The following is a 131,354-nucleotide window of genomic DNA, read 5'->3' on the forward strand; positions in this document are numbered from 1 at the left end:
TGTCTGCTTCAAGCCATAGAGTGCTTTGTTCAATTTGTACACTCTATCTTCTTTTCCCTTCTTCGGATATCTAGGTGGTTGATCGATATAGATCTCTTCTTCCAAAAAACCATTCAGAAATGTTGATTTCACGTCCAGTTGGTAAATCTTCCATCCATGCTAGGCTGATAGTGAAATTAGTAATCTGATGGTTTTAAGCCTGGAAATCGGGGCAAATATTTCTCCATAATCAATCCCTTCTTTCTACTTGTAGCCCTTGGTGACAAGTCTTGCTTTGTATCTTTGAACTTCTCCTTGAGCGTTCTTCTTACTCTTGTAGACCCATTTCACACCAATAGTTTTGCGGCCCTTCGGGAGATTTTTCAGCTCCCAATTCTTGTTCTTCTCGATGGATTGAATCTCCTCATCCATCGTTTTTCTCCATTTATCTTTTTCGTTAGCCTCCTCAAAGCTAACTAGGTCGCTGATCAACAATATAGTGTAACATACTCTTCTATTGGTTCTATAGTTTCATACAGATCGGTTAGATTATGAGCTCCTCTAGGCCTCATATCTAAGATTTCACACTCAATTGGTGATGGAGATTCATTCCTCGGTGGTGAACCATGTGGAGGTGTCTGTATCTCGAGAACTTGTAACTCGATAGTCACTTCTCTTGTCTGTGTGGGTTTTTCTCCTTCAAACGTCAATTTCGCATCTTTGGAGGATTCAGCCTGGTCCCACTTCTAGGATTCATTTTCTTCAAAAATAACATCCCGGCTATGAATGACTTTCTTGTTTATGGGATTGTAGAGTCGATATCCCATGGTGTTGTCGCCCTATCAAACAAGGACATATTTTTCTCCTTTATCTTCCAACTTTGTCATTCTTGCCTCTGGGATCTTGGCGTAGGCTATGGAGCCAAATACTCTAAGATGACTCACAATGGGCTTGTGAGTACTCCAGGCTTCGTTTGGTGTCTTTGTATCAAGACTCTTCGTAGGACACAGGTTGAGCAGATAGACTGCACATGACACTGATTCTGCCCAAAAACTCTTGGGCACATTCTTATCACTTAACATGCTCCTAGCTATGTTAAGGATTGTGCGGTTCTTCCTTTCAACTACACCGTTCAACTAGGGAGTGTAGGTCAGTGTGAACTATTTTTAAATCCCTTGTTGCCTAAGGAATTCCAGGAAAGCGTCGTCCTTGTACTCTCCTCCTTGGTGTGATTGGAGTGACTTGATGTGATAGCCACTCTATTTCTCCACAAAAGCTTTGAACTCTTTGAACTTGTTGAACACCTCTGACTTCCTTTTCAGGAAGTAGACCCAAGTCTTCCTATTGTAATCTTCGATGAAGGTGATGAAGTATCGGTTCTATCCATTTGAAAACAGCCTCAATAGACCACACACATCTGTGTGTACTAGCTTGAGCAGAATGGTAGATCTCCAGTCGGCTTGCTTTCCAAAGCTATTTCTGTGTTGCTTGCTCAGAACACAACTTTCACATATTACATTTGGGTGGTGGATGTTGGGTAAGCCTTTCACCATCTTCTTACTCCCTAATTGTTTCAAACTTTCAAAGTTAAGATCTCTATACCTGAGATGCCATAGCCAATCTTTGATGATAGCGCTCAAACACCTTGGTGTATCATGTTGAATGGCGAGCGGAAACATTTGATTCTTTTCCATTTGTACTCGAGTAACAAGCTTACCTCGAGCGTTTTTTATCACCATCTACGTATCTTGAAGGCTAATTCAGTAGCCTTTCTCCACAAGCTGTCCAAGACTAAGTATATTAGTCTTCATGGTTGTTACATAGTACACGTTGGAGATAAAAACATGATCTCCATCCTTCCTCCTAATTAGGAAATTTTCCTTTCCTCGAACTGGGACTTTAGAGAGATCACCAAATGATATCTCTCGCTGAACTTTCTCATCAAGTTCATTAAACAGATTCTTTCTTCCAATCATGTGGTTGTTGGCTCCAGAGTCAAGGTACCAAACATTTTGGTCCTGGTGGGTTGAATTGTGCGTCATCAGCATCAACGATTCTCCTTTGGCTTTCTCCTTTTCTGTAAAGTTAGCATTTTCATTTACTTCGTGATTTTGGGGATTACCTATGTACTTATTACTATAGTGTCCGTACTTGTGGCAGTTGTAGCACTGAACGTTTCCCTTGTCTATGTTCAGACGGTTATTGTATCCCCCTCTTCTTCCTTGTCCTCTGCCTCGTGGGACATAGTTGTGTTGATTGCATCCTTCTCTAATGGGACCTCTTCCGCCTTTGCCACCTTCTATGGAGTCAAAATTTCCATAATTTTTTCCACATGATCCTTGGCCTCATCCTCTTCCTTACTGTGACATCCCCCCTTTGTCGTATCTATTTGTAGTGAGGGACAGCTTTGTTTGGAGGGCTTGCTCCATCATCACTCCTTCTATTGACTTTTTGCTTATGGGCTTGGTGTGATCCCATAAAGTTCTTCTACGGACATTGTAACGCCCCAACCTGGGTCTGCCAATGAGCACTGCGTCTCTCCTCCTCCACCTGGACCAGAGGGGGCGTTATAGACATGGTTTCCAAATATTTTGTTTCTTCCATGATCACAACTATATAATCATATTTCGAATCCAGAGATCGCAAAATTTTTTTCACAAATTCTCTCGTCGTTGAGAGTCTCTCCATTTCTTTTCAATTGATTTGATACTACCATAACTCATGTATAGTAATCAGCAATAGATTCAGTAGATTTCATTCTTAAGGATTCGAAATCACCTCGCAATGTTTGAAGACAAATCTTCTTTACTTTGTCTGCACCTTTTTGTGTTCGATGGAGAAAGTCTCAAACTTCTTTGGATTTGTTGGCAAAGGCGATGATTTCAAATGTGGTCTCATCAAGGCCTTGGTAGATTATGGACTTCGCCTTGCAATCCTTATTTCGATCGGCTCGCAAGGTCGTTCTTTGAGCATCTGACATAGCTGCTTCAACTTCTTTTGATGGGCTTTCTCTGTACCCATCTTCAACGATGTCCATGACATCCTGAGCACCTAGAAGGGCTCTCATTTGAATATACCAGTTGTCATAATTCTCCCGGGTCAACTTTGGAATGACCGTTTGGGTAGCACTGTTCGCCATTGAATTTAATATATATAAAAAAGAGTGATAGAGACTCATTTTGGAAAATCTGATGCGAACAATGTGTTCAGAAGGATGAAAAACCTTAGGAACCGGTTTTGGGTTACAAAGAACCGGTTTAAAAATTACTAAATCGGCAAAAACAATTTTGAACCAATTTAAAAAAAATAAATGGTTTGACTTAACGGCCAAAAGACGATGTCAGATAATACCGTTAGGACATGTGGCAGATTCTGTGCGTGCCGCGTGTCGGCGACTAGACATAGGTTGGTAGCCGGGTCGGGTCATGCTTGCGAGGCTGGAGCCGGGTTTCTGGGCCGAGTTGTAGATCAGGTTACAGGTCAGATCTCACCAACTTGGCAAAGAAAACATGTGCAAGGGGTGTGTAATGCGTGACTTCTCCGGTTAGCACTCTCGCCGGGGCGTGCAGCGCGTTTGGATGATGTTGTGTCGTCTGTCGGCGTGTGGGAGCACGTGCGGGGGCTTCCGGAGTCCATTTGAAGCACGGTTTTCACCGTTGGAATCGTCTCGACGCGAATTTCACAATGGTATGTTCAATTTTGGATTTTGAGCAACTTCAAATATGGGAAAAAAATCCAAATTTCCCTCTGTTCGCCTCTATTTGGAGAATTTCAGTGAACCTGGATGCTCTGATACCACTGATGGGTGGAGGGGACTCACTCAATCACTGCTTGAGATTGAAACTCAATGAGTATTGCACTCAATTGTAGAACAATTAATTTCAATCTGAAAAAGCAATACAGAGGAATGCAAAACAAAATCTCTCACTGATTATTCACCCTCACTTCACCACTCTACATTACACACACACACACACATCTATTTATAGCAAATTCTAAATCAAAATAATCAACAATGGTGGGCTGGTTGGTGAGGTTAGTGGCCGCCGATCTCCAATGTCAACAGAAGCAGCTGGTTGGTGCGGCTGCCGACGAGTCAAGTTTAATTTTCAACACTTAGTTCAAGAAACAAACTAATCTAACTCATTTACAAATCAATACACAATTTCAATATATAATTAATAGGAAATAATTAATGGAATCCTTTACAAAGAACATAACGAAAATGTTGGTAACAGTGACTCCATATATGCTCCTCATTATTTCATTCAACATGTAAGCAAAATATATATATATATATATATATATATATATATATATATATATATATATATACATTCCAATATGAAATATTACAGTAGTTATTCCTTACTTTTATTAAGAATTCGTAACAAAAAATCTCATTATTATCAATTTGTTTTATAATATCAATAACTTTTTTATACAATTAATTATAAAAACCTATTATAATTATATAATCCTAATAACATACATTCCTTCAAACCTCATTATAACCCAAAAGCCACAGAACAAAAAAAAAAAAAAAAAGGAAAAACGTGAATGAAATGAAACCTAACCTTGGGAGTTTTCGGATGCAGCCTTCAACCAAAAAATTCAAACCACACTATACTAATTTATAAAGGTAAAATAACAAATCTTCAAACATTTGGTTAATCTCGAATCAGAACTCAATGAGACTAATTTTGTTTTACGGTAAGAAAAAAATACGTACCCCATTTTTCCCTTTTTATAGCTTTCTTCGTCTGGCCGTTCAAACGGTCACCTGCTTAATCCACTCCCGAATGGTCACCTGCTCAAGTCTACTGTACGGTCACCTTCGCTCGTACACCTCCTGCTGCTGTCGTCCTCCTCTCTACTCTCTACTCTCTCTGCAAATGACCCTTTCTGCTCTCTGTTCACGAGTGAAATGAAGGGAAAAAGACCAAATCAAGAAAATCTCATAGGATGGTTCTGCGAGATTTGTCACGCGTCACACGCTGTTCTATTGGTCCTACAAGATTTGTTGTCACGCGTTAGCACGATTGTCCGTCTCTCTATAAATCTCGCAGTTTGATTCTACGAAATTACGTAAGCATTAAATTGAAAAAAAAAAAATTTCAAACAGAATATTATTTTATATTTTATTATAAAATAATAATGAAAGGGGGCAAAAAACTCTCACCTCCCATCCCCATCGCTTACCGCCGCCGTCATATCGCCGTGCCCCCTGGTCCTACGTCATCCGCAAGCACCACGTGGTTGGGGGCTGCGCTGGATCATGGATGGATAAGAGAATTCAAGTTTAGCGTGCGTCTTGACTGACTTCCGCACCCCCAGTCACCCCAAAGACCAAGCCCACTGCCCGTCCGCCCGCCTCACTGTCTTCACTTTCTTCATTACTGTCTACTGTCACTTCATTCATTTCTTCCCTCAAAAGAAAAAGTTACCGTGGCTTTAGTAGTGATAGGCAATTTTCACTTTTAATTTAATTTTTTAAAATTCTTTTTTGAAAAAGAACAATTAATTTTTCAATTGTACAATATTTTTATGAAAAGCTTAAAAATTAATTAAAGCATTTTGATAGCATTTGCCTGTAGAAATAATTTTATTTTTTATTTCTAATATTTCCAATAATTACAAACTTATCATCTGGTTTTCTTGTTTTTTAGATTTATATAAAATAAAAGTTGAAAAATATTTTTTTTATTTTCTAATTTTTTTTTATTTCTGACTTTTAGGACATGAAATTTGTTTTTTAGGTTTGGATTTGTATAGATTTTTTAAAAAATATATAATATAAATTGTATTACATTTCTTTTGAATCTAATCATATTCAAATCCAATTCTCAAAATTCATGCTCCCAAAATGCAATGGCGTCTTTTCAATTTTCTTAAGTGAATTGAAACATATATGCTTGAATAGAATTTTGATCGCTGGCAAAATAAATGTTAGTTGATTAAATGTCATTTGGTTCAACTTAAAATAATCCAAGGTTGATTTGATAGCATTCAAGAGACAAGGGGAACTAGTACCGCTTACATAATCGCACTCTCAAACCTAAATCCGATTACACAATCCATGACTATCAATATATTCCTTAAACCTAGGTTTAATTTAGAAACAAATCAATCCATAGTAGTTAAGTGATCTAACTACACTTAAAAAATGATAATAGATTGACGGTGACTCCATGAACATATATTTACTCCATGGACCACAACTAGCTAGGAAGCTCATGAAGAAGACCCCTTTTAGCTCAAACAAGACTTGTACAACCACGCCTAGCTAGTTTTTAGTAAACTTAATTTTGAGAAAGTCATTTTTAACATCGCCTTACCAGCAGCCTAATATGAAGTGCTTGCCAATTGCCACATAGATTAAGGATTAAGGTCTGTTTGGATTAAGGATTTTGTTTGAGAAAATGAAAGGAAATGAAAATAAGGAAAAACTTATTTTTTCTTGTATTTTTCTTCTATATAAAATACTATCAAAAATAAAAATTTGTTTTGTTATAACTAAAAATTAAGAAAAACTGAATAGCAATGATGTGTAAATCAATTTTAGTTTATAGATTTGGTATATTTTTTATTTTCTTTCTCATTTTCTTTAATAACCAAATATGAAATTATGGATTCATTGATATTTTCCTTTCCTTTCCTTTTCTTTCCCTTTTCTAATATTTTCTGAGTTCCAAACGGAGCCTTAATACATTTGTTTGATTTCAAGTGTGATGATTTTCAATATAGAAAAAGAAAATACTTCTTGAAGTAGAGAACACTCTTATATATTAAGGGTCTTGACTCCTTACTATGCATTAATGATAAATTACATCAAAGATTTACATGTTAGCTAATGTAAAATAATTTCACATTAGTATCTTGTTATTGTATGACAAACAGTTAAGTATATAAAGTGCTACTATAATATGCTTAAGTATATAGGGGAGGAGTCGAAGCCTTTACTAATAGCACATTTAGTATGTAGAAATGGAACGTTGTGCAAGAAAAATGAAATCGAATTTTTCACTTGAGTTCATCATCCTCTTTGTTTAAATTTTCATTGCATTTCTTTCCTATCCCATTCTATTCTACAAATTAAACATATGTAAGTGCATACAAATAAAGAAATGCAAGTAAATATGAGTTAGATGGTACAATCTATTATTGGACTGTCCTTATCACTTCTAAGGACTCAAAACTTTTAAGTTGAGTGAGTGCTTCTTCAATATAGCATGGAAGCCTTCCTCACTCAACAGTCTAGTATTCAACTTGTTAACTGATTCCTTTTTTTTTTAATTAAATTATAGCGAAAAATATATGACGAATTAACATAATCTTTGTTCATGATAGATCCTAGGTGAGTAAATGTAAAAAGATTTTTTTCCCTAAAGGGAGAGCATCATTAAGCCTAAACTGAAAGAAATAAGATATGAATAAAAGATTGTGGCCTCAATGCCAAACCAGCACTTGTATTGGTTTATTTATACAGCGCAAGTTGTTACAATGATACATTTGAGATTTGAAATGCAAACAATAAATATTGAGTACAAGATATATAGAAGAAAAATTAAATTTAAATCAGGTTGTTGGAACTGATATGTTTGTTGCAAATGTTGAAGACATTAAAGAGAAATTTGTTGTGTCGAGATTTGAGGAAGTGGACTGATTTTGTTGCTTAACATCCCCCTACAAGCTGGAAGGGGGTAGACACACTTGTAGCTTGTGTCGAAGCTCACAAAATCGACTTTTGCTTAATCCTTTTGTAAAAACATCAGCAATCTGGTCTTTGGAACAAATAAATTGGAGTGTATTCGAAGCTCACAAAATCAAATTTTGCTTAATCCTTTTGTAAAAACATTAGCAATCTGGTCTTTGGAACAAATAAATTGGAGTGTAATATCTTTATTAAGAACTTTCTTACGGATAAAATGGTAGTCCACTTCAATATGCTTGGTTCTAGCATGAAAGTTGAGTTTCTAGAAGTAACTCACAGGATAGTAGCTCGGCTTGGAAGTCTTCAAAACAGAGAGCTTTGTCTCATGTGGCAAGAGACAGAGAAGTGACGAAGGGGTGATATGAATGATTCAAACCATTAACAATGTAAGTGAGGGGAATGGTGCAGTCCCAAGAGGTGGGGTGAATTGGACTTTTAAAACTTTTTAAATATAATTTAAACTATTCACCCAACTATATCTTAATCAATGTAAGATACATGTATGTAAAAGAATCACAGCAATTAAGAAATAAACATACACTTGCAGGAATTAAAGTGCGGTAATGTAAAATGAGAGAGAGAGAGAGAGAGAGAGAGAGAGAGAGAGAGAGAGAGCGAGAGAGAGAGAGAGTAACACCAATATTTAACAAGGTTCGGCTATACCCGCCTATGTCCTCGCCTTGGGCAAACCCCTCAAGGATTCTACTAACTCATCTCACTTAACCGGGTGGAGAAGAAATCGTTTACATATCTCCTTACAGGGTGGAGTCCCCCTAGCTCCCTTAACTAGGTATAGCCAAACCATTACACACCTTACATGATGGTGCCCTCCTAGCTCCCTTAACCGGTCGGAGCCAAACCGTTACACACCTTACAGGATGGTGCCCTCCTCTTCAGGTGATACCCCACACCTGGAACACGGTTCACTACCCGAACCCCAGGGATACAAAGATATGAAAATAATTTTTCATACAATATGAATGCTTCTCACAAGCTAATTTGTACACTTTAAAAACTATATGCACTCTTCAAATGATTTGTAAAATGAAGCCCTTTAGAGTTAAGGTTTTTCCTCTCAAAGAATATTTCAAATAAAAATAGAGAGTTTGGAAAATGTTTTTCCTTATGATTGACCTTTTGTGAGACCAAAATATAAGAGGCTTTTCAAGGAAAGATATATGACTGAATATGTTGCTCAAGCACTCTTGATTTACTCAAAGATTTTCTCCACAAACAATATTCAATGATGAAGTGTATAGGAGAGTTTGATCTTTGAAATTATCACAAAATACAATAAAAACTTTCAAGCTAAATATATGAACTTGAATATAAGTTCAATCCTTTTTCAAGAACCCTTAAAAAAATTTCTCCAAGAAGGTATTTTCAAAAAGAAAGTTGGAGAAGTAATAATATGCTCTTTGAAATCTTAAGAACAAGAGGCTTATCAAGCAAGACATATAACTTGAATAAATTCTCAAAACCTACTTGTATAACCCCAAGATTTTCCCAAAAAGATTTTTCAAATGAAATAATGAGGGAAAATGATTTTGATCTTTGAAATGAAGTAGAGAATATGAGAAAAAATCAAATAATTAACAATATAACTTTCAATGTGTTTTTCTAACATTTCAAAAGAGGTTTGGCCAAGTATTTATAGGCTTTTTCAAGAATATGGCTGGTATCTGACCGTTGGGCAATAAAATAATTATAATTTGAATTTTATAACCATTTGGTGCTCAAATTGGCTCAACCCGAGTGGTCCGGTCGACTAACTCTGAGGTCCGGTCAACCGACCAAAGGATGATTTCCTTTTTCGCGAGCTTCAGTCTGCCGAGCTCAAGATCCGATCTGCCGAATGAATAGTGCCGATCGATTGGCCAATTATGCCTTCAGAAGGCCGGTCGACTGGGCACTTATAAAGTTGCCTATTTGTTCAGTCCAATTGATTGGGACAACATGGCTTAAACTTGGCCAATCTACCGGGCAAGTTCAAATTTACCATTCGGCCATTATGCCCTCATCGGTCGACTGACCCAAACATAACTGTGGGAGGCCATTCTACTAGCCTTATATGAAAAGCTCATTTTTGCCTTAAGAAACACTTCGGTCGACTAGGCCTTACAGGCCGGTCGGCTGGCCTTAACAAAAATGAGTGTTTAGCGAAGTCTTTAATTTCAAAAGCATGTTAAACATTTTGTGAATACAATGATTAGAAGAAGCATTAATATAATTTGCCTTCAAAAAACTAAGTGGGTGGGGGAGAAAGCTAGAGAAATCGATAAATTAGGATTTAAACTTTAGTACACTAGAAAAGAAAAACATAAGAATGGAGTAGGCATTATTATAGACAAAAACTTAAAAGATAGCATTTTGGATGTAACTAGAGTAAGGGATAGAATTATAAAAATCAAGATAGTATTAAGACAAGAGATAATAAATATCATTAGTGCTTATGCTCCTCATGTTAGCATAGCAGAAAATCTTTAGAGACAATTTTGGGAAGATATGGATAGTATTATACAATACCATTCACGTTGGAAGAGATAATAAAAGTTATGAAAAGATACATAGAGGATATGGATATGGAGACAAAAATGAATCTGGGGAGATGATCTTAGACTTTGTTATGCCATAGGATTTTAGTATACTGAATACTTGCTTTAAGAAGAGAGAAGAACACTTAATAACCTTTAAAAGTGGACAAAATAGAAGTCAAATAGATTTTTTTTAACTAGGAGGGTAGATCGTTTATCATGCAAGGATTATAAAGTTATTTCAGGTGAAAGTCTAACCACATAACATAGAGTCTTAGTGTTAGATATATATATATATTAAAAATGGAAGAAAAAGGATAAAATAAACCAGTGTAGGAGAACTAGATGGTGAAACCTAAAAAGAGAAAATATAATAAAATTTAAAGATAAAATAATCAAAGATGGGGATTGGACCTTAGAGGATGGGATTGATACAAATACTCTTTGGAATAGATTAGCTAGCTCTATTAAAAAGATAGCAAAAGAGATTTCAAGTGAATCAAGGGGAAGATTCTCGAATAGCAAAGAGAGTTGGTGGTGGGATAAAGATGTACAAAAAATGTGACAACCCGAATAATAATGAGATTTAAATAATAAAAAGGAAGGGAAGTGGAAATCGGAAACATAAAAATCAAAAAGGGACCATTAGGGATTCATCAAAAAATACAGGGGATTCGTCGACGAGGGCTTAAGAGAATTCGTCGACGAAGAAATATCGAGAGGATTTGAGCTAACTGAATTTTGTCGACGAAGGCTTAAGAAAATTCGTCAACAAAGAAATACCAGGAGGGGTTTTGAGTCGACTAAATTTTGTCGACGACAACTGAATTTTGTTGACGAAATTAATGAAGGATTTGTCGACGAATGACGTGGCTCGTCGACGAAATCCCCTGTTCTATAAATATGAAAAATCCAGATTTTTACTTCTAAACTAAGCCAACTCACTCCTCTCTCTCTCCTCTTCGGCTCTCTCCCTTTCTATCCTCGATTTCGAGTCAGATTTACGCCGGATCGACAATCCAAAGTCACCACAACGCTCCTAAGGAAGTTCTCTCCAAATCTGCTGGAGCGGATCGTTGGTGAAAGCAAGTTGAAAATCATCCCTAAGTTGAGGTAAGACTTTTCAAGTCAAATTAGACTTTATGGTAGTTATAGGAAATGATGTACACATGAAAATACTGATGTTTAATACTGGGAGTTTTGAATTTCAGGGTATTGATCAGGAAATCATACGGGGGTTAGCCTAGGATATTTTGGGGGCTTTCTCAGTAGTCAGGTAAGGGAATAAACTAAAGCAGTTATTTTCTATACAATTTATTATTAATTATGAGTAAGTTTATTTTCAGAAAAGAAAATGTTATATTATATCTGTTTATTACGAATGAAATGTACGATTGAGAAAATACTGTTATGATGATTAAAATGTATATGTATGTATGAGATGTCTGAAAACCACGATTTTAGAATATGAAGTATGACTTTTAACAGCACATGTGTGGCATGAATATTATTTTACGTGAAATGTATTATGATATGAAAAATTTTACAAGCAAAGCATGTTTTCAAGTATTATGAAAAGATGAGTTATGTTGTGATGATTTTGACGAATATATGATAAATGATTTATTTTTAGAATGTATGTACCTAAAACAATTCCAGCGCGAGGCCATGTATTTATGTTATTGGCACGAGGCCGTATTTATGAAAACAAATGGCACGATGCCGCTATTATATCATTTACTATATGTTATCAGAACTCGAATGTTAGTTTAGTTCAGTTCAGGAGCACGGTACCGTAGCTTATAGATAAGATGTTTATGATCAGATTAGTGCTAACCACCCCACGAGGGGGTGGGAGATGGATAGTTGATGTGGCTTTTAGTAGAGTGTGGACGTCCACCTGACAGTCCAGACTAGGGTATGGCGGGCCCATCATACTTACAGACATATTTGACTCGGCAGTGGTCGGCCAGCCATTGTCGGGTCCCGCCTTCGGGCTGCACAACCCGTCATGGGGGGTAATACATGACACCAGCTAGCTATTCATCCTGGGTATATTTTCAGTACTACAGTTATAACAGATGTTTTATGTACGATACGAGTTATTAGCAAATATGAAATGTATGATTATTTAGTATGACATGATGAATGATTTCAGATATATGAAATGTACTGTATATGTATAATTACACTAAATATTCATGTTGTCAGACAGCTATATTTAGTTTATTTTCCCTTACTGAGAAGTGTCTCACCCCCGAACATTAAATGATTTTCAGGAAATCCAAAGGGATCGGCGGGTCAAGGCCGCCATTGAGTGGGTTTAGTTTCCCTACTAGAAGGGTAAGCATTGAACTAGGATCAGGAGATTTTTTTTTGTATGATCCTAGTGTTATTTTGACTTTTTGAAAGAATGTAAATAAATATAGTATTTTGGGAATGTAGATAACTCTGGTATTATGCTTTATGGATGGATGTTTAAGATTTTATTTTCATTGCTGCTTAGGTGTCCGCTGTGATTGACAAGTGTCCCCGTTACCCACGGGTTCGGGTCGATTTTTCCCATTTATTATGTTATATCTCTTATTAAGAAATTAAGGTCGCTACAAAAAATCATAAAGACAAAAAAAATTTGATATAAAATGTGGCAAAAATGTAGAAACAGTGATAACTTTGAAAATTATAAGGAGGCAAGAAAAGATGCAAAAATGGCCGTTAGTGAAGCTAAATATAGATCATTTAATAGTTTGTATGATAGATTAGATACAAAAGAAGGGGAAAGAGATATTTAAACTTGCTAAAGCTAGAGAAAGGAAGAGCAAGGACTTAGAAATGTAAAATGTATAAAAAGTGAGGATGATATTGTCTTGGTTAAGGATGAAGATATTAAAGAAAGATGACGAAGTTACTTTAGTAAGTTGTTTAACGAAAACTAAATAAAAGGATTAAACTTAGAATTGTCAAATAAGGAAAAGACTAAAAAATATAAGATTTATTTATAAAATTAGAGTTAACAAAGTTAAGTTTGCACTAAAAAAGATGAAAAATGGGAAAGTTATGGGACCAAATAACATCTCAATTGAAGTTCGGAAATGCTTGGGTGATAATGGAATTATATGGTTAACTAATTTATTTTATACAATTTCAAAAACTAAGAAAATGCCAAATGAATAGAGGAAAAGTACTTTAATACCTATATACAAAAATAAAGGAGATATTCAAAATTGTAATAACTATCGTGGAATTTAACTTATGAGTCATACGATGAAACTATGGGAAAGGGTAATTGAACAAAGATTAAGGTTAGAAATGAAGATCTCAGAAAATCAATTTGGTTTTATGCCTAGAATATCTACCATAGAAGCTACTTATCTTTTAAGAAGATTGATGAAAAAGTTTAGGGAAAAGAAAAGGGACTTGCATATGATATTTATTGACCTTAAGAAAGCATATGATAGGATACCTAGGGAAGTTCTATAGTGGGTTTTAGAAAGAAAAAAAAGGTATATGTTGTAGGTATACAGATGTCATTAAGGATATGTACGATGGAGTAATGACCAATGTAAGGACTATAGATGGAGAAACTAGAGAATTTCCAATTACCATAGGTGTACATCAAGGATCTACTTTTAGTCCTCATCTTTTTGCTTTAGTGATGGACCAATTAACTAAGAGTATTCAAAAGGAGATTCCATGGTGTATGTTGTTTACAGATGATATTGTATTAATTGACGAAACTAGGGATGAAGTAGAGGTTGAGTTAGAATTATGGAGAGAAGCTTTGGAATCTGGAGGCTTTAGGATAAGTAGAAATAAAACAAAATATATGAAATGTAATTTTAGTAATGATAGGAGGAATATTGGAGACAAAGTTAAACTTGATGATGAAGAAATAAATAGCACTTATAGATTTCGATACCTTGGATCTATTATGCAAGCTGAAGGAGAAATTGAAGATGATGTTAGCATAGAGTTAAAGCAGGTTGGGTAAAATGGATAAGTGCTTCAAGTGTGCTTTGTGATCGTAGAATACCCTTAAAATTGAAAGGGAGGTTTTATAGGACAGCTATAAGACCAGCTATGTCATATGGATCGGAATGTTGGGCGATGAAGAAACATAATATCCAAAAAGTAAAAGTTGCTGAGATGAGAATGCTTAGATGGATGAGTGGTATAACATTGAAAGATAAATTAAGAAATGAACATATTCGTGGTAAGTTAGGTGTAGCTCCTATATAGATAAGATAAGGGGGGGACGACTCAGAATGTATGGACACTTGCAACGTAGGTCTTATAGTGCACATGTGAGGAAGAGTGACTTAGTTACCGTTGGGGGGGGGGCAGTAGAAAGGGTAGGGGTAGACCTAAAATAACTTGGGAGGAGATAGCGAGTAAGGATTTAATATCCTTGAATCTGTCAAAAGAAATGGTCAATGATTGCATAAATTGGCAGAAAAGGATTCATATAGCCGACCCCACTTAATGGGACTAAGGCTTGGTTTTGTTGCTGTTGTTGTTGTTGTTGTTGTTTAAGTATAAAAAGTTTTCCTTTAATTTGGGGTTCCTAAGGTCAATCTATGGTCTTAGTAGAGCTTCAATTTAAATCAATTTGCATGCATGCACAAATAGTCCCTAATTACTATTACAACTTAAAAATAATCAAAAGTCTTCCAACTTTTGCTCTCCTGATGTCCATGGAATACACCAAAAAGATGTGATCGTGTACGTGCTACATGGCTTCCATTTTGCATCTGTCACTTGTGTTATCATAAAGATAAACATGTACACACAATTAGCACACTAGTGAGATATTGTGCTTTGTCATAATCAAAAATGGATTGGACTCAAAAAGCCAACAATCTCCCCCTTTTTTATGATGACAAACATAAGAGTAAAATGAGATCTGCCTAAAAAGGCTCCCCTTGACAATATGCATAATTTCAAAATAATAGTCAATATAAACCAAGAATATTCAAGATGAAGACTTTAGAATATTTTACAAGTTAAGAATTTAAGTACAGTTTGGTTCATTGTGCATTTTGTATTGAAGCTATTAATCATTTTTAAATAACAAAAGGCAGAAGGAATATAAACCAAGATATAAAATAAGTTTTGCTCCAAACCCTTCTCCCCCTTTTGTCATTAGAAAAAAGACTAAAAAAAAAATTCTTCTTAGATAAGAAGATCATTTTAAAAACAATTAGAGCCCTTAAATTTTTTACTTCCATGACAAAAATGATTTTAAGTTGCACATGTCATGAATTAAAAATCTCCCCTTAGAATATTTTCATTGATTGCAAGGGAATGATGCCAAAGCTTGTTGAAAAAAAAAAAATTAAAAGGAATTCAAGCAAGCTATGTTTTTCTAGTGAACATTTAAGCATATTTCAATTCATACTTTAACCAGAAAAAGCAACCATATAGATCCCCAAAAAAAATTTAGAATTTGATGTAAGATCATATGGCAACTAGGATTACTATGGGCAATAGAGAATGGATAATTTAAATAAACATGCCATGGTAATTTTCTAAACTAAGCTGAAGTGTGGGTGAGCATGAAAATATAACGTTTAATTTTAGATTGATTTGGAAAATGAGCTTAGTTAAAAAATGTTTTACTGGATAAGAATTATGAATTTTTATCAATCAGTAAAATTATTTTCATGGAACACATATGCATCAGAGAATTTATAGTCAAGTCCTACAAGGTGTTTATATGCTCCAAGAACAATCCATATCAATAGTTATGCAATAAAAGGAGGATATGATCTTCAAGGTGCTCAAAGCAACCTTAGAACTCAAAAACAAAAATAATGATATGCATGTAAGTCCAAAGGGTTTAAGTTTTCCAAAATCATAGAAGTTGTATAATTTAGATTATTTTAAAAAAAAAATATTGGCAGCATGTTGCCTGTAAATAGGGTATCTCCCATAAAGACATACTCCAAAACCTGGTTGTTTTCAAGCAGTTCACAATAATCTGCATCATGCATATGCCATTCAGATCAAGAATTTTAAATAATCCAACCAATAATGAATTCTATAGAACACACAAGCTTCAAATAACAAGTATTAAATCATACAATGTGTTCATGCATCCCACAAACAATCCATATCAAAATATAGTTCTATGGAAAATAGGATATGATGTTCATGGTGCACAAGGAAACCTTAGGACTCAAAAACAAAAACAATAACCATATAATGCAAATAAGTCCATGATCAAAGGAATTTCACAATGCATATGCAAAATTAAATTTAAGGATGAAGTTCAAAATTCATTTGTAGTTCACTCATCCTTTCAAAAATATTTTAACATGTAGCATATCATAATCATTTTAGCATATGGTTTATGGATTTTAATCATGAGTGGGAATTTTAACAATATTTTAGCAGTATGTCATCTATAAATAGAATATTTTCCCATACCTGCAGATCACCAAAAAAAAAAAAAAAAAATCATGCACCAGATAGCCTAATAGATTCTATAGCATGCAGTTCACAAGATTATGCATCATGCATATGTCATTCAGATAAAGCATGCAACAACCTAAAAGTGTTTACCAACATGCAATTCACAATACTGCATCAGCCATACAGTTGGCGTTCTAGATTAAACAGCATGCAACAACCTAAAATAGATACCATCATGCAATATACAAGATATTCAGTATTTATCCAAGCATGCAATCCTATAGCTCAAAAGGAAACCATCCATCAAATATAAACAAAAATGGATAGTGGCTGTGTGCAATGCAATACCGTCAATAAAAAAGTGTAAGATGTATATGATTATAGACCCAATAGTAAAAAAAAAATGTTCATCAACTGAGAATTTTTAGAGTCCTACTCCCCCTCAAATCTAGCTCCTATGCCTCTCCATCATGAGGTCCTTCACTAGATGCCTCATCATCGCCGATGTCCATATGATCCTTTCCATCATCATCATTGCTTTTCAGTTCATCAAGTCGTTCATTAATTTCAGTGAAGTTTGCCTGTATGAGTTCTTCCAGATTTTTATAATTGTTATGAACGTCAATGAGCTAATTATTTGTAGAAACTGCATACTCTCTGAAATCCTTATGAATGGATGTATATCGGGCATCATAGGTAGCTGCAATTTCCCTGAGCTCACCTTGCATAGAAGTGAGGTGAGCATCTGCAAACTCTAAGGATCTAGATGTGGACTCCTTGAACTCACTAAAGAAAGTGGAGAGTTGCACAATAGCAGTCTTAAACTCGGCGTTAGTAGGCTGTGGAGGCTGCGAGGGCTGATCCTGTGGAGCTCCTAGCTAGACTCCTGCTCATTTAGGGGCTTAAGGTAACCGCATATTCCCTACCAGCTCATAGCCCATCTGCTTTACAGTGGTTGCAGATAGCATATCTGTGTGCTTCCTCCTCAGAAGCGATGAATATCCCAACTTGGTGACCCCTAATCTCAAGAAGACCCTATTAAGTATGCCCCCGTAGGGCATAATTATTCTATTCCCTATGGTCTTAATGAACATCCATTTTATGATTAAATTGGCCAGGTCCACCTTCCTCCTAGTGAAGAGACACCACATAATAAAGCAGGCCAGGAATGATACATAAACCCTAGACCCACTTTTTGGTAGGATATTATATGAAAACAGGTGGTGTACTGTTTTGGCCTCTAGAGTGAAGGATCTATACTCAAGGGTATGGTTATGGTTTACAACTAGATTACCATGATCAAGTTCACAAGAGCCTCTACAGTGAACTTCGGTTCGTTAGTCCAGGTCATCCCAGGGTCAGGACATTCAAATTCAGCTCTTTTAATTTCAAAGGTTTCTACAAGGAGCTAGGTGTCAAATCTAAAGGGCTCCTCTAGGACTCTCAAATAAAATCCCTAGTCATCTCGTCCTAAGTTCAAGTAGAAGAGCATGAAAAGGGTGGGGTACACACCCTTAGCATGGTCGACAATGAATGGGTACCACCCCTTTTTGACCTTATATATCATATCCCGTTTTGAATATGACAAATACTCTGGTATTTAATGGTTTATGAGTTTGTGTGTAGGATCAATTGGAAGTTTCATATGGTGCATGCACACGAAATTGAAAGAAACTGAAGATCCAAAGTGTTTATTTTGTAATTTATATTTCATATTATTCAGGGTCTGTAATATTAATTATGGTCTGTAATAATTAATGCATTGCATGCATGATAGGATAGATAAGATCAAAAGGCCATAGATTGACAATAGGTCTCAAATCATTACATGAAGACGCCCACTATAACTTAGCCTTAACAAGTATGTTATTAGGGATGTCTTTAAAAGGGTGTTAGAAACTGAATTGCACAAAGTTGGTGTGTTCGGTCGACTGAACCCCAACACACAAAGCACTTTCGTCGACCGAACCTCTCCAGGGTCAAAAGGATGACCAGTTTGTTGACCAGTTCTAAAATGAACTGCATCGCCCTAGTCGACCGAACTCCTAGTTGTAAAATGGCTTGGTCGACCGAACGTTCAACTTCAATCAACCGAACTTAGTCGGTCTACCAAATCTTGGATGTTCTAAAATCACCTCAAGTCTAGTCGACCACCACTGCAATTCAAAAACACCCTGGCCACAAACTAAGCAACTTGGTTGACCGAACCTCAAAAGTGGTCGACGGAACCTCAAAAGTGATCAACCAACCCTCTCAGGTTGTCCAATTTTTACCGAGGTTAAACTGGGTTATTTTTTAATTAAACTCACTTAATCTTTTTCCAAAATACCCAGCGTGTCCCCAACAACTATAATTCTTCCCAACTCTATAAATACCTCCTCATTTGCAAAATTAAGGGCTAATTAAGGTTTTGAGATTAGCCAAATTTCTCTAAAAATAATTTTGGCCAAAATCATTCATACTCCCCTATTTCTTCAAATATATTTCCAAAATCCACTTCCTATATTCATCTAGCCATTTATTTTGAGTGATATTGGTTTGTCATACTCATCCTACAAGCTCAAACTCTCCCTCACTTGTATTTGGTTATGCTTTGATTTTTAGAGAGTTGCTTAAGGTTTTTCCCATAATATTTCATTCATAAATATTTGATTGTGAAAAACTCTTACTTGGCTTAAGATCTTGCATCCTCATTGCAAAATTCATAAGCTTGTTTTGTGCTTTGACAAAAATATTTTTTTGCAAGCTTAACCCTGTTATGTGCTTTACATTTGAAAATCATTATTGTGATATTTGCTTAAGGGTTATAGAGACCTTTTGATTATATACATTACAAGCACATTATCTTGAAATCAAAAGTCTTACTCTCACATACACACATTGACATATATATTGTTGAGTCAACACATTGACTAACAAAATCTGATCACTTGAGCTTAATATTTTATCATATGTGAGTGCATAAATTGATTGAGCATAGTGGTACATATCTGCTTAGTGTAAGAAGCATATTTTTTTGTACACAAATTTAATTATCTATTGTATCCCAAGCGTGGGCCTGAAGAGGGAGACTTGCCCTATGAAAAGTCCTGAATTGGCTTTGACCCAATTAGGAAAGTTAGGTGCACCATCCTATTAAAGTGTTGTATTAGGTGTCACTCCACCTATTAACTGAGCCTTAGTGGAATCCTCTTACTTGTGAGCTTGAGGCGGGGACATAGGCAGTATTGGCTGAACCTCGATAACATTTCTAGTGCGTACTTTGAATTTATGCATTTTACATTTCAGCACTTGAATGTTTGTGTATTATTATTGTGAATGATTAGATTTATGATTATATAGAAAGACCCTTGGATTGTGTAATACTTTTTGTGGAATTTGGACCAAACCTAGAAGAAATTTTTAAATACCCAATTCACCCCCCTCTTGGGAATACACCAATTCCAACAATTGGTATCAGAGTCTTGTGATATTGAATTAAACGTTTTTGCTAAAGATCAGGATGGCTCTCATTGGTGTATCCCCATTCGGAGAGGGATGATCACCTTCTAGTCCTTCATTGTTTTGTGGTGTTAACTACACCCATTGAAAAATTAGAATGAGTTTTTTTATAAAATCTATGGAGTGGAGGGTCTGGCAGGTGATTGATAAAGGAATTTGTTTACCAGTAGAAAATGATAATAGTTTGATGCATGCAAATTCACATGCCATGGACTTACTGTATTGTTCATTAGATTATGATATTTTGCTTGAATTTGTGGCATGTAAGAGTGCACAGGAGATCTGGGTTGAGCTCGAAAAAAAGTATGGAGTGGCCCAAGAAAAAGAGATTGCCACTCCAAATGCTCCAAGCGAAAATGATCAGGTAGTGGCCAATCATGATCCGATTGCATCAGTGAACGATGAGGTATATTATTTTGGCTCTACCTTTTTTACTATTTCATGCAATATATCATGTGATGCATGTTGTGTTTGTGTGCAAAAGTATGTGATACATTCTATGCTGAATCATCTGTTGAATGCAATAATATCTCTGTTGTTAATGCATGTGATGATTCTTGTAAAAAAATATTCTGGTGATGAATCATCTGCTGAATATTGTGATATACTGGCTGATGTTGATGCATGCACTGATTCTTGTAACATTCCTGGTTTTAGATATTGTGATGAACCGTGCTCTAAATTGATAGATAAGAGTATGTCTTTGAATGAAAAACTAGAGAGAACTTTATCGAAATACATAAGCTTCTAGTTAGGATGGATAAAATGAAAGCAATATTGAAGAATGAGAATAAGAAAGTAGCAAAGAAATTAAGTGGATTAATAGAATATCAAGCTGCTCTAGAGAAGAAGAAAATTAATAAAATCATAAGGATCATCTGCATAGAAGAACAAATAAAATATGATAAGTCCTTAGGAGTCAAAAAAAATAAATTATTCAAAGGGGGTCTATCATTAAAATCCCACCATCATAAAAACTCCAATGCCTCTTCTGAACAAAATAGAACAAATAAGCAAAAACCTTCGTATGCACAAAAAGCTTGTTTAGGACACATCAGTTTTGCTTGTTTATGTAGGAGTGCCAGAGGTTTAGATAAGGAAATGATGTGGGTGATTATGGTGGCTAATTCCACAGGACGAGGGAGGAAAAGCTCAATTTGAATCTGAATAATCACTCTTCCTGGGATCACAGAATAAGCCATAGTGGGGTAGTGATGACCGATGGCTTAGGAAGTGGTTAAGTATAGAAATCCTACAAATAGATCCAACCTTAATTGAAAAGTCATGTGTTATTCCCTTAAAGCCAGAATTAGGTCAAAATCAGGTGAAAATTGAAGTGTTGACTGAGTTTGGTTGACCATCCTTAAATGACTTGAAACATTCGGTCGACCGTATGGTTGACTTTGACCCTTCGGTCGACGAACCATTTTTGAGCTAAAAAACTTCAGTCAATTGAACACCCTACGGTCTACCTCTTAGTCAACTAAACTTAAAATTAAATGCTCTTCGGTCGATCAACCATTTTAGAACAAAATCCTCTCGGTTGACCAATGCTCGAAAACTAAAATGTCACATCGAGTTTCAATTGACCACCCTTAGCTCCGGTTGACCAAACATACACGGATTATGAAGAATTTGAAGCGTCAATCAACCAAAGTTGCCCCTGGTTGACCAAATCTCATGGGCCTATATATATTAGCTGCATGAAAAAGCTCATTTTCACCTCAAAATTGAGAGCTTTTCCTCTATATCCTCAACCCTTCTCTTAGATATTTACTCCATCAACAAAAAAAAATCCTTCCACCATCCTCCATGGCTAGGCCAGATGAATGTGTTAATCCTAAGGAGGTAACCTAGGCTTAAGATAGCTGGTTTCTTTTGGAGCAGGCTAGGATCAGATACATGAGGGAGTTCCGCCCCAAAGAGGTCATACTAGGTAAGGTCATTGATCTTCCGTTTATGGAATATCATTTCAGCAATATTATGGATATGTTTATATTTCAGGGGTCAGAGTCACTCATGACATATCAGCCCAGTGGGCATTATCCCATTTTTTGTTAGATTATTTTATGCCAATTTAGGAAATGATGAGGACGGATATTATTCCCGGGTTTTCGAGACCGTCATCAGATTTGATGTTAAGTATTTGTCTGATGTTCTTGACATTGAGCGGGGAGACTTTGAGTGCCCTGATTCAGTGACCTCTTGGATAAATGAACAAGAGTTTTCTATTGGGACTTTTGCAAATTTAGTTATGACTGACCCACTTGCAAACCCCAGTCACCCTCCAAACTATAGGTCCTTCACCTTAGAGGCCAAGGTAGTCCACTGTCTGATTACAAACAATATTCTGCCTAAGGGAGGATCTTGGGTGCATGTTTCCTTTCTAAATTGCTTTATCATGTGGTGTCTATTCGTTAGAAAGAAACTTGACCTGCCCAGTTTGATGATAAGATGGATGATGGACAAGACTATTGGGCGTAGGATCATCATGCCCTATGGGGGATCTCAAATAGGCCATTCCTCAAGATGGAAGTAACCTGATCGAACCTTGCCATGCTAAGGAAAAGGAGAAGCGCAAACATGTTCTCATTAGTTACATTGAGGTTGATGGGGTATGAGTTGGTTGGCAACATGTGGTTGCCCACGGGTGCAAGGAGAGCGGCAGATCAGGAGGATCAGAGGTCCCAAAGGAGATGCCACCACAACCTGCTCAACCACAAATGCTGACTTGATGGCATCCATCACAAGATTTGCTAATTCCTTTGGTCAGTTTAGAGATTTTCAATCTCAGATTACTCAGTCCATATAGGCAGATATCAGGGGTGATAATAGTCTAAAAATTCATTATTTTCATACACTTCATAAGACTTTATTACACTTCCATTATATTAATACTCATACTTTTGGTCAAATTAGAAAGTCATGTCACAACTTTAATTTGTATCAACTTTAATTGTAAAAATAAGACTATGCATATATGTTTAGGTTTTCTTGAGTATTATTCATAAAGTATTGTATTTATGTAGTGTATTTGTTGTGTGCAAGTGTATGCAAGTGGAAAAAAACGTGTGAAAGAAAAGTCAACAATTTCAGCTTGCTTACCTATTAAGCAGCAGTCAATATTTTGAACATATTTGAAGTTGTAGATCTACAAATGAGCTGATATTTTATATATAGAAGTAAAAGACATATATCTACAACTTTTATGTTTTTAATAAATTTAAATTCGGTGTGCATGTAATCAATATGGGTGAAGACAAGTCAACAATGCTGGCTGCACACAGCTTGTTATTTTGTTAACTCAGTTATTTGTTTTCCAGTTAGTTTATAGTAATTAGTTGATTTGTAAGTCATGTGTGTGTATATATATATATATATATATATATATATATATATATATATATATATATACATGGTCTATTGATGTACAAATTGAGATACAAGAAATAATACAAAGAATTTCTTTTTATTTAATAAGATGTAAGAGACATGCATGTTTACTTGGATATTCTGGAATGCATAGGTCACCAAATCCAAACGGATTATTGAACTCAGTTTTGAAGCTATCGAACTCTCCCATCCTCGTATGGAGCACCTGCGAGTGGGTTATGGCTGGCCAAACAATCGAGGGGGAGGAGGTGGCAAAGGGTGATGCAGTACGTTAGCAACGCGACCTCTCTAGCTATTAGGGAGCAGAGGTAGGAAATTGATGGAATAGAGTTGTTGCGAAGCTGCAAAAGTAAAGTTGTTGCGAAACGGAATTATTATTATTGCGAAGCTACGAAGTATAACTAATTTAATTATTTTGTGGCCAAAAGTATCTTTATTTTTTAAAAGCAATAGTAAACACCCCTAAAGAAATAATTTTTATAACTTATATAGAAATATAAACTGCAAAAATTATTGTGTAGACAAAAATATTCTTATTGTTTGAAAGTCAAACCAAGTATTCATAAAATAAAGTAATTAATTGAACCAAAATTTAAGAAAAAATATTTAATTTTTTTAGCTCCCTTAGGCAGCTTGTTATATCTGGAGCTTGTTAATAACTGGAATGAAGATGAAATTTGATATCAGAATGCCCAAGACATGGGGTTACAACTTTCATGTTTTGATCAGCTCCCAATTCCATGTGTAAAGGGGTAAAAATGGAGCAATATAGTGGAAGCTGATAAAATTCCAGCTTGTGTTCACACTTGCATAAGGTGCTTGTGATGCCTATAAAAGGAAATCTTGAGAGAGCTCTAGGGACACGAAATTTTGACCATTCTTCTCCTAAAATTTTTGTAGAACTTCTCTCTCAAGTTTGTGAGATGAATTGTAAGTTGGACTAGAGTTCTTAACATGGCTAAAGATAAACCTCTTTGTGTAGTATTTCTACTTCTCTACTTTGATTCAAATTGGAGTTTAATAATTGTAATATTTTTTATTATGTATGAAGCTCTTTATCATTTTCAGTTTCAATTAAACCAAATATTATGGTTTTCAAGTTCGTATAAATTCAGTCATGCTTTCTTTATGCGATTTCTGTTTAATCATAGTTTTATTTTATAGGTTGATCTTTTACTACAATATTGATGATGGGGATGATGTATAGACACTGAGAGAGCTCCCTGCAGAAACTGAGATTATTATTGTTGTTATTATTATCTGGTCTGTATCTATAAACAGCTTACATTGTTCTTGCTTTTCTTTCACTGACTACACTACACTCGCACCCACTATCCATTTTGTTTTCTGCTGATAGTTGGATCATTGGCAGTTATTTACATTTATTGATAGTTATTGCCTGAGGGGGAGCATTAGTTCGTCATGACTGTTGCATTAAAATGCCCCCATGATCATGTTATTATTATTATCATTATTATTATTTTTATTTTTATTATTATTATTATTATATATGTTGCCTTTTTTAGTCTAATCTCTGTTTTGATACTAACAAACACACATGTTACTTATGTGTGTAATCTAATGACCGAACAGGTTATAATTCAACACACACATAAGGGGAAGTGGAATACAGGAGGAACTTCAAGTTTATCATCATTCTGGCGTATTTCGTGAAGTCAAAGAGCAAATGAGAAGAAGAAGACATGTTTTGTGTTGTAATTGCATTAAATTTTAATTTGGCCTGTAATAATGCATTTATATTGCATGATATGAATGTAAGCTCAGACATAATTGTAGAAAGACCTTAGGGCTGACTTCGGTTGATTGACGCCAGGTTTTTTAGGGTAAATTAAAATGCCTAGACCTTAGATTGACCCTAGGTCCCTGCACATAATTTTGCTAAAAATCAAAACAAATCTTAAGTGTAAAAGGGCTTTAGGCGACCGAACTGTGAGCGTTGAAAATGCCTCGGTTGACCAAATGGTTGACTGGTCAACAAATTTGACTCAGGTCGGGCAACCGAACCAAATTGAATAGAACGTCCCCGGGCGACTAAACCTTTATGAGGTCACTTTTCACCTTCCCTGGTCACCCAAACTTCATGTTCAAATCCACCTTGGGCAACTAAACATGTAAGTTCAGTAAACCAAACTTTAGACCAGGCGACCGAACCACAGTCTTTTGAAATCATCTTTGGTTCAGCTACCGGAATATATTTTCAGGCACCCAAACCTCAAAAACTCGCTTTTTCTCTTGTGTCTATTCAGGCGAAAGAACTTCAGGTCAGGCGCCCGAAACTCTCGGGTTGCTCATTTTTAACTATGGTAATTAAGGTTAAAACTTAATTAAACTTTTCTAAAATTTTCCAATAAGTCCCTAACAGTTATAATTTTTAGAAAAACTATAAATACCACTTCATTTATCAAAATTAGTAACTTTGATTAGCTCATTTTCTCTCTAATTTTTATCTTAATCAAAGTTCCCCCAAAACATGTTTTTATTGCAAAATCTTTTATGGGGTAAATTTTATACTCTTCTAACACTCTTTGTTACCTTTTGAAAATTATTTGAAAGAGTGTATTCATTTTAATTGGGCTTTATTTTATCAAAATGCATTTGCTCTCACCTAAACTCATATTTTTAGAAAATCATTTTGAGGGTAAATCTTTGAATTTCTCCCATTTATTTGATTGATAAATACTTTTGGAGAAAATGTTTTATAGAATTTAAATCTTTATGTGCTTATCATATACATATTGTTCATAGATTCAAAATATTATTTTGAGTAAAACACCTTTACTCCCTAAGCATATTTCATATCACTGGAGTGTGTATATTTGAGCTTTATTATGTACATTTCTGCTTGTATTTTTTAGAAGCATTTTCATGTACAAAAATGGTTTTAATGTACTGGTTGAGTTCAGCCCGTTAATTGAACTGGAGAGTCTCAACCCCGCAAATGAAATTGGTTCGATTCAGCCCAGAAATTGAACTGTGGAGTCTCAGCCTCATAAGTGAGACTAGTTCAGTTCAACCTAGTAATTGAGTTGGGATTTTCCTCACCCCGTAAGGAGAGGATGTAAACGGCTTCTGCTCCGCCCGTTTAAGTGAGTAGGTATAGTGTAATCCTTGGGGGGTATGCCCAAGGCAGGGACGTAGGATGGTTTGGCCAAACCTTGATAACAAATATTTTGTGTCGCTCTCTCCCTATCTCATTTAAATTACTGCACTTTAAATTCAGTATGTGTATGCCTATTTATTTACTATTATATTTAGTTGCATGCACACATTTACTTTGAATGAGATACGCATGAATGCATAAACCAAATAGCTTAATCTTTTTACATACATGCGTTAAATATTGAATGAGATATGATATGTGATGAATTGACGAAACATTTAAATTAGCCAAAAAAATTTTTAAATCTCCAATTTACCCCCTCCCCCCCCCCCCCCCCCTCCTTGGGATCACACCAAAGCCAACAATATGTACATTCTTTGATGGATGGCATATTCATAAGGATTGTTGACTACTACCTTATGGCATGCTTAGTTTAGAATGCCTTCAGTATAGCGAATGTAGTGGATGTGAACTGCATGCTGGTAGATGATCATAGGTTCTCGCATGCTATAATTGAGTTATAAAATGCTTGTTTGAACCTTTTAGGTGCATTTTTTTTATGGGAAAATATCCAATTTACAGACGGTATGCTACCAAAATTTTAAAAAAGAAATTTTCCCAAAACAAAAACAAGTACACTAATGATTATGATAAAATACAAGTTACAATTTTTTAAAAGGATGAGTGAAAATGAAAATTAAACTCCATCCTGGTGTAATCATCGGATATCTAGAGGAGCTAAGATAATTGATTATACTAGGCATGTTTAATGAATTTTATATTTAACTAGTGTAAGCAAATCACCCATCTAAACTATCATTCACATTGGAAGGGGAAGCATCTAAATGAAAATTCCTATCATGTTATACTCACCTAGAAGCATACGGCTCTGAGAAGTTTAAATCCATCTTTGCTTTATTCTTTGTGAGATTGTTTGTGTGGTGCAATGCATGGCTATCATATTTTTTACATGTTGATAGTTATATTTATGTATTCCGTTTTGATCATACTAGATTGTTTGAGTTCCTAGTTGTGGATAACTTGTAAATTTGAACTCAATTAGGCCATCTCTATACAGATATTTTTGGGAAATGCTCTAATTTCGAACGGCATGCTGTCGAATTTTCTAGAAATCTTCTCATTCATATCTTGTATTTAAATGATTCATACTCAATGTCTTGCCTATATATCTTAAATTTATAGTGGCCCTTTTTTCTGTTGCCAAAAGCGGGAGAAGTTAGGCAAAATTAGGTACCTTAGGAAAATGTGTTTGAACTTTTCAAATTTTTACATTTCTTGTATGCATAGTTTTATAGAAATCCTTTCTTGGTTGTACCCACTTTTGCATAAGGTATTTGTCATCATCAAAAAGGGGGAGATTGTTGACCTTATAGGTTATATCATATTTTGATTATGACAAATACTCTGGTATTTAACGGTTGATGAGTTTGTGTGCAGGATCAATTGGAAGTTTCATATGGTGCACGCACACGGACTTGAAAGAAACTAAAGACCCAAAGTGTTTATTTTGTAATTTATATTTCATATTATTCAGGGTCTGTAATATTAATTATGGTATGTAACAATTAATGCATTGCATGCATGATATGACAAATAAGCTCAAAAGACCATAGACTAACTATAGGTCCCAAATCAATACATGAAGAAGCCCCCTATAACTTAGCATTAACAAGTGTGTGATTAGGGGTGTCTTTAAAAGGGTGTTAGAAACTGAATTGCACAAATTTGGTGTGTTTGGTCGATCGAACCCCAACACACAGAGCACTTTGTTCGACTGAACCTCTCCAGGGTCAAAAAGTTGACCAGTTGGTCGACCATTTCTAAAATGAACTGCAATGCCCTGGTCGACTGAACTGGCATGTAGGAAATCCTAACACTCTGGTCAACCGAACTCCCAATTGTAAAATGGCCCGGTCAACTGAACGTTCAACTTTGGTCAACCGTACTTAGTCCGGTCGATCGAACCTCAGAAGTTCTGAAATCACCTCAAATTTGGTCGACCATCATTGCAGTTCAAAAACACCCTGGTCAATTGAACTAAGCAACCTGGTCAACCGAACCTCAAAAGAGGTCGACCGACCCTCTCAGGTTGTCCAATTCTTATCGAGATTAAACTGGATTATTTTTAATTCAAATCACTTAATCTTTTTCCAAAATACCCAGCGTGTCCCCAAAGACTATAATTCTTCTTAAAGCTATAAATACCTCCACATTTGCAAAATCAAGAGCGGATTAGGGTTTTGAGATTAGCCAAATTTCTTTGAAAATAATTTTGGCCAAAATCATTCATACTCCCATATTTCTTCAAATATACTGCCAAAATCCACTTCCTATATTCATCTAGCCATTTATTTTGAGTGAGATTGGTTTGTCATACCCATCCTTCAAGCTCAAACTCTCCCTCACTTATATTTGGTTGTGCTTTGATTTTTGGAGAGTAGCTTAAAGTTTTTCCCATAATATTTCATTCATAAATATTTGATTGGGAAAAACTCTTACTTGGCTTAAGATCTTGCATCCTCATTGCAAGATTCATAAGCTTGTTTTGTGTTTTGACAAACATATTTTTTAGCAAGCTTAACCCTGTTATCTATTGTGCTTTACATTTGAAAATCATTATTGTGATATTTGCTTAAGGGTTATAGAGACCTTTTGATTATGCACATTACAAGCACATTATCTTGAAATCAAAAGTCTTACTCTCACATACACACATTGACATACATATTGTTGAGAGTCAACACATCAACTAACAAAATCTCACTTGAGCTTAATATCCTATCATATGTGAGTGCATAAATTGATTGAGCATAGTGGTACATATCTGTTTAGTGTAAGAAGCATACTTCTTTTGTACACAAATTTAATTATCTGTTGTATCTTAGGCGTGGACCTGAAGAGGGAGACTTGCCCTGTGAAAAATCCCGGATTGACTTTGACCTGGTTAGGAAAGTTAGGTACACCATCCTGTTAAGGTGTTGTCTTAGGTGCTGCTCCACCCGTTAACTGAGCCTTAGTGGAATCATCTTTCTTGTGAGCTTGAGGCAGGGACGTAGGCAGTATTGGGCGAACCCTAATAACATTTCTAGTGCTTGCTTTGAATTTATGTATTATACATTTCAGTACTTGAATGTTTGTGTATTATTATTGTGAATGATTGGGTTTATTATTATATAGAAAGACCCTAGGATTGTGTAATACTGTTTGTGTAATTTGGAACAAACCTAGGAGAAATTTTTAAATACCCAATTCATCCCCCTCTTGGAAATGCACCAATTCCAACACCCCTGATATCTAAACATCTCTAAAACATTCCTAAAATGTTGTTGCTTGAAAGATATGTCTAAAACCTTACCCAAAATTGCCTCTTTGGGACAAAAATCCCTCTCGTATTTGACTTTCTCATTTGAGGAAATGAACCAGTTTTCCATGGCATTGCCAGCTTCTTGGACAACTTTGCATTTTTCCAACCTCGACTTTGTGGATTGAAGGTATGGTAATGGGATTTTAGCTAGGAGGGAATGAGATTTAGAGTGAGAGCACAAAATTTTTGGGAAGAGAGGATTTTGCTCTCAAAATGGCCATAAAAATGAAACAACCGAGCGCAGGAAATTATATGTAGCCCGGAGGTTCGATTAACTGGGGACGATCTCAGTCGACTGATGTGCATTAAATGAGGCCACTTTTGTCTCTAGTTGGTCGACTGGGGAAAGGGTCTGGTCGACAGGTGCTGAAGGACTTTTTAAGTTCCAAGGCTCGGTCGGCTGGGGAAATAGACTAGTCAACTGACCTTCTTAACTTCTTTAGAAAACAAGTGCCCAGTCGAATGGAGCTCAAATAGAAGGCCCCAATTTGGGTCTAGTCAACTGTGGGAACCAAAGTCGTCTGGTTGACTGGGCAGTTGATTGGAGCATGTTCGATCGACTAGGCGTGTAAGACCGATCGACTGGGGCTTGCCAATTTTGTCATTTTACCCATTTTTCAACCTTTTCCTCATTTAATTTATTTAGCCACGGTATTTTAATTTTCAATAAGAATCATTTGGCTTTTAAACTTTAATCACTATTGACCAGATCAATAAGCATCCCTCCAATGAATTCATTTATCTTCAAAGTATGTGAAGGGTTCATTTTAGGTTCATAAACCTATGGTCTAAGGTGGGAATGATGGTGTTTGTTTTTAGCACCCAAATTTTTCTAAGTCTTAGCGGGTTAGAACCCAACGTTTCTCTAACTCTCCAGACTTGTTTAGGTTTCACACCTTTTCTTTTAAATGGGCAATCAAACTTTATGTGCCCCTTCTTTTTGCATAAAAAGTAGGTGGTGTGAGTATATGAACCTAAGGAGGAATTAGCATGGAATTTTGATGCTTTAACAAAGTATCTCATGTATAGGTTCTTTCTCTTCCTATTTTTTATTCTATTATAGCCTATACCCTCCTTATCTAAGGTCATCTTTTGAGAACCTATGAGCTTATCAAAATTTTCATTGCCCCTAGTAAATGTGTGGATGATCTTAGCTTGGTCCTCTAGTTTCCTTTCTAAGCCTATAATTTATAATTCTTTTAGGCCCTTGTAAACAGCTTGTAATTTTACAAATTCTTTGGTCATATTGTTTTCTTTACACTCAAGTTTAGAAAATTGAAGATCCTTTCCATTTTCAATGGAATCTGGGATCTTAATATTTCAGCTCTTTTTCCAACATTACATTCTTGTTATCTAATCTCATGATTTTCAATTCCTTTTCTTTTACAACAAGAATTTTTTATTCTAATTCTTTCAATGATGCCTCATTCTTGTTTTTCAAATCAGTATATCGTTTGTTTATTTTAACAAGAGACTTATGATTTCTAATATATTCTATTTGTAATTCCTAATAAGTAGGCATGCTTTCACTAATAAAACTACACTTGATTCATCATCAAAATTATCATAGGATATAGCATATGAATCATTACATGAATCAGCAACAGATATAGAAGGAGAGGAATGCACATCTTCATCGATCAAAGCAATTAAGCAAGTGATTTCGTCTTTCGTCAATGTTTGAGCTCGATGCATCCGGAGTAGTGGACTCCTTTTCTTCTGTCTCTCCATATTTCTTTTCAAATTCCTCCCAAATAGCCTTAGCATTTTCACAAGTCATAATCTCTTTAAGAGTGTTAGCATCTAAGGCACAGTAAAGCATATTCATGGCACTAGAATTAATTTGCAATAAATTATACTCATGCCCATTCATTTCACTTTCTATCTTGGGAAACTCTACATTTTGAACAATTTTCATTGGGATATTGTTTCCTTGATTAATAACTTTCCAAGCCCTCCAATAAATGGTTTGAATAAAAATGGTCATTTTTTGTTTCCAAACATTGTAATTTTTACCACAAAACAATGGAGGCCTTGAACAAGATCCACCCTCGTTAAACAAAAATACACCATCATGAGACATTGCAATCTTTATGCAAATGTGGTTAAGTTTATTGCAACCAAACTCTGATACCAATTGAGGGGAATGGTGTAGTCCCAAAAGGGGGGGTGAATTAGACTTTTAAAATTTTTGTGTATAATTTAAACCATTCACCTAACTATATCTTAATCAATGTAAGATGTGTATATGTAAAACAATCACAACAATTAACAAATAAACATACACTTGCAGGAATTAAAGTGGGGTAATATAAATGAGATATGAGTGAGTGAGTGAGTGAGTGAGAGAGAGAGAGAGAGAGAGAGAGAGAGAAAGAGAGAGAGACTGATATTTAACGAGGTTCAGCTATACCTGCCTATGTCCTCGCCTTAGGCAAACCCCCCAAGGATTCTACTAACCCTGCTCACTTAACCGGGTAGAGCAAAAACTGTTTACAGATCTCCTTATAGGGTGGAATCCCCCTAACTCCCTTAATCGGGCAGAGCCAAACCGTTACACACCTTATAGGATGGTGCCCTCCTAGCTCCCTTAACTGGGTGGAACCAAACCATTACACACCTTACAGGATGATGCCCTCCTCTTCAGGTGATACCCCACACCTGTAACACTATTCACTACTCGAAACGTAAGAATACAAAGATATGAAAATAATTATTTTTTGTAAAATATGAATGCTTCTCACAAGCTAATTTGTACACTTTAAAAACTATATGCACTCTTCAAATGATTTGTAAAATGAAGCCCTTTAGAGTTAAGGTTTTTCCTCTCAAAGAATATTTCAAATAAAAACTGAGAGTTTGGAAAATGTTTTTCCTTATAATTGACCTTTTGTGAGACCAAAATACAAAAGGCTTTTCAAGCAAAGACATATGACTGAATATATTAATGCTCAAGCACTCTTGATTTACTCAAAAATTTTCTCCACAAACAATATTCAATAATGAAGTGTATAGGAGAGTTTGATCTCTGAGATTATCACAAAATACAATAAAGGCTTTCAAGCTAAATATAAGAACTTGAATATAAGCTCAAAAATAAAGTTGGAGAAGTAATAATATGCTCTTTGAAATCTCAAGAACAAGAGGATTATCAAGCAAGATATATAACTTGAATAAATACTCAAAGCCTACTTGTATGACCCCAAGATTTTCCCAAAAATATTTTTCAAATGAAAGAATGAAGAAAAATGATTTTGATCTTTGAAATGAAGTAGAAAATATGAGAAAGAATCAAAGAATTAACAATATAACTTTCAATGTGCTTTTCTAACATTTCAAAAGAGGTTTTGCCAAGTATTTATAGGCTTTTTCAGAATATGGTCATTATCTAACCATTGGGCAATAAAATAATTATATAATTTGAATTTTCTAACTATTTGGAGCTCAAATTGGCTCAATCCAAGAGGTTCGGTCGACCAACCAAAGGGCGATTTTGTTTTTTGGGAGTTTCGGTCTGCCAAACTCAAGATCCAGTCAGCTAGATGAACAGTGCCAGTCGACTAGGCCAATTATGCCTTCAAGACGCCGGTCAACTAGGTACTTATAAAGTTACTCATTTGTTCAGTCCGATTGACTACGACAGCAGAGCTTAAACTTGGTCGGTCTGCCGGGCAAGTTCAGATTTACCATTTGGCCCTTATGCCCTCGTTGGTCAACTGGCCCAAACATAACTATGGGAGGCCAGTCGACTAGCCTTATATGAAAAGCTCATTTTTGCCTTAAGAAACACTCCAGTCGACTAGGCCTTACAGGCAAGTCGGCTGGACTTAACAAAAATGAGGATTTAGCCAAGTCTTTGATTTCAAAAGCATGTTAAACCTTTTGTGAAAATGTTTAACTTTAAGTATAAAAGGTTTTCCTTTAATTTGAGATTCTTAAGGTCAATCTATGGTCTTAATAGTGTTTCAATTTAAATCAATTTGCATGCATGCACAAATAGATCCTAATTACTATTACAATTCAAAAATAATCAAAAGTCTTCCAGTTTTTTCTCTCCTGATGTCCATGGAATACGCCAAGAAGATGTGATCATGTACGTGTTACATTGCTTCCATTTTGCATTTGTCACTTGTGCTATCACAGAGATAAACATGTACACACACTTAGCACACTAATAAGATACTATGCTTTGTCATAATCAAAACGGGATTAAACTCAAAAAGCCAACAATAAGCAATTAAATCATCGTCATCAATGGGCTTACCAACAGCTCCTAATTGTGCTACTAGTTTCTTTTCCGAATAAAGGTAAGCGGCACACTTCATGGAACCTCGATTCAAAGTTTGGAGGAGCCACTTCAAGTGGTTGATGTGAGATCGAGATGGAGAAGCAAATTTGTTGCCCAAGGCAAGCCAAGCAGGTCGCGCCAAATTGATACCATACACAAATGGTGCCACTTTATCAGAAATAGTAGCATTAACTTAGCCCAAAACGAATTGATCCGTTCGATTTCATAGGATATACTCAAGATTGAGAGTAGTTGTTGGTTTCTCTTGATCATCAATGAGAAACTGAGAGGGACATACCATTCATGAAGCCCATTAGATCAAGGCTCTTGAGAACCGAAACAATTTGAGACAACTACATGAGATAGTTGGTCTCATCCAACTTAGCCGAAACAAGTTGGCTAAAATTGGGGGCAACAAAATTGACAGGTGATGAGGCAGCCATTAGACAAGGTTGAAAAGTTGAAGATCAGTGTAGAAGTGCATGGGCAAATATTCTCTGATACCATGAAAGAAATAAGATATGAATAAAAGGTTCTGACCTCAATGTCAAACCAATATGTGTATTGGTGAGAAATCTACTATGTCAAGATTTGAGGAGGTGGACTGATTCTATTGCTTAACATAAACTACATACACAAAAAACTTAAAATAGTTTATCTCTCATCTCAAATCCCTTTCCAAAGTATTTAATTATAAAAACATGTTGAAACCTCCGCAATATATGTCTCATAATCTAATTATTATGTGATTTCCTTTGAAACAAAAAATAAGAATTGAACCACTCACTAACATATACAGTAAGCTTTTCCCTAAACTAATATATAAGTATATATACACAAACACACATATATACAAGAGAGAGGGAGTGATAGCTTGAGGGGAGAGAAAAGCAGAGAGGATTGATAAACAAGTAAAGTTATTCACTTTGTTTCCGAAGTGCCCATAATTAATAACAAAGCAAGAAATTTAGCAGCCAATTATGAATATTTGTTTGCACCCTCAAACACGTTGGACCCATGACGGTCCATGCATGTCCCACTGATCTATCTATATATTGACAAAATGAATTATGGAGTTTAAGGAAGGAATAATAATCGTCGGGACAGTGACGCATGCCGAGAATAATCTAACGCCCGCTCCATCTTCTTTCCTCATGATTCAAAGCTTAATCGTCATCCCTATTCTCTTTTTCTAACGCATGCATTTGATGATGTGAACGTACACAAGACTTCAGTACTCACTGCATCAAGACTCACTCCCCACGCCCCCCTACCCTACTGCCTACTGACTATGAGAGAGAGAGAGAGAGCAGCCATGCATGCACCCACCCACCAACTCTGATCGAGTCTTCTTAGTTAATTTGAAGTCAATTTTCATGAAAGAGAAGCTAGCTATTTAGATAGCGTGAGCAAAACGGCCTCTGCAGAATAACTGCGGAGAATATATAAAGAATTAATTAAGCAGTACTTTTCTTGTGCGTGTATAAATAAGGGCTTCCCCCTCTTAGCTTTAAATTTTTTCTTTCCTTTTAAAAACACGCTCTTCAGCTTATACATGTTCCTGTTTCTTCACCCTCAAGTCATGGAGGGTTACGCTCACAAAGAAAGGGTAAACTCACACTATATATATATATTTATATAACGTATTCCTTCTCATCATTTCTTTCCCGCCTTATCATGAATCTCTTCTGGGTAAAGAAAATTAACCATTATTTTCTTGCCAACCAAATTAATAAAGACAGAATGAATTACACGTACGTGTTGCATTTTTACTGTTTAATTTTCTTGTTCAGGTGGAAGCTCTGCAGGCGGAGTTGGAACGCGTGAGGAAGGAGAATGAGAAACTTAGGTCCATGCTTCAAGTTATGGGCTCCAAATTCGAGGTCCTTCGAGCCCTTCTCCGGGATAGAGCAAGAGAAGAACGAGACGGCAGCGTACACGACTCCAACAAGAGGGCGAGGAGTGGTGAAACAGAGGTTTTGGTGGCCAAGACGTCCCAAGTTTTTGCAAGAACTGAGCCCTGGGACAAGACCCTTGTAACTCAACTCATCTCTCTCAATCTTTTTATTTTAACACACACACACACGCACACACATATAATAATTTTTAATTGGCTAATTGGTGATTTAATGGAAAAAACAATTTTTAATAGACAGTGAAGGATGGATTTCAATGGAGGAAATATGGGCAGAAGGTCACTAAAGATAATCCGTCGCCTAGGGCTTATTTCAGGTGTTCCATGGCTCCCCAGTGCCCCGTCAAAAAGAAGGTACACTTACAGGCATAGAATTCTGCCAGCGGAATGTAGTAAAAGATCAAAAAGCCTTCTGATGAAGAAACTATTTATCTGTATTTCGCCAATTTCAGTTTTCAGAATTTCACAACTAGCTAGAGAGCCAAGACTGTGTTTGGAATCGAGCACGAATTTGAAATTTTAGATTTCTATTTGTGTAATGAATTTCGATAAAATTTATTATAATTTTGTAAATCATTTTGTCAATTTACAAATAAATGCAAATCCAAGACTTGAATTTGAGTGGATAAGGGCGCATGCCTCCATTCATGGAAACTACATGTATAAAAAAGTCATACGTTAATGAAAATCCATTCACAGTCTAATTAGTAAATCACTGGATCAATTATATATATAGGTTCAGAGATGCGTGGAGGATGAGACCATTCTTGTTGCAACCTACGAAGGAGAGCACACTCATGGACTTCCTAGTCCAGTTCAAGGTTCAACTACTTCTCCGGATAAGCATAAGGCTATTCGAAGCTTGGACACAAACCTTCCATCTCCAATCACAAGCACCAAGAACCCATTTCAGCCAAGCGTCACTCTTGATCTCTCTCTTTCTGGTGCCAATCAGGACATTAGAAGACCACATCAAAGCTCAGCTGAAGACTGCAAACGCAATATCAAATGCAACCAAGATATTGAAGAATATGTTGGATCATTAACTAAAGATCCTAATTTCATGGGGGCTTTGGCTTCGGCGGTCGCACGTTCGATCCGATCTCCCTAAATGTACCAAGATGTGAGTTTAAATGTTGTTAATATTGTGTTTGAGTTCCAATCAAGGGTTATTTGGAAATCATCAAGTCTCATGGGGATTAATCTTCGTAGTTTAACCTTTCGAAATCATTTTGATAATGGAATGCTCAAACTGCCGTTCAAATTTTTGATGCATGCTGATATTAATTGAAGCATGCACATAGGAATTCCCAAACCTCATTTTCCTTTTACTTCTCCATAACTTTGCAGATAATTTTTTCTTCTTGCAAAGGAAAAAAAAAAGAAATCTATAAATATTTAAGATTATATTTGGTTCATGAGTAAGTGTTTTTTATATTCTAAAATCAGGTGGGAATGCAATAATTAACGATTTAATTAGCAAAATTAATCTACTCATGTAAAGGGCTATTTTATTTTTCCATCCCACTTGGAATGCGATTGTGAATGATAAAATTTGAGAATAGTCATTTATTATATATTTCTTGTTATGGATTTATAAATAAAAATTAAAAAAATTAAAATGTTACCTTATCATTCGTTTTATTATAATATAACACATGTGTTAATCGTCCCTCTCGGGAGTATATAGAGTCGGAGGGGGGTGAATAGATTCTTTTAGCGGAATACTTATTTTTTTACAAAATAAAAATTCTTGGTAAGATATAAGAAATTATATCACAATAAAAATATAAATCATGCACAAGATATAAAATAAAGAGTGTAAGGGAGAGAAAGGACAACACCGATATTTTTACGTGGTTCGGCACCAAGCCTACGTCCACACCTTAGCATCAAACCAAGGATTCCACAATCCACCTTCATCGATAGAGCAAGCCTTACAACTCGGGTACCAAACCCTACATTCGGGAACAAATCCCTACCGCACTCACCAAGAGCCTTCGGTTCGCCAAGAAACTTCACCAAGCAGTTCACAAAGATCGAACCTTTACAACCAAGAAGATGATTTACAAAGAGATGCTCCTTTAATTTGAGCTAATAACAACTACAAACCAAACCTCACACAACTCTCTCAAGGATTGAATCAAACAAGATAAATGAGCAAAAGAGAACTTGAGCACTTGTGAATGAATGAACAAGGATGCAAAGTGCCTAGGTTTTGTATTCAAAGATATTTTTCACTATAAGCTTGTAATTATAATCAAAATCATGCTAAACAAGTTTATGAACTTATATTTATAGCCAAAATACCAAGCAAGCCGTTATTGGCCCGTTGGGAGTGAATCCCAACAAAAACTAGTCGTTATTGCGTTGTTCACGAGATTGCTGGTCAACCAATCACCCCACTGATCGACCAATCCCCTGTACTAGTCGACTAGTCACTGGCAGAAAGATATATATGTTTTGGCTACTGGCTATCACTAGTTGACTAGTCCCCTGCTCTGGTCAACTAGTCCCCTGATTCAAAAAAAGTTATCAACATAAAAGTTGTGAGATTTTTTCTTAACTTTCCATAGACACCAAGATTGTGCTTTTTGGACTCTTCTAGCAAAAGGTATGCCCAAAATAATAAAAGGTATTCAAGACTCAAGGTTGCACTACGTCAGTAGACGATTGCTCTGTTTTTCCTTATCAAAAAGCCTTTTAATTACTCAAAACATTCTTGGATAAAAGTATATGAAATATATTAAGTCTAATAAAGATTAAAACTTATCCAAGTGAGTTTTCCCATAAATATAAAATATCTTGTTCTATGAAAACATATTTGAAAGTTCGTTTCGATATCTTATATGCTTAATATGTCCTTTATAAAAATATACTTGACTTTCTTGAGTGCTTAGGACATAAAGGTCGTTTTTAACACAACCGGGACTAAGTATAAATATGTTCTTAAAATTAGAATGTTAAAAACTTGTCCCTTTGAAAATATATTTTGAGTTTAGGATTCTTTTGACAAACTCTTAAGTTTAATTTTGAAAATCATAAAAGTTGAGTTTGTGATTTTAGTGCAATCCTATAAGCTCATGTGTCCCAATATGCATATGCATTGCTCAACTCTTACTCAGAAATCATGCATGAAAAAAAACCGCAAGAGTTACAACATGTTCCTACCTCTCACAACCCAAATTACATATAATACAACATAAAGCCTCCTTCGGTTGTGCTTAAGTCCTTTCCGAGTGAGTGTCTATTTGATCTTTCCTTCTCGACGTCAACTTGATCCGATCTTTGCCTTTGATCTAGTACTTCATATACGTGTACCTATACAAACATGATCTACAAAGATGGAAGAACGCTAGGAACAACATATAGGTTAATATCATCAAAACATATTAACCATGATAGTGTAGCCACCAAGGCTAACATTCTCCCCCTTTTCGATGATGTCTAACCTATTAAGAGACTACTTAATCTTTGCATTTATATTTATAATTACCATAACTTAACATGCAAAAATAAGCTTACCTAGAACCACTAATGGGTTGTTATCATCAAAATATACAATTAAGCCCACGTAGCCACCAAGGCTAACAACATGTTTTTGGTAAGCTATCAAATTCCTATAAAATGATCATTATATTCCTAAGAATATATAGATATTTCACGAATCAAACGTAACTTTAAACTTCTGAATAAAAATCTAATTTTTTTAATTTTAAATTTTGATTTTTTTTATTTTTAAAATGTGTTTATGAGAATTAAAAATTCATGAAAAAAAAAAGAATTAAAAATCCATAGATGATGCTTGGGTATGTGTTAGATAACTCAATATGTTCCCTTATTGCAATTGTACTATTTTGATGAATCCAAAGAACGAAAGAAAATTGAAAATTGAAAATAATGTACAAGAACTACCAAACATAGGATGAATTAAAGGTATCGCAATGTCCCGAAAAAGGATCTAGAATGACGAGAAATAATGATATTAAAAGTTCAATGGAATCGTCATTGACATGTTATTTACTTAGGTGCGGGTAGTTCACATAATTACTTCTCGTCTCTTGACTAACCCTAGGCCAAGGAATCAGTAGTCTCAATCTAATTTTATCAAAGTTGGGATCGGGAGTTTAATATGTGAGGAGAAGTTACTAACACCCCCTACACACCCATTTTATGAACGGTACCTAATTAATCATGAATTATCCCTAAATTGAATCTATTGGTTTTTAATTAACTCCTTTAAAATAAACAAATAAATAAAATTTAAAGGAAAAATGAAAAATAAAGTGCAAATTAGGAATGTCTGATAAGACTTCTAAAGAAGGGAATCTTATTAGATAAACCCCTCTCATAACTAATATAGGTGAGGTCTCAAATACCTCATTACCCTTTATTAATTATTGGAATGCACACACACAAAACTAAAATATATATAGATAATAAATTCATCAAATTTGATCAAGAAGAGTCTTTAAAACATTCTCAGATTTTTCCCAAATTTTGAAGATTTTTTTTGAAATTTTTCCAATATTTTTCTAAAATTTTCTAGGATTTTTAAAGACTTTTCTTTCTTTTTTTTTTTTTGTATCCAAGTCAAAATAACTCAAATATTTTATTTATTTATTTCTAATTTTTAAAATATTTTTTTGCTTTTCCTTGATTTTTTGTACTATTTTTAAAAAAAAAATAAAATCAATTTAAATTTTTTTAAAAAAAAAATTAAACCGAACCAACATTTCAAAAATCAAACCAGTTCAACTAGTCTGAACCGAGTTTAACTCGATTGGGGTGGGTCACGTGTCTACCAGCTATGGAGACACGTGGCTCTATTTTATTTTTATTTTTTTGTGTTTATTGTAGCAAGGTGACATCAGCATGACATCACCTGTTACGTAGTGATTTTTTTTTTTTATTTTTTTTCTTTTTTTTGAATTTTTTGCAGTAAGGTGATGTCAACATGACATCACCTTCTATGTGGTGATTGACGTCACCCGCTCTGTATCGATTTCTAGTTGGTTGTGGAAGTTTGACATGGATTGCTGAAGTGGCAGCAATCCGAGTGTCTGGAGAAAACACAGACTGGACAACCAGGATTGCGCCACATCACCTTCCGAAGACGTGGTCCTGGTTGGGTTAGCTAGTTTGGATTTGGCTATGGTTTAATTGGGCAAGGAGCATGGGTTGATGGGCTTGCATTTAAAATTGGAATGCAAGATAATTGGGCATTGGGCTTGGATTTAGTTAAATGGGTTGCGGGACAATTGGGCTAGGCTTGGATTTGGGTTAAAGGTTAATGGTCGATGGACCCAAGTCCAATTTGGACATAGGTCTTGGGTCTCCGAATCAATTGATTGGGTCAAATATTGGGTAGTTAACTCATGTTCGAGTATGCATGTTCAAATCTAAATATGGGTATTCAAGTCTGGGTGTTCGGATCCAAATCTTGATTCCAAATTTACATTAAAACTACAAGATTTTGAATTTTAAAATTTTTACAATTAAAACATAATTAAACAAAAATTAAAAAGAAACAAACTTTTGTCTTCAAACTCCTCCAATCTTTATGCTTGACACCAATCCTTCACGACTTCTCTAATTCTAGCCCTCTGCCTATTAATCATCAAGCCTCAAGTTCTACAACTTCTCTGATTCTGAATTCTAACCTCATAGCCTTTATCCGAATTCTTTTGAATTCTACCCTTTCTTAATCTTTACAAATTCTCTTCCAGACTCAAAACTCTCTCAAACTCTCAATTTTTTGTCTCCCACTCTCGATTGCATCTATCAATCTATGTGTGTCCTTTTTACCCTTGGGACACCTCTAATTATAAGCTTGAGAGATCAATTTGGATTCAATTTGATTGATCAATCAATTTTTACTTCACCAATCAAACTTAAAACAAATTGACAAATTGGTTAATCAAAGCTCAATCATATTTAACATGTCAATTATTTTTTATTTCTTATTTATGTTACTCTTTGTGCATGGGTGCAGGTGCCGACATGAAAGATTGAAGAATCTGAACTTCTTTTTCTATATTTTTTTTCTTTCTATTTTTTAAATTTTTAATGTAAAGAAAATTCAATTTCCCTATATTTTTTTCCTTTTCTTGTATTTTCTCATGAAATAAATAAAAAATATTATTCGATTTTATTATATAAGCCCCTACACAAAAATGGGGTGTCTACAAAAGGTCAATTAAGAAGATGTGACTTCATGCCTCCACGGCATGATGCAGTGGAAAGGCATCAGCAAGTAAGAAGGAGCATCGGGAGTTCAATTCCAGGTATAAACACTCACAGAACCAGCTGTATGTGTGGATGGTGAGAGTTTACTCTATAAGCCAGCGGGAACCGTGGATAGTGAGAGTTCGCTTTGTGAGCCAACGAGGACCGTGAATGGTAATGGAGATGTGTCCCGAGAGTCGGGTTGGCTGAGAGTCCAACTGATGCACAGAAATCATGTCTACATCCGAACTTTACCCTGATCAGCGAGACCTAAGGGCGGAGGACACTGATCGGTAGGTTTGGTACCTCACCAAGGGGTCGGAAAGGCTCGTTGGTGGTTGGAGTTCCTATGTAAATCAAAAAAAAGATGTGACTACATATTTTAATACATCCACAAATAGCTTTTCAACCAAATTTCTTAATAACTAAAAAATTTTAAAAACTAAAACAAAAACATAAAGTAATCACACTCATGAGAGTTGAGACACAAAATATTTGCAAGATAATGTGGCACTAATGAAATTAAAAATATCTACAAAGTCAAAGAGGCACTAATAAGAAGTAATTGAAGGCATTGAAGAAGAGTTAATAGAAGGCTCGTAACTCAAGAGTGAAGAGGGAATATAGATACATAATTCTCTTAACTCCTCCATTAAAGCTACTAGATATTAAATACAAGGATGATTTTTACCACTATAAAAGGAAACTTTAGGGAGGACGTAAAACATCTATGAATCAGATACTTCTTATAATGTTGTCATTCTTCCTTTACTCTTTCCATTTTTGACTTAAACATTAGAGAAATCTCTCAAAATACATCTCAAGTCCCCCAAATCCTTTAATATTTTTCAAAAACTGAGATCTTGATCAAGTTCAACAAATTTTATAGCAACACAAATAGAAATGAAATATACATTCATTTTATTTCAACAACACATATGGTTAAATTGTCTAAGGGACCTTCATTAAGTTCCCACAAACCAACATCTTCCAATCATCCATCAAGAAAAATTCTTTCCATTTGATATCTTTTAGAAGCAACTTGTCATCCACCATCGCTTTAAAGACACTTTGAGACTATTTTCCTCTTCCTCCCGTATAATTTTTGCACTTTAACTTGCACGCTTTTACATAGGGCTGATCACAAAACTTTGAAAGTCATGTATTAAAACAAATATTTTAACAATTATAATATACCATAATTAGTAGCCATTTTCCTAATTATTTGGTGAAAATAATTTTATGCCGTCGAATATTTCTATTTTAAGCCTTAATATTGTAAATATCTTAATGTGCACACTATACATGTTCTCCAATTTGAGAAGATGAGATTTTTACTGAAATTAGTCGAGTCTTAACAATTAAATAGAAAGTTTTGCTTACCAAACAGACAAATTTGCCAAGTGATTTAGCACCTGCATTAAAAGAAAAATGAATATTTAATTTTCAATGTTAACCCTTTTGGAGCATTAAAGAAAGTTCCATAAAAAAAATAAATAAATAAAAATGACTGTCACGCATCCCCAGTCAATAATATAATAAATGGGTGCACATGGGTGCCTAGCTGTCCATGGAATTTTCAAGATGCGACTTTATGAGTATTCAACACAAGTCCATTTCTGGGTAAGCAAGGAAAAATAAAAGAGGAGGAGAAGAAAAAAAGAAAGAGACGAATCCATCAACTTTGTGTATTCTGGTTAGGGACAGTAGAGAAGTGAATGAAGAAGAGCAGAGTGAGATGAGGAAAGCAAAGCTTTCACGAGTAGATATGCGCAATGCCGTAGTAGAAAGGACAAAGTTTGAAGAAAATATCTATCGCAATATCCCATAAAAAAGTCCAAAATGACGAGGGATAATAGATATTGAAATTTCAATAGAATCGCCACTAACTTATTATTTACCTTGGTGTGGTTAGAACATCTATTTACTACTCATTGATTGGTCTATAAACTATTCTTAAGTTAAGGAACTAGTAGTCTCAGTCTACTTTACCAAAATCGGGATCGAGAGTTCGGTTATGCGAGAAAAAGATACTAGCACCCCTTATACACCCGTTCTATGAACGGCACCTAATTAATTATGAAGTATTCCTAAATTGAATTTGATAGTCTTTAATTAACTCTTTTAAAATAAACTAATAAAAAACTAAACAAATAATAAATTAATTAATTAATTAATTAATTAATTAAAAGGAAAATAAAAATCAAAGTGCGATTTAAGAATATCTAATAAGATCTCCAAATGAGTGGATCTTGTTAGATAAACCTCCCTTAGAGTTGATACAGGTAATGTCTGAAATACGTTGTTACCCTTTTTGAAATCATCGGGACGCATCCAAACCAAAAATAAGTAAAATCATCAAAAAAAAAAATCACCTTTAAAAACATTCACATATTTTTCAAAATCCTTGTAAAAATTTTCAAAATTTTTCCAAATTTTTTTGTTATTTGTAAATATTTTTATTTATTTTTGGTATTTTATTTTCTATTTTTTAAAAATTTTGAGTCAAACTAACTCAATATTTTTCTAAACTTCCCCCTTTCTTCCCTGATTTTTTTTGTGATTTTTCTACTATTTTTCTCCAATATTTAAAATTAAGAACAAATTAAAATGTTAAATAGAATAATAAATAAAATAAAATAAATATAAATAAAAAATAAAATGAAAAAAAAACAAAAACAAAAACAAAAAAACACAAACACTCTCTCTCTTCCCTTTCACTTTTCTTGTCACGCCCCGAACCTATCAAGTGGGGCTCGGGATGTGATGTGATCCAATCACTTGTGTCTAATACCATAAGCTCAATCATACAGTGGAAAAATAAATAAACATCCTTAATAATATACCAAAGTTCTATATAAACATTCCAAAATTTTCCCAACATCCAATATTCATATATATTCATCTCAAAAAACTAAAAAAAAAAATCTATAAACCAAAAATAATACAACCAAAATTTGTACCCTCTCACAAAAATGCTATACCAACAAACCCAACGTCGAGCTCGCTAATCTCAATCACGCGGAGGTCTTGAAAAAGATGAAATTCATATCGGGTGAAACACATCTCAATAAATCAGAATAGATTAACACCAGCGTGTGGCTATCATGAGGTTTGTGTACAAATGTACAATCATCATTTACAAAATTATCACAGTTGTGAAACTATTCTCTGTCCCTACTCACACACATGCAAATTATTTTACCAATGAGAGTTCCCAAAAAATTGGGATAATTATCCACTCATACAAGTAGCATTCCTATGCTCTGATACCTTATGCAACCTATAACTACAATTAAAGCATATCAGGGCACTTACCATACTCAGTAAACCCTTAGGTGGATAGTTTATCTTGTACACACACACATTCACACAAAAGTTTATAGGCGGAAGTTCTCGAGAATAGGGAAGATTACCCGCTCATACAAGTAGCTTCCCTCTGCTCTAATATGTTATGCAGCCCAATATGACTATATCAGATACTAATCAAGGCACTCGCCTTTCTCAGCAAGCCCTCGAGCAGAGAGTATAATTTACCCCAAATACATATAATACTACAATATATATTACATATTTACTTTACTCTGTATCTGTTATCTTTATAATACTCATTTTTCATGTTCTCAGTATTTCACATCACATAGTTCACTTTCACATTTCACATTACTCTAATTTTGTGATACTCTGATTTTACACTTCCACATTATTGGGTTTTTGAGTCTGATCCCAAGTTTTGATAATGACAAACCGCAAGTTTCTTATGTGTGTGTTTTAGTGCATAAACAGGTATTATTCAGGTCACACATAAGATCAAGAGAACATAGAAGTCAAGGCAGGTGTTAAAGTACAAATCTGGCGTATTCCATGGAGTTAAAGAGCAAAGAAGATAAAGAAGACATTTTTTTTTACTTGTATATACATTTATTTTTATATTTGGTCTGTAATAATGCATGCATCTACATGATATGTCTTGTATGCTCAAATAGGCCTTAGATTGACCATAGGGCACCCTTCAATCGACCGACGCCGAATTTTTGGGGTTATCTCTCAAAAGCCTTAGACTGACCTTAAGACCCATAGTTATGCATGAAAAAGTCCCCTATTGGCTTAGACTTAAGTATCATGTTGTTAGGGACAATTTCATTAAAGGAATAGGACTGAAATGCATAGTGTTGGCATGTTCGATCGACCGAACTCCAATACACAGAGCTCTTCAGTCGACCGAGCCTTCCCAGGGTCAACTCTTTGACCCTTCAGTCGACCGACCTTAAAATGTATACCAACGCCCTAGTCGACAGAACGAACACGTGGAAAGTCTCAACACCCTGGTCGACCGAACCTCCAGGTAGGACTTGGTCGACCGAAGTATATGAAGTTCGGTCAACAGAACTTAGTCTAGTCAACCAAACCTCGAAGGGTTTAGAATCGCCTTCGGACGGTCGACCGAACCTGCAGTTCAAATGCAACGACCCAAAAAATTTTAACTATTTAAAATAATAAGAAAGATAATAAAAGGAAAAATGGAAAATAAAAGAAAGGGGGAAAGAAAGTTTAAAGGATAATAAGTAGGCGCTTGTCGACGAGCTGGATTTTCTTGACAACAAGCAACCTTCTGAGCCTCGTCACCGAATATGCTTGTCTCGTCGACGAGGGTTTACCAAGAGAGGTTCTTACATTTTTGAATTTCATCGACGAGCTCCCGGTCTCGTCCACGTGTGGTGTTCTTAGGCTCGTCGATGAGTCCAGATGTCTCGTCGACGAGGTCACATGGCAAGTTGCTTATAAATAGGGAAAAATCATATTTCAGCAGAGGAATTTTATTTTTCTTCAGTTTATCTCTCTACCTACTGCTCCTCTACCTTCTCTCTTTGATTCCAAGTTGACTTTAGTTCAGTTCAATGATCAAAAACTACCAAGAGACTCTTGGGAAGATTCTTTGCAATATAAGTAGAGCGGATTTTTTATTTGAGAAGTTTGGGAAACATCCCAAAACCAGGGTAAGTGAGATAATTTAAGGTTTTATTTTTATTTTGAAGTATTTGGAGCATATGAAGTATTATATGGGTATTTTTTTTTAGATTTGAGGAATTTGGAATTTTTGGAATATAGGGTTTCATTTTGTTCGGTTTAGGAAAGAATCCCAAGGAGCAAGTAAGGGGAAATATTTTATAACAGCATTTTTATTAATTTTAAACCGACTAATTTTGGATATAATTTCTACATATATACAGGTATAATTTTCTAAACCATGCTAGTATTGAAAATACTATTATTAAATATATAATATATAGGGAAAATCGTGTGGTTTGAAACAATCTTTGTTAATTTAATGGTTGCAAGTACTGTGGAATAACAATTTATGGTGATTGTGAATATTGTTTTGGCTGCTATTTCTGCTTGTTTGAATATACTGGTTGGTTGCGGATATTGATGTTGTGTATACTGTGGTAAAGATGTGAATGTGTTGAGTGATTGGTTTTGCTTTTGATTTTTGTTGTGGTTCATGTAAATTGCGATATAACGTTGACAGTGGTATGAGAAGGTCGTTATATCATACCTGGTATATTTGTCATATAACGTTGGCAATGGTATGAGGAGGTCGTTATATGAGCATTATATTGTGAGGTAAACGTTGGTAGTGGTATGAGGAGGTTGTTTACCTATTTACCATGAACAGGGTGTTTGCTTTGTAACCTGTGTGGTTTGATTAGTCCTGTGTGAACCAGTCCTGTGTGGACATGTATGTTGTTTTTATGTCAGTCATGTGTGGACATGTATGTTGTTTGTATGTTAGTCTTGTGTGGACATGTATGTTGTATGTATAACAGTCTTGTGTGGACGTTGTATTCTATGTGTTTATAGACCCTGTGTGGGTATGATTGAAGATTGTGTGAATTATCCCGTGTGGATTGATTGTGGTATGCTTATACATATGAAACTCTGTGGGGAATGATTGGCATTGGTTGTGAGTAACTTTAATTAAGTATTTATGGTAAAGTAGATTACTCCACCCGAGGGCTTACTGAGGAAAACAAGTACTTTGGTAATTATTTGTGGATACCAGAGTATAGGGAAGCCACTTGTATGGGTAGGTAACCTTCCCTATTCTCGGAAACTTTACCTAGATACTTAACCCGAGGGCTTACTGAGAAAGGTGAGTGCCCTGGTGTTAGCACTAGAGCAGAGGGAATCTACTTATATGGGCCGATAGACTTCCCTATTCTTGGGAATTATCAGTAAATATAATTATGTATGTGGTTATGTGATTGGATGACAGAGAAATTTACCATGGTGTGATTATGAACGCGTTACCTTGGTTGCTATCGAATTATGAATGTGTTTGTATGGTTATTTTAATTATATATTAAACACTTCAGTCACACACTGTTGTAAATTATTTCTTCCTTACTAAGAGGTGTCTCACCCCATCGATGATTTAATCTTTTTAGGTTATCCAGGTAATCGAACTTAGATAGCTCCAAGGCAGGATAGTTTTGTGAGTTGAATATAACAAAACGGATATGTATTTAGTTTTATGTTTAATATATTTTATTCAGGTTTTGTAATATGGAGAATGTGGTTGTATTTATGAATTTGTTGATGTGAATATAGAACTTTGGTATATTTCATTTGAGGATATTTAATTATTTCTACTACGTGAATGGTATCAGAGACACATGTTGGTCTCATAACACTCCGGGCCCCACGTGGTGGGCTTGGGGAGTTACATCAAAAATCCCCTAGTCGACCGAACTTAGTGAGATGGTCGACCGAACCTTAAAAATGGTCGACTGATGCTAAAACGTCATTAAAATTTAATTAATCTTTTTCAAAATACCGAGTATGTCCCCAACGGTCATATTTTCTTGAAAATCTATAAATACCCCCTCCATAACTCAGATTAATAACTTTGATTAACTCCAAATTTTCTCTAAACCTTTGTTAATCAAAGTTCTCCCAAAACCAACTTTCATTGTTTAAATCATTTTTTGGGACAAAATCTTTTATACAAATCTCTTCAACTCTCTTTTATGCATTTATTTCAAAATCATTTTTGAGGAGAGCATTTTATTTAGGACATTTTATTGCACATACTCTCACTAAACACTTAATCTTTGAAAAATATTTTTGAGAGTATTTCTTAGGTTTTCTCCTGGATTAATTCTTTGATAAATATTTTTGGGAGAAAATTATTTATTGCACAAATATTTTCTTGAACTTAAACTCCAGATTCTCCAATTACTTTTATTTACAAAAATCTTTGTTAAAGAATAAAATAATCATTTTTATATCCACATATTTTATTTGTGCAAATTATTTAGATAACCACTCTTACTCTATTGTGCATATATTTCATATCATATTAGAGTGTTTGTATTGAGTTTTAATGGTGTACACCCATACTTGTATTTAGAAGCTTTTTCATATGTACAAAAATATTTTTCATGTATCGGTTGAGTTCAGCCCCGAATTGAATTGGGAAGCCTCAACCCCGTAAATGAAACCGGTTCGATTTAGCCCGAAAATTGAACTGAGGAGTCTCAGCCATGTAAGTGAGACTAGTTCGGTTCAGCCTAGAAATTGAATTGAGGCTTTCCTAACCCCATAAGGAGATGATGTAAAAGACTTCTACTTTGCCCGTTTAAGTGAGCAAGGTAAGTGTAATCCTTAGGGGGTATGCCCAAAGTGGGGACGTAAGCTGGTTTGGTCGAACCTCGATAACAAATATCGTGTGTCGCTCTCTCTCTCTCTCTCTCTCTCTCTCTCTCATTTAATTACTACACTTTAATTTCTATATGTGTATGTTGTCTTGTTCACTGCTATAATTATTCCCATGCACACATTTAATTTAAATGAGATATGTTGCACACGTATATGTCTACGCTGATAGCTCAATCATTTTACATGCTCGTTTGCATTATAAATGGGATATGAACTGTGGTGAATCGGTGTAAATATTTAAATTAGTCAAAATATTTTAAAACCCAATTCACCCCCCCCCCTCTCGGGATCACACCAAAGTCAACACACATTTCATATCATCCACATTTCACATTCATGATACCCTGTATTAACATCTACATTCACATGTTCTGTTCTCATATTATTCACTAGTTATATTAAAAAATTATGCATTTAGAACTCACTACCAGATCGATAATCACTGTCGTGCTCCCCCCCCCCTAATAACAGATTGTGCGGCTTGAAGACTGGACTTGACCCTGGTCGGCCCACCAGAGCTAAATCAGAAAACAACCTCTTCAGTCTATAAGTCAGATTGGCTTTCCCACACCAGTCTAGACTCCAGGGGGAATCTCTACCCTACACAGCTTAATCAACCATCTCGTCTCCACACTCTCTCTAAGACGTGTGGGTGCACTAATCTCTGCCAAAAATCATACACAACAGTACTATGTCTCACTATGGTCCACCGAAGTTCTCAAATCATACATTGCAATTTAACATTCACATCCAGCTCTGATTAACAATACACATGCAATATAATCCCAATACATTTCAGTATTTCCAATATGTCATACATACATATATATATATATATCACATCTCCACTCAGTATTTTCATTTCACTCATGTCACACATTTCAAATAATATGCATAATTATATTTCATTAAAATAGTAAGTCAACCCATATTCATCATTCGTATTACTAAAGATACACATCAAATTATCCCCACAATTTCCAGAAAACTCATTACTTTAATCATTCCATTTTCATAAATAATAACTATAGCCTAAGCTCAAAAAGCACAGCTCAAATGGTTGGCTTTTCTTCTAAAACTCACATGTTAATCATATATATTTATAAACACATAAAATTTCCATTTTAACCGGTGAATTCACAAAACTACTGGCTTAATCTATTCCCTTTACCTAATTTCTTGAACTATACTTGGAGGGATCTCGAAATTATACCCGTGGTGCTCACCCGAACCTCAAATTCATAAATCCTAATTTATCAATTCCACCCCAAATAAAATGCTATTTTAATATTTCCTAAACTCATAGACTTCAAATAAATAATTAATTACCAAAAATCACAAATTTTCTCAATTTCCTAAATTTTACTCTAACCTTGGATTGGTGTCTGGAAAACCCAATTCAAAAATCCGCTCCGCTAGACTTGTAGAGAAACGCTCTTAGAATCACGTGGTGATTTCAGATCGTCAGTTAGGCTGAATATTTGAGAGAAATTGATGAGAGAGTGTGGGTTTATCTTACCCCAGGAGTGGTGCCTACGACGCTCTTATGAAAAATTTACTCCAGTAGGAATGTAAGTGGCAGAGAATAGAACCCAGCGGTATTTTCCGTTTTTCGATCAGTTGAGTGTTTGTTAAGAATTAAGGAGAGAGAGAGAGAGGCAAACGGAGGAGAGACGTGAGGCGTGAGAGAGTACTAAAGATATGAGAGCACGTAGAATGAAATCCAAATTGAAATTGGATATCTCTTAGCTTCCTGAAGAAGCTTTACATATATATATATATATATATATATGTATTATATTAATATATTATATTATATTATATAATTTAATTAATAATTATTATTTAAATAATTATTTTATTTATTTATTTATTTATTTTTTTTACACTTCCATGAATATTATTTTCTGAGGCGTTACATTTCTTTTTTCTCTCTCTCTTTCTCTTCCCCCCCCCCCCCCCTTCCTTCTCCTCTCTTTCCTTTCCCCCTTCTTTCCTTTTCCTTCTCCTTTCTCTCTCTCTCCACTCACTGCGCATTCTCTCTCCCTCTTTCCTTCTCCCTTCTTTCCCTTCCCCCTTCTTTCCTATTCCTTCTCCTTTCTCTCTCTCTCTCCACTCACCACACACACTCTCTCTCTCTCCCTTTCCTACACACAGCTTCTTCTTCTTCTTCTTCTTCTTCCTCCTCCTCCTCCTCCTCCTCCTCCTCACGGCCTGCGCACTCTCTCTCTTCAATTATTTTTTTTATTTTTCTCATCTTCCTCTCCGATCCCTTTCTTGTTCCCAAATTTCTCATATCTTTTCACAATTTTTTTCTTTCGATGTTTCTCTCCAATTTTTCTCCCTCTGCCTGTCAATTGTAGGGATCTTTTTTCCCCTCACCTATTATTCTTCTCATTTATTTCCCTTTTTTTTATTTGCACTTTTCTTTTCACTTTCTTATTTCTTCTTGATTTTTCTCAAATTCTCATTATGCTATTATTTTCTTCATTTTTGTAGGTCAAAACTGCAGGGAAGACACAAAAATGGAAACATTCGAACCCAAAATTCACAGATAAGTCAATCAACTTATTTTTTTTCACTTTTCTTGACTTTTCCTTCAATTTCTCACGAAACAAACAGGTTTGATTTTGAGTTAAAACATAACCTAGGTTATATTCCATTTGAGTTCAGACCTTGGTCAACTTTCTGAATTGACCCCTTTTCAGCATATTTCAAATATCAAATTAAATACTGGAAACAAGATTTAAAAATTAACACATACATGTGGTTTCAACTTCTCCATTCTCTAAGTCCTTTTTGGTTGCAATTTCAAAACACAAATTCTTATTTTCTAAAGCCTCGGAATCCAACAATTTTCCCAATCAGCTTCCTCAATTTTGATGCCCCTTAGATTGTATGATGCTTTGGTGCCTTGTGAATTGCTTGCTCTATGAAATGGTTTTTGTCTATGAATGCCTTTAACTATCTTAGTGTAAACTCAATTGCACAACTTACAGCATGAGGACCTTCACTATCTGAACACTTTGCAAATTTATCACTATAACTCACACTGAATTTTTCACACACCTCTACAATATGAATGTTTTGTGTCTCTCACTATATCCATCTTTTGTGTCCCTATTGATTGTCTGAGGCTCCTATTTATAGGACTCGAGGACTAATCTAATTAACTAATCAAATTCAAATCAACAAATCAAAATTAAATCTAATTTGCTAACTTAAATTTGATTAATCAAATTTAAATTTATTCAATCAAAATTAAGTAGCTAAATCAATTTTAAATTATGATTTTTCTAATTTGAATTTGAATTGTGTGTGTATACAGGTTCAAACATGAAAAACTTCAACTTTCCTTTTTTATTGTATTTTCTTGTATTTTTGTTATATTTTTATTTTTTATTTTATGTATTAGTATTATTTTTTTTGTATTTTTTCCTATATAAAATAATTTTTTCTTTATTTTTGTAATATAAGGCCTCCGAACAAATTGGGGTGTCTACAATATCAATTTGAAATAATATGAGTCAGTCATAAGGATGAGAGTTTTTATCTAGAGATTGAGTCATTCTTTACTAATTGTTTGATCAAAAATCAAGCAACTTTTAAAGGATGATGTGATTTAGATGGGTAGATAGTGGATTAGTTGTAAATGAACTTGTTATATTAACTCTCATCAAAAGTACAAGGATAACGATAGAATTGCAAAAATTATAAAGATTGTAGAAAGAGAAAAAAAAAGTTGTGAAAAGATTTAGACTAGGAAAGGTGAGAAAAGCCAGAGAAAGAAGAGACTAAGGGAAGAAGAAAGTGAAATAAAAAGAGATAGATAAGAGGGATAAAAGGCACTAGAGCTTGTTTAGTATTAGAGTATCGCATGATGTTTGCTGAGTTGAGTTCGAATCCCTTACAATAACCATTACATGTATTTATACCCTTTTGGAGTCAAACCTACGTTTATTCTATGGTTACAAACATAGTTTTAAAATAATAAATCCTAGTAATAAAGGTAGTTTATAAAACATTTAAAACCTACTCATTAATTGGGACCATTTCATAACATTAAATGTCCAAATTATTATAATTAAAATGTTTACCCAATGCTTATCTATCTTATCGGTTAATGATGGTTGAGCTTTGCCTAATGAGTTAGGCAATACGCTTTCTCTAACTCAATAAATACCATATCATACGCTTTCTCTAAGTCAATAAATATTATATACAAGTCTCTCTTCTTTTTCCTAAACTTTTCTATTAATCTTTATAAAATAAATATATAGCTTATTTAGTAGATCTCTCATGCATAAAAACTAAATTAATTTTTTGAAACTTACTTTCTAACCTTAATTTTTTTTCAATTACATTTTCTTATAGTTTCATTATATGACTCATAAGTTTAATTCCATGGTAATTATTGCAATTTTAAATATGTTCTTTTATTTTTGTATATAGGTATTTAAATATTTTTCCTTCATTCGTTTAACATTTTCTTATTTTTTATAATTGTGTTAAATAAATTAGTTAACCATATAATTTTGTTATCACTTAGCCATTTCCAAATTTCAATTAGAATATTATCTAGTCCAATAGTTTTTCTATTTTTTATCTTTTTTTAGTGCAAAATTAACTTCGTTAACTCTAATCAATTTTTTATTTTTATCCTTTTCCTCATCTGTCATTTCTAAGTTTAAGACTTCTACTTGATTTTCATTAAATAGCTTAATGAAGTAATTTTGTCATCTTTCTTATATGTTATCTTCCTTAACCAAGACATTATCATTCTCATTTTTTATATATTTTACATTACCTAAGTCCATACTCTTTCTTTCTCTAACTCTAGTGACTTTAAATATGCCTTTTTCCCCCTTCTTTTGTATCTAATCTAGCATACAAATTATTAAATGACCTAATTTTAGCTTCACTAATAGCCTTTTTTACTTCTTTGCTTGCACCTTTATACTTTTCAATGTTTTCTATATTTCTATATTTTTGTCATGTCTTATACTAAATTCTTTGTCTACAACGTTTTACATATCTTGATTCCACCGTCAACTTTCTTTATACTGAGAATCTTCCTCTTGATTCACATAAAAAAAAAAATTTGCTATCTTTTTAATAAAACTAGTTATCTTACTCCAAAGAGTGTTTATGCTTGCACTATTCTCTATAGTCCAATTATATCCTTGATCATTTTGTCTTTAATTTTTGTTATATTTTCTCCTTTAAGGTTCCCCCACCTAGTTCTCTTGCACTAATATATTTTATCCTTTCTCTTTCATATCTTAATATATACATTTAACACTAAAACTCTATGTTGTATAGTTAAACTTTCACCTGGGATAGTTTTGCAATCCTTATACAATAAACAATCTACCCTCGTAGTTAGGAAACAATCTATTTGACTTTTATTTTGTCCACTTTTGAAGGATATTAAGTGTTCTCTCTTCTTAAAACGAGTATTTATTATAATAAAATGATATAACATGATGAAATCTAATATCATCTCTTTAGATTCATTTTTGTCTCCATATCTATATCCTCCATATATTATCTCATAACTTTTATTATCTCTTCCAACATGTTCATTCAAAAATGCTGCTATGAATATATTTTTAGTCCATGATATCCCTCGTATAATACTGTCTATATCTTTCCAAAATTGTCTCTTAAGGTTTTCTACTAAGCCTACTTGAGAAGCATAAGTACTAATGACATTTATTATCTCTTGGCCTTAAGACCAACTCAATTTTTACAATTTTGTCCCTTTTGATATCCGCAAATGCCATCTTTTAAATTTTTGCCTACAATAATTTCTATCTCATTCATATGTTTGCACCAAAGTTTGAATCCAAATTTTTCAATTTTTCTATCTCCCTCACCCACTTAGTTTCTTTAGGACAAATTAGATTAATTTTTCTTCTAATCATTGTGTCCATAACTTTCATGCTTTATGCATAAGTATCTTAATATTTTAAATTAATAATCTCTTGAACTAACATCTTTATCCACCCACATCTAAAATGATGCGAGAACCCTCATATATTTAATATTATACCACAACGTGTCGCTTCAAGACGACGACCTAATTTATCCTCACTCACTTTTCACTACACACTAGTGATATAAATGCAACGCATTGCTCATATAGAATGTCCCAACAAATTATCTATAAGAATTTATATTATATGATCCAACAAGTTTTGCGCTAACTGTCAGCTGCCTAATGCCACCCTCCTCTACTCAAGCTTGAAATTGACTATATAAAAAGATTAAGACATCGAGTGCATCAAAGGTGTTGTGTATATATATATATATATACAACTTCTATGAATTTTTAAGTAGTTTACTAAAGTCATACATTAGCCGGTGGAATACCCTTACATGCAAGATATTACTCCTTTTTTCTTAATTTTTCCAACCCCATCAACAGTGATTCCACAACAACATACCTAAAATTATAGCACTTTTATATATTCATCCAAACCCAAGGTTCTTTGGTCAAATCCTTGAACAATACTCTTTTACGTTTCTCAAAATCATGTTGGAGTGCTCACTGGAGAACCAAAAGGGAGGAGAAAAGGCCCCCCAAGTCCCAACAAAGGCCAATAAAGAGACCAAAAGGCCAAGCAAGTATTGTACACTAGAAGTACATATGGCTGCTGCCTATGACAGCAGAAAGATTGCTCTTACCTATTGCATGAGAAAAAAAATATAGTGAGGTTTTTACATACCTGTGATTGGAAAATATACAGAGGAAATAATATAACAAATACACAAAAATCATTCCAATCTAATGTAAAACAAAAGCAAGACTATAAAAGAAATTTTTACAACAAAAATCCGGCCGATGTTATCTGGCATGTTGTGCATCGAATAGTCTTCCCTCCAACTCTGCTCCAGAAACGATAAACCACATTAAAGACTATCACATGCAGAACTATGAAAACTCAATCAGAACTATCTTACCTTAAATTGAATATTCTGCTTGCAGCATTCCGATGATCCCTGATTCATTATTGCACTCAGGTTTAATGTGATACTCCCCATCAGTGACAAAATCCTTGGAAGATATTTTGACCAAGTATATCCGCTCTAATGGGTTAAATACATACATATGTATTTGAAAACTGCACAAATTGCTTACTGAGTGGGTTGTTAAAACAGTTCAGTCATTTAACATTGCCACTCCTAAGGGGAGTCCGTATCGAGTGCTCAGACTGCTTTGTGGGAGTGCTTATCTTTAGCTTTTCATTTTCTGCTTCCTTTTGTGCTTTCTTCTTTTCAAACTCAAGTTGCCTGCAATTTTCTTCATGGGCTCTCACGAACATTCTAACAAAGTTGAGGAGGGTAGAAACAACTGCAAAGCATAGCACTATAAAAGTTAAATAGAAAATAAAAGTACTCAAAATATTTTTTACATATAAAGACACTGCAAGTACTCCTCTTAGTAAACCAGAAGTGAGATTTAAGTAAACTCCTCCATGTAGGAGACCAGGTTTTAAACCCCAGACCCACAAGTTCAGAAGGGAGCTTATCAAACGAAAGAGCATACTCTTACCACATTTTATAGGTTTTTAGCTCATATTTTATGGATTTGATCAAACCTAACCTTGTGTTTTGGAGTGGCAAAATACTAATTCAAGCACAAGTAACCCAGACTTCATTGGACTTGTAAAAATTAAGTGCTTACTCAGTGGAGGAACTCAACTAGATGAAAAATATGAATGATTTAGCTTCTTTATCTTTATCAGCAATACTTGAGCAAGACCCAGTCCAAGCTCTGCTCTTGCAGGCCCCCAATTTATCTTATTCTACAATCCCCAACCAAATGCTTCTTATTCTGAGAACATCTTGAAAAAATATATATATATATATCAAGAAAGGGTCGAAAAAGGCACCCGTCTTTCCAGTATATATACTGTTTCTCTGTAGTTACCCCCTTCATGACCATTCTTATCTTTGTGACCAATGGGTGTTAGAATAATGAGGAAGAAAAATTCTCTGTTCCACTACCACTACCCTCTTCTGAAATCTAGAAAACAATAACTAAAACTATAGATTGAAACAAAAAATAAATAAAAATCAGCAATTACTTCATTCACGCCAGGCTCCAATAACATCTTAGAGAGTAACTAACCCCCCAGAGAGGGGGGGGGTGAATGTTATCTCAAAATGGAAGAGGTAGAAATACCTTGCTCAAATGGGCAGCGTGCAGGGTCTTCTCCAAAATAAAGAGCCAGTGCATCAGCATTTCTACCCTGAAAATATTCAAACTCAGCAAATTATATGCCTATCAATATCTCATCTGGCAATCACATTATACGCATGTTTGAACGCAACTACTTGGAGCAAAAGTTGAAACATACCACCCCAGAATAAAGTGAAGCTAAAGACCTCACTCCAGCTTCAGCAAACCCAAGAAACGTCTTTAAAGTCTGAATTCTCAAAAAATTGAAGAAGTAACAATTAGAATCGGAACATGTAAATACAGAGGGAAAGAAACCAATAAACTAAGCAGCATAGCATCAATCCTTTTATTTTTCCATAAAGTTATTCAACAGTATCAGTTGGAAAATTCAAGGGTCCATATAAAGCCATCATTTCTTTTAAGAGTGATGTTGGATCAAGCAGAATCAGACTGTCAAAGGATGAAAATTACAGCATTTTCGCAAATTTTTTATGGCAGCTTCAGTGTGAATGAAGTTTTCCTTCATAAATGGATCATTCAGATGGTTTATGGAGGTTCTAGTGCCCAAAAGTATAGAGACCATGTTAAATTTTCTTGAGATAGGCTACTGAGACTTTTGGCCACTAATTTCACATGTTGAGGAGTCACGATAGAACTTTTGATTATTTGCTTCAGAAAGAATACAGACTTATGGCCATTAATTGCACATGTTTAGGCATGACTCGAAAATCTTTGATCATGTCAATCACCCACAGTTCTTTCTTGTAGACCCATTAGATTCATTACCCAGTGAATTGAACTCAAGTTTAGTAGCACAGAAATTTATTTTGGCATCGAAAAAGGGTTCAGTGATGTCTCAAAATTCAACTGTGAGATAGGGATAACAATTTTTTATGTTCTTTCACCCCAGCACTTTATGTGCGACCTCGACATAGTCTACTTCCACTTCTTTATGTTTACCAGCCCATTTGCAATTCCCACATTTTATTTATTTATTTTTGTTAAATGAGCCTCTCCACAACTCGCACATATAATTTGCCACAAACCTGGTCAGTTGAGCATTGGGCCTGTTCACTTAAGAAGCACTGCAACCTATCAGGGAACTTAGTCTGCAGTTCCTTTACTACTCATGAGCTGCTCTACCTCCAAAACTAGTGTCAAACTATCTATGTCCACTCCAACACCATCATCACTCTGAGCCCAACCTCCAGCGAAAACCTAGCGGCCTCTGTCGTAAGTGCTGCAGTCCCCATCAAAGGTGGATCCGCCAGTGCTTTAGGAACAGGCTGCTCCACCTGCATAGCACCCCCACATCATGCACAAACCTTATTCTTATCATAGCTCCAACTGGCTCCACGGTTGAGCATTTGCACTGTAACCCTCCACCATCAACACCATTACCAGAAAAAATCATCCTAACTAACGAATGAAATTATAAAGCCTCACCCCATTTCCTTTAGACCCACCAGTTACAAATGCCAAAAACTGTTTTCCATTCTAGCCCAACCCTAACTCCAAGAACTTCCCCATCTTCATTCCTCATCTGATGGTAGAGCCCGACCCCCCATCACTTCGAACGAATCACCATCCAGTAAATCACCCACTCAAAACTGTCATTTCAAAATCGCTTCCCGACCAACCCAAAAACTGACAACAATTCATCAGATAACCACTTTGCTGCCACTGAGCCCACCCAACAGTAACAAATAAGATTATGCTAAAGTACAATAAATAAATAAATAATTCACCTTCCCCCACTTTATCCAGTCTTATATTGAAGGTTTTCCCTTCAATTTGAGCTGATCGCCTTTCTTCTCCTGTCATGGCACGCAACAGCCATGGCAACAATGTTCGCATAGTAAGACAGCTATGTGAAAGAGAGAGAGAACCAAAAAAAAAAAAATGAAAGTAATGCACAATTTTAAAATTCTATTCTTCATTTTCTTGCCACTTACCATCTCAATATCTCCAAATTTCTCAGTTGTCATATTTATCATAAACTAAAATAGAAGACTGTCGTGCAATTTAGACAAGGAATTTAGGGAATCTCTTCTAAAAATTCCACCATATATAAATTTAATTTTAATAAAGTGCAAAAAAAATTCATTCACTTCTATGAATAATCAGCTCATGTAATACCTTGCAAAAACTTTCAGACACAGGACCATCATTCTCAGAAGCAGTCAACTCCTGTACAACTTTCTCCAGCCCTTTGCTAATGGCTTGCATTTCCTCTGCCAAATATTTCAATTGTATCTGCATCATAATCAACTATACAATTCAATAAATGCAATATGCATTTTGACATAAAGGAAATTTATTGTTTCCGCACAAATATTTTAACAAACAAACAAATAAATACCTTTGTTGAAGCTTCCAAACTCACAAGGTCTTTTGAAAAATCTAGAAGCTCCGGCAGCTTTTCAGCAATCACCTACAGCTTATTAAGTAGAAGATGGTTAAAAAAAAAATTTAAGAGATATTTAGAAGTCTCAAATTTCTACAATGTAAAAGTATACAGTAGAACATATTAAAACTAAACCTACCTGGATAAAGTTCTCAATATGCATAGAATAAAAAAGATAAGTAGAGTTACACTTATCTAAGTTACATGCATTTGCATATTTGTAAGGTTATTTTGTACGTTCAATTAGCCAATATAAAGAGGCTTCAAAATTATATTCAACAATGCAAGTTGATTGATTTGGGGTTTAGGGGGCCCATGTTCACTCGGTCAAGTATGAGATCAGATCGTGCTTTAACTCAAGAGAGGATTGATAAGACTTTTGCAAAATCTGATGGAAGAGCCAAGTTCCCAGAAACCTCTCTCTTGCACTAGATCAGACTAACTATACTTTCCTCATTGATTTGGTTGCTTGCCCTCTCCCTACTCCATCCTTGAAGCCCTTTAGTGATGCTGCTTGGTTTTTCCCATGAAGAGATCAAGGACTTCTATCTTGGATGAATGGGCTAAACAGAAGGATGATCTTCCTATAAAAGCTTCATTCGCTCAATTCGGAACATTTGATTAGGAAGCATCATATTTTTGGAAATATCTTTCATATGCTTGCTGGAATTGGATGTATACAGTGGATACCCAACAACTAGTTGAATCCTCATCTGGTTAACCCAGAACGGTATCTGATTGCTCAGTATAATGCAACCCTCCAGCAAGAGGAAGTGTAGCAGTTCCAAAATTGAGAGCTATGTGGATTGGTCATGCAAGTCGCAATACAAAGTATCTTGGATCACTTTTTGCCTGAAAAACTCATGTTGCTGCGTGTTTGTACTTTGTAGGTGACAACTTGGTCTCTTGGAAGAGTGAAAAGCAATTCACAGTAATGCAGTCAAGAGCAGAATCTGAATATAGAGTCATGGCTCTACTACCTAAGAATGGGTTTGGTTAAAGAATATGTTAGAAGAACTAGGGAATATTCACAGTACATGAAGTCTGCGTGCTAAATATCTTTCCTAAGCTTACCAGAATTGGACGCATAGAGTATACCCATCTACCAGTTGAATCCTCATCTGGTAAACCCCGAACGGTATCTGATTGCTCAGTACAATGCAACCCTCCAGCAAGAGGAAATGTTGTTCCAAAATTGAGAGCTATGTGGATTAGTCACGCGAATCACAATACAAAGTATCTTGGATCACTTTTCGTTTGAAAAACTCACGATAATATCTGTTTGTACTTTGTAGGTGGCAACTTGGTATCTTGGAAGAGTAAGAAGCAAATCACAGTAGAGCAGTCTAGTGCAGAATCTGAATATAGAGTCATGGCTCCTTCTACCTAGGAATTGGTTTGGTTAAAGAATACGTTAGAAGTACTAGGGAATATTCACAGCATATGAAGTCGGTGCGCAAAAACCAAGCGGCTGCTCATATCACTTCAAATTGAGTTTCTCACGTGGACACACACCAGAGTTGATCGTTACTTTATTCAAGAAAAGCTTTTGCATAAGAGAGGTTAATATGCTTTAAGGGTACTATCATCTTTTGTATGTGTTGGCCTAACAAGGCTTACGAATCTTTTTTTGAAGATAACAAATCAAAGAAACTTAACATGTTTGGTTAAGTGATGATGTTTCAGGTAAATCAAGTATCAAGCTCAAGTGACCCAAGTGACTAATATCAAAGTGCTTGACAAAAATTGAACTTAATGACACACGATCTTATGAAGTTAAAGATGAATCTTAAAGCCAAGCTCAAAGTGAAGAATGAAAGCTATACATGAAGACTTAGTGATTAGAAGAGTCATAGTTTTTAAGAAGTCTCATGTAAGTACTTCAAACATTTCAATATGAATGAATGAAGCTCTTAGGAATCTTTTATTGACATAGAGACAAATTTTTGAAAACCTCGGAAAATGTTTTTTTTAATTAAGTTATATTGAAGTTTTTCAAAAATTGAAGGATCAAAGTGTTGAAAATCAAAAAATTGTGGAATTTTGGTAGTTCAGGCGACTGACCAAAATAGATCAGTCAACTGACATTTTTATGTTGAATTAATTGAGCAAATAGAACAGGCTAAATCGACTGACCCTCTGAGATCAGGCGATTGACCCCATTCTGACTTTAAAATTTCACTGGTTTTTAAAAAATCAAGTGACTGACCCCAATAAGTCCAGTCGACTGAACTTTGTAACGGTCAAATTTAAACACCAAAGAAAAGTTTCCAAATTTAATTGCTTGGACCCTAAACTTTATGAAAACTTGGGAAACACTCCAAGTAACTTTGAGAATACGAAAATTAACCTTTTCCATCTACAAATACATGTTATATCAAAGGATTAAAGACACCAATACATATAATCAGCATTCAAGCATAATATTTTCTACTCTTCAAAAGCTTTTTTGCCTAAACTCTTACTGAAATTTCTACTAAGAATTTGTTGATTGAAGCCTACGGTTCTTTGCGTTTCTACTAAGTTTCTCCTTCTAAGAAAGAACCCCGGTAATAAATTCTTGAGCTTCATCTTTCTATATTGATTTTGATTGAAGTATACTGTGATATTCTCTTGTACTAATCTGCTCTTGCTGAGAATATCACTTGTACACAAGAATTGTTCTTGTTTCTCTAGTTGTTTTTTTACTGTTTAGGATTGTTAAATCATTAGACTACCGAGCGTGGGGTATCGCTTGGAGAGGAAGGCTCCATCCTACTTAAAAGAGTGTGTAAAAGGTTTGCTCCGACCAGTTAAGGGAGCGGTATAGTGAAATTCTTGGATGGTTTGCCTAAGGCGAGGACGTAGGCGGGTATAGCCGAGCCTCGTAAAAATCTCAGTGTCTTTCTCTTCCCTAAATCTCTTTAATTTTCTGCATATACAAATTGCATGAATGTTTACTTAATTGCTGGAAATTAAATAGTTATTGGGAATCGCAGAAACCTTGATTAAAGGAAGTACGTTGATTGCAGAAACCTTGATTAAAGAAAGTACGTCGATAAAGATCAAAGTTCATTAACATACTTAAACTCAAGTAACTTGTTTGATATCAAAATCTGAATTTTGATAGCTTAGCTGAAATTTCTATTTTATTGTGAAATCAAACTTACCTTGTTGATTGGATTGTCATATTGAAATGGTATTGAAGTTTTGACCTTTATCATCATTCATTAATAAATACAAAATCTTGGATTGAGTGTTGATCATTGCAAACCAATTATACTTGTGTGATTGAGTTGGGAAAGACTTAATAAAAAGATTTATAAAAAAATTTTAAAAAAACCCAATTCAACCCCCCTCCTGAGTGTACACCTTACTTCTCAGTATGCATATAAGTTGTATTATAAAAAGAGTGGGATACTCAGGACCCATTTGATATCATTGTCAAAAATTATGGCCATACTGAAAACTAAAAACAAAAATAGAAAGTAAAAAAACTGAAAATTAACATCATACTTGGTTATATTTCTAAAACTAAAACAAATTAAAAACTTGATCGAACAAATGTTCATTTTGGTCTTTGAATCAAATAAAAATTTTAAAAATATAATTAAAAAAATAAAAGCACAAAAGAATTAAAATTAAAAATATTACAATAGAAATAAAAGTTATCACTTTAATTATTTTACTTAATTATTATATTTCAAAATTCACTTTACAAGAACAATCTTATTGTACATGGCAATTGAAAAATAATAAAAATATTCTCTAAAATGGGCTTTTATTTTTTAAATTTTATAGATATTGTTGTTTTAATTTTATTTTAAATTCATAAGGTCATTTTATTTTAATATTAAATAAAAATTATGGATAAAATGAATGATTTAATCCACACAAGTGAATTCAATATTTTAAAAATATTCTAGCAACATGTTGCCAAAATAACTACAAACCATAAACTCTGGTGCTCAATTTTCTCGAAAACAGCTGAAAACCAACAACAAAAATAAAAAGGTGACAACATAAACAAATGTGTTTTCATAATTTATCTCTTTACTTTATAGAAACAAAAAGTAAAAAGCAAAAAACAAAAATGATACCAAACAAACCCCTAATTATTCAGTAGATTCTCCAGTTTCCCAAAGCATCCTTCACTTGTCTTTCTCTTCTATCTATCTATATTCTTCAACAGCATTGATTAAAAATAGAGTTGGGCCCAAATCCCTTCACCAGAGACGCTAACCCCCAAACGAACCACATATTGGTAATTGGTACAAACATTCCAAAATGTGGAACATTTTCATTCCGAAACGCTAAATCTAACAATCACAAGTTTTAATTTCAATATTTTCCACATTACATAACTTTTTATTAGTTAAAAGAGGGAATCATCCCGCTTTAATTCTATTTCTATCATTATTAGTCTATTTCTCAAAAGAATCTCTTCTACCTTTAGAAAGACCTTAACACCCTCTCCAAAATATACAAGTACCATTACACTTTTTTCCCCAATATATGCATCTATCCCTAACATCCCACATTTTAGAGCATATCCAGTGCTGTGATCTCGTTCCTGTTCCATGAACCGGGATGTTCCATGTTCTAGGTAACATTAGGATGACCAAAATATCAATAAACGCAGACCAAGCATCTTTCAGTCAAAACAGGTTGAAGCATTATAAGACCATCAAAAAATTTATTTTTCTTTTTGTTGTGTGAAAGCAAAATTAAAATTAGAAATCCCTACAGGTCGCAAGAACTGATAATTCCTACCTACATAGGTGAAAATTAGAACCCCTCATATTCTGGAAAGCTGACACTAATCGAGATTCTCCAGAATATTGTCATGAAAACAACTTCAGCTATTTCCAAAGAATTCAGAGTTCCTTGCTAGAATTCCCGACCACATAGCACGCCCTCTTGAGGAAACAAACACGGTGTGTGAGAATTGCTAGTCTAAAAATTAATTTCCTTGCCAAGTGACTTTCACTTTACAAGGACCTTCCATCTTGCTTCTCTTAGTAGTTGTGCTGTTCAACCCTTGATTTTTTTCCTCCATATACAAATTTTTATAATTTTTCTCAATGAGAGCTCATTCCACATTCTTACCTGCTTTTAATTTATTAAAATATATATATCTTTGCTATTACCTACAAAAAAAAGACACCTTCAAAAAACTTGGAGGATCCTACATCATGTCTATTAAATTGGGTATAGCAGAGTCAAAGATTTAAAATTTAGGAACTCTACTACCATGGTTAGTAGGAAGGGAAAGGCATGAGGGAGGGAGGGAAAGGAAAGAAAGGGGGAAGTGTGCTTTCCTTTCCCTCAATATTTGTTTGAAAATGAACAAAAAGGAAAAAAATAATAATAATAATTATAACAAAGGTGTAATTTAATTCTATCAGAATAGAACATGCATGCTTTATCTTTCATGTAGCTATATGCTGAACAAGCTTAACAGGGCTCATTCACACAAGCATGCATGCATGCGTCCTTAACTGTGTCTGGACTCTAGATAGGGGATAAATTCACAGAAAAATTACAAGACATAGTTTAACTTTGCTGCAAGAAGTCAAATTTTCAAGTAACCAAAGAAGGGGGAAAAAAAAGGAAAAAAAAACAAGCATCAACTCCAGTAAATAATATTGTACCTTACACAGATAATGCATGAGAGTCATCTTGTTGTTTCGAGCTCGTGTATCAGTGAGTTTAAGGAGACTATCCAATCGAAATCCAATAGCAGAACCTAAAGGTGTAGAGCCAAGAAGGAACAAGACTAACCATCAGTAATCTTTGAAGAGAAATATTTAGCATAGATAAAGGCTAATGTCAATACACATACAAATAGATAGAGAGGAGAGAGAGGAGAGGAGGCTAATATCAAAGACAACACTAGTGCATAGTGGTAAATTAAAAGGAAGAAGAAAATTCAATCTTTATTAGTTAAAGGTTTTAGATTGGAAATTCTGAGCATGAGATCAGGTTGTCCGGGCGTCGAGCACATTATTATTTACATTGCCCAGCAAAGAACAGGTATAAGTCCTGATACCAGGTTGCTAGCAGATAACACACACGCGCGCACACAAAAAAAAAAAAAAAGGTTGCTTTGTTCACCACTCAATTGAATCCACCAAAGAGGCACAGAAGCAAGAAAACTCACCACTCTAAAGATACAGATAGTTCACCACTTTAGAGATTCAAATTTTAAAAGAATTTCACTGCTCAAAAAGGAAGATATAGAATTGAACACAAATAGGGCAAAGGCCAAAGTCTAAAATTTTCATTCAAAAACTTCTTTATCCTCATACATGGCTAAATATGGTTTTATATGCCTGGAATAGCCCTCCAAGCATAGGAAAATGCTACTTTGCATTTCTAGGTAGAAGTATATGACTTTGGCTGAAAAGGACTTAAATACCCGCTATATCATGTTTTAAAACATAGGGAATACAAACAAACTCATCAAAAACTTAAAATAGCACTCTACACTTCAATTCGGATGACCATAACTTCTTGTAGGAAACTCCAATTAATGCAGAATTTAATATACTAGAAAGTTCATTTTTTAAACTTGCAATCAGGTGACGGGCATATTTTCCAGCTCAAGAACCATCACAAAATGGGGCTCAAAATGGCCAAAAACTTGCTGGTCCACAACTTAAAGAACTGAATTTATCTGCATTACGAAATCATTTCAGCAGCTGAAATTCACTATAACTCAGGAAACTCATGTGTCAAGTCCAGCATCCAAATGTAACTCACTAACTTGAAAGGGACAATGCAGGCTCCAATTGAAGCTTTAGTTGCCAATGGCAAATATTAACAAAGCACACATAATCAAGAATTCAGGGAAAATGATTATGTAAACTCACCCAAACTTGACAACAAATGACAGTATGAGTTACAGTTGAGCAATAGCATAATTAGAAAAGATAGATAAGCAAATTTCATCTTAAGCAGCTGAAAAGCCCAACCCAAGGCATCTGTTATTTTTGGCATTCAAAGGATTGAATAAAACAATATTACAAACTTCCCAAGGAAAAAAGGCCATAGAACTTTCCCACGGAAATGAAATCGTTCCATTTTTTTCTCCACTGAATTTAAAGGTATGTCTCCACAGGCAACATGGAGGAAGTTTTTAGAACACTGTAGGATGGGAAAGAAATTGGTTATTCATCAGTAGCAGCCAAATCTACAACCCAGGGAATAGTGGGAGAAATACTAGGCAACAAAGCAAGAGTTGCAAACCCAAAAGAAGCTTGCTGGGATGCCTGGTACTACAAGAACTTTATACACTCTTCCTCTGAAATAGTACTGCTCCCCACTTGTTGAACTAGGAAGAATGGAATCTATGGTGGCCATATTAGCAATGCCTGGGGGTTTAATGTGCAGATCCCAAAAGTGCTCAATCATATGACCTCCTCATCCACATGAGTCCACTTGTCTTGGGGGCCTCTCCACGTCCATCCCTTCCTGCGCTATCGCTTGAACTACCCTGGAAACTTCTCGACTACTTGGTTGAAAATCCAGAATCATTTTGTGTAACAAAAGCAGTCTTTTCGGAGCTAGAGGTTGAAACACAAGAACTAGGTGCTAAGGAATGGGAGCTAAGGGAAGCAAGGATGATGCAAGAATATACATCAGCAAAGGATGGCAACTCTACACTACCAAAAATGTACAAGACTACTTGACTTTCAAACTCACTAGGATGCTCCCTCTGCTTTTACATCTCACGAACATTGGTTGTTACAAGTTGCATAATGTTGAGTTCCTCATGGATGCACTTCATCTCTGCACAATAATCTGTGATACTCACATCTCCCTGTAGTAACTGAATGTGTCTATAAGAGTAATAAACGGAATATAACAATTTGGCATTCTCCAAAATCTCCTTGCATATGTTTAGATGCATGCACATCCATGCAATCTAGGGTTACATCAAGTTCCACAGTAGGGCAACAATTAATGAATCTTCCAGAACACTTACTTCTTTCCATTTGTCACCATTGGGCCAGATTGAAACGAGTGCACAATTTTGCCTAAGCTTGTCAAATAGATAATGACAACCTTAGACGACAGGACAAATTCTTTCCCTCCAACTTTTTAGTTGTAATCTATGGCAATGAAGAAGGAAACATACTTTCAGATTCATGAGCTCCATCCCAACACACAACTGAGGCCCCAAACAAACAAGATAAAAGCCCAAATGAACTCAGCTACCATTGACAATGACAGTACACACAAACAACTAAAAAGGTGGGATCTTTGGACAAAACACCACCAAAAGCTTGATAATATGGTCTATAGAGGGATTCAAACAATAAAGGAGAAGTTCAGGCCTAAAACATGGATGTATGAAGCCTCACGCACCAGTGCTTGAATAGGTACTGCCAGCCTTACACCACATGAGTGCACGTGAGAGAGGCTCCATCAGTGGGATTTCAAGGCTTGACAATAGGCAGTGCCTGTGGGTGGCTAATGGCTATGGTGTTGGTTTAGCAAGATCTAAACAGGGTCTTGATGTTCCTGAATAAGCAGTATTGTCTAGGAACTTTCTGGTAACTGTTGTGCCTTCCAGAAGCTGCTGGGTTGTTTTCAGGCCTGCAGTGGTGCTAGCAGCTCTCTTATGGTCGTAAACATGCAGAGAATTTAGGGTTTCATGGCCTGGTTCTGGCAGTGGCTGTCGCACTTACGGTTTAGGTCTTTGATTACCATGCTAAAATGTTGCATAAATTGGAAGACTTAACAATGGAGAACTTTTAAGCCTATTTGGTATCGTTTTGTCTTCAGTTTTCTGTTTTTGTTTTCGTACAATAAAGAAACATATTATGAAAATGTGTTTGTTTGCGCTGTCAGTTTTATGTTTCTGTTTAACAGTTTTTAGTTGTTTGTGAAAAAACTGAAAACTAGATTTCATGGTTTTCAATTGTTTTGGCAACCTGTTGCCAAATTATTTTAATATCCATAGTAAACTTTAATATTATCCATATTTTTTAACTAAAATTAAAACAAAATAAACATATGAATTTACAATATAATTAAAATTAAAAAAAAATGCCCATGAAATTTTCGAAAAATTAAAAAATAATGTCATTTACAAAATATTTTTATTATACTTCAATTGTCACATACAATAAAATTGTTCTTGTTAAGTTAATTTCGAACTATAATAATTCAGTAAAATAATTATAATAATTTTTATTTTTTCTAGTATTTTTAAATTATATTAATTATTAATTTTATTATTTTAATCATATTTTGTAATTGTTACTTGGTTCAAGGACAAAAAAAAAAACATCTGTTTAATCAAGTTTTTAATTTTTTTTTTTTTGTCCTAGAAATATTAACCAAACATATTGCTGGTTCTCCATTTTTAGTTTTTGTTTCTAGTTCTTAATTTCGCTTCTGGTATTTGTTTTCATAATTTTTGATAATGATACCAAACAAATCCTTAAATGTTGATTTGGTAGCTAGGACTGTTCTTTTAGTGTGAGATATTTCTAGTTATTTTAGAAGTTCAGTCAATATGGGTTTATTTTGTGTATCAATGTTTTAAAAGGCATTCCTAGGGCGCGCTTTATGCGTTTTGGGCATAAAACGCCTTGAGGCATAACGTAAAATGCGACTCCTAAAATGCATTCACCTTTGGGGCTAAGGCGCGCGCCTCAAGCCAAAAGGCGTGATTTTTACACCTCATATGGGAATATGTACATCTTGAGGGATCAGACATAATAATGTCTAAAATATTCAAAACAATAAATAAATAAGAAGATTTTTTAGGGCTTGACGAGCGCCAACTCCCCCCATCGACAACTGAAGCTCTTGCGCAAGCGTCTTCTCTCTTCCAGCCTTTTGTCTGTCTTCGACAACTCCCTCCAGCCTTTCGTCTCTCTCCTACAACCCTTCTGACCTCTCGTCTCTGTCCAGCAACCTCCTACAGCCTATTGACTTACGCAGAGGTCTTCTCTCTTCAGCCTTTCATTTGTCTTTGACAACTCCCTCCAGCCTTTTGTCTCTTCCCAATGAAGCTTCCATTGATGAATGATCCTCTCTCATGACCTTCAATAAAGTTTTAGAGGATCAATTGACTCCAAATCTTCCTACTCTAGCAACTTTATCTTCTTGGGTGATCTCTCTCCATGTCAAGGACCTGACAGATCAGAGAGATGTGGGACTGGGATCTGCTCTGGAGTTTATATATAATATATATGTTAGCGACACATGGCTCTTTTCAACAAAGTAAAGCGCACATATGCTGAGATCCGGACTTGAAGTACTAACTTTGGACCCATTTTTAAGTTATTAAGAGTTTAAAACTATAAAATAAATTTTATTAAAATAAAATTTATATAAATTTTAATATTTATAATTTATTTATATATTTTTAATAAAAAATTAAATTCCCAAAAGGCCTACACCTCAACACCTTGAGGCTTATGCCTTGCCTTATCGGGGATAAAACGCCCCACCTTACGCCTTCACCTTTTAAAACACTGTTGCGTATTCATGTGCTTTGGGATTGTTTTGTAACTCCTTTTGTCATCGGGGTTTCTATGTAAATGTGTTAGTAGTAGTGCGTATAAATGTGGAACATAAGTTATCGTGACAGTTATTGTTTGACTCAGATTGCAAGTGCAGCTTTGGGGTTGTTTTGTAATTCCCTTGTTTTATTGGGGTTTCTATGTATATGTGTTAGTAGTAGTGTGTATAAATGTGAGACATAAGTTATTGTGACAGTTTTGTTTGACTCAGATTGCAAGTGCAGTTTCCCTCTCTCTCTCTCTCGCTCTGGCAAGTTCCTGCTGCTGCTTCTTCTTCCTTCTTCCTTTTTCCTTCTTTCTCCTCCTTCCAACACTGTTCTGTCCTGTTCTGTCTTTCCCTACACTGTAGTTCTCTTTCTCTGTTCTTTCTCGCTCTCTGCTCTGAAACTTTCTTCTTCTATTCTCAGTGCGGTCCTCTGGCACCTTCTGTCCATCTCTCCTCCTCTTCTTCTAACTTTTCCCCCATAATTCTCTCAATTCTCTCCCTATTTCTGAATTCTGTTGGCTGTGTAAATCCACATTCCTCTGCCACTACTACTGTTGTCATACAAAAGAACAATTTACAGTTAATTTGAGTAAATCTTAATTGCTGCAAGTGTTATGCATAACTGCAAGTAGTACCAAGCATTCAAAGTTCAGAAATCACAGGAAAAAGCTTCAAACTGCCCATCTGTAACTCCCACAGAAATTATATTTGTGTCCTCAAAATTCAAACACCAATTTCCAGAAAAAATTTTGCCACACCTCCTTCACTGTCCGAATCAGAACCCTCCGAAACACAACCCCATGAAGTTTCATCATCATCTGACCACCGGAAAAGACCCACAAGCCGATTGAATGTTTTCCAGCCAATCACCCTTTAAAATCTTACTGTTGATGGTGTTTGCTTGACACACCACTACCACCATTTGACTCACCACCCCCAATCTGCCACCAGCCAGAAAACCATCGCTGGAGACGCCTCAATGGTGGTGCATGCATCCCACACACCGGCAATCCATGAGTGAGAATCTTCCAGAGTCTTCTTCTGCTTCCAGATCTGCAAGAAATTGACACCACCAGCAATATTTTACATTTTCTCTGGAGATTTTGAAGCTGTTTGTTTGAAAACTGATTGATCAAGTTTGTACATTTCTCAGGATAACTTCAGCCTGATCTTGGACTGCCAATGCAAATTTTTGAGTTTTGAAGGCCTGCCAGCATTCAGATTGAGACCCAGCTGTGTTTTGAGATTTACTGCAACCAATTAGCTTCCTTCATGAGATTGTTGGTCTGAAGAAATCTGACATTGATTGTTGAATACATATTGTTGGAAGGAATAATTCAGGATGACAGCACCATTCTTCAAGTTTACTAGTAGAGGATCTATGAGCATATCTAAGGACCTTTGGTAAGGTTGCATAAACTTACACTACCTGGACCCTATAGAAATAGATTTAATATCATGTACCTGATAGGTACTTGTTTGAATTTGCATTGGTCCATATTTGCTCTTTGGTTTAAAGAAAAAAAAAATGATGAGTCAATTCCACATGTCTAGTTCCCAGCTAGCTGGCAATCTCAACAATTGATAAAACCTAGCTGTCCTTATTTTGATGGTTGTTCAGGTCCTCAGCCTTTCCTAGATTGGTTGGATGACATGGAGAATAATTTTAATTGATATGGATTGTCTGACCACCTAAGTATCTACTTAGCTAAATCAAGACTTCTTGGTTTAGCAAATCAATATTGGTGAAAATTTGAAAGGGACAAAAGTTGTCTCAGAGAACCACCTATTACCACATGGTCTGAAATGAGATATATTTTGAGATAAAAGTATGCCCAAAATTATTATAGGGAGCAATTAGTGGAACAACTGTGTGGACTTAGGCGACTTTCTTCTAATGTCATTGATTATTACCTTAGGTTTAGAAACCACATTTATTGGTGCGCTCTTAATGAGAGTCGTGATTATGTTCAAGAGAGGGTTGAGGGATGAAATAAAAAAGCATATGATTTGAAAATTCAAAAACATCCCACTACTCTATATGAGGCTTACCATATGGCTTTGAAAGCTAAAAGATTTCTCCAGCTATCAACCCGTAATAACACTTCATATTTTAAAGAATTGATCAGTTTCTCCATGGTCACAAAGTATCCTTAGATCCTCCCAATATGTTAAGAGAACCACCAATTGAGAACTTTACAATGTTTATTTGGTAGCTAGGACTATTGTTTTAATTTGGGGAATTTCTGGTTATTTAAAAGGTAGCTGATTTAGGATTATTTTGTGTATTTAAGTACTGTGGGGCTGTTTTGTAATTCCTTGTTTTGTTGGGGTTTTTATGTACATATGTGTTAGTACTATTGGGTATAAATGCTAAACATTAAGGGCATGTTTGGTATTGTTGTTGTTTTCTATTTTCTATTATTGTTTCTATACAGTGAAAAAACAACTTATAAAAATGCATTTGTTTATCTTAGTTTCCTGCTTCTGTTGTCGGTTTTCTACTGTTTAAGAAAAAACTGAAAACCAGATTTTATGGTTTTCAGTTGTTTTCACAACCTGTTGCCAAAAAATTTAATATCCAGAAATAGTTTTTTTGAATTAAAGCATTCATTTTATACACTCTAAAATCAAAATTAAAATAAAATGAGCATATAAATTTAAATATAATTGAAATAAAAATATTTATAAATTTCAAAAAATAATAATAAAGCCAATTACAAAATATTCTTAAGCCAATTACAAAACATTTTTACTATTTTTCAATTGTCATGCCCAATAAAATTTTTCTTATAAAGTCAATTTTGAAAATATAAAAATTAAGTAAAATAATTATAATAATTTTTATTTTTATTATAGTATTTTTTAATGTGTATTATTTTGTAATTTTATTATTTAATCATATTTTTTAATATTATTTGATTTAAAGACGAAAATGAATATTTTAAATTATTTTTAAAATTTATTTTAATTTTGTAAATATTAACCAAACAGGTTACTGGTTTCTGATTTATTTTTGGTTTCCGTTTCTCAAATTTTTGACAGTGATACCAAATGGCCCCTAAGTTATTGTTTGAATCAGATTGCAAGTGCAGTCACACCCCACCCCCCCACCTCTCTGGTTCCTGCTGCTGCTTCTTCTTCTTCCTTCATCCTTCTTCCTGCTCTCATCTCTGTTCTGTTCTGTTCTGCTCTGTTCTGTCTTTCTCTGTTCTGTCTCTCTTTTCTCTCTCTCTTTTCTGTCTTTCTCACTCTCTATTCGGCAAATTTTTTCTATTCCCATTGCTACCCTGTGACACCTTCTGTCCATCTCTCTTATTCTCTTCTTCTCCTAATTTCCTCCCCATGGTTCTCTCAATTCTATTTCTATTTCTGAATTCTATTGCTTTTCCTATGTCACTTAATCACAGCCACAAATCTCCCCTCCATTTATGATACATGTCAAGAACACCACAATGACCATAATACCCACACTAACTCTCAGTCACAAACATAGGCAATAATACTACAGAAGCACTAACAATTATATTTCGGAGACCTACATGATGCAGCTTTGGATAAGCTGCCCCTTCAAATTCACAAGTTATATACTTCCAAGATATACGTCTTTCCTTTTTCTTCAAGGTAGATTGCATTGCATATGCCCACCTACATTTTGCTCAACATATTTAAACAAAAAATACACCTATAACAACAAAACAAGCCTCTGATAATTAACTAAATACCCCTATATGATTGTACTACATGCATGATATTCAGTAATAGAGTTATTTACTAAAATGAGGTTTTTAAAAATGGAGATTTTTCTAACTAATCACCAAATTAGGCCAATCTGCATCTTGAAAATGCAGACATCCATGGGTTCACCATCCGAATCTCCTCGCTTTGACCTGTCATCTTCTCTGCCTGAAACAATGTCTCTGCTACACCCTATCTTCTAAAATTTTTAAAAACCTCATTAACAAGAAGAGCTCTGACTTAAACCCCACACTGTTAAAAGTCTGGTCCAAATCACTAAAATTTTGGGAAATCTAAAGAAAAGGGTTGTTACTGTTCACATTTTGAATCCTGGTGGGGTTTATTGGGATTGAAGATTGCAAGTCCAAGTAAGGAGTATGTGTGAGAAAGCCCATCAAATTCGCACCTTCTTCCTTCACAACGACACCTGAATTTGCCTTTGCAAGCGCCAGAGACAAGTTGGTTGCTTGGACCGTCAAACTCATGACTGTGGCCCAGGTTAGCAAATCAGAGGGGAAGGAGAGATCGTAGAGAGGGAATAAACCTGTGCACCAATGAACTTGATGCCAGAGAGGATTTTCGGTGTTGTTTGCTCCACACATTCGCTTCATTGAGTAGGCGACCTGCAAGGAGATGACAAAGAAGAAGGTGGTCCTTTGAGACCATCAATGGGAACATTTCCATTTTCAACCTCACTGTCATGTGCCACTGGTGCTGCTGGTGCAATCTCCATGGGAAAGGAGGAAAATGGCAAGAGGATAGGGTGCAGTGCAGACCTTGTTTCAGGAAAAGAAGATGACAGGCCTGGAGAATGCGAAGTGGAAAACCAAATGTTGGGACCCACAGTAGTCCGTATCTTCAAGATGCGGATTGGCCTACTTTGTGAGGTTTCTTCCATAATACTTGAGTTTATAAAATGAGCCCCTGACCTATGCTCAAGCTTCATTTATATATTTGAATAAGACTCTTGTTATTGAACCAAGTCCTATATGCATGTGAACAGCCCAGCCATTATACTAAAAGGAGACCTACATGATGCTGCTTCGAGTAGGCTCCTTTTCAAATTTAGAAGTTATATCCTTCCCAGGTATCTCTCTTTACTTTTCCTTCATGATTGCGTTAGATGTGTTCAACTTATATTCTAATCAACTTATTTAAACTGAAAATACAAAAGTGACAACACAACAAGCCTGAGATAATTAACTAAATACCTCTGTACTTTTTAGTCATCACCAACATTCACACACACTAACATCTTAAATGTCTGCATCTGATAAACATAAAGCCAAAAAATATATATATATTCAACTCACCTCTTGCAGTTCCATGGTTCAAAGCATTACCCAGTGAAAGAATAGTTTGCATGATTCTTTTCAGCTTGACTGAATTCCTGATCTGGTAAGCACATTAGTCAAATAGTTGATGGTAGTCGTAAGGGAAAGTCCTTTTAAAGTAACTAGATGAAGAAAAAGTATCTTGCCTCTTCAGCCGCAGAATTAATGACATTCAAATTGTTTCTAAGGTCAGAAACCTGGAAAAGGTGCAAGAGAGCCAGGTCAGTAACATAACAGAGAACAACTCAATAACAACAAAATGAAATGAATTGTTCTCTGACCTGCGTACTAAATTGCATCTTAAATGAAAAAACTCTTAGTTTGGACTCCACCCGTGGTACTTTCATCAACTCTAAGAAGAACTGCCACACAAAAGTGCAAAGCATGTTAAGATTCAGTATGTAAACTTACTAAATTTGAAGAGAGATTCATGTCAATGAAGAGCATGTACGCAAGTAAAATGAATCATGTTGCAGTTGCACATTGCTTCTTCAACTTTTATTGATTCACCAGGAGGTTAACTAATGGGCAACAGAGCCATGGCCTTTGTTGAGTATTAGTAATTCTAACTTGCTGAGTTGCAGCATTAGCTTTCCAACCCAAAGATAACTAATAATGTGGAAAAAAAACATAAGTAAATAAGAAGAAGAAGAGCTGTCCCACTAACCTGTTCACATTTGCCTAAGTTTTCCTTGTCACCATTGTAGCCCTGAGCATAGAAGCATATTTTATTACTCTAATAAACAAGACTTGAGACTCAACTTGTTTGTTCAATTCAAAAACAATCTACAGATCACAGAGACTTGTATAGTAATTGGAGGAATGACATTGGAGAAACTCATGTTTTAAACAGAAGACTTTAAAAATAAATAAATAAAAATAAAAGATTGCATATATTTACATACATTATTTCCATACCTTTAGTAGTTCCATCTCTTCTTTAGTCGGACAGAACTTTATTAGGTTATCAACCTGATCAATATCTAATGCTGAATCGTCTAAAGCAAGGACAGAACTCTGCAAAATATAGGCAGGTATGATAAAACTGAAAAGGAAATCTAGTTGGGTATTGTTTTCTTAGTAAATTTAGCTGGAACTAGCATCTCAATAGATAAAATATGTGATTTGAGAAGGACACAAGGATCAAGCAAGCAAAACTTCTAAAATCTACAACCAAGAATGCAAATAAGTATGGGTGCCTCTTTATGTGATTCATGGAACAGATATATTAATGAAACTGAAAATTTTCCTGTCTATTGAACAAAAAAATACTGGAAATTATACAAGTAGTATAAAACAGTCCATGACTAGTAATGCTACAAAATTAAACAGTGAAAAAAATTATAACTTTCTGTCGGGTGCTAATAGAGAGCCCATAGAGCACTCCCCAAAACAAAAAACCTGCACAGGTATTAAAGAAGTGATTCACATACAAATAAGCCAAAAAAAAAAAAACATACTTCACCATGTAGTAGAAGAATCATCTGACCCGAATAAATACTAACTCTTCCACTGTGAAAAAATTCACATACAAATAAGCCATACAAAAAAAAACATACTCCCATGTAGTAGAAGAATCATCTGACTCGAATAAATACCAACTCTTCCACTGTGAAAAAAACAGCAAATGAAAACTTTGGGAAAGAAAATATTTGGTTATGTCATAATTATTTGGCAGCTCCGTTGACAAACTTGTGATCTAGTTTTTATTTGCATAAGTTTTGTGAATTTGTTGGGGAAAACTTAAAATTATATACTCGTAACTCTGCCTAAAATTCAAGTTGTTTAAACAGTCAATTCATCATAATTTTCGAGTTGGCCAAGCTGTTGATGGAGCTTTTGGATGTTTTATTGCACATCATGCCCCTATCTGCAACACCAATTATACAATGAGAATTTCCGCAAAAATATGGTGTTTACAGTACCATTAATTCTACAGTTGATATGAATATTTCACAATTTTAAAGAAAAAATTTCTCCCATGTTTTCGCAATTTCACAGTTATTTGGGGGGAACAAGAGGCAAGATACTTACACAAAACAGATATAATTAGAATCCATAGCTTCAATTAAGCCATTTACACCTCATCCAAACAATAACAGAAAATTTTAATACATATTCACATTCACATGTACAAAAGACTTTTCTCCCAAGAGATCTGAAGCAAGGATTCAAATCATATGGGTTCATACTCAATCTGAAATTTTGAAAAATATAATTATATAAATTATGCCGACCCTAACATGCAAACTCCCAAGTACCATATGCCTTGGGTAAAAGGAGAATCATTCCTTGATAGTTACCAAAACACCCAAGGAAAGAAAATCATTTATTCATTCTAACACTAAATAAAAAAATATAATCAATAAATTTTGCAACTGTTTAGGGCCTGAGTTTCCTATACAAACATTGGAAAAATGGAAACAAAGTGGCTTCATTGTAATTCTTTGAAAAAATGGAAATGGAAAATGAAAACTGATTTCCACAACTAAACAGAACCTAAAATTTTCTTTCATCATGAATCAGCAAAAGTAAGACCGTTTCAGATTCCCTGCAGTTGACCAGGTGGTTCCATATGACCTTACAGAACTACAATTTAAAGTAAATATTTACTGCAAACAGAAACAAGAAGATCTATCTTACCATCAAATCAGGCAAAGGAATCTTAACTTTTGTAAGCATTATTTCACAATTATACGCCCTCCTCAGATCGATCTGTGAGAACCAACATACAACTCATGAGATAACAAAAGAGGATAAGATATTTTGCAACTGATGACTGTTATTGCACAACGGCAGGAAAAATATTTACAAAGAACCACAAGCCGTGGCAACAAACATAGAATAAGTATTCTTTTTTTCTGGAAAACCACATAGAAAACTAAAACGTTTCATTGTAAAACTTTGGGTAGCATAGCATTAAAAATTGGTGCGTAACAGCTGTTATGGACATTACATAATGATATCAGTGACTTCCAAGACTGTTACAGGGCAATATCTCGGATGTATGCTGATTCACAATGGTACCATAATGGCCGTTACAGAACATTATGAGCCATTATGTGCCAGACCTGCTGTGAATGACGAAAACAAGCATTTTAGTCCCATTTTTTCATTTTCCCCTCTCTTTACCCTTTATTGAAGCTTAGAAACTCAATTTTAAGTTGGTTTATTTAGTTAATGATTTTTTTAATTAAAAAATCATTTTTTGATTTTATTTTCCTTGATATTTACTATGCATTTTTTCAAGAACTACCACTAAAATAAACCCAACTTTTCCTAACCTTAAAGTGCATATGTTCTATTCTAATTTCTTTCAATTATTTTTTTCTGTTCTTTCCTACACCTAATTTGGAGACTAAATACAATCTATTGTATACATTTTTTTTTCTTGTTTAGCATATCAACATTCTATATATAACAAAAATTCCATTAAAGACTAAAAGAGTACAAAAGATGGCATACTATATTTCATATTTATTATTTCTTAGTTTGAATTTGACTTAGAATCAATAAAGTAGTGAAAAGTAGCAAATGCATGCCCCTTCTCACCAATAGCAACTAAAACAACCAAGATGACATCCATACTTGTAGCATATGTTACATTTAAATTTGATTAAAATTTACTAAAAATCATTTAAAGCATTATCATATAGGATTTTGAGGAACAAAACATGTGAATCGATATGTTTTTAAGAAATTTTCTAATGCAAAAAATGAATTCACGGATGCAGTGACCATTACCAGTTACGTAACAACCACAACAGCCGCGACTGTTACCATTATTTAAAACCATGCTGGGTGGTACAATGTTTCTAGCATCTGTGGAAACAATATAATCCTAGAATGCGTAACTGGATCTGCAATTTGCTTAAGAAATGAAAAATGGATTACCCTTTGCAAGCCAGATAACCAATAAGACTCCAATTCTTCAATGCAAACTTAACATGAGGGTAATTTCCAATCACCAACAAGAATAAGCATCCACTTTTGAGTACCTACCATATTATTAAGAATTTTTCCACTCCAATGATCCTATTTTCTAGTTTTTCATGACGCTGAAAAAAAAAACATACAAATCAACTTGGTAAGCTGTCTTTACTCTTTATTGCTGCACACAGAAGTTTCAAGATGAATTCTACCTTTATCTACCAGTCCAAAGAAGAATAGGTTGATCAAGGTTTCAGATTTTCAGCCTATTAGTTTAGTAATCTAGCATGCGTAAGACCATAGCTAAGGTGCTTACTAACAGGTCGAGTTTGTCCTTAGTGATACTCCCTCTCATAATCCTTTCCATCCACCACCCACTTTGCCACCATAAACACCACTGGATCCCAAAAGGCTAACGAACAATGCTTGCCACCCAAAGGAACTGCTAAATAGTTCCAAAGGCCATTCTAAAACACCACACCTAATTAGGGAAGTTAGCTCCAAAACCCTCTTAGGGCGAACACTAACATTAATCAAGCCAATACCACTCTTCCCCTAATTTATTCTAAAGACAAAGACACTCAAAAATCTACAGAATAGTGAGAAATGAGAATGTTGACAAAAGAGTCAACATGAACATCTAAGAAGATAATGGTGTCATCTGTAAACTGCAAATGAGACACAACAAACCTCCTAACCCATTTTTGGGAGGCGTAGCTCATAATATAAAAGAGAATTAGGAGAGACTTTCTCTAGACAATTGTGGAGAGGAGAGATCATTAGGTTAGGTAGGGGGTTAGGTCTAAAGAAGTAGGGCTGGGTCTTGATAATTTGATGTCTCAAAACATTTCCTTGTTGGCTAAATGGTTATGGAGGTTTCCCTTGGAGGAAACTCTCTTTCGCACTGCTAAGGCTTGTCATACATTGTTGGCCCACAACCTAACAGCTTAAATTTTTAGATGAAGTGGAATCTAACACAGTATCGAAGCCATGGTTGCTTGGAGGTCCTGGGATCTAGTCTTGCTGCCTGTGTTTAATGTAAGTTTAAAAAATTATCATGTCCCTGATATGGGTGTTATTCATTGTTATGGGTGTTATTCATTGTTTGTTAATCTCTTCACGTGCAATTGGACTGCACATGCAGGGGAGCCCTAAGGCTGAATATACATTTTTTTTTATCAGTGAAAGAAAGTTTATTGGAAGGGCATCAAGTGGATACCAACAAATCAACCACTCTGAAGGGTGTCACAAAAATAAAAAATTACACTGTAATCATTTACTAAAAATCCACTATGCCAACAGGTAACCACCGCAACTACTGTTCTTTGCTGATATGAAGCAGTGAGATTGAATTTTTAAACATTCTCCTGTTCCTCTCTTTCTAAACACACCAGAAAATTGCAAGTGGGATGAGAGGCAAAGCCTTTCTTTTTTTCCTCTGTTGCTCGAATCCCTCTCCAAGCCTAGAGCTCCCCTCTCACAGAGCTGACAGTAACCCACCATTGTCCAATCAGATCAGAGCCATGATCCAAAGATTTCTTTCATGTATGAGCAAAGAATAAATACGTGCTTAACTGATTCTGCATCATCCATGCAAAGGGGGTATCTGTTGGCAACTGACAACCCCCTTCTCTACAAGTTGTCCAAGGTCAAGATCTTACCATGAGTCGCTTCCCAGGTAAAAAGTCTGGTAGGGGCAGCTGTCTTCCAAATCTGAGTCCAAGGGAAGTAAGTGATGTTTGACTCCAGGAAAAAGTCTCCTATCGAAAGATCTAATGGTAAAAATGCCCTTCTTATCTAAGGTCCAAACTGGATGATTTGGAGTGTTTTGATGCTGGAAATTGTAAACGAATTTGACATTGCGAGCCTTCTGATCATGCCATACATAATGCAAAAGCAAATGTTGTCCCCACTCCACACTTGGAATCTAATACAACAAAATAAGTCATTTCAGCCTTTCCTGATATGTTTCCACATCCCTAGGGCATGTGGTCCTCTACCAGCCCAAGAGATCCACTCATTATGCTCAAGCCCATATTTTGTGGCAATGATTCCCCTGTGAAGAAAAATTTTCTCTACCATGAATCTCCACAACCGTTTCCCAAGAAAAGATTTATTGAAAAAATGGAGGGACTTTAAACCCAAGCCACCTAAACAAATAGGTTGCTTCACCATGCCCCATTTGACAAGGTGGACCTTGAATAACACCCCCAAGCTCCCCCGTAGGAACCTCCTTTGAATTCCTTCAAGTCTCTTGGCAACAGAAAGCAGAAGCAGGAGGAGGGACATGAAATAAACAGGAATATTTGTCAAGGTTGTTTCAATAAGAGTGAGTTTGTCACCTTTTGACAAAAAAATCATTTCCCGTCCTGGTAGCCTTTTTTCAAACTTCTCAATAATGGAGTCCCAGTCTCCTTTTTTCATTGAATTTGGCTCCAAGAGATAGCCCAAGGAACCCAATAAGGAAAGATCCTATCATACAGCCTAACAGTCCCACAAGGAAAGGTCCTCCTGAACTATCACCAATCAGAATCCTTTTCCAAGATTTACTTTCAAACCCAAGATCGCCTCGAATGCTACCAAAATACATCACGGATTCAGAATAAGTGGAGAGGGTTATCCTCACAAAAAATGATGGTATCATCCGCGAACAAGAGATGTAAGACCTCTATGGGCCTTCCATTTCAGAAAACTTCCGAGGCCTTTTAAGGAGCCCTCCTTCAGTAGCTTTTTTCAACAAAAGGCTCAAAACCTCCATCACCGCGATGAACAAGGAGGGGCACAAAGGGTCCCCTTGTCTCAGTCCTTGGGAGGAGTGAAATAAATCAATAGGGTGCCCATTGATGAGCACAGAGAAGCTTTGTTTGTTGATGCAATGGGCAATCCATCTAAACCATCACTCCCCAAAACCCATCTTTCTAAGAAGATAGAGAAGAAAGTTCCAATTGACATAATTAAAGGCGTTCTCCACGTCAAGCTTGCACATCACACAGTTTTCCTTTCCCTCCAATAGGTATCCACCACTTCATTAGCAATGAGTTGCATCCATGATCTATCTTCCAGTCACAAAAGGCATGTTGTTGTTGCCTAATAATTCCCGGCATGGCTCTTTTAATCCTCGTAGCTAGGACTTTAGCAAGGATCATATAAATAATTCCCACCAGACTGATTGGACAAAAGTCATTACGATTAACGGCCCCAAATTTCTTCAAAACCAAAGTCAGAAAAGTGGCATGGATGCTGCGCACAAATCTACCTTATCTAAAGAAATCCTCAAAGGTGTTGATCAAGTCCTACTTGATCGTGCCCCAATTTGATTGAAAGAAAGATAAAGAGAACCTCTCTAGACCAATGCTTTATCTCCATTGCAATCTCTCATAGCTTGGAGGATTCCAATTTCTTCAAAAGGTCTCTTTAGCTACTCCACTATGGAGGGCTAAGGGATTTTAAATTGATATCATCTACAACAGGTCTCTAGTTTTTGATTTCAAAGTGGAGGGCTTTCTAGAACTCACAAATGCCCCTAAGGCTTGATATACATTGTGGGCCCACAACCTAGTAGCTTATCTTTTTTAAGTAAAGTGGTTGTTTAGCAGGCATATAGTAATAAAAAGTAAATATGGCTTACAAAATAATGTGTGTTATACTAATTGGGGTGTTAGAAACTCTTTTGAGAGTCCTTGGAGGTTCAATTCTCAAGTTTATGCTTCTTTTCTTCCCTTGACAAAATTTCAATTGGGAAGAGGTAATCATATTAGGTCTCGGGGAAGATTTTTTGGGTTGGGTTAGGGGGGAGGGAGTGAAGAAGCAGCATGATCATCTTCCTTTGCTTGGTTATATCACCTCCCGTCCCAGTACACATCATAACGATGTGATGTCCTCTTCTTTCTTGAGCAAGATTCAATTTTCACTTTTGAAGGGATTTGAATGGTAAGAGGTAGGGCCGCTATTTTCTTTACCCATTCTACTAAAGGGTTGCCATATCACCAGTAGGTGATGGTAGAGTTTGGTCTTTCGATTCTTTGATGGATTAATCTTGTAATCTTTCTTTTCTCCTCTTACTAAGATTAATTTGATCTTTCCTCACTATTGGAGTGTTTCGACCAAAGTTCTTTCTAAGATGAAGGCTTTTGTCAAGCTAGTAGTCCATAATAGCGATAAGATCAACAATCTGCTATAGAGTAGAAGATTTACTAGATCTCTATTGCCAGAGATGTGTTTCATGAGTGGAAATAGTTCAAAGGATGTGCCTCACTTGTTTATTTATCGTTATTTTGCTTTGAACTTGTGTAACTCTCTTTTTAGCGGAAAATAGGTTGACTATCTCTTTCCTGGTTTTGGGAAAGGTAAGGATGCTAAAAAGCTGTGGAGATGTGCTCTTCGGCTGCATTGTGGGGAATTTGGGTGGAAAGTTGAGGAACTTTTACAGGGAAGAGATTATCAATGAGATTTATTTGGGACAGGATTCAATGCTTGGCTTCTCTTTGGGCTCATAGTGCAGGCCATAGCTGCTAGGATCTAAGGATTGACGATTCGATTCATACGATTCGTATCAACTACACATCAAATCAATTCGAATCTTACTAGTGAATCTAAATAACTGCTGAATTGTAGCAGAATCTACTGATTCACCTAGTGAATCTAACGAATTGATCCAAATCTATCATTGATTCACATGATTCTGGACCTATCATATCCTAAGAAATCCAACTAGTTTAAAACCCCAAAAACAACAATTTCTTTTTTATTGCTTTTATTTGTACTCAATTACCTTCCATTCCTTGTCTAAGTGTTGTGCTAAAGAAGAGAAGAAAATAGAACTTTACATCTTATGTTGTCTTTACTAAACCATTCTTCACTCTAGTTCAATTATTATCATTTTTTTTAAAGTTAATTATATTTTTGGGCAAAAGACACTAACCTCCCCTATGGTTTGACAAAAAGACAATGACCTCCCCTAAGGTTTTAAAAATTCTAGGAACCTTCCCTAAGGTTTCAAAAATCTCAGGGACCTCCCCTGAGATTTATCGAAAAGACACAAACCTCCCCTTGTATTTTGAGAAGAAGACAATTTTTTTAAGGGGAGATTTGTGACATTTTTTAAACCTCGAGGGAGGTCTGTGTCATTTTGGACAAACCTCAGGGGAGGTCCTTGGGATTTTTGAAATCTCAGGAGAGGTCTCTATCTTATTTTCAAACCTCAGGGGAGGTGAGTATCTTTTACCCTATATTTTTATATTTAGTCTGAGAAAGAATATGCATGAAATATTATTTTTAAAATTGTTGATAAACACCAAAAGTTCAATTTTTTATTATTTTTCTTGATTCCTTCCCTTAAACAGCATAAAGTTCATTTTTTATATTAATATTTCTTGACTCAAGTCTCTTTGTTTTTCTGTTGCTTGGGGAAAGCATACACATGAAATATGGTCTTTTTATTGTCAAAATTTAAATGTATTTTACCATTTTGCTTGCTGTTTGTACATCAATATAAGTATGTCATTTAGAAGTGATTTTGGAAAATTGTACCGAATCTTACAATTCAATTTGACTCTCAATTCTCAATTCCCAAAATTGGAATTTTGATTCACGATTCAAATCTCAATTTGACAACCATGGTGCAGGATGTTTTAAGGATAGTTGTTTTCAAGATGTCACTAGAGACCAGAATGCTTTATTAAGATGTTATTTTTTAGGATTACTTTTTCTCCTGTTTTGCATCTTCTTCTTCTACTTTCCAATAAAGTTTCTTTTTCTATCAGAAAAAAGTCAAAAACAACCAAAATGATTAATCACAAACAAAAAAAAAAAAATGAGGACGTTCCTTGGGGAATTAGAGCATGGACTATATAAAAAAGTGCCTCCATGGAGTGTTGTGCAATCATCAAAATAACCATCAAGTCAAAATTAAATTCTACAAGACAGCAGTAGGTTGGCCTTTTCTTTCAGCATAAAACCTTGGGTAGTTAGGAAGCAACATATGTCATAATTAGGAATAGCTAAAGAGAGGATTTAACATGGAGCAATGGAAATACAAGAAGTGGCGACAACAAGAGAAAGCATTTGAGAGACATTAGAAAGTTACCACAATCTATGACAAGTCAGAGCCTCAAAGAAAGGTTCTTGAGATGATTTAGGCATCTACAACAAAGACTAGTGAATACACCAACAGATCTAGACCAGTTGAGTAGAATTGCAAATAAATATATGAAGAAGTCAGACCGATTGAAGCATTCGAACAAACATTTATACAATCACAGTTTAATCAAACATTTCCTCAATCATTCTTTCAAAAGAACTAATACAAAACACCATCCTGTTGCTGCTTTATAACAAATCAAGTTTAAGCATGGTAAATTTTACCTTTACATTGACATGTTATTACATTACAATGACCAAAACTATCATATATTTTGTGACTCATAATCAAGGTCTTAAACTTTGATTTTCAACTAAAATTTCAAATCTTCGAAGTATAGAAATTTCGGTGTCAGAGTCAATTTTGATTTTGATTTTGATTTTAATTTTCAAAAACTGCATGTAATTCATTTATGAATTAGAAATTACTAATCAACATAACTATGCAAGATTATTAGGTTCATAAGGTGCAATAATTCCAATATAAATAATCATATGACATATTCAATTAATATAAATTAAATTTATAAATCAATTTATCAGATCAACACCCAAAACGTTGCCATTAAGTTGTTGGCCAACAATGTATATCAAGCTTTAACACTCCCCACACATGCAGTCCAATTGCACGTGGAGAGCATGACATACAAATATACAAAAAATAACAAATATCATTTAGTACACGGAATAAGATAATTTTTAACCATTACAAACAAACGTGGGCAACAAGACTAGAACCCAGAACCTCTTGGCAATTTTAGCTCTGATACCCCTGTTAGATTACAACTTTACCTACAAGCATAAGCCAGGTTGTGGGCAAACAACGTATAACAAGCTTTAACACATTAAAATATTATTAATTATATAAATACAAATAATTTAGATATAAATAGTCAAATACAATGTTGCAGATAATATCTAAGCTCAATTTTCCATATAATTTCAGAAGTCTGAAAGTTGTTCATAACCTTCTTGTCATAATTTTAGTTTCAATAAAAAAAATTAAAAGATAAATTTCAATTTGGGTTTTGACCATCAAATTTGAATTGCAAGGAAATTTTATTCAATAGTAAGTTAAAATTTCAATAAATTTTGCTGAAATTTCGAGATTTTGATAAATTTCTCATGATTCATGGAAATTTCGACAGGAGTTTTGTAAAATGAGAATGGATTGCCATTTTGACTTCAAAGGAGGTGGAAAGCAAAATTTTGGAGAATTTCTTGGAAATCTAAGACCATACTCATAATGATGATCTTTCCACGCAAATATTAAGGTTAGAAGTGTAATTGATTCTATTTTCCCAAAGCCAAAAACCAATCCAAACTTATTGGCTTTAAATTTCACAAACCGAAACCGTGCTGAAAACCAACAGTTTAAAGAAACTAAAAACTGAGTCAAACCGGTTCGGTTCACTTTTCTTATCAGTTTTTCAGTTAACTTAAAATTTTAAACAAGGCTCAACCCAAAGGAGGGCAGGTTTCAAAAACCCACTATAATAAAGGCTTCTAGCAAGAGCCAGCCACACTAAGCAAATCCAGGGCCCAAACATTAAGCATGGTTAGACATGCTGTTGTGATTATAGAGCAAAATAGGGGGAGGGGTTTGGATATATATAAGGGGAGGAAGGGTCTTCCTTGTTCCCTCAGTCGATGTGGGACAAGTAGTTACCACTTCCCAACAGCCAATATTCAAGTCTCAAAGAACAGGTGGCAAAGCAAGCCTTCAGTTCAATCTTTCCTTGTACAGAAAGGAGGAATCTGGGGAGTCTCCTCTTCTCAATGGAAGCCCTCACTTCCTTGCTTTTTGCCTTCTATTCTCTCCATCACAACAATTTCTTATTAAAGTTATTATATAATAATGATATCCAACAATTTAATAACTGTACAGAAAAAATATACAAAATTAAAAATAAACATATAAGTAATCAGTTTTTCGGATTTTTCAGCTTGGTTATTTTTTCAAACAGACAACAAAACCAAATAAGTTCTTTTATAAAACTAAAACCAAAACTGATCAACCAAACCAAAATGTTAGACGGTTTGGTTCCGGTCTGGTTTTTCAGTTTTCCAGTAATTTTTGCACACCCCTAGTTAAAATTATTTGACCAGTTCAGAAACATTCAACATGTGTGCTCCCTGAAAAACTATGCTGCGTTGATGAGAAAATTATTGATACCATTACTTCATATTAAAATTGTGAGCAACAAAGCACACAAAGAAAGTTTCTTCCTATATGATTGATCACATATATTTTAATTTATAAGAATCTTAATTGAACTATTTAAAAAAAAAAATAGAATCCATTCTACATTTATTTGGGATTTTGCTCTTCAAATTCATCTCAATTTCCAATCTTAACAATTTTCAGATCCATAATAGTATTCTGGAAAGAAGATTTAGGAAAGAAAAGCAAGTGCTATGACTACAATGGGCTCTCAAGTTGGCACCTTTGGTCTTCTTTTTCCTACTTTGTTTTATTTTTTTAAGGACAAGCAAACAAGTGTACTAAAAGGCCTACAAGGGGGAAACACCTATTGTCAACGGAATTCCATCAATTAAAATTCAAAAACAGATCATCAATAAACTGCACAAAGGAGTCAGGCTATCACAAAAAAGTGCCCTACATCCAAAAATATAACACAGAAATCTATTTACTCTATATACTCTCCAAAGAAGTCTCTACCTCTTAAAAAGCTCTCGAATTTTTTTATCCAATATTCAAAAACCTACCAGCTCAACACAACACCTCCTCCCCCACTGAAAAAAAAAACAAAGAGAAAAAAAAAGTATGTTTTCTTCATTTGATTTACATGAAAAAGAAAGGCATTCCTCACAAGTGTATATGAACCAGAGTTCAATTCAAATCTTTAACCTAGATTATCTGAAATATAATACAAAATAATTTTAAAGAAAAGTTCAAAATTTCATTCAAGTATTGCAAATTATGGGCTCAACAATAATAGTTTTAAATGCCATGCCAGAGAAAAGCTCACAAACTGCCCAGACAGGCAGAGCATATTTTGATAAATTAAGATAATATTAAAAGAGGAAAGCATCACCCCCCAATTAAAACCAATGGATGAACAAAAATATGAATAAAACAAACTGACTCTAGATCATAACAGACAATCATCATTAAGTCTCCACTCAAAATTATACAGCCAACTTGCATCAAATTGTGTCAACCTTGGTAAGATACCTCATTCGAATGTTGCAATTAATGAGCAAAACCATAATCTTTTAAAATGTAATGTCATAGATGACCTCACAAGCTGACCAGACAGGCAGAATGTACAAATCAAGATATGATTAAAAGGGTGAGAGCATCTTACCCAAATTAAAACTAATAATGAGTGAGTGATTGAGTAAATCAAGTGTTAAACAAATTGACTTTAGATATCATAGCAGACAATCACTGTCAAGTCTCAAACTCAAACTTGACCTGTTTATTATATAACCAACTTGCATTAAATTGCTGCGACCTTGTTAAGCCACCATCTGGCCCAAAAGCTTAAGCTATTAGGGAATGAGTCAACAATATGTGGCTAATAATATCTTCAATCCCTCAAAGAAGTGCAGCACCAGGCACAAAGAGCAGAGACAAACAGGTAACAGGTTGACAAATGGCAGCAACAAGGATTCAGGACCTTAAGACCTTTGACCTCTAAAGAACCAGAGCTCCCAAACCATATTAATCTACCACATGGCCCCAAAGCTTAAGCAGTTAGCATAAACAGACTAACAAACCTAAACAATGAATAATGATAAACGGGTTGCTTCACTCTGTTTGGTTCAAGAGAAGTGAAAGAGAAGAGAATGAAAATTAAAGGAGAGGAAATAAGACAATGGAAAAGGAGCTAGTTTCTCTACTTTTTTTGCTTCAACAGGAACGCAAACAAGAGTCAAACATAATTTACTATTTAACCCCCTACAGGCCTTTCTTTTAATACTGTCTAAAGGGGTTTCAGTCTTTTTGAGTTGTTTTTGGGAGAGGATAAAATGGCCATTTTTCTTCCCTTTTACTCTCCACTGTTTTTCTCCTCTCCACCATATGAAAACCAAATGAGGGAAGAGAAATCCATTTACGTCCTTTCTCTTTTCTCCATTTCTCCACGACCAAATAAATAGTTAGTGTAAATACACTACATGATTGTTTATGCATTGCTAATAATATTATTTGCAAAATTTTGCAACTTGTGTGCCTACCACAAATTTCTTCAGCATTAAAATTAACTATTAACTGACAGTAAAAACCCCTTAAAAAAAATCCAATACAAAACCAACCTCATGGTAAATGAACTAGGAGATTCTCTCCTAAAGACAACCCAATCAAGAATATGGTCATTCCAAACCTGGTAAAGCCCAGGCAGGAAGATAGGTCAGTTCTCCAAGGTTAATCTAGCCAGCTCTGATAAAGTATAACAGCACATTGGAGATCTCTTAAGAAAAAAAATATATGTACTTATTTGCTGCATTGATTGTGGACTTAAAACCAAATTACCAGCTGGATTTTATCAGATTTTGGCCCAGAGGTACGACGATTTGATTTCCCACCCTGATCAGCATTTGGAGCAGCAGCTGAAAAAAGATTTTCAAGTTCTGTCATGTCAAACTCAGGAGCCCTACAATAGTGGCAGAAACAGAACATCAAAAGAGTCCGTGAAATCATTATCTGACAACAATAATTCATCAAATAGGAAATTTTGAAGGAAAAAAAAAAAAAAAATCCAAGAGAACAATGCATACTTGGAACCTTCATCTGATTTTTGTGCCTCAGCCCATAAGCTTCCTTGCATTGCCCTCGTCAGTTTCAACCAATGATATGGCTTTAGGGAAGCTTTTTTCGCTTGACCCTGGGTCCTAGAACTTACACGTGACTGACCCCGTCCCCTTGCACTCAATGGAAAACTTGAAGGTGGTCCAGGAAATGGAGGGACATTTCCATTACTGCCAGGAGAATGAGAGTGTGGAGAGGCACCAGCAGCTTTTGATAACCCATTGGCAGGTGGAGCTGGAGGCGGTGGTACAGGTGGAGCATTTGGAGAACTATTTAGTGCGAGATTTTTAGGTGCACCGCCAGGGGGAGGTGGTGGTGGTGGTGGTGCAAAAGGCGGAGCAGTCGTACCTGTGGCAGGCCCAGTTCGTAAAGGAGGTGGAGGAGGTGGAGGAGGGCCAGCTGACGAAGCAATATTTGGGGGTGGAGGTGGGGGAGGGGGAGTGGATAAGGCCTTGATGGTGGAATATGGAGAAGGTCCAGAAAAGGAAAGGGCCAGTGGAGGAGGAGGAGTTGAAAATGGGGGTGGAGTTGGCGGAGGGGGACACGATGTTGTTGGGGGTGGAGGTGGGGGAGGGGGGCATGATGTTGGGGGTGGTGGAGGTGGGGGAGGGGGACCCAATGTTGTCACGTGTAGATGTGGGGGAGGTGGACGCAATTTTGTGGGGGGCAGATGTGGGGAAGGGGGAGGTGATGTTGTGGAGGATGGAGGTGGGGGAGGGGGACGCAATGTTTTGGGGGTTGGAGGTGGGGGAGGAGGATGCAATGTTGGTGGAGGTGGAGGTGGAGGTGGATGAGATGTTGAAGGGGGGGTAGGTGGGGGAAGGGGACACAATGTTGACTGAACTCTATCCTGTAATGAGGTTTCAGGTTGGGTAAGGGAAGAATACGTTTCTTTGGAAGACATTGGACGATGAGGACTTGAAGAGAGTCGGGAATGGGGAGGAGGGGTTGCAGAAGCTTTATCCAGAGTATCGACCAATGGTAACAATGAAGGAGGTGGTGGAGTCGTTGAAGCTGATGGAGATGGTGACAGGATTGACATAGTAATGTTCTGCATAGATTTAGATAAATGTATACTAGAAAGCGCTGAAATAGCAGGGGAAGCCGGAGATACTGTCATCGGATGACTGATTTCTTCACTATTGGATGCAGTATGATCATGCAACAAAGCAGTTATACCAAGGGCCGATGGTGCACTGTGGTATCTTGAGATGGGCACAGATGACCCTTGCAAGGAATTGGAAGATGATGCTGGCATAGACAAGGAGTTCTTAAATTTCCGTGGGGATATGATCTTTGATTGAGCAGGCCGCTGAAGAGCAACCTGCAGCTCGTGGGGCACTGCCTTCTTTCCCATCAAATTTGCATCTAGAGCTGCTTCAACAGAGGGCATAGATTCTTTCCCTGTAACTAAAGATGTTGGGATTCTTAAGTTGTTTTCCAAAACATTGGGCTTTTGTTTCTCCATATCATTTCCAGGAGTTGATTCCCACAAGATACTGTCCGTCTCCGTCCTCTGAGCACATAGAGTCTCCATTTTTTCTTGAAGAATATTCGACCCGGTGATTTGCTGAAGCACATTTAGTGCTGCATCAGTCTTCGAATCTAGCCAATCTACATTGCTGAATATCTCTTGAACCTTAGCGAATGCTTCCATAGGAAGACCTTCTTTCTCCTCCACACCGGGCAAATCAATCGTAATAAGAGAAGTGGCAGCATTCATCTCTGAAAACAGAACCTTCATCCAGATACAAAAAGTAAAGTTCCCATGAAAAGAAAATAATTGCTGCAGCACTAAACATATTCAAGAAAATGGGAGAGAGGTATGTACCTCTGCTCGGAAGTCCTTGGGAAATTGATCCTTAACATTCCATAAGATGTCAATTTCATCACGATTAAGCATTAAAATGTTTGATCTAATGAAGGCTGTGTTGAACATGACTCGGAACATCATCTCTTCACGTTCCAAATCATCATCCAAGCTGATGCACTCAAGTACGACATCACCTTGAATATGGCAATGGATGTCAATCTTGATTAATTCACAATCTGCCTGCAATAAAATATTGAAATTGCGAAAAAATTAGAGGCCAACAGAAAGTTTAGCATCACTAAAAAAAATAAAAACAAGCAGCCCAGTGCACAAATTGAAAATCTTTTTTTTTTTGGCAATATACGAGTGTTCTTGGGAAATAAAATGAAAATAAGAACCAAAACACTAAAAAATTGAAAGTTTTGAAATTGTTAATGGAATATATTTATATTTATTATTATGCATCATTTTGCCCATATCATTCTCTCCCTTCCCCCTCCCTCCATTCTCTCTATAAGAAGATCTGCAGCTGCAATAGGCAGGAGGACTGGGTCGATTGTAGCTCATGAACCTTGAGAAGAAGTTTCTGTGGTAGAATCCATTGAAATCTGAAGGGTGGGAGGTTGGGTAGACAAAAGGTGAGTTTGGGCAAATGGGGAAGCAATGAAGGGACTGATTAAGTAATTATTAATACAAAATTATTGGCCTCGTGTTCACATTTTATGCCACTCCCAACACCAAGTGAGCAACAATTTTGGGGGAGATCAGAGGTGGTGGCAGAAGGTAGGACAATCACAGGTATATAAGGGGCTTTGCAGTGTGGCTGATGAGTAGGTGCTTGCAGCAGAGGGGAAGGGGAGATCCATGGTGGTGATGGATGTGGGAGGTAGGTCTACATTGGTGGTCGTGATCGTTGATGGCAGAGGTAATACTGGAAACTCTTCATCTCTTGCATTGCCACAACTCTTCGAAACTACCATTTTTGTTCTCAAAAGTTGCAGGAACACCACAAGATTCTGCAACATTTTTAAATTTTCATGGAACACAATGTATAGAAATGCTTTGTGCTGCCCAAACTCATCATTGTTGGCAATAAAAATGGAATAACAGGCAATTGATACCAAAAACACCTGTTACACATTGTTACTGTGCCCTAAGGACCTATTATTGACCTTTTAATGTAGTACAATCGCTTTTGTGCAATAGACAAAGCATCAACATACAGATAAATTTCAGACTAAACCTATTGTGCTTATAATTGGGGTCAATCAACCAATAGAGCAACTAACGAGCTACATACTCCATCTAGGCTGAGAAATAAGATTAGATGAATGCAATTTCAAGGACCCTACTTCCAAGTTAAATTTGAGATTTTTTTTTTTTTGACGGCTTGGGCTACACAATGGGAGGTAGCCCATCTCCCATCCCATATCCCTTCCCGCACCTACCTCTTCTTCCCCCCCCCCCCCCCCCAAGGGGGGGATTCAAAGTTGGTATCTCCAACATGGAAACCCCAAGCTTTAACAGATGTCCCCTCAGGGACATGTTAAATTTGAGACGAAACAAATTCCCAGTTTTAAACAAAGTATACTTGTATATAATTAAACAAAGAAGGTGAACCATAAGACGAAAAAACATACATTTTAGGGTTGTTTAGTCTTTCTGTTTTTATTCGCACTGCAATGGAAGTGATGATTTGTCTAGGTTGCCAGTTTTCTGTTTCTGCTGTCAGTTTTTAGCTGTTGACCTATTGACACAGTACTTCAAAATCCAGACCTCAATTTTGTGCATTAAGTCATTCCATACACTATTTTTAGTTTAAAAATTCAAAAAAAATAACAATGTGAAGTTAAAAATATAATCTTAAAATATTATGAAATTTTGGAAAATAAATAAGTCATTCAAAAATGTCTTCACCATTTTTCAGTTGTCATACACAATAGGCCAGATTCTTTTTGGAGCACAGAAAAGGTGAGTTTAAAATTTTTAATAATTATGTAAAATCATTATAATTCTGTTTTTATTAAAATATTTATAATTTTTATTCTTGCATTTTTCATTACTTTTTTCTAATTTTTATTTGATTCAAGGACAAAAATGAACAAACATTCATTTAGGTTTCAAAGGTTCCTTGTTTTTAGTTTTCAATTTCAATTTCTGATTTCTTTTTCATTTCTGGGTTCTGACAGCAACAACAAATGGCCCCTTATTGAATGTATTGAGTTAAGTTTTACCGAAATTAGAACCATGCAAGAACTCGTATGTAAGGTTCACTGGAATACACAGTGTCCATAAGGAAAAGGCAGACAATAAACTAAGCCCTAAGGGCAGGATGGGACGGAAAAAGAATGGTGCTAGTGTGGTACTAATCTATCATCATCTTGCTGACAAGGAAAAAAAAACTTTAGAAAGAGAGAGAGAAAGATTATACGCCAACTCTTGAAGCCTGAACAGTAATTTTATCAAGTGTGAAGATAAATGTCTTATAAATAGCATCACTATCTCAGATTTTAAAATCTCTAAAAATTCAAATGGGATGTGCATCATCAAAAACTCATAATACTTGCAATAAAGGCATCCAACTTTCCATTTGGGAAGCAGCATATTTATGGATGAAAAGTACACAAGTAACAAAGAGAAATCAACTCCAAAAACGAAGTCTTTGCACCATTCTTACTAAGAAATTCTTCAACATCATTGATGCTTCTAAAAGTGAAAATAATAAAAAGGCCCAATCAAAGGGGAAAATAAATTTTATAACCAGGAATAAGATTTAAATAAGAAATTTTCCTTCTAGACAAAAATGTCAAGTAGGCGCTTTACCAAAAAGTTTTAAGTTATTAGGTTTGTGGGATAGCAATGTATATCAAGCATTAACACCCCCCACCCCCACAAGTGTAGCCCCATAGCATGTGGAGAGGAAAACATATGATGAATAACACCCATTATGAGATGTAAGATATGACATATTTAATATAAGTGAACATGAAATAAGCGTGATCAACAAGAATAGAACTCCAATGCCCCCTGGCAACCATAATTCAAACACTGTGTCAAGTCAAAAGCCACAACAAGGTAAAGTATTGAAAAGAAAAATAAACTGCAGATAGAAGTAGAGAGAACTAACACCACCTGCTTGAAATGTCGAACAACTTTGCTCCTTTTTGGGGTCGAAAACAGAACTTTGGGAGTTCGGTCAGCAGCCATGAAAGGATCTTGTCCATATATTCTGAATATTGGACGGCAACCCCCCTTTCCATCCATGTTAGGAATAACTCTGAGAATGATGCAGTCCAATGTGAGTGCCCTATCAAGTGGTGGCCATTCTGAGCCCACATTCCTTCTTGAAACATACTGTAGATACCGCAGCTGAGAAGGCAAGGGATTCAGTGGCGACATCAACTGCAAAAACTCACGAGGTGCTTGCTTGTAAATCATGTCCAAAGTTTTTTGTTCCCCAGTGTACTGCTTCCTATAAATCAAAAGAGCTGCCAACATAAAAGCCAAAACAGGCCACCCACCCCGTTCACAATGCATTAAGAGCACATTCTGTTGGCCAAGTGAAAGCCAACTTTCACTTGATCTCAGAAAGTGGTGGATCATCTCCATTGTGAGTATTGGACAACTTTCATAGTGTCGAGGATAGTCCATTACAGTCATATCATGTTCAGACAATATGCTAGCAATCTGACTTTGGTTCTCTCCCTCCCGAAAGTTGAATACCATGAATGAGGCGTCAGGGAAGTAGTCACGGAGCTGGTGCACTATCCCTCCCATGTAAACTTTATATTCGTCTTCTTCCAAAACATCTGTGGTGAAGCAAGAATCGAACACTATGCATACCACAGGGAAAAAAGAAGAGGGATTACAATTTTAGAAGCCAAAAAAAATTTTTATTGTACCTTGTTTAAGTAAAGAAACATGAAAATACACATCACCTTTTCTGTGTCATTCTAACTAAGCATTTACATCTACAGAAAATTATGCTGGTCGCAAGATAATAAAATTACCTAAAATGGTGCAGACTTTAGAACAAGATGAAAAGGAATTTCAAAACAAAAAATGGAGAAATTGCACTTGTATAAGACAAACATTTTTACATACTCAGATAGCATAAGAGGCATTAATTACGTTTTGCACTATTTTTTCTTAAATAGGGGGATGGTTGGAGTTGCATTTGGAAGATGTAAACTAAAAGAAATCTTGAACGAAAAAAAAATCTCATTAAAAATCTTTTCCAATTAGAGTGAACATCCAAAATCAGTTGAATCCATTGAAGAAATTTAATTGGAATTCCAAGGTCTAAAGTTTATAAGAAATTACATAAGTGATGTATTCATAAGTTGAGAAGAACTAGTAAAAGAGCTTAGGAAGGGTTCAACTTGGAACTTGGTATTGGCTGAATTTCAGGAAAAACTTCCACAGATTTCTTCAGCAAATGGGGTACACATAAGACATACTGATTGATTTCTATGACTGATTAATGCGGGAACAACAGTGAGAATGTTGATCATCGTAAACACTATAGCAAATCGCGTCTCAGTAATGCACTGACATTGACGTTCCTTATGTTCTCTCCCAAACTCTGTTTCCGAAAACAAAAGTAAAACTGAAAAACAACAGCAGCTCCCTAGCTTTCTACAGCGTGTGTAAATTTCCATAGAACAGTAGAAAAAATCATAGATTTTAGAAAGCAAGTATGAATCATAAGAACAAGTTTTGTAACATTCAAAATTATAAAGAAATCTCAATTCAATATTCTGCATCATACAGTCTCAAACAAGTTTTAGTTTGACAACACCAATAATTAACATCAATGCAGAATACTCAAACTGCTGAAATCAAGTGATTGACATTCAACCAAAAACCAAGAAAGACTCCGAGCACTACAACTCAGTAAAGTTAAAATCCCACGAATGTAGACGTACCATAAACCCTTTCGGAAATCTCAAGAAGCCCATCCGGCGGCTTCCGGTAGAAGAATTTCCGAAACAGCGCCATGTTCGCGGAGATCAGATAAAATCAGAAAACGAGAATGCCTAAAAATGGTGCAATTCAAGACCCATTAGACCCAAACGCAAAATCCGTTTCAGCTCATATACCCAGATCACAAAAATGCAAAAAAGGGGAGAAAATGGATCGACGAATCATCATGGTACGAAAGAGAGTATGGATTCGGGAACCAGAGGGCATGAATTTTGCTGGGGCTCTAAGGGACACTTCTGTTTGCGAAAATGTCTTGGCATTCACACTAGTATCAGAAACTTGGCTTTCAATGGGAGGAAAACAGAGGTGGGGAGAGAGAGAAAGTGGGGGAATGCGTGGGATTCCTTTAGGGGTTTTATAGGTTTTTTAGAGAGAAAAAGAGAATGAGAAGATTCAGATAAGGAAATGGGCATGTGTGAGGATCTCTGGTTTGTCTCTGTCGCTGGACGTGTTTGTGTCTTTGTTTACGACTTTTAGGAGATTAATGCTTGATAATGATGTCTTTATTATTCTTATTCTACTCTCTATCTCTCTCTCTGCGAAAGCTCAGATCAGATCGCTGCTGGGATGATAATTGCAGTGGCACGTGTGTTTCGAGGAAGAACGAGAGGAGGATATTTAACCTATTCAACGAGGGCTTTTTGGTCATAAAAATATCTTACGATGCAATATGTAACCACAGGACCGAAACAAGCAGAAAATAATAATAATAATAATAATATTAATATTAATTAATAATGACAATAAACAAGGATTTATAATGGGAAGTAATATGATAGCAACTTAGATGGAAGAGGATATAATACTAGAACATAAATTAAGAAAGGGATTACTTATTGCGGTATAGCTCCTATAAAAAACAGGAAAGATGACTTAAATGGATCAGACATTTGTAACGTAGGTCACATAGGATGCCAATGAAGAAGAGTGAGTTAGTTACTGACTTGAAATGAGATTGTCGGTAAAGATTTAATAGTTCTAAATTTATTAAAAAAATTATCCATGATCGCATAAATTGGTAAAAAATAATTCATGTAATTGATCTCATTTAGTGGGACTTGAGACTTTGTTTTATTGTTGATATAACAGCAACAGTACAAAGAATATTAAAGACACTTTATATTTATTTTTAATAATAATTTTTATTTTATAAGCAAACGGCAGAAAAAGAAAGAGGAACAAATTAGCCATTTTTTATGTGAAATAAGAGTAAATTTGTCATTAAGAAAAAAATAACTGCAATTATATTTTCTATAGTGTCAATAGCACCTCCTTTTATAACCTGCATGCTAGTTATTTGATTTTTTTCATTTTTTAAGTGGTGATTCTTTTAAAAAATAATTAAAATAAATTAAAAAAATTGACAACAAATATATATTTATCAAAAATTGGGGCATGAAAAAAATCATTGTCCATAACACTATTTTTTTAATCTTTTCTAAGATAATTAATTAGTGTAAAAATACATGGCCACATGATATCAATATGAAAGCTAATTTTATGTTCGTCAAGGAATACTTCATTTTCCCTCTATGTTGAGTGTTGATTTATTACAACAATTGCATTGGCTGTTCGAGTTTCCAATAAGTAAATTTTAATATGTGACTTCATAATTTTTCTATTGTTAAATGTTTGTTAAAATGTCTTGAAGTGTTTTTTTTTTTTTTTCTAACATTTTATCTAATATTAATTATGTTTGGATTGTGATTGAATCATTTGTGATTCAAAACAAAAACATCTTCTGATATTTCGTATACAATGTGAGTATTAAAACCACCCAATAGTTTTTTGTAATTTATTTATTTATTTGGTAATATATTCATAGAATTAATATTTCTTTTGCAATTGGCATTACTGATTAAATTAACAATACCTACATCCGGTTTAATAAATAAAATGATTGATATTTCGAAACACACCCGAAATAAATTGAGTAGTATATTAAAATCTTACCATAAATTTATAATTTAATTTGTGCACTTACTAATAATGTTTAAATTAATATTTTTATAACCACTAGTAATAATCGAATTAATAATTTATGTAACCACTTATAATAATTGAATTAATTTTTTTACAAAAAATTACTTAATAATAACTGAATTACTTTATGAGATAATAAATAATTTTACAAACATGCCATAAATAAATTGATAATTTTGTAATTTAATTTTTTAAGTGCTAATTATATTTGAAGTAATATTTTTTTCCACTAATACTAAGAATTGAATTAGTAAATTTTTTTAATCACAAATAATAATTCATGTATGTACCAATATATAAAACAATTATTATTAAAATCCTTTCACTAAAATAATCCATAAATAAAGATTATGTCATTATACAACTATAGTGATACCCTTAGCCTCCAAAATCCTCACACATATTTATGAAATTTTAAATTATTTTATTTTTTAATTTTATATTATGCAATATTTCTCAAATTTTAAATAATTTTGAATAAGTGTTAACTAAAAATTAGGTGACAATAAGTGATTCTGTTCTTAGGATTTTCCAAATTAATTTTTTATTCAAACAATTAATAAAAAATTATCAATACTTTTCTAATGTAAAACTATCCCAATTTAGACTAAATTAGTAAATAAGATAAGCTTAATTATTTTCATAAATTTAATTATACTATTAATAACATTATCGAAACATTTCATTATGGTCTCAATATGTTTTTAGGTTTAGTTAATTTTTTTTTTAAATGTAGCTCTTAGTTATTTAGTTTTTTTAATTTCTTTTTTATATAGATTTTATAAAAAATAATATGATATATTAACTTAAATTATTTTATCTTTTAAATTAAACCTAATAAAAAAATATTAATTTATTCTCTTAGAATTGTATGAAAAAAAATTTAAAATTTTAATTTTTAACTCCAAAATTGCCAATGGTACTAAATGTTGAAAGGCAAAAAACTAAAATATTAATAATAAAAAGATAATTTTTAAAATTTTAAATCATTAACTTTAAATTATTTTTAACTTTTCAAATATTTAAATTTCAAATCTATACTTAATTTTGTGCTTAATATTGTATAATTTTGAAATATAAATTTTTCAGTTTGTGCATAACATAGAGTCTTTAGTATAGAAAAGTAGAAAATGAGATTGAGCAAATGAGTATTTATGTTTTAAATGAGCAAGAACTAATTTTGTAGAAAATTTATATCATAATCAAAATTTGAATTAATAAAGAATATTAATATAAAGTAAAATTTTCATTATATAGTTTTGAATTAACACAACATTTAATAATAAGTAAAGTAAATTTTCCCTTATAATTTCAATGATCCAATCAACCATTATAAATCTTTAACTATCACAATATTAGCTGAATTAATTTTTCAATATTTAATATACTAATGGACATGATAATTGATGCCATGCCCCGAACCCCGTAATGGAATCCAGGGGTGAAAATGTAACCTAACATGTTCTTGTATCATACAAATTATCACAGATACAGTACAATGGATGAGGGTCCGATCCCGTAGGATTCTCAGGTACCCTAAACACATTGTTAGCTTTGGTGCAATCCCAAGAGGGGGGTGAATTGGATATTTAAAATTTATCGCCTAGGTTAAACCAGATAAACAGTATTACTTAACCTAGGGTTTGTTTTTGCAAATGTAAACCTAATCATTCACAATATAACATACACGTGCAATAAGTAAATTGCAGAAATGTAAGTTAACACGCACGATATGTTATCGAGGTTCGGCCAATAGTGCCTACGTCCCCGCCTCTAACTCGCAAGTCAGAGGATTCCACTAATAGCTCACTTAAGGGTGGAGCTGCACCGTTTACAATCAGGTCAAATTAACACAGGGCTGACCTCAACCTTAACCAGGTCAATTAGCGGGGCTGACCTCAACCTACACGCCTTAACAGGACGACACACCTAGCTTTTCTAACTGGGTCTAAGCCAATCCGGGACTATTCCAAGGCTAATCTCCCTCTTCAGGCCCGTGCCTGGAAATACAACAAATGTGTATAAAATTTGTACACGGAAATATGCTTCTAGAAAAGCAGATGTGTGCACCAATACAGCTCAATCAATAAAGCAAGCACTAATGACCTGTAGATATGTTCAGTGCTCTAATGTGTGTAAAACACTCAATCAAGTATGATAATCAATTAGGATCTAGAGTGTGTATCTAAGCAAGATTTGAAACACAATATTCGAATATCACAAAATCAGATCAGGGTTTCAAATATGCTAAGCAAGATAGACCAAACAAACTCAATACGATATTTCAATGTTTAAAGTGCAGTGAAGTTGTTTGAAAGATTAGCTTTTCACAAAAGGATTTTTGCACATAAAATCTAGGTTTAGGTATCTTGCAACAACAATGCAAGAACCACAACCCTCAAAGTCTTTCCACATAAGATTTATCAAATAAAATCCGTGGAAGAACTTTAGGCTATACTCTCAAATAAAATCAATCAAACTTTATACCAAAAAAAAGTATTAGCTAGAGAGATTACACACTATAACCTTATAGAAATACTCACAATGCTTAGAGAAATAAAGATTGAAGAGTATGTGAGTGTTTGCAAGAAGTTTTTGGCTAATATAGGGTTTTGAGAGTTGAGAGAGTTTTGCCCTAATCAAGTTTGCTAATCCCCCTAATAATGATAAATGAATGGGTATATATAGGCAAGGAGGAATTTTTGACCGTTGGGAACATATTGGGCATTATTAAGAAAGTTTTAAATCATTTTAAAATAATTAACCCTATTTAAAATTTGTTTAACCGCGGTAAAAATCAGGGCAACCCGAGAGGTCCGGTAGACTAGAAAGGTTTCGGTTGACCAGGAGGATTTTGAACTGAAGGCTCGGTCGACCATATATATGTGTTAAGGGCAATTTTTCTAGGTTCGGTCAACCAGGAGAAAAATGAACTAAATGGTCGGTCGACCGGGATAGGCGATTTTTCAAATTAGCGCAGTTCGGTCGACCAGGAGATTTTGAACTAAATGGTTCGGTCGACCAGACAGTTAGGGCAGCTCCCGAGGACCCTCGGTCGACCAGATAGTTGTAGTACAAAAGCTTTCGGTCGACCAGATGGTCAATTGTTGACCCAGGAGGGTTTCGGTCGACCAGGGCCTTTTGAACTACAAGTTTCGGTCGACCGAGTGGTCAATCTTTGACCCAAAGGAGCTTTAGTCGACCAGGGCCTTTTGAACTACCTTTACTGGTCGACCGAGTGGTCAAACTTTGACCCAGGATGTCTCGGTCAACCAGGCCAAAATGAACTGGCTTGACTGGTCGACCGAAAGTGCATCGTGTGTGCATTTTCAAACCCTATTTTAATGCCTAACAAATATATGTGAAAGTGTGAGTGTCCTAGGGGCGCTTGGGGTCTAATTTTAAGACACCGAAAAAGTTTTGTGTCGATCGACCATCTGGTCGACCGAAGGGAAAACCCTAAAGTCTTTCTATGGTCCGTGTAGGTACCTAATGTCCAACTAAGGTCGATTTGAGCATACCTACCTATCATGCATGATGCAAATTATTACAAGCCATATGAGTGTACAGTCCATAATAAAATTACATCCCAGAATGAAAAAACTAAATAATAAATACAAATGCATCACAAGATTCTTCATTCATCGGCACGAACACCGCACGCCATCATGATAAGTCTTTTAGTCCTGAAGCGCGCACAAGGTGAACCTGCATGGAGTTCTCAGTACAACCATTAGTACGAAGAGTATTTGTCATTATCAAAACAGGGCATAACCAATCAGGTCAACACACATCCAACCACAATCATATACGCAGTGGAAAAAAGTCATTTTATATTAACATATGCAGTACCATACTAGAGTCTATACAAGAGCAGAACATGGCTCTAACAAAATGTACAAATTGGATGCCCAAATACAACTCAAAATGGCAACCCAACAAACTGCAATCCTAGCACTTACCCAAGCGCTAACGCAGTACACCGGCCACTACGCTCCCTACACCAGGATGCTAGTTTCGGTTACTCGAAGGATCTGTAAAAATGTACGTATAGCAGGGGTGAGACACCTCTCAGTAAGGAAGAACACATGTTATATCGATGTGTGGTATTTGAGTGTTATCATGATACAACATACACGCAGTTGAATGCAATCCAGTACTAATTCACACAGTGCATACACGCACGCATACGGCGGCCATTTATATGCAGCCCCTTCACAATACACACACATGATCAGTAATACACAGTGTCGTCACACTCATCGGCCCGAAGGCAGTCCGGCATTCTGGCGTTGGCCTATAGCCAACCCGCGAAGCACGGCGCCACCAGCACATGACTAGTCCTCGACTCTCATGGCATCGTACCGACACTAACTGGTGGATCCACATCCTTTGACCTGATCTGCCGGAATAGGCTCACGCCCTCGGATATAGAGCCGGACACTCTTGCCTACGTGGCAGGGGATAAACACACGCCCTCGGATATAGAGTCGGACACTCTCAGTACCTGGAATCATTTTGGAACCGCGTTCCTATCAGCAATTCCGCATATCACAAACACATGCATGCTCATATAACCAAAAAAAGCACACTTATTTGGTAATTTAAATCATGGTTTTCCAAACAAATACAGTTTAAACAAAGTCAAGGCACAGCCATCCCAATATCACAGTATAAATTACACATATACTTGGTTTTCAACAAAATTCGGGATTCAGCCCATCGCCCCCTTTTTTCCCAAAACTGTAATAATGAAAAACCCATAGTTTTCCCCATTAGATCCCCCCAAATAAGTAGCCAAAACACACACAGGACCGTGGACCACAGTTTCACCGAGTCCGATTTCTAAAAAAACCAATATAAACATAGTTTCCCTTACCTTTTCCCTGAATACCAAGTCCTGATCTCCAAGGCTCCTAAACAGCGAATCAAGTTCCAAAACCTACAATCACAGTATAGAATATGTTCACAAGACAGTTACCTAAAAGACTACCGAATCAGAATTGAAAACCGAGCCTTACCTCGATTTTTCGCCAAAACCCAAAAACCTCCGAAACGAGATCCCGATCCATAGAAGTTGTAGAGAATCTTTTCACGATCCTCGTAGTAACTTCCGTTTTCCGATTCCGTTAACGAACGGCAAAAAAATCTAGAGAGAAGGAGAGTAGGGAGAGTTTAGAGAGAGAGAAAAAAAATTTTCTAAGTTACTTAATGAAGAAGTAATAGAAATTTCCTTTTATAGCCCTTTGACCCGGCCCACTTTCGTCAACGAAATGGTGCCTTCATCGACGAATTCACGAATCTTTCACTGAATTCGTCGACGAATTGGTGGCCTCGTCGACAAATCCTGATATTTCCCCATTTCCGAAACTCTTCAGCTTCTCCTCGTCGACGAGGTTCTGAATTTCGTCGACGAGAAGAACACAGGCTTCGTCGACGAATCTGGTCTTTTACCAAAATGTCTTTCTCTTATATATATATATAAACTCATTATCACAGTTCGGGTTCTTACAATTGAAATCCGCCATATTTATAAAATAAATTGTGCCAAATTAATCCTTCAAATATCAACCTTTATTATCATGATTCAATCAAGTAATGCATATGTAATTGAAATATAAAGTGAAATTCCATAAAAGTTAGGATTAATCCCGTATTAAATCCATTTAGCATGGATATTAAAAGTCCCATGTTACAAATTAACCATGACTTTGTGAATAGCATTAATTTGACTTAACAATAGAAATGAATTAAATGTGAGATTAAATTCTGAATTAGCTTAATTAATTATTTAACAAGATAATTTTAAAAAGATCAGCGTGTTTTTTTAGTGCTGAAAATAAGTGTTATTTGACTGAAAGAAAGTTCATTTTGTGAAATAAAACGATCAAATTTAAAGTATGTATATATGTATGTAAAATAGTTATGACTAGACAAGTTAATTAATATTTGTGATCAAAATCACAATGGATTTATTAAGAATATGATTAGAGATAAGGACTTTGCTTGAAATAAAATAAAATAAAAATGTTAGTAAGAAATAAATTCATTTCCTTTTTATTTTATATTCATATAAAGTATTATTAAAAAATAAAACTTTGTTCTATCATGATTAAAAAAAAAAAACTATTAATAAAGCATTGTCACTATTTGTAATTATTTTTTCACTAAAGTGTTATATAATTTATTTTTTTTCTCATTTTTCTTGATAACCAACTATTAAAATATATGTAAATTCTTTTGTGTTTCCTTTCTATTCCCTTTACTCAATTTTGATAAAGGATTTTGTTTAAGCAAAGAAAAGTAAAGGAAATAATATATATATATATATATATATATTATCAATTATAGTTTTTTCTCTATATAAAATAGTATTACAGTGTATTTTCTAATATGATAAAAGTTAAATAAAAATTTGGTTCATTGATCTTTTTTATATTTCATTTCCCTCTCACTTTTCTTAAAAATCTTAACTAAATTGTATTTATTTTTACCATTTTGTGAACCAATTTACTAAATTACCTATGAAATTTGAGAATATCATGTGCCTTTGAACATTTTATAGTCTTAATTAAGGTTGTATTTGTTTAGGGAATATGCATTTTAGGAATATAACAATTATATTGTAAGTGATAGATAGCTTAAAGTAAAAAAGAAAATGTTGTAATTATCCATAAAACAAATAACGGTTCTGACATTTTTATCAACTTATACCAATTAATTGATAACGAATAGATTATTATGCAACTCTATGTTGTATGGATTATGAAATATCATAATGTGTTTAATGTGTATTGTGACTTTTTTCTTTCGACCCCTAAATTATACATTCTTATATAATTTTCGTCATATCCCCATCGAATTTTGTTTATTTCTTGAAAAGATATTTTATGAAACAAAGTAATCCAAATTTTAAAAAATTTTATATACTTTTTTTTGGATCTTCTAAAAAATTAAGGGTTTGTTCGGTCATGAGAAATAATTTTATTTTTAAAAAAATTGAAACATACCATTTTATTTTTTAAATTTTCAAACTCTTATGTAAAAAACCTGAAAATAAAAAAATTATTTTTTCCTAATTTTTCAACTTCTTTTACAAATTTAAATAATTACAAAATGATATGACATTTTCCTATTTTTAAAATTTAAAATAAAAAAATAATTTAACAGAAAATTCCATAATTATGATTATTTTCACTAAATATATATATTTCCAGCTTTACCCGGACACCTAATGAATGTAAAAGAGACAAATACAAAAGAAAATGGAATGGGTGCGTTTAATAATTAATGTAAAAGTCGTTAGGTCCCCTAAACGACGACCTATGACATTAAAGCATTCTTTTATCTAGGCCTGGCAAAACGGGTCATGACCCGTCGGGTCAGCCGGATTCGCCCGTTTAAAACGGGTTCGGATTTGAAGAAGTTAACCCGTTTAATATTTGGGTGGGTCACGGGTTAACCCGTTTATAAACGGTTCTCCGGGTTTGGGCGGGTGACCCGGCGGGTGACCCGTTATTTTGAATTTATTTCCAATTTTCCAACGCCAGCTTGCCTTCACGGTTTCACCCTTCAGCCTTCAGAGACTCACTCACACTCAGTCACTCACGCTGCAGCCTGCAGTCATGACTTCACGCACACGGCACTGTCGGCACATGCCTTCGGCCGCCCTTCAGGCTTCAGTGCTTCACGCTTCAGGCTTCACTGCTTCAGCATTTCTCACTTCTCAGTACTCAGTAGACAGTAGGCCTAGCAAGACTCAAGAGCTCTCGAGTCTCTAACCCACGCCAGTGACGCCTTGGCTTTCGAGTCTCCACTCTAGTCTCTCAAGCTCTCACCCTCTCGGCCTCTCTGAGTCTCCTCATCTCTGACCTCTCAACTCTCAACTCTCACTCTCTGAAATCTCATTCTCAATCCTTTCCTTTCTTGAATCTTGACTCCTAACTCTCCTCTCCTCTCCTCTGGATCTGGTGCGCTGCAACGTGCCGGACGACCCCGACCTGTCCTCTCCTGAGTCTCCTCTCCTCTCCTCTGGTGTGCTGCTACTTGCCGGACCTGCCGGTGCTGTGAGTTGCTCGAGTCGTCGCCTCCAGGCTCCACGGACCAGTGACCACAGCGACTGTCAGTTACTAACTTACTGTATCAGCTTCAGCTCCAGAGGTGAGTTGCAGAGGTAACTTACTATCAAGATTTTTTTATTTTGTAGGCTCTCTGTATGACTGTATCTGCTACAATGTTACTGCCTTAGTGCCTTACTGTTACTAATTTATTGGCTTGTTGGGTTATGGATGATGCCATGATGGATTTGTGATGAATAAATAGTAGATAAATAAAATAAATTAAGAAAACAAGAAGGATCCTACCATGTTCAGAAGCTAAGTAGAATGAAAATCAAGTAATAACAAAAGAAATCTTTATAATAATGTTTTTTGTGCTTCCCCTACAGAAAATAAAAAAATAATTTGTTGTCACACACACACACCCAATAACAGAATTGTGTTTATTGTTTAAATATTTCATTATTTTGTTTATTTTATAATTTTTCAGAGTCTTAACTATTTTTCTTTGTTAGGGAATTAGTCTGGTGCGAAAGCCCAAGACACCCAGCGTATCCAAAAAATTATTCTTTGTTAGGGATAATACAAATTGCAAATAATGGATACCATAAACTTGGATTTTGATGATGAGTGTAATATTACTCCATCTTCAGATAAATCTGAAAAGAACAGTTCTTCTATCAATGATGGCACTAACAAAAAGAGACAACGTAGAAAGACATCAGCTGCTTGGGATGAATTCTATTTGTTACCTATAGATGTTGATGGAAAACAGAAGGCAAAATGTAAAAAATGTGGGGCTGAATATGTTGCTAATGCTTCAACTCATGGGACGGAAAATTTGAGACACCACATTAATAATTGTCCATTACGTGATAACTATGATGTGAAGCAGATGCACATGGATTACGGAACCAAACTTCATGCGAAAAAAATTGAGCAAGATGTTTATCGTGAGAAGATGGCAATTGCTGTAATAAAACATTGTTATCCTTTTTCATGGGTTGAGCATGAAGGAAATCGAGATGTGCATAAATATCTTAATCCTGATGTTAAACCAATTTCTAGGAACACTGCTAAAGCTGATGTATTGAAAATACATAAAAGGGAGAAGGAGAAACTTAAACTTACACTACAGAGTGCTTTTGGTAGAGTGTGTTTGACTTCTGATTGTTGGTCTTCTCCTACAACTGAAGGATATTTATGCATTACAATTCATTTTGTGGATGAAAATTGGGTATTGCATAGTAAGATTATTAACTTTTCTCACATGCCACCCCCACATTCAGGAGTTGCTTTGTCAGAAAAAACATTTAGTGTATTGAAGGAATGGGGTATTGATAGGAAGATATTTTCCATCACATTAAATAATGCAACTGCTAATGATAGTATGCAAGATATTCTTTCAAGTCAATTGTCTTTGCAAGCACCTTTAGTAAGTGGCGGTGAATATTTTCATGTAAGGTGTTGTGCTCATATTTTGAATCTTATTGTTCAAGAAGACTTAAAATTGATTGAACGTGTTGTGTATAACATTAGAGAAAGTGTCAAGTACATTAAGGGTTCAGAAGGAAGAAAACTTAAGTTTGAAGAGTGCATTAAACAAGTTGGTATACTTGCTTCAATCAGTTTGCGCTTGGATGTACCAACTAGGTGGAATTCAACTTTCATGATGATAAAAAGTGCACTCATATATCGACGGGCTTTAATTCATTATGCTTTACTTGATGCAAATTATAAGTATTGTCCGTCAAATGAAGAGTGGAATAGAGCTGAGGTCATTTGCAATTTCTTGAAGCCATTTTACGACATGACAAAACTCTTCTCAGGCTCAGATTATCCTACATCTAATTTGTATTTTTCAAATATATGGAAAATTCAATTGCATTTACTTGAAACAATGGAAAATCCGGACTGCATTGTTAATGGTATGGCTGCAAAAATGAAAGAGAAGTTCGATAAATATTGGAAGTGTTATAGTGTTGTTTTGGCATTTGCAATTGTTCTTGATCCTCGTTACAAGCTTCAATTTGTCGAGTTTTGTTACTCAAAGATTGATTCATCCACTTCTCGGCAAAAGCTAAATCTCCTTTGTCAAAAGTTGTACTCTCTATTCCAAGATTATGCAAACAAATCAAAATCTTCTTTGGAATCTACTACTCCATCTACTGGGGGTACTGGTGGTAGTGACAATCTCATTAGAGATGAGCTTTCGGTAACTTCATTTATATTTTCTAATTTTTCATTTCTTATTTTATATATTATTTTTAGCTGTTATATTTATATTGTTTGTTTTTCTATTCTAATATATGACAGGAATTTGAATTTTATGAAAGCCAATATTGTGTTACTACAGAAAAATCTCAATTAGATTTATATTTGGAAGAGCCTAGGCTAAATCGTGTGGAACATGCTGAAATGGATATATTGCGGTATTGGAAAGATAATCGATTTCAATATCCTGATTTATCTCTTATGGCGCGTGATGTACTTACTATTCCTATCACAAGCGTTGCATCAGAATCTGCATTCAGCATTGGAGCCCAGGTTCTTAACAAATATCGAAGATCACTTTTGCCGGAAAATGCAGGAGCATTGATAACAACTCGAAATTGGTTGTTTGGTTACGCAAGTATGCATTTTTTTTTTTGAGTTTTTCCAATATTATTTCAATAATTTCAATACTTACATTTTATTTACTTTCATATCCTTTGTCAATTGTTATTGTTTCTTATTTGTTATCTATTTATTTTGTCATTGCAGTGGATCCAAGTGAAGAAAGAGAAGAAGCTGAACAATTAGAAGTCAAATTTGAAAATCTTTTGATTAATGATTTGGGAGAAGCTTCGACAAACAATCATGGCTAATTAAGTTTTTTTATTATCTTTTGAAAATTGTAATCTTGTGAATTTTTATGGAACTCATTTAAATTTGGTTTTGTTTCTAAATATTTAACTATTATATTTTTTAAGATTATGTTTTGATTATGGGACTTGAATATTTGATTCATGTGTTATGCATAATGCATGAATTAAAAAAATATGAATGATGAATGACCTTATTAAATATTTTACATTTAGCTCTATATGTAAATATTACGGGACTCATTTAAATTTAGATTTATATATAAATATTTTATGCATGTATTATGCATATTTAATATTTTTAGAGGTGTGCGTGTTTTTTTTAATTTTACATTTTTAAAAAAATTGTATTCATTAAAGGGATGTATTGTTTTTTACATTTTATGTTCTTTTCATTTAGAAATTAATAAATAAAATGCAATTTTTTTTAAAAAAAAATGTCATTTTATACTAAAATTTTAAAAATTTTAAAATAAAAAATATATATATTTTTAAACGGGTGACCCGTTACCCGCCCGTTTATTAAATGGGCGGATTAGGGTTGACATGTGTGTGATCCATTTAACATTGACCCGTTTATGACCCGCCCGTTTATGACCCGGCCCGTTAGTGACCCGCCCAAACCCGGCCCGCTCGCCCGTTTTGCCAGGCCTACTTTTATCCAGCCCTTTTTCAAAATATATTATTATATTTTTAAATTTTGCTTCCATGCCTTTATCCAGACTATACTTCTTAAAGCAATTCGGTATGCCATGTGCTAAGACTTCATTAGCTTTGTTTTGATGAAAATAAATGATTTTAATCTAATAACTTTGTATTTAAAGTTGTAATTATATAAATTAAGTCATTTATATAAAAATTTGAGAAAATATTTAAAGATTTCATTTCTCATTTATTTGTATTATTTTCTCTCAACTGTAATGAGTTTTCTAATGTACATCTCTTAGAATATTAAAGACATGATACTAATGTATTAAAACTGAAAAAATTGCAAAAAAAAAAAAAAAAAAAATGTTGTTCTAGGCTATGGAGCCTAGGGCGGTTGACCGACCCTAGGGGGTGGTTGACCAGTCTAGGTAATAGTTAGGGGCAATCGACCGACCCAAATAGGTAGTCAACCAACCCCAATAGGCAGTTGATTGATCCACCCAACATTGGCTACAATGGTCAAATTTTCTCTAATATCTAGTTGTAGGTCAACCAACCTTTGTAAATGATCGATCAAACTAACCTTAATATACCCCAACGGGCAGAAGAAAGATAGTTTTTCTCTAAACTCTCCCTATATATGTCCATTTAAAAACGCCTCAGCCAACCCAACTCCTAATGCACATCATGAATAACTTCAGTCATTTTTGGATCAAACTCATTTATGGATCAAACTGCCCTGAATATACCCCATGTTCCACTTGCTTCATTTTTTCTACAATAACCCTTGCCCTACTAGTAGTTCCTTGCATTTGACCGATCATTTCAAATGCTCGATAAACCAAAGCCCGAAATTCAAATTTCCAGTATCATGCCCTATGTACATACGATACGATCCTCTTATATCTGGCTTGCAGCTGATTGTATTCATCCCTCCATTCTTATCATTGGGTCTTTAATTCCTGTATACCCTGGGATTTCCTTTTATTCTCAACTTCAGTAGTTTTCAATAATTCAACGTTTAATTCAGCCTTAGCTTGAATTGCTTTTCCTTTTCTTCTTAAAGCCATCATTTCTTCCTCAGCTTGTAGGCACTTATCCCTTTTCTATTTAACACTCTTCTGGCATTTGATAATTAATCCTTGTCCCCTTCTTTTCACTTTCCAAACATTCAACTCAGCCCATATAGCCCTCTCTTCAGCAGAACGAATCTCCTCTTGCAACTTTGCTTTTTCCTGTATCCATCCAACCTTTTGAGTCTCATTTTTCCAAGATTGAGTAACTATTGAAGACTCTTCTTGAAAAGCGAGAATCCTCTGAAACTTTGCCACCTGAAGATTGATTCTGCTGATACGCCAACTGTCATAGCCCTCTTGAACCTCAATGACTCAGCTGTTTGAATCTATCAAATACACACATTTCCATGTCGACATGAATCTTCTGATTCATTTATGAGCTCCCTTTTGATCTTAAGAAAATTCTGAACTCGCCAGATGAGTCATGGGTATAAATTGAAATGATCTCATTTGTCTTCTGAACATAAGAGGCACGTAAGTTATTCCTCCCCATGGGCCTAATAATGGAACCCAAGGAAATTCTCTGCACCTATATAGCATGCTAGTGTATCCCATCCACAGTGCCTACCACACAAACCATCTTGTTGCCAAATTAAGCAATCTTTCATTCCATTTGAATATGTTGGGTTACTCCTCCCATTTAACCCTTTTAAACTCATCTACTGGGATTCGAAGCTTTGAAAATGTAGGACAGAAGGAACCCTCACAACATGACAGATGGCTTGCAAACCAAACATAAAGCAATGGTACGCATCATCTCAATTTTCCTCGCCCCTTTGTCCTACAAGCATTGAGAGATCGAAATGTCTCTGCCAAGATACTTGGTATTGGGTTGACTCCATTCTGAGCTTGAACCACGAAAGAAATTGCAGCGTGGTCGATAACTCCTAATTCCTTAGGAAAGATAACCAAACCATAAATGGCAAGAGCTAATATGTGTTAGTGAACCTCTTCCCTTTCTTCCCCTTCTACCATCATCTTTAGACACTCCCAGGTGATTTTTCCATCCTCTATTCCAATTTTTTAATTTACCTTATGAGGCTTAATCCTTGCTGCTTTTCCTAGATCCCTTCTAAAGGTCACCTTAGGGTTATCTCCATACATTCGGTACGGTGTTTGAAGCTTCATCGGGTGTAATAGAAATGTATATTCTTCAATAGTCGGAGTAATATCTCCCTCATCCAAGGTGAAACAACAATACGAGGGATTCCAAAACTCCACTAGTATGTTCATCATTTCTAAGTTTACCGGTATATGCAACAAGAATCCAACATGACATATAACTGAGAGAACCTCAAATGTTGTTCCGGTGTCCATTCTGCCTAGATGATTCTTAGCTCCTCTAAAGAATTTGACCAGGTATCCATCTTTATTCGAACCGATAACACAATCCTAGATTCTCTACTCAGACTATCTCCTAAATGACTTTGTTGGCTTTCAGAGTATAATTGTATAGCAAATTCCTCTTCCTTGTATACTACTAAACCCTCCATGAATAAATCGGGCTTTTTCAAAATCTGGGCGATGTGGTATGTATGCCTAATGTGGATGCAACATATGAGACACCATAGAAAGAAATTGAAATAGACACAGCAAAGACTAAACTAATTCATGTGAAGATGAAGCTCTTGTCCCAATCCCAGGTGAATTTATCTCCTACAGGTTTTTACCAAAACTTTATCCTAAGAGAGGAAATTAGAGTTTAAAATATGTGTGGTTCAAGCTTTATTCCTTATCAACAATAAGTTCTCAGCATGTCCTCTATCCTTACCCAATGGGTTTGGACAAAGTTTAAACTGAGCGGAGTGGTTCATGAGCCCCCAAAGATCTTAAGACCTTGTCTCATAAGAGTTAACGGTACTGTGCTCCTTTCTATTCCTAAAAGGTAAAGCCCGGGTAGGAGGTTGGTAAAAATTTGTGTGCTTGCATAATTTTAAAAGCCTATCCCCCTGATCCCTGCATATCATTAAACCATGCACATGGTCATTCATTTATTCCAAACATACAAAAATTAATCAAATAAGAATTATTTACAAGCAAAATATTCACAAAATAAAAAAAATTCATTTTTATAGACAAAATATCATGGAATAATCAAAATACCATTAAATTCATATTCAAGATAATTAAAAACTAATTGATGGCTTGACTCTCTATATCCCCAGCAGAGTCGCCAAGTTATCGCAACGTCCTAGAGAAAGGGTCCAGAATGGCAAGGGATAATAGATATTGAAATTTGAATGGAGTCGCATTAACCTATTATTTACCTTGGTGCGTTTAGAACACTTATTCACTACTTATTGAATGGTCTTTAGACTATTCCTAGGCCAAGGAACCAGTAGTCTTACTTTGCTTTATTAGAATTGGGATCGGGAGTTCTGTTATGCAAGGGGAAGGTACTAGCACCCCCTACACACCCATGTTACGAACGATACGTAATTAATTATGAATTATCCTTAAATTGAATTTGTTGGTCTTTAATTAACTCCTATAAAATAAACAAATAAATAATAAATAAATAAATAAAATAAATAAATAAGAAAATAACATAAATTTTAAAAAAAGTAAAATAAAAATCAAAGTGCAATTTAGGAATGTCTAATAAGATTCCCGAGAGCTTTTTGCGCACTTAGAAGCAAACTTAGAATACAAACAAAATTAGCAAAGTTAGTGGATTTAAGCACTCAGGTATCTAAGTAGAACATACGAGGTCCAAACCAGGTGGGGTCAGTCTCGACACGTCCGTGATATTGAGCTCGACGTGTCGGAGTTGACGGTGCCAAAAAATTCCTCCCTGATTGAAAATTATGCGCTTAGAGGCGAATTTAGGAAACTTAGTTAATTTTAAGCATTTAGATGTCCAATTCAAGTATACGAGGTCCAAACTAAGTGGGGTTAGTCCTGACACATCTATCACTATGAGTTAGACGTGTCGGTGTTGATGGTGCCCAAAAACTCCTCTCCGATAGCTTTTTGCGCACTTAGAAGTAAAGTTAGAATATAAACAAACTTAGAAAACTTAGTGGATTTAAGCACTCAGGTGTCCAAGTCGGGCATACAAGGTCCAAACCGAGTGGGGTCAGTCCCTACACGTCCGTGACATTGATTTCGATGTGTCGGAGCTGACGATGCTTAAAAACTCCTTCCTAGTTAAAAATTATGCGCTTAAAAGCGAATTTAGTAAACTTAGTTGATTTTAAGCACTCAGACGTCCAATTAGGGCATACGAAGTCCAAATTGAGTAGGGTCAGTCCCGACACGCCTGTCACATTGAACTAGATGTCCTGGAGTTGGCGGTGCCCAAAAACTCTTCCCCGGGAGTTTTTTTTTTTTTTTTGCATACTTAGAATCAAATTTAGAATATTAACAAACTTAGTGGATTTAAACACTTAGGTGTTCAAGTCAGAAATACGAAGTCCAAATCAAGTGGGGTTAGTCCCGACACATTCGTGACATTGAGCTCGACGTGCCAAAGTTGATGATGCCCAAAAACTCCTCCCCAGTTGAAAATTATGCGCTTAGAGGCGAGTTTCGTAAAGTTAGTTGATTTTAAGCACTTGGGTGTCCAATTCGAGCATACAAGGTCCAAATTTAGTGAGGTTAGTCCTAAAATGTTCGTCACAATGAGATGGACATGCCAGAACTGACGGTACCCAAAAAATTCTCCCTAAGAGCTTTTTGCGCACTTGGAAGCAAAATTAGAATACAAACAAACTTAACAAACTCAGTGCATTTAAACACTCAGGTGTCCAAGTCAGGCACACGAGGTCCAAACCGAGTTGGGTCAATCCTAACATGTCCGTGACATTTAGTTCGATGTGTCGGAGCTGACAGTGCTAAAAACTCTTCCTTGGAAGCTATTTACGCACTTAGAAGTAAAGTTAGAATATAAACAAACTTAACAAATTTAGTGGATTTAAACACTCAGGTGTCCAAGTTGGGCATACAAGGTCCAAACCAAGTGGGGTCAGTCCTGACACATCCGTGACATTGAGCTTAACGTGCTGGAGCTGATGGTGCCCAAAAACTCATCTCCAGATGTTTTTTGCGCACTTAGAAGTAAATTTAGAATACGAAAAAACTTAGAAAACTTAGTGGATTTAAACATTTAGGTTTCCAAGTCGGGTATACGAGGTAGCTATAGAGTGAGGTCAATTCTAACTGATCAAACTTAACTATTTAAAATTGTACCGTTTTTTTTTTTTTAACTATGTTTGATAATTTTGCTATCAAATCATTTTACTTCTAGTATATACATATATATTCAAAAATTGTATACTAATATTTTGTATAATATTACTTTGTAGAGTTTTCGGGTTGTCACAAGAGGTTGAGGACGATGTCGAGCACTATAGTCTGATGCAGTTTTTTTTTTTTTTTTTTTTTTTGTATTTTTTGTTATCTGAAGAGATGATGTATATGATGTTTTTGAACAATTTTTATATGAATTTTGAACAATTTATAAATTTTTCAGTAATTCTGGTTCAATATTATGTGTGCTGAAATGTAATTACAAGTTTTTACAGGAATTAATGGTTGATTTCAAAAATAAATTAATTATTTAAAACTTTTACTGATGGTTCTACAACCGTCACAAATAGTACCACTAGTGAGTATTTGTGACGGTTTTAAACCATCACTAATAGTTGGACTTTTAGTGACGATTTTCTGCTGAGAAAATGTGCAAGTTAATAGTGACAGTCTTAAGCTTTTAGTGACGGAATAAAACCGTCACCTAATAATTAGTTGTTTCCGCCGTTTTAGTGACGAATTTGAAACTGTCACTAAGTCGTCACTGATAAGTACTAGTGATGGTTTGAAACCGTTACTAATAACCTTTTTTTTTTTTTTTTGTGGTGGCATATGGGCTTGAATGATCTGACCTAGCCCACGGTTGGGCTTGGTTCAGAAAGTGTGGCGTAGCCCACTATTGGGCCTAAACGTATGGGCTGCTTAAACATCTGGGCTCAGCTCAGTGTTGTGTTAAGATTGAAATTGGGCCTAGCTGTTAATGTACTTGTGCCCAAATTGTATCTAGGTCTTACATCCGAGGATTTTAAAACTGGGTTGAGTCAAATTCCTCCTACATCCTATTTCATTCAAATTAAACATAGAAAATAAAAAATTAGGACCTACCTCGGGTCTTCAAACTCCAATCTTTGAGTCCTCTTTTGCTGCAATTTTAAAACACAAATCATGATTTTTTGAAGCCTCGGAATTCAACAATTTTCCCAATCAACTTCCGGAATTTTGATGTCCCTTTAGATTGTATGATGCTCTAGTACCTTGTGAATTGTTTGCTCTATGAATGGTTGTCTGTCTATGAATTCTTCTGGCTATCTCAATGTAAATTCCACTGCACAACTTACAAAATAAGGACCTCCACAATCTGAACACTCGACGAATTTCTCACTATAACCCTCACACTGAATTTCTCACGCACATCTGCAGTATGAATGTTCTGTCACTATATGAATCTTGTCCGTCCCTTACTCTCCAAATATCTCTCTATTTATGGGCCACTAAGGAATGTCTAAATTCAATCGTGTTTGATTTCTGTTATGATTACTCAATTTATCTTCAATTTTATCAATTTCATCCGTCAACAATTAAATTTAAAATTTCATTAATTTGTGGACTTTAGCACATACTTTGACTCTTATTTTTTTCCTTTGCAGGTTGTAAATTGACAACTTTGCTGGCCCACCTCCATTTTCCCTTTCTGCATTTTTTTTACATTTGTATTTTTTTCTTCTTGTATTTGTATTTTTTTATATTATGTTTGGAAGAAATAATGAATTTTTTTTTTTTAGTTTTTGTAATATAAGACCCCAAGAGGTATGTACCATTTCGATTTAATTTAATTTTCTAAATAGTTCAACTTTCATTCAATTGTAATTATTCACAAAGTTAGGAACCAAACAAGACTGTATTTAAAACTTATAAAATATTTTTTTTAAATCAAGCTATTTTTTATTTATATAATTTTTCTGACCCGATCCTAATCTACGTCACAATTGTAAAATAAATAAATAAATAAAAATCCAAATTTAAAATTAAGTGTGGATTCTTTCTCACAGCACACATGAAGCATGGATTGCAGAATCTCACATTCTGATATTTCTAGTTATAATAATGGTTAAGTCATCATGGCAGAGCCACAATCAAGGCTTAATCATCTTCTAAGTCGCATAATTGTGTATCTAGAGAGAGAGAGAGAGAGAGAGAGAGAGAGAGTACTTTCTTCTGTTTGTTCTTCCTTTAAAAAATTTATAGAATTGGGTCAGGGTCAGGGTCATGGTCATGGAATCGTAGGAAAGTGATGGTGCTTGGAAAGATTGGAGTCACTTTCATTATCAAGGAAGAAGAATAATTGAAAAGGATTGTAGTGGTCCTTTTCTATGGTTGCTTTATTGTCGCCTACAATATGTCCAATTTGCCTCCATCTTTTCCACTAGTTTATATTATTTTACTCATCTCCCATTGGACAAATGGAGTCCCAATGAGCTTGGAAAATAAAATATAAAATAAAAAATGAACTATTTTTTCCCTTTGTAATATAAATTTGTTTTAAGTTGATGGTGTGAATTTCGACGTGTGATATGCACTCGACGAGGTGATTGGTAAAGGCCGATAAATACTGAAAGAGGTCTTGAGTTTGATTCCTTTCTAGGTCTTTTTGACTTGTCTAAGGGCTGACTTTTCGTCTTAGATTTACGGCATTGGTCACCCCAAGTTTCCCAATACATTTATATATATAAAGGACAAAAACATTTCTAAAAATAAAAATTTTAATATTATCCTTAAAAATATTTTTACATAAATGGTTTCAACCGATAGTAAAAGTATGGATAGTGTAAGCCGTTTTATTGACAAAAATATTCTTATTTTTTTAAAGTAAGACCAACTAATCTTTAAAAAGTAAAAGTATGTTGTTTTTTGATATCTTTATATGTTTCTATGCAGTAAAAAAATAGATCATGAAAAAGTGTTTGTTAGGGGGTCATTTGGTATCGTTATAAAAAGTTATAGAAACGAAAACCAAAAAACTAGAAACAGAAATTAAAAAAACAAAAAATTAGCAACATGTTTTTTAATATTTATAAAATTTAAATAAAGTAAAAATAAAAATTATTATAATTATTTTACTTAATTGTTATATTTTTAAAATTTACTTTATAATAAACATTTATTAGACATGACAATTAAAAAAATAGTAAAAATATTTTGTAATTAGCTTTATTAATAATTTTTGAAAAGTATTTATATTTTTTATTTTAATTAAATTTGAAGTCATATAATTATTTTATTTTAAAAGTATATAAATTTCAAAAAATAAAAATAGTCAAGTTCAATTACAAAATATTTTACTATTTTTCAATTGTCATGTACAATACAATTGTTATTATAAAGCAAATTCTAAAAATATAACAATTAAGTAAAAAAAATATATTAATATTTTTAATATGGTACTTTTGAATTTGTATTATTTTGAAATTTTATTATTTTAATCATATTTTTATAATATTTTTTCATTTCAAAATGAAAGTGAGCATTTTTATTAGTTTTTAATTTGTTTTAAATTTACAAACTGGTTTTCTATTTTTAGTTTCTATTTCTGATTTTTAGTTTTTGCTGCTAATTTTGCGTTTTGGTAATTTTTGACAGTGATACTAAATGATCCTAAGTTTTTATATATAAAATGAAAATTCAATCAAAGTTTGATGAAATTGCATTTAAAATATATAAAAGTTTGAACTTAAAGGAAAACTTCCATTTAGTTAAGAAAAAAACAAAATAAATTGTCATTCTATATAGATATCTGTATCATTTTGTAGCAAAAAAAAAAAAAATTGTATATTTTAAAAACAATATAAAAATTTTCTTTAAAAAATAAATTATAAAAAATTTGAATAAAATTACATTTATGAAATCCATTTTAGATATTTTAAAGTTTGAATCTAAAGAAAACAACAATATATATATATACATATATATATATATATATATATGTAGCATATATAAAAGTAAAAATATTGTAATATTATTATATTTTAGAAGTAAGAAAAATATTTCTTGAAAATTTTAAATTTAATAACACTAGACAAATCTACATTAAAATTTTTTATTTTATATGGAACAAGATTTGGACCTAAAAAATTTATTTCATTCAAAAAATTAAAATAAATGGAATGGTATTATAAATATTAAATAAAATGTACATATCAAATAAAATAGGTAAATTGATTTGATGTCTTCTAAAATTATTCTGAAGTATACATCATTATTTAGAAATATAATAATATAATTTTTAAAAGATAAATTTCAAGAATAAAATTATACACCTAGAAGTACCCTCCAAATAATAAATTTTAAATTCATCTAAATTTAAAGATCTCATTACTTGATCATTAAATAAACAAAAATACGAATATTTAAGATTTTATGTAGCAAATCACGGTTTAGAAACTGCAATAAAGTTATTAATATTTTTATGCGAATAAACCATATATTATTTTTTTCATAAAATAAAAATAATAAAAAATTTACTTGTTAATTATTTTTTTCTATAACGTTATGTAAATATTAATATCTAATGTTTGTCATAGTGTGTAACGACCTGATTTTTCATACCCCTTTTTTTTTTACCCTTAATAATAATAATAATAATAATAATAATAATAATAATAATAATAATGCTGACTAGTAAAAATCCTGTTCTCTCATACCCTGCAACATATCCATATACCTAGGCAGCGAAAAACATAAATCGTGCAACCAGAAACACAATACTAGAATTTCTCAATACTTATACACATCACTTTATTTTAGGTACCAGATCCTCTACGATCTAAACAAAATACATATCTCCCAAAATAACTTACCCTATAGACGAGGCAATACTGATAACTCCTCTATTTACGAGCTTGTTTTGCTCGTCTACCTGGATCACCTGAAAAATATTAAATCACTGGAATGAGACAACGCTCAATAAGATGAAATATGCTAACTATTACCAGTGTATGACATAAAAGTTTCTGTAAAATATATATATATACTGTAAATAATTGAATCTGAAATAGCGTGTAACAAAGATATACAGTATAACTCACACCTATGTTACTTAAAATACATCTGTTACTAAAATTTTCTATTTGAACATACTTTTAATAACTATAAATATTTCTGCTGATTTCTGTACGTATATAATAACTGTGAAACTTTTTTGGATGGATAACTGTATGTTATGATTCAAATTCCCTCATGACAGGGTTGTGCGGCCCGTAGGCGAGATTTGATTCTGGTTGGCCCTCCAGATTAAGTCAACTGAAACTCTACTGAAGTACGATTGGCCCCTCAACCTGAGTCTATCCAGGGAGCACTGCAATCGTTCCCCTCCACCTGGATTAGATTACCAAGGAGTCTGCAATCTCTCCAACAGCACAATCGATCATAAAATGCCACACTCTATCTGAGATGTGTGGTTGCACTCTCTCCACTGTATAGTTATGGTACTGTACTCTGTAATCTGATCTGTAATGGTCCATCAGGGTCTGATACTATATATATAATACTCTGATACACACATGTATTTTACTGTTTACCATGATTCTGTTTTTGCTGTAATAGAAATAACACTGGAATAATTATTTTGTATAAGTTGTACTGTCTATTATGAATATATACTGTAATAACTGATCTATATAACTGCATATTTGTTTATTATGGCTCTAAAATTTGTATATCATGGTAATCTGAAAACTATATAACTGATTTCTGTAAACTATATATATCATGCTCACTGTAAAACTGTATACTATACTTTTTATTGAACTGTGTTAAATGCATAACTCTGTAAAATACTGGTCAGTCATAACTTTGAAATAAATACTATATAATTTGTTCTATAAATAACTGTATATCCTATATATCTCAATTTTATAAAACTGTATACCTTTTCATGATTCTGTAATATTTGTATGAATTCAGTACTATACTTATATTACTCATGAATAACTCATTAAATATAATTTGCATAACTGTATAATATCTATCCTGAAAATACCCATAATCTTATACTATCTTTACTGGTAAAATTCTAATCTAACTGCTATAGCATATTTCCCTTACCTAACTGGCTGGGATGCTCACCTCCAACTTTATCCTCACGCTCACGGCGTACTATCCCTAAAATCCTGAAATAATACATATTTCCAATAAATTAACTACAACTTATACAACTGTAAAATTTGTATACTATAACTGCATATTTGTTTGTTATGGCTCTAAAATTTGTATATCATGGTAATCTGAAAACTATATAACTGATTTCTGTAAACTATATATATCATGCTCACTGTAAAACTGTATACTATACTTTTTATTGAACTGTGTTAAATGCATAACTCTGTAAAATACTGGTCAGTCATAACTTTGAAATAAATACTATATAATTTGTTCTATAAATAACTGTATATCCTATATATCTCAATTTTATAAAACTGTATACCTTTTCATGATTCTGTAATATTTGTATGAATTCAGTACTATACTTATATTACTCATGAATAACTCATTAAATATAATTTGCATAACTGTATAATATCTATCCTGAAAATACCCATAATCTTATACTATCTTTACTGGTAAAATTCTAATCTAACTGCTATAGCATATTTCCCTTACCTAACTGGCTGGGATGCTCACCTCCAACTTTATCCTCACGCTCACGGCGTACTATCCCTAAAATCCTGAAATAATACATATTTCCAATAAATTAACTATATTTATCCGAACCTACATACTCATAATTTTCTGAACTATAATTTACCTGAACTCCTAAAAATATTCACTGGGGTCCTCAACCCATGTCTGTAGGGTTCCAAAAACATTCTAGTCCTGAAATCGTAACATCCTAATTTATTTCATAAAACATCAGTATATTTCCATGCAACACAAAATCTAAACTCAAGTAAGCCTAATAATACTAAAAAAATCCCAATAATCTACTTACCTTGGTTTTGGGATGATGCTCAAGTTGGAAAAACCAACTATTTACTCTAGCAGACTTGTAGAGAATCTCCCCAGGATCAACGTGGCGGCTTCTGATCGTCGAAACGGGGAGAAACAGGGCGAGATTAAATCCATGTTTGCGTGTCCTACTCTCCTATGCCAAATCCAGCTAATTTCATTCATAGCAGATAAGCATGTTACACTCTGTGAAGTTAAGTTATCAAGGCTTGTGGTATATACGTTTTCATGACGTTCAACCGTGAACAATATCTTATTATCAGTTTTGTGCTCAACTATGCACTTGTCATGTTCAAGAGACACTTTGTAACCTTTATCACATAGTTGTCTTATGCTCAATAAGTTGTTTTTTAAATCTTCAACTAGTAGAACATCATCTATAATGAGTGATGAATCATTACCGACTTTACCTACACCTGTGATCTTTCCTTTAGCATTATCTCCAAAAGTGACAAACGCTTCATCCTTGGGTGTGATGGATGTGAACTTCGTTTTATCCTCAGTCATGTGATGAGAACTTTCGCTATCCATATACCATCTGTCTTTAAAGGATGCTGATCTTAAGCATATCTGTAAGACATAATCAAACAACTAGCTTTGGTACCCAAATTTTCTTGGGTCCAGGGGGGTTAATGCTAGATTCTCCTTTGACCTTTCATACTTTCTTAATTTTGACATCTCTACTTTTGAAAGGACAGTCGAATTTTATGTGACCCAATCTTTTACATTTAAAGCATGTAGTATTTCTATGATAATCCTTAGTTGAAACATATGATTTTGACTCTCTTATAAAATATCCCATGTAAAGATGTCTCTTCTTTAGATTTTCTTTCCCATTAAAACCAAGTCCTTCCTTTTCTAGAGAATTTCTTTGAGTTCCTAGGAGCTTTTCAAAGTTATTTTGTCCTTCAATAAATTTAAAAATAATCTTAGATTGATCTTTCACTTTCTTTTCAAACTCCTCAACTAAACTTGAAAGTTCTTTGACTTTACTTTTCAACTCAGAAATTTTCTTTATTTTCTTCTCAAGCATTTTGATAGAGTACATGTATTCTTGTTTCAGTTCATAATATGAAATCATGTCATTTTCATTTTCAGAATCATTAGAATAATATGAAGATGATGAAAATGATGATTGTATCTCAAGATCATCATGTGTCATTAGACACAGATTGACAATCTCGTCGTCGCTAGATTCAGATTTTGAACAGCTAGTGCTGTGTGTATCCCAACCGACTTTCAGCGCCTTCTTTTTTTTCTTTGAGACTTTCACTAGTTTGGGACACTCAAGCTTGATGTGTCCAACCTCTTGGCAGTTATAGCATGTTGGAGGATCTTCCTTCATTTTCTTCATGCTTGACTTCCCTCTCTCTGATTTTGAGTTCTGAAATTTTCTGTTGAACTTCTTATTCTTTTTCAAGAACTTTCCGAACTTCTTAGTTAGCAAGACCACGTCGTCATCTGATTTTGAGTCACTTCCCTTACTAGAGCTATAAGATGTTGCCTTAAGTGCTGTGGTTTTCTTTGCTTTGCTTTATTCATTCTTCCTCTCATTTATTGTCAGCTCATAAGTGATGAGCGATCCAATGAGTTCGTCCACCGACATCTCCTTGAGATTTCTCCCTTCTGCTATTGCCGTAGCTTTTTCTTCCTACACTGGAGGTAATCCCCTAAGTATTTTCCTAATCAACTCATAAGTAGGGTAAGTTTCAACTCATAAGTAGGGTAAGTTTTTCCTAGTGCATTTAAAGAATTTATGATGTGTGTGAATCTAGTGTACATGGATTGAATAGATTCATCTGCAGTCATCTTAAATGCTTCATATTCACTGGTGAGCATGTCTATCCTACTATCCTTGACTTCCTTAGTGCCTTTATATGTAACTTCTAATTTTTCCCAAATTTCTTTAGCGGAGTTACATGCCATTACCCTATTAAATTCATTTACATCTAATGCACAGAAAGCAAGTTCATGGCAGTATCATTGATTTGTACTGATTTCCACTCTTCCTCTATATACTCATCTTCAGTTTAAGGTACATTAATCTTATCAATTACTTTCATGAGAATATGATTTCCCTTAGTCACTATTTTCTATTCCTTCCAATCTACGTTTAATAGATATATGCTTATCATACGTTTCCAATAGGTGTAATTTACACCACAGAAAATGAGTGGTTTAGTGGATGAGTGTCCCTCACCGAATGACCGATGTGTGCCATGTGATCTTTTTACAAATTAACTATTAAGTCTATGTAAACCTGCTCTGATACTAAATGTTGATTTAGGTGTAATCCCAAGAGGGGGGTGAATTGGGTATTTTAAAATTCTTTTGATCCTATTTACCACTTAATCCCTATTTGTTTATTTAACAAATCAATTGCAGGGATTTATGACTGAATTAAAGTTATTTTATCAATGAGTTCTTTTTACCCAATTAAGTGTGTGCAAAGTTATTCAACATACACATGCAATACGAATAATAAAATGTAGTGCGGAAAGTAAAGAGTTAAGGGAAGAGAGAAGACAAACGCAATTTTTACGAGGTTCAGCCAACTCGGCCTATGTCCTCGCCTTAAGCCACCCACTCAAGGATTTTACTATAATCCCTACTCCTTAAATTGGGACGGAGCTTCCCTTACAATCCGCTGCTTACAAGAGAAACAACTCTTTCCTTAAACCCGGTTCACAAGCCGAACCGTGAATACAATGAAATCTGTAAAACACTCAAAATTGCTTTCAACAAAAGCTAGTGAGTACAATTCAAATTTCTAATACATTAAAATATGATATAACTTGAAGCTCAGATTGTATGAAACGATACAATCGTTTATGTATGATATGCTTCAACACACAAATCCTTTTTTATCAAATCTCCTAAAAATATTTATATAAATCAATACTTTGGAGAACTTAGGTTAAATCTTTGAATACAAGAACAACTTTGAAGATTGCAAAGATTTAAAAACACCCTTTGTCAAAAACAATATTTCTCTCTAGATTTCAATCTCAATGTGATCTTGGTAATATTTGACTTAATGTATACATATATATATATATATATATATATATATATATATATATATAAATATCTATATGATGAGAATACCAAAGATCAAAAACTTAATATGAAATTTTCAGAAAATATCCTTCAATATATATATATATATATATATATATATATATATATATATATCGTTATGAACTCTATGGATATTCAAACAAATAGTCTTATAATATTAAAAATATCAAGCCTTTGAATGAAAAACCCACTTGACTTAAGAATATTTAATCAATGAGAAAATCGTTTCTCAAGTGGTAATCTCATCAAAATGGCCTAATATATGCAAACTCAAGATCAACCTCTTAACACATAAAAAAAATGAATTTTGTAATGAAAAGATCTTTGAAAAATATATATACTCTTGAATCGAAAACTATACAACCAATAGCTAAAACCTTTCTCAAATAATGATCTTGTCAACAACAATCTTTATATGTATATACACACTCAAGATCAATCTCTCTAATGATATTTAATAACAAGTGATGAGATGAGAACCTCTTGAAAATATTAACTCGAATTACCAACCTCAATACCAAGTTGAAATCAAGATGTATAAGTGAGATCCCTTTTGGTTTTCTGAGTTGATTTGCCCAAGGAAGATGAATATAGGTTGGAGTGCAGGCAATCGTATAACAATATGTTCAAGTCTCTCAATTCTCTTTCAATAAGATGTTCTCATTTCTTCTCGTTGATCTTAGCTAACTCACTAGGGGTTAGATATTCAATATATATAGGTATCTTGCCTTTAGAATATATCTCAACCGTTGGATCAAAAGATAGCTTGTGTGTTTGCTTATTAAAAATTAGATTTTTAAGTTTTCCCGCAAGTTCAGGTGATTGAGGTCGAAGGCCCAAGCGACTGAAGTTCCTTAAAGCTTTGAAAAATTAACTTGGAATACAGGATCAGGCAATTGATGTATGGTTCAGGCTCCTGAAGTGGCGAGTTCAGGCATCTGAAGTCCCAAGTTTAGGCGACCGAAGTGCCTCGACCAAATTTTGTGTTTCACCATTAATTCTTCAGGTGACTGAGTTTGATCTTCATGCTTCTGAAGAAATTTTTCGGGCGACCGAGGTTGAGTTCAGGCTACTAAAGTTCCCATTTTCTAAGTTTTTCTTTTCTAATTTAAAATTATGCTTTACTCTCTTTCTTTGCTATTTTATAAAAATATTTTCTAGGGTTTTAACAATATTTCTAATGATGTTCATGATATGCATGAGTCCTAAAGTCATTCTAGGATATATGTTGAGTTGCAAATTAAATCATATGAAAATGTAAATACATGAGATTTAAGTAACAATTCCCATGACATTCTTGAACTTTGCCGCTTGCATCTTGATTCTCATACTCTTTGAGTTCCATGAATCTTGCCAAGATAAGTATGCTTTACTTTATGGCTTCCATGACTCGTTATCCTTCCGTGTATGCTAAATATAATTGATGTTCACAAAATCAATGCACAGATCAAATACCAAATAATTTGTCATTATCAAAATCGGATTGGACTCGTAGAGTCAACACCCTCCAAGGCACGGTTGACGGAAATCCACACACTATCTGAGATATGTGGTTGCACTCTAATATGAAATAGTTACGGTACCGTGCTCTGCTGATTGAATCTAATTGAAATAATTAATTTGATTGAAATAATTCATCAGATTCTAATAGTATATAATACTAATATATAATTATCTCCGCGTTTCATCATGATTCCAAAATAACCATAACATTGTAAATCTGCTGTGAAAATATTATAATATCTGACTGAAATAACTGTAATATCTGATCTGTATTATTTGACTGAATAAAATGTAATGTTTGGGTGTTATGGATTTGAAATTCTGGAAATCATGGTATTCTATAAATATTGTAAAATATCTGTCTGTAAAATATTTGTCTGTAAAATATCTTTCTGTAAAATATCTTTCTGTATGTAATCTGTGAAATATCTGTCTGAATATATATATATATATATATATATATATATATTGTAAATCATGATATTTTAAATAAAACTGTATAAATTTTGAACTGTTATGATATTAACTCATGCCACACAACTAAAATAATTAACTATCCCATATCCTGAAATTTGTATTTTCTAATAATAAAGGTAATTTATGATCTGAATAATAACCCTGAAAATCTTATAATGTAATATCTATAACCATCTGAATTTCATATACCGGAATACATATACTTTACTGATAAAAATTCCTAATTTAATTGGCATAGCATATTTCTCTTACCTGATTAACTGAACTCGCCTACTGATTCTAACTCACGCCCACGACGTTCATAATTCCATAATCCTGAAATTATACATATATATTTCCCTGTCAATCAACTGAATTTCCTAGAATAGTTTCATACTCACATTTCTGAATTATAAACTATTTATCATTTACCTACGTCCCTAAAGAAATACACCCACTGAAAACCCAGCCTGCCTGCATGTATACACCAACCCTGAATTATACAAAATCCCAATTTCTCAATTTAACCTTAGAAATACATTCACACCTAAGCTTATACCTTCAATAATTAAATAATCAACCAAAAACACTCAAATAACACCCTTACCTTAGTTTTGGAATGGTACCTCAAAACCCCAGATTGAAATTTTATTTCGCCTACGTTGTAAAGAATCTTTTTAGGAACCCCGTGGTGGTTCCTGATCATCAAAACGAGGCTTATTGGAGCAGAAATTGTAGAGAGAAGGGGAGGGGTTTCGTGGGTTTCCTTGAGAGACAGAGAGTGTGTGATTTTATCTGATGAAAAATGAAGCTCTCAGTATTTTATAACTTCTAGCATTGGCCAGAAAACCATTGCCGGTTTTCTGTGCTTCTCAAAAAACTGTTGTTGGTTTTCTATTAATTGGCCCCTTAATTTATCGTTTTACCTTTACCCAGCTGCGGTTAAAACCCAAAACCATCGTCGATTTTCTGGATCCTTCAGAAAATCGTCGTCGATTTTCTCCTTCTTTGACTAAAAATCCATTTTTTTTTTCCATTTCCTTTTATTATTATAATTTTCGGGTCACTACACGCATGATATATATAGAAACCGTTGTTTTGGTGATTAGGGTGTTCTGACGTAGATTTTGAGAGAGAGGAAAAATTGTACTGCCGCACTCTGTATTTTTTTCCTAATAATAGTGAAATCCCTATAATTCTGTAGATGTAGGCAAAAATTACTGAATCGCGTAAATACTATATTGTGCGTGTGATTATTTTTCTTTTGGCATTTTTTTTTTAAATTTTGTTTCTCATAAGCATTTTGGGAATTTCACGATAATTTCCCTACACTCGGGGACTAGTCACGAAAGGTTCGGGATTAGGACGAGAACTGCTGAACTAGGAAGAGGGGCTTACTACTTAGGGCCTTAGGCGAAGTCGCGAAGAGGCGATTCGCAAAGACGCTGAAGAAGGAGAAGTGGAGAAGTGGAGAACTGGAGAAGGACTGAACTCTAAAGCCTGAAGGAGAACCAGAGGTAGAGCTACTGCCATAGACCTGCAGGGCGCAGGGGACACGAACAGAAATACAGAACCGAGAACCGAATGCCCAATTGCCTTTAACATATAATATATATATATATATATATATATATTACTAATTTATATTTATTTTTTAATTTAATTATTGATTCGAGTAATTCACTTAACCGAATTAAAATTCCTTATAACCAAATCGATAACCGAATACCCAAAATTTGATAAATCCGTAACCGAACCAAATCGACCCTATTCTTTAACTGAATCGAACCGAACTGATTGAAATTGGTCGATTAATTCTGTTAATTAGGTTTGCCCGAATTACTAATTCCTACACACAAGCACAACGTCTTCAATTGTGTAATTGCCTGCAGCTGTATACAACTATCTTGGCTACCCCTAAAATTCTGTGTTTTCTACAAAGAAAAATGCCACATCAGCACCCCATTTTATGCCAAATGTTGCAGCTCTTTTGTTGTATTCCAACCAAAATTTAAACTCCAACAGTTCCCTCCATTTCCCTTTATAAAATAGCTACCCCAATTAGTGGGAAATCTTACTCTTTCCCCTTAATACAACTATATGCACCTGCAACTTCCCCTTTTATTACATAATCGATTATTCCTTTACTAAATCTATCAATTTCAGGCTTATCTTTTGCTGAATTTGCATTTCTATTTTGCTATTGCTTGCTTTACAGTTTTATTAAACTGAAAATGAAATAAATATAAATTCAAAAATGTATGGGTATAAATCCAAATTACTTATTATTCAAACTGACATTAAAAAATAAAATATTATCAAAGAATAATGGATGAGAGGAAATTAATATATAATTATATATTATAATTTAAAGCCGATCATTTAACAAAGTTGATTTGTAGGGTATTTGGATAGGAGAAAAAAGTCCCTTAAAATAAATGGAAATGGATCTTCCAAATTAGGTTTAGAACTCGCTATTGCAAGATGCCAGATTAATGAAAATTAAAATCATACGACCATATGATTTATTGTAAGAATGATGTGGGTTTAACATCACTTAAGTGGACATTAATATAATATTTTATGGTTGGTGAGATCTAAATATTAGATAATAGAGAAATCGGCCCTTGTAATAGTAAAT

The 131,354-nt window shown here is 34.6% G+C and overlaps 2 protein-coding genes across 2 annotated transcripts; one reads left to right on the forward strand and one right to left on the reverse strand.

Annotated features, from left to right (window-relative positions):
• The first annotated feature begins 35,812 nt into the window (after positions 1–35,812).
• Positions 35,813–37,355, forward strand: LOC131151455 (probable WRKY transcription factor 40). The gene is made up of 4 exons (XM_058102702.1): positions 35,813–35,938; positions 36,123–36,365; positions 36,482–36,598; positions 36,981–37,355. The coding sequence occupies exons 1-4, from the start codon at positions 35,885–35,887 to the stop codon at positions 37,353–37,355; spliced, it is 789 nt and encodes a 262-aa protein (XP_057958685.1). The 5' UTR covers positions 35,813–35,884.
• Positions 37,356–56,847: 19,492 nt separating this feature from the next.
• Positions 56,848–98,609, reverse strand: LOC131152294 (formin-like protein 18). The gene is made up of 18 exons (XM_058104110.1): positions 97,957–98,609; positions 96,161–96,861; positions 93,047–93,268; positions 91,185–92,953; positions 90,940–91,060; positions 79,014–79,085; positions 77,289–77,387; positions 77,038–77,079; positions 76,652–76,732; positions 76,517–76,567; positions 76,350–76,431; positions 66,423–66,517; positions 60,745–60,816; positions 60,522–60,638; positions 58,561–58,629; positions 58,386–58,452; positions 57,161–57,551; positions 56,848–57,085 (listed from the first exon to the last, which is right to left on the reverse strand). Exons 1-17 carry the CDS (start codon positions 98,027–98,029, stop codon positions 57,364–57,366), a joined length of 3,921 nt encoding a protein of 1,306 aa, XP_057960093.1. The 5' UTR covers positions 98,030–98,609; the 3' UTR covers positions 56,848–57,085; positions 57,161–57,363.
• Positions 98,610–131,354: the final 32,745 nt, after the last annotated feature.

This window comes from Malania oleifera, chromosome 3, assembly GCF_029873635.1.
Source record: "Malania oleifera isolate guangnan ecotype guangnan chromosome 3, ASM2987363v1, whole genome shotgun sequence".
Taxonomy (NCBI): Eukaryota; Viridiplantae; Streptophyta; class Magnoliopsida; order Santalales; family Ximeniaceae; genus Malania; species Malania oleifera.

Coding starts and splice junctions, on each gene's coding strand:
- LOC131151455 (XM_058102702.1), top strand. CDS start 35,885: ATGTTCCTGTTTCTTCACCCTCAAGTCATGGAGGGTTACGCTCACAAA. Junction 35,939..36,122: donor GTTACGCTCACAAAGAAAGG/GTAAACTCACAC, acceptor TTTCTTGTTCAG/GTGGAAGCTCTGCAGGCGGA. Junction 36,599..36,980: donor AGTGCCCCGTCAAAAAGAAG/GTACACTTACAG, acceptor TTATATATATAG/GTTCAGAGATGCGTGGAGGA.
- LOC131152294 (XM_058104110.1), bottom strand. CDS start 98,029: ATGGCGCTGTTTCGGAAATTCTTCTACCGGAAGCCGCCGGATGGGCTT. Junction 92,954..93,046: donor CCAAGGACTTCCGAGCAGAG/GTACATACCTCT, acceptor ATCTGGATGAAG/GTTCTGTTTTCAGAGATGAA. Junction 66,518..76,349: donor GAACCATGGAACTGCAAGAG/GTGAGTTGAATA, acceptor CTACACCTTTAG/GTTCTGCTATTGGATTTCGA.